The 126,222-nt window shown below is 40.1% G+C and overlaps 8 protein-coding genes across 9 annotated transcripts; 5 read left to right on the top strand and 3 right to left on the bottom strand.

Annotated features, from left to right (window-relative positions):
• Positions 1-2,941: 2,941 nt before the first annotated feature.
• On the bottom strand, positions 2,942-14,483 carry cnnm1 (cyclin and CBS domain divalent metal cation transport mediator 1). The gene is made up of 10 exons (XM_076077058.1): positions 13,025-14,483; positions 9,227-9,370; positions 7,982-8,122; positions 7,679-7,848; positions 7,374-7,473; positions 5,981-6,126; positions 5,294-5,537; positions 4,208-4,312; positions 3,416-3,517; positions 2,942-3,021 (listed from the first exon to the last, which is right to left on the bottom strand). The coding sequence occupies exons 1-10, from the start codon at positions 14,463-14,465 to the stop codon at positions 2,942-2,944; spliced, it is 2,673 nt and encodes an 890-aa protein (XP_075933173.1). The 5' UTR covers positions 14,466-14,483.
• Positions 14,484-18,816: 4,333 nt separating this feature from the next.
• Positions 18,817-65,621, top strand: hpse2 (heparanase 2). The gene is made up of 12 exons (XM_076077121.1): positions 18,817-19,097; positions 21,013-21,167; positions 22,057-22,218; positions 45,618-45,791; positions 46,755-46,926; positions 49,751-49,798; positions 55,625-55,718; positions 56,763-56,869; positions 57,060-57,174; positions 60,684-60,829; positions 62,997-63,143; positions 65,459-65,621. The coding sequence occupies exons 1-12, from the start codon at positions 18,817-18,819 to the stop codon at positions 65,619-65,621; spliced, it is 1,764 nt and encodes a 587-aa protein (XP_075933236.1).
• A 4,314-nt stretch (positions 65,622-69,935) lies between these two features.
• On the top strand, positions 69,936-79,299 carry hps1 (HPS1 biogenesis of lysosomal organelles complex 3 subunit 1). The gene is made up of 18 exons (XM_076076964.1): positions 69,936-70,157; positions 71,883-72,073; positions 72,192-72,326; positions 73,409-73,551; positions 73,636-73,744; positions 74,764-74,924; positions 75,078-75,180; positions 75,283-75,367; positions 75,473-75,531; positions 75,624-75,791; positions 76,021-76,200; positions 76,767-76,843; positions 76,937-77,074; positions 77,314-77,379; positions 77,529-77,673; positions 78,247-78,360; positions 78,483-78,565; positions 78,646-79,299. The coding sequence occupies exons 2-18, from the start codon at positions 71,957-71,959 to the stop codon at positions 78,806-78,808; spliced, it is 2,046 nt and encodes a 681-aa protein (XP_075933079.1). The 5' UTR covers positions 69,936-70,157; positions 71,883-71,956; the 3' UTR covers positions 78,809-79,299.
• A 2-nt stretch (positions 79,300-79,301) lies between these two features.
• Positions 79,302-82,140, bottom strand: st3gal7 (ST3 beta-galactoside alpha-2,3-sialyltransferase 7). The gene is made up of 8 exons (XM_076076965.1): positions 82,019-82,140; positions 81,591-81,756; positions 81,387-81,501; positions 80,966-81,303; positions 80,651-80,837; positions 80,358-80,498; positions 79,881-80,030; positions 79,302-79,784 (listed from the first exon to the last, which is right to left on the bottom strand). Exons 2-8 carry the CDS (start codon positions 81,737-81,739, stop codon positions 79,698-79,700), a joined length of 1,167 nt encoding a protein of 388 aa, XP_075933080.1. The 5' UTR covers positions 81,740-81,756; positions 82,019-82,140; the 3' UTR covers positions 79,302-79,697.
• Positions 79,422-88,069, top strand: ankrd2 (ankyrin repeat domain 2 (stretch responsive muscle)). Of its 2 annotated transcripts, none has more exons than XM_076076967.1 (11): positions 79,422-80,857; positions 80,954-81,787; positions 82,194-82,342; positions 83,000-83,049; positions 83,809-83,955; positions 84,098-84,205; positions 84,292-84,390; positions 84,531-84,629; positions 84,778-84,876; positions 84,967-85,053; positions 85,859-88,069. In XM_076076967.1, exons 4-11 carry the CDS (start codon positions 83,002-83,004, stop codon positions 85,973-85,975), a joined length of 804 nt encoding a protein of 267 aa, XP_075933082.1. In that variant the 5' UTR covers positions 79,422-80,857; positions 80,954-81,787; positions 82,194-82,342; positions 83,000-83,001; the 3' UTR covers positions 85,976-88,069. The 2 variants fall into 2 exon arrangements, with proteins under 2 accessions (XP_075933082.1, XP_075933081.1); XM_076076966.1 differs by having other exon boundaries at positions 84,967-85,065.
• Positions 88,070-88,285: 216 nt separating this feature from the next.
• Positions 88,286-91,874, bottom strand: morn4 (MORN repeat containing 4). The gene is made up of 4 exons (XM_076076963.1): positions 91,808-91,874; positions 90,132-90,246; positions 89,939-90,048; positions 88,286-89,855 (listed from the first exon to the last, which is right to left on the bottom strand). Exons 1-4 carry the CDS (start codon positions 91,872-91,874, stop codon positions 89,707-89,709), a joined length of 441 nt encoding a protein of 146 aa, XP_075933078.1. The 3' UTR covers positions 88,286-89,706.
• Positions 91,875-94,598: 2,724 nt separating this feature from the next.
• Positions 94,599-108,049, top strand: LOC142932859 (ligand-dependent corepressor-like). The gene is made up of 8 exons (XM_076076947.1): positions 94,599-94,704; positions 102,570-102,629; positions 103,168-103,233; positions 103,791-103,870; positions 104,139-104,271; positions 104,549-104,857; positions 104,986-105,088; positions 106,755-108,049. Exons 1-8 carry the CDS (start codon positions 94,608-94,610, stop codon positions 107,758-107,760), a joined length of 1,854 nt encoding a protein of 617 aa, XP_075933062.1. The 5' UTR covers positions 94,599-94,607; the 3' UTR covers positions 107,761-108,049.
• A 919-nt stretch (positions 108,050-108,968) lies between these two features.
• Positions 108,969-120,712, top strand: LOC142932852 (uncharacterized). The gene is made up of 2 exons (XM_076076940.1): positions 108,969-109,098; positions 114,200-120,712. Exon 2 carries the CDS (start codon positions 114,267-114,269, stop codon positions 118,818-118,820), a length of 4,554 nt encoding a protein of 1,517 aa, XP_075933055.1. The 5' UTR covers positions 108,969-109,098; positions 114,200-114,266; the 3' UTR covers positions 118,821-120,712.
• Positions 120,713-126,222: the final 5,510 nt, after the last annotated feature.

Genomic DNA, 126,222 nt, shown 5'->3' with positions numbered 1-126,222 from the left:
TGTGACTGTGTTTCTTACCCCAGCAGTGCTGACTCAACTTTCTAAAAATGTTTCATGTCATACTGTTATGATTCATCCATTCCAAGTGTTAAAAACACATTTCCAATTGCATTAAACGTGCAGTAATTGGCACGTATGATTAACGGCTGTTGAGAGCACTGACCAAACTGGCTCAATGTAGCTTGGGTAAGTATTTACCTCCTCTATCATGAGAGAAGTAGCAGTATTATGCTTACTGCTGTTTGCAATGTGAACAAGAGATGAGTGTTCTCAGGGAGATATTTTTAACTTGAACTATGTAATTTATAAATAATATAATAAGTGTTTTTATTTCTAGTTTGTGTTAAGTGAGCACAAGTGGTTCGGAACTATTCTAACACGTGTCGTGACTCCAGAGTAATCTCCGTTTTCACAGCTGAGTGCTTTTATGCTTCTGGTTGCCTCGGACACCTGCCGAATTAATGTTGAGTTGGCACACTGATTGTCTGTTCGTAGCACTAGTGCACTATTATGTAAGACCGTGGTGTCAGTGGCAGGTTGCTATCCTATCACTGTGCACAGTACATAATAATATGCAAATTAAGCCAATGTGAGGATTAACTACTCTAATAAGGAACTATGGATAGCATGTTTGTGGTGGTGTCACATATGTTGGAACTGATTTAATGATAAGGTTAAAACAGCCTTCACAAGCCCCTGTACAAGTGATTTGAAGTGAATGATTGTAGCAAAATATAATACTGTGTCCACACTTTATAGTCGTTTGGATTTGGCGAATATAAGTGACAGAGACAAAACAAATTAGACAAGAATAATATAATTAGTTCAGTCAATTTATTAATAATTGAATAAAACCTTGTGTAGAACATATGGTCTGTCTCTTTATATCTTTGGGTAACTTATATAATCATCTACATTTTACATTACAAAATTAAAGTTTGCTTTTTTTTAAATCGCAAACAAACTGTACATCAATCCTCACAAATATAAATCTGTGTTAACCAACTGCAAAATCTTTCAAAGCATTCAGCTGAGAGACTTTATGATTCACACAAATTCTCTTGCTCCACGTCCGGTTGTCAGATCAAAAGATTTCCCGTTGGACTTTCTGTGTACATAGAGGGGTCAATGCGTATAGCTCAGCAGTGCGGTGTCCTTTGTACTTCCATAGCCTTACCGAGCAGAATGAATTATGTCACTTTGTGTGTGTGTGTGTGTGTGTGTATTTGATTTGGTGGAGCGTCAGTGTGTCATATTGCTTTCGTCTTTCATATCTTTCTTATACCTGAGCTGCAGCTACCGCTCCCTTTTCAAAAAGGATCGAATGATTATTTCATTATTTCAATAATAGACGATTTATAGAACGATTGCTTAATTCTTTCCTTCAATAAGCTGCATCCTATAGCCTCCTCCATGAAAACTTCAGCCTTGTTTCAGTATTTATTGCACTTTTTCTCAACCTAAGCAATGAAAACTTTAGATTCATTTTAAAACCTAAAGTCACTTAAGATTTCAGTAAGTCACTCACTGCACCTTTGTGAAGAGAAGTTACTGCAGATCGTCCTATTCATGCATTCTTTTACTTAAGCATGCATATGGAAAAACAGGGCTTTCTACAGGGCATACTACTACAGTAAAAGCAGCATAAACATGCAAGTAGCAACTACTCTTTCCTCGAGAATACTCATAATATCCATCTGGATCCCCAGACCCAAACCCCAATACCCCTGGTGTATACAGTTTTAGTAAGATGAACTGTACATAGAAAAGTGTCTAATGTGGTATAGCTAATGGTATGAAGATGATCGCCTTCCCGCTTTCTACTGGATGAAAACAAACAATAGGCTAATGATTTTTTTCAGAGGCGGTAACATCAAGAGAAAAGGTAGATAAGTGTGGGTGTTTGTTTAATAGAAACACTAAAACTGTGTCCATACAGCTACATATGCAGTGAGAAGGGAATGTTTGAATGGGAAGACGTACCATACGGACTGTATGTAGGATGCATTAATGTGGGAAGGACTCGTTTACTGAATGTATGCGTGTATGTGGTAGCCATTCACACCATGTAAGATGACTTATATTGCTATCGTCAGTTACTTTAAGTAATTCTGACACTTTCATATAAAATTCAGCAAAGAAATTGTGTTGTTTCAACCACAGGTATTTTCAAAAGTGAACACACCCTTCTGAACTTGCTGAGAGGTCAGTCAGTGTATACAATAAGTGGTCATTCAAGCTGAAAATGAATGTATGGCTTTTTCATAATTGTGTTCTTATAACTTGGCGTAAAAATTGTGCTCTTGTCTTGTGGCTTTTTATTCTTAGCCAATGGCTGGTGTGTCTGGTACTGTTGGCAGTCGGTGTCATTGTTATGGCAACATTAGGACAGTTACATTATGTGGGAACTGCCTCATAATAACAAATATTAATAAAATAAAACTCTTGTATTCATTGTTTGATCTAGTCAAATGTTAAAGCTGGCTCAGAAAAAATGACCTGTAATTTCCATATTGAGAGATCTTGTCGAGTCCAGATGGCTTAAATGAGATGATTCAGCGTTAACATTATGGATAAAGCAAGATTTCCCTGTTTACTACAAAAACATGTGATTAAAATCTCCATGCAGTCCAGTGTAAGGCTGGATAAATCCAAGACTATGTTGTTTAGATTTGTCCAATCAAGCTTTTTTCAGATCTGTCCCCCTTATTATCAGCAATCCCTTTAAGGGTGTGAAGTCAGGCAGAGGTGGGACAGAGTGTGCCAGTGGGGACCTGAGTGTTACTGGTGGCTACATCACATGAGAATGGCTCAGTCTCCTGTGAGAGCTGTGTCAGAGCATGGAGGGAGTCTATGAGGGGGGGTGGTTGCTTAATAAGGAGGACCAGTGAGTGATGAAGAGTAAGAAGCTTCATCCCTCCTCCTCCTCAGTGTCACTGTGCTAGCTCGTCACTGGCGGTTGCTCTGAACCTTCCTCCAAACTCTGTTCTCTGTCTCGAGACTTTTTCCTCCTCTTGTTGCCTAGAAACAGAAGAGAAATTCAGGTCATCACTGGTTAAAAACACCTGTCATAACCTGTAGCTGCGTCAGTTTTCTTCTGATATTCTCATCCTTCCATTTACTGCGATTGTTTTTGAACTACCTCACATCTGCTGTTAACTGAAGTAACGTTAGCAGCGCTAAGCAGCACAGCTGCCGCCCCAATGAATGAATTCAAGTAAATGAGTCATATCCTATCTGAGCCAACAGATGCATCTGGAGAATCTGCTCTGCTGAAAAGGAGTAGGTTGCAGCAAGGGCCACTACACATCACCTGTTGCTAAGATACCTATGTCTGACAGAGACGTTGGGGCGCATGTGACGGTGCGTGGGGGTGTGCTGTTGCATCGGTGTTCGTGACAAATTGCTCGCTTACTCAATTTACGCAACAGCTTCTTCCCAATGTTCTCCTCCGAGCTGGACAGAGACAGGGAGCTGATGAAGGGAGAGGTGGAGGGTTGGGACTCTGTAGGCACGTCTGACAGATAAAGTTTAAGAGAGTTAGACAGAGTGTAGATGGAGGGAAATAACCCCCTGACCTACGGGGATGTACTGTAAACAGCCTACAAGATAAAACCAGTTGCTTTTTGTTAGGAAAACTGACTAGAGCTAAATGGGATCACAAGAAGGAATCAACAAACATCTCCTGGTGAGGAACGGTGTGTTCACATACTTCTGTAATAAAACCCTTGAAATGTGACATGAAAATGTTGTGTAACAGTAGAAAAAGTAGAGAAGAGTCATAAACTCAGCAATGTGACTCAGTAAAGTGAGTTACACAGCAATATATATCTGAAGTTTATGTTATTATATCATTTTAGCTAACAACACCATAAGCTAACAAGTAAAGCGGTAGCAGCAACATTCTTGAGTATATTGAAGGGGGGGGGGGGGGGGGGGGGGGGTTATAGCATTTGGATTAAACTGTTCTTTTGAGAGGAATAGTATGTTATTTCTTCTTTAAATGTTTCATAATTCTTTGACTAAAACCTTTCAACTAAAAACACTCAGCACTGGCATGTGCGTTTACCATTACGGTATTTACCACCATTGTTGTTTAAATTTTTTACAATTTCTGGACATTGTGTACATTTGAAAAGGAACAAACTAAAAATCCCTGGGATTCATGAGCTTTTTCTCCAGTCAGGATGCATGAAGCTGCACTCACCATTCTCTCCATAATATTCCGGCCGGTCCTCATGGATGTAGGGAATCTCATCCATGCGGAGGAACGCCGTATCATTTGGACTCCTCTGCCCATCGGATTTACTGCCTGTGAAGAGGGATTTAGACCAATCAGCCTTAAACCAACTGCTATGATCCACACAACAGCTGCTGGATTGTAGCTCTGCCTGTAGAGGGAGGTAAAGAACTTTCTATTTTTCGCGCAATGGGTTTTTGAGGTTCCAGTAAGTTTAAAATGACAGTAGATTAAAAGTATAAGGTTTAAATTGCAGCTAAAGATGAGCTACAACTAATATGTGAAATATGTTGTGTTGTGATTGAACATAAAACCTGGTGGAAGGTATATAACTGGATGCTACTCTTTTATTGACAACCAGCTGAACCATCTGTGCAATGACACACAGCGTAAGACAGATGGTATGTGGGAAATCCTTTAAGCCTTGAAACCAGTACCGATTGGATGATGCCATGTTTGCACCCGTTTTGTGAGTGAGTCACTATGGATGTTTAAGTTAGAGGATTCATTCTTTACTGATAAATCTAAAGGAAATAGATTAAACCTTATCCTGGGTCAAGCAGATCATCATTTACACGTCAGGGCTTTGGTGTTGCTCTTAACAGTGAGCAGGGGAAATGTTAAAATAAACGAATGTATTTAAGAGCGAATGGAGGAAAGATCGCCCAGCTCTAGTTATATGTGGATTAAGGCTGCTGATAGCTGATATTTGTGTCAACCTTCACGCTAACACCAAAATGTTACAAAATGTTTCCTTTAGAATTCTATGAAACAGCATTTAGACCTTAAAAGATCTGCACTGGAATCTACACAGAGGAAATAGCTTCGGAGCCAGTGGCTCTTCAGGGATACACACCTAACACACCTGTTAAACCTACGTTTTTTTTATCAGTAATAGAGCCAATTAAAATAAAAGGACAGATTATCAAACTTGTAATAGATTATTTTTCAATGGATTAATTGACATATCGTTTTAGCACCAACTCACCGTTGTGACGTAAATACAAGTTGCACAGTCAACATATTCTATCACGGCATCTACACCATACTTACGGACGATACGGTTTCTTTCATTGAGCTGGGAGGTGTTGCGAAGGCCACCGTGGAGATGGAGATGTGCAAGGCGTGCCAGCCCCAGACGAGTGTGCGTGTGTGTGAGGGGGAGGGCGATGCTGTGCGAGCGGACCTCTGGGACCGCAGGCCTCCCTTTAGCGTCGAGATAAACCGGGTCTGGAGTCTGAGGGGAGCTGTCCATCCTGGCGGCCATGAGGGCGTTCTGGTAGTGGTTCCTGGTGATCTGTGGGGACATAGAAAGCATGTTTAAGATCTGTGCATACATGGCTGCCTGTCTAACTCCAGTGTGTGTGGACAGGGGGAAACGTGGACTGCATTGGGAGGTGAAGGGAGAGGGCACATCCATCATTTCAGGTTAAATATTCATGGTTGAAATGGAGCTCAATTATCCCCAGTGATTAAAGGAGAGAGGTATGGAGGGCAGAGCGAGAGACGGGATGACTGTGTTCAGTGAGAAGCAAAGATTAGGACATATCAAAGGCAAACGCTGCAGCAGAGGAAGAGCTGCATTTTTGGAAATCTTGAAGATTAAATGAAGGGAGTTTAAAAGTGCACTTGCTTGCTTGTGCTCCCAATTTATTTACATTTGTTTGAGATTATAAACAGCGGTTGCTGATTTCTTCATACGATTCAGTGTTGTGTGTGTAGGCATTCTTAAGGGGTAACCTTAATGATCTGCAGGTCTGTGAGCTGTCGAACGGAGTAGTCTGGTAAGTAGACCCCTCCTCCTGTAGTGAGCTGTCCCACGCTGCCTCCACTCATTAATGAATCTGATTGGTTCAGACCACTGCCTCGGGAACTATACCTCGGACCTGAACAGAACAGAACAGAAGAAGTAAACACATTGTTAGCTGTGTATTTCTTACATACATTATCGCTATTGGGTCAAAAACTGTCCAAAAGTAAGAAATGAGCTAACGCACCCAAATCTATCAGAAATACTCAAATTATATTTTTTACATTTTTTATGTTCAGCACTCTGAAGTGACATAGATGTTTTTGGCTCTGCCCTATGTATTGTGCACTAATGCTAATTCAATTGTACTTGTTCAACTTTGACTATAGTTGCGCGTACTGCAGCTCTGTCGTTGTCATTTTTCCAATTTTTTAGAAATGAAGGAAAACAGTGTTATTGTATATCTCTTCTCCAGCTCTCTTTATTGATTTTAACGGACTTAAATTGTTGCCAATCTTGACTTTACTTCAATACTGGCCACTCAAGGCAGTTAACGTTGACACGACTTGCCCCTTTTAAGTCTTTTTTTTTAACACAAACTGTTCCTTGACAGACCCACACCTTACACAGTTACCTATACCTTTCAAATATATTGTTATATGATATATTCTGTCTGGTGCCATAACTTAAAAGACGTTGTCATGTTTTACTTACTTTTAATTTAAGCTAAAGAGAGCAGGTCAGCACTTCTCCAATGACCATACTTTTAAAAGATGGCGTTAGACATAGAAGTCATTTTTGTGCATTTTGTTGCGTAGGTCTTTTCCATTGACCTATATTCTGCATGGTTTTGATTTGAGCACTGCCTAGCTAAATGTTGGAGAGCAATGACTCAGAATGAGAGCAAAAAATAAATAAAGTCAGTAAAAAAACAGCTTTTGAGATCTGATAATTCTGCAGCTGCTTAAGAGAACATTTGGGATTCTGTAATGTCCTAAGCAAGGATTTTCAATATTTAATGAGGGCTTCTATTTGCTTTAGCTCACTCTGAACATCACATATGCAAAACATGTAACCACCACAAGAGAGAGATAGAGAGAGAGGCTTTCTGCTTGCTCTGTAGTCTTAGATGGATTTCATATAATCCTGTGCAGGTCATGTCCTTCCACTGGGAAATTCTCTGAAATCGCTTCTTTTAATTACTTACTTCCCACGGCAGCTCCTGCCTTTATCAAGCTGACACAGACGCTGGGTGGGATTTAGACAGCAAAAACACGCCCACCAGCACTGCCTTACTTTATGATTATTATTGCTGAACTTCCCTGTTGTCATTACCCTCATTGTGATATTGATCTGTATTGCTTCATGTGTGCACTTACTTACCAATAGGCAAGGGCATGATGAGTGCTGGCATGCCATAACAGGAAAACGCTCCATTTTCAAAGCGTAGAGCCTCTTTTCCTATCTCTACCTCCACTCGTCCCTGCAACGCCAAAAACAGCCATTTACAAACATTAGCTATATGGTGCGATACTTAATTGATTACTCATCTAATGGAGCCTCCCACACGGAAAATATGCAGCAAAACACTGCAATTACAAGCACAGAAGTGATTTTGCTTCATAATTCATCTGCAACTTCTGTCATTAGTATTATCTGGTTTAAAAAGCAGCAGAAGAGTGTTTTACCTGCAGAACGAGGACAAAGTAGTCCACAGGTTTGTTTCTCTGAAAGAGGTAGTGTTGAGGAGCGTGTTTGTTCTTGGGGTTGAACTTGAGTTCCTGCACAATGCTGGGATGTTTGATGAGACGCAACAAGACCTTCTCTGACAGGTGACACAGCCTAAAAGGCTCCACCTCTACAAGATAAATGCATATAGACACACACACACACACAAATTACACATGTCCTTGTCCTGGTTTTACCCTGCAATCCACTGTGTGCAACCACAAGTACTCTGCATGCATGCTTAAACACACATACGATGCTACCTGTTGCCAAGAAGCGGTGTGTTGCGAGCAGCAACTGGGGTGAAATCTTCACCTTCAGCTCATTTTCTGCCAGTTTGAAGATCGAGAAATCCTGCTGTTTCCTCTCGTGGTTGGACACACGTCTTCTGTTCCGATTATCAGCTATGAACACACACAGATTGCAAATCATAAAAGTGCACGGAAGCCAGTGCTAATTTCATATTTCATATATGCTCTGATATACTCTTTTACTGATTATTAGTTTGTCTTTGGTACAGTGGCCTATTCCTGTTGACACTACAAGTAAGTAGAAGCTACTTTGAGGTGTCACTGACCTCATTAGTTGATGCTAACAGATGTATTAGTAAGTTTATCTCCAGCAGCAGATAGCTTGACATTATCCACCTCTCATTGATAAATTGGCTTATCCTCTGCAGACACGAGATGCATTAAATGCAATACATCCCATTAAATACATCGTAGCTGCAGCAGGAACAGCTGGTGCTATAAATGCCTGAAGTGCAAAGTCTGGAGAGATTAGCTCCCCTGTGCTATATAGACACACATAATTATGCACATGCAGACACACACTAAAAACCTGAGTTTATGAACACCCACGCAAGTGCCCCAGTGACTGCTTCAGACTCTCTGCATGTAATTAAAATGGTAGCACACTTCAAAATGTTATGTTCACGGCTTATGGGAATTTTTTTGAAAGTTACTTCCCCAATTCTGTCCAAATACTTTCGGTAAAATCCAGTGAGTGAAGTGAAAGCACAGACCAGATTAAACATGAAATGAAGGGAGTTTGGCATTTGACTTCCTTTCTGTGGAGAGCCTTTCCAGCCAATTAAAGATGAGCGGATTATGGTGATTATCTGTGAAACTGGGCCATTAATTTACATTATTTAATTATGCATCAGCAAGGAGCTGGGAGCAACAGAGGAGTGAGCGTGGGATCAATATAGTTTAATGAGAAAACAGGAGAGGAGATGGTGGAAAGGAAAATCCATCGTTCTATAAATGCTGAACTGCTACTTGTAACAGCCCTAAATATTACAATATACTGCATTTGTTGTAGAATTGAGCGTTTCTCAGTGACGTTGTGGACCACAGAGCTGAACAAACTCTGTCAGCTGCTGTGACAAACTGAAAGAAAATCTATTCAGTGCGGCGGCTGGAAATATAGTCAAATTGATTCACAGCTAATGAAACAGTGACTTTGAAAACAGTTTCATAATCAGCTTGTTCGTGCATCATACGTACTAAACAGGTCTGTCTCATCCACAATCTCAGACTTGATGATCTCTTCTATGACGTCCTCCAGGGTGACGATGCCCATCACTTCATAGAAGGGGTCTCCCTCACCTTCGCTGTTCACCCTCTGCACCACAGCCAGGTGGGACTTGCCTGCATTCATCAGAAAAGAAAAAGGGTGAGTTCAGATGTTTTCACGAGGAGAGTTTATGCTAAAAACTGCCCATGCAATTGAGTTGAGAGGCAGCGTCACTGGATAAAAATAACACAAGTCAACAACCTCCAACTGGATCTGTGCAGAGAGGAAAATCAGCATTAATACACCAACTGGAGCTGAGAGGCCATAAACACAGGAGGAGAACTAACTTAGAGCTTGAATATGACATTATTCTAATGTCAGGACGGCCCTTGTTTGTGTGTGTGTGTGTGTGTATGTGTGTGTGTGTGTGTGTGACTCAGACGAGAAGAAAGTGGGCATTGGGGGATTAGTGCGGAGACACTTTGACAGTTTGGAAGACTTGGGCCCTTACGTAAACACTGAGATTATGCAATCAGTCTGGGGATGCCTGCATCTGCTGACTTAACTGCCCATGCTGCTGCCACCTCTGTAAACACACATACATACACACATACACACTTTACACATCCATGAGCAGACCCAGCGCTCCCTTTCCGTGTGCGTTAGGCTGAACATGACATGCCTGCCAGATACAATGACACAGGTCGCCAGCAGCATCTCCGGAACGAGACAATAAAGCAAATGTGACAAGAAGTTAAAGTTGCCACCACAGTCGAACATCCCCGGGAGAGCAGAACAAACAACCCCTGAACACATTAACGAACACACTATTAGTTGTGACATATAGAGAACACAGATATTTAAAACGTAAATCTATTATTATGTATTAAATGTACATTTCTTCTTTGTAATTATAACAGTCGCACGGTTCTTCTTACGTCAAATGAGTTATCTAACCGAATTCATGACGTCACTAGAACACAGATTTCAACAGCCTCCGACCTCACTTGAACAAAATCAGTGGCTCATATGAGATGGGACGATTTAGGGGATCACTGCCAGGGGATAAAATGAATCAAATACTTTAATCCACTGCAACAAGACAAAAAAAAAAAAAACCTGATTGACTGACAGACAGCCATCTCCAAACATGAAACTCTGGCTGTGCGAGATTGGCTGAGATGACGAGGTTGTGCTCAGCGCTCAGGTCAGCTTGTCTGAAGAGCTCAGGTGAGTCAGAGAGTCGGATTTGCCATCAGCTGGTGATGTGCCCGGGCACACTGCATTACATCATTCATATGTTACATAATACTCTTGCAGACCGACACACACTTACCAGACTCACACACAGAGACACACAGACACACATGCCCGGGGCGAAACTGGACCTACCGTGAATGTCCTTTTTGAAAATGCTTCTGCTCCGCCAGTTTCTCCAGCTCCTTTAGTCTATGTGTGGTTTTAGATCTTAATGCATGATATGTTTGCATATGATCTTGCAATATGTGTATGTTTGACGTCTGTCTCTGCAAACATTACAGCCATACAATACTATAGGAGGAAACAATGTATTGTTTTTTGTATTTTTTTTCCTCTCCTTGTTTTACACACATGTGCCCACACAACAACTTATGCACACATTTAGCTTGTAAAAACCATAATGGCTGCCTTTTATGATTTCTTGGCCGTGAACTAAATGTCTTGATTTTATTGTTATGTTGTTGTTAAGTGTATTAAATGGTTTCTTTAGTAGGTTTGTCTGCTATATTTACTCAAATACAGCACATTTCAGGGAGAAATATTGTACTTTTTACTCCACTTTTTACTCCACTGGATGTATTGATTTTACATACAAAACATATGATCAGCTTATAAAATATAAAGCATGTTGTTATTGATTGAGCTTTCCAACAGTGTATGAAGCAGTTAAATGGATCTACATACTACAAAATTAAATCCCAGCTTACATGCTAATGCCCTAATAAATATGACCGTGTACCATACTGATGTAATACCGACAGGGGCCATTTTGAATCACCTTTTATATTTTAAGTACATATTGTTAATAATAATTGTAAAGATTTAGATTGTATGACTTTTACTTGTAAAGGAGTGTTTTATAACATGTGTTACTACTTTGAACTAATAAGAAATGACCTCAGTAGCCTACTGCTCCCACCACTGATGCCTCACCCCGATAAATCTACAGATTTACAGCGGATTTTGTGTTGCTCATCATGCCACGACAGCATACATGCATACATTATAGAGCATTGCCTGCCGTATGAAAGCATATCAATGTATTTTCCACTGAACAGCGTGTTTGCAGTCCTCTCTTCCATTTCTTTCATAACTGGTGACATTTCCTTCCTTTATTCCAACACAGACCTCAGCCCAGCCCATCAGCCTTCTCAGTGAGACGTCTCCACAGCTTCCAGCCAGGCTTCCTGGGCAGCAGGAGCCTGTAATCCATGCGAGCAGGAGGTGAGAGGGGAAGGGAAAGGTTGGAGCTGAATTTTTCATGGTTGCTCTGCAGGTTTGTATGGCGACAACCCACAGAGGGAAAGAAGCTTCAAAGCCACCGCGGGCTAACAATTAGGTGCACACACACACGCAATCTAAAGGTGACCTTTTCACCTAACCTTCTCTATAAATAACACACAATAAGGAAACACACCGGGTCAGACTGGGGCCCATGGATCACAAGTGTCAGACCAAACCTATCCTTCATAATCCTGACCAAAATAAAGTTGTAAACCTCGTGACCTGTAAGTGGCAATCTAATTTATAACCCTGCCACTGTGTCCACGGTGTCCCCCTTTCACATTCTAATCAGAACAACTGCTGCCTCTGACCGACATCTATTGAGCTCTCTCTCTCTGTCAATGAAACAGGTTTACATTCTAATCCCCCAAACATAAGCCAATGTCAGTGAAACCCTTACATAACAGCCGTTCCAGTAGCCTCTCATATGTCTCCATTTTACCGTGTGACCCCGTCAGGGGAGCAGTTTGAGCTGATCTCTGCTCAGAATCATATTCAAATGTTATCATCCAGACTGAATGGGGCCCCTGGGGAGAAGCGACACTTTTTGTCGGTAGTGAACGGATGCTAATTATCACTGCATGTGTACGAGTGCTGTAATACTGAATGCACTTATCAGCAAAGATGCTTATCAGACAAAATATGTGTGAGTCAGAGAGAGATAGAGATGCTATTCATTACCTATACTGACATTCCAGGGAGGGTAAATGCCTGCACTCTTGCTAAATTCCTTTTCAACATTACATTAAAGTGCAGATCCGATAACTAAAGCTCATGATATAAAAAAGGGGAAACAAGCAGGGGTGAAGGGGGAATAAAAAGTTCAGTGCTGTTGTCATGGGAAAATGGCTTTTACTACATACATTTTCAAGGTAACCCCAATCTGATCCTGGGTAGCCTCAAACCTCTTTTTTTTATGGCTGAACCAGACTCACTGTGTGACACTGTATCAGATTTCACACATGGCTCCCACTGCTCTTGGGATCAAAGGGCTTTACTGACAGGCCCACTGTGAGCCAAAGGACTGATGACATTGACTTCTGCACTGTCACTTCAAAACACTTTTAACTCCTAGGAGGTAGCTTTGAAACTGTTCCAAGACAAGCATATGGCGCCTCCCACACTCGACACGGACTTCCTACTCTTAAGTTATACGTTCTGAACATGCAATAACAAAAGACACACCTCCCTCCCGGAGAGCACTTCTGAGACCTGACCTCTGATGTGATTTAAAGTGGAGTTACCTCTCTTAAATTCCTCCAGCATCACATCCAGTTTGGTGTCGTTGAACACGCAGTGCATGGGATGCTTGTAAAACTGAGTAATAGTTTTTAGGGGAGTGCAATCGTCAGGATCCACGAAGGCCAAGTCTTTGACAAACAGGATGTCCACGATGTTGGACCTCTCGTTCTCGTAGACCGGAATTCGGGTGAAACCGCTCTGCATCACGTCCGACATGGTGCAAAAATCCAGCGTGGCGTCCGAGGACAGCATGTAGCAGTCCGACAGCGGGGTCAGCACGTCCTCCACGGTCTTGGTCCTCAGCTCCAGGGCTCCCTGTATGATGTTGAGCTCCTCTTTGACCAGGTCGTGGTACGGATCTGTGACGCGTAACATGGCCACCAACTTCTCCCTGGTGTAGAAGCTACTAATCTCTTGGTGCAGCAGGATGTCCAAAATCTTTGAGACTGGGTAGGCGATGGGGAAAAACACCAGCATCAGCAGGCGGGTCGCGCAGAGGGTCTTGGAGGCGATGGCGAGACTGTGCCTGGACGCCAGGGAGTGAGGTAAAATCTCGCCAATGAAGAATATCCCCAAAGTACAAGAGGCAGTTGAGAGAGCTGTCATTCCTAAAATCTGGCACATCCACACCACAAAGCATGTATTTGTAAGCACGTTGCCAAGCACCACGGTGCAAAGGATGTAGTTCCCATGTTTACGCACCGACTCTATCTTTCGTGCGTATTTCTGCTCCTTCTCTGTGCCACTGTTTTGCAGGACCCGCAGCTCCACGGGGTCCAGAGCCAGCATGCTTATGTTCAGACCGCTGCAGAGCGCAGACAGTGCTAACAAGAGTACCGAGACACCTGCCTGGAGCCAAACATCTGCCTCTGGAGGTCTCTCCACCACCGCCAACCAGAAGTCTTTGGTGCTGAAATGTTCCCATTTCACTCCGTCAAACGCGCACATGGAGTAGTATTTGATCCCCTCGCCTCTGCGCAGGTCTTTCGCGAGCAGCTCCACCAAAACTGAGTTGTGACTTGAGGCAGATCTGAAAGAGCCCAGCAGCTCGATGTCTGAGCTCTGGGCATTCTCCTCTTCGCAGGGATTCCCTGTGGACCGCCTCTCCGTGTCCCCGCTTTCCCCACCTGGTTCCTCTATGAACGCGATCCACGGAGCGGCAGGAGCGGCGTCAGGTCTGCCGCTGACGTTCAGGCTGTTGGGATACTCCGCAGCAGGAAATGTGGAGTAGTAAACCCTCAGTATGAAGCGGGTCCCCTCGACCGCCCTCAGTACCCCATCCTGCACGGACAACTCTCCGCTCTGGGTGTCTTCCGGCCGGACGCCGAGCAGTGCTGCTGTCGGGGCCGGCAGAGAGGAGAGGGTGACGGTGAGAAGTAGGAGAGAAAGCTGGTGCGGATGCAGGATGCAGCAGAGAGCATCCGCAGCATCCGCAGCCATCATGCTGAATGAACTACTGAAGGACACGGGAGAACTAGGTCACGTGGTCTGCGGATGGGCTGGATGGAGCAGCAGCAGCAGCTGGGTGGCCATATCCACGCAGAAGAGAATGGGTACGAGAGAGAGAGAGAGCGAGAGAGAGAGAGAGAGAGAGAGAGGCACCAGAGTCTTTAAATATGGATGACAAATCGTGACGTAGGCCTGTCTTATTTGCTTTTTGCCACTTTCTAAAAATAGAAGGCAGGAAATGCCCAGCCATGAATGATTAATGTCATACACACGCGATCAAACAACACTTGCGGCTAAAGCTTTAGCATAAATGCAAAGCACAAATGTAACATTTATGATGAGGGGAAAACACAGATGAATACATAATGTAGAGGCTCACCACAAACATAATTGAGATCATATATCGCTGAGTTTTAAGGAACACAATCGTAGAGCTTTTATTTGTGCGGCAATATTAGTTGGGAGCAGCAAATATTACACAGCTAAAATGTGTTTTTGCTGTCTCCACTAGATGGCAGTATTATCCTCTGTTTCTGAAAATATACTCGTCTACCCAGATCCGAGTATAGATATCAGGCTTATGAAACGGGATAATGTGTTTGGATTTACTTATTTGTCATAAGATATCCATTTGTTTTTCAAAATTCACATCCTGTAATAAATTGAATAATTGTTATAGTCTTTCAACATATTTTAGAAGGATGTATTTGGATCCTACAGCTTTATAATCACATACAACTTTTATATACCATGGAATGCATTATACATAAAGACCGACCTGTTAATGGGACGACCACATATGAAGTAGGCATTTTAATATTAGGAACATGAAATATGAATTCGGATTCAGGAAAATATATTACCATTATTGTTAGTTATTGCAGATTGATCAGCTGCTCTTGAATATACAGTGAAGCCCTCGTGCAGCAAAGGTCGATGGTCGCCTGTCAGATTTACGAGGTAGGAAACTGAAGGTGAGAACTGAGTTCTGCCAGGTCTTTAACACTTCCACAGTCTCTCTGCTCTCCATCAGCCACACATCCACAACATTTGGAGAAAAATACTTTGCACACAAGAACAAAACTATCTGGCTACTTCAAACGTTTCTTGTCTGCAGTTCTGCAAGAACAATATCCTCCAATTTGAACATCTCCGATATCCGTCGGACTAAATGTTCTCTGTTTAAATGATCATAAAATAAAAGCTGCACTTTCTGTTGTATTTAACATTAGTTATATCGATATTTAAACTTTGTCGTTGGCAGATAAAAAGAAAAAAAACACTCATATTGCTCGACAGAACATTCCTCTGTTTGGCTAAACATGCATCTTATTATAAACTTCTTAGAACTTGTAATCTTCAGTTGATCAGTATTTGTGAGTTAATACATTTCCCCACCCACGAGTCCACAGTGAAAGCCTGCTATTGTTACAGTGTCCAAATGATTTAATACAATTAAATATGCTAGTGTGCTAACGTAAAGTCAAAGTCAAATACAATTCCTGAATAAATACTAAATGTAATCAACACTGATAACACTTATGTTTTGCTGAGCAAAACGTTTCGAACTTCACGTAATAGAAGCAGATAGGCCCACGAGCTCCCACGTATTTTTTTTAAATATGAATACTCAAAGTATGTGAATTCAAAGAGCATACTTTTACTTGTTAGAAGAAATGGTCTATGTTCAGCAAAATAGTTGTATTCAGAACAGGCTGTTAATAAACTATAGCATAAAGTTATACGCTTGAAACTACGGATCTTATCTCTTTTTGCACGTAATTCCTTAAAGTATTCGGTGCAGCTTGGGTAAAGGTCATGGTGTTGCTTTTATTTAGTTTTGTCTTGAGCCTCACATCTGTCCGAACATTTTAAATATTTTTTATTTCAACAGTTCCTCCAACTGTCAAACAAAAAACTGCAACATGCAGCAAAAATAAAATGAAGAATGTTGTAAAAATGCTCTAAACATAACACACCATAATCACACAAACACATGTATTTAATATATATATATATATATATATATATATATATATATATATATATATATATATATATTGATGTTTCGTTAGGGTTAAGTTCATTTTAATTTTTCTTAGAAAAACATCCCCAAAACTAGCAGTGACATGCCAGATGTGTCATAGCAAAGTTATTCAGGAACCCCCAGATATATATATTTTTAAAAATGGGTAATTGAAACCTCATGTCAACTATATCTATAGCTGAGACAAAATGACAACGATCTGCTATGGATCTCTGCAAAAGGGCGGATACAGAACACATTATTGCTGGATTACATGAGTCTCAGATACTGTTCATTAATGCCGGTTTCATCTTTGCGTCACGATAGTGCGTCTTAACTGGCACTCAGGAGTGACCCTAAACTACATATTTGCCTTTTCACGTTTAGTTGAAGAATTAACAGAACACGTTTTGGTGATGCGTCATTACAAAATACAGCCTGCTGGATTGAGTTTATTGTGAACTTTCGTGCGCAAAACTTCAAACTTTATTGGATACGTGAGGTGTTGTAGGCCGAGAGGAAAGTATTATAGTGGGCTTTACCCGGTACATTTTATTCTCACGTAATTTGCTGCTCATCTGTTAGACGACCACTTCTCGCTTCACTGACCGCCCTGGAAACATCACAATAGACGGCAATTTGTTTGGCGTGTCTTCCTCACCAGCGCCCCCAAAAAACATCTGGATCAGTCATATAAAGAGTTTATAGGTGAGCTCCATGTGTAGAAAGTTAAATCCCAAATTGGTTTTGAATGTTTTTGGAAAGAGGCCAAACTGAATGTTGCCGTCTCCAAATCTCATTGGTATTAAAAAAATGTGCAATCAGTTCAAGTCAAGTCAAACTTTATTTGTAGGCCTATAGCACATTCAAAAACAAGTTGACCAAAGTGGTGAGAACAAAATACAAATGAATACAAAGCAAAACACCAATAACAACAGAATAAATCAATAAACATAATGTGCACATATAAAATAACAACATTAGCCTACTGAAGTCAAAAGTGTCAAGCTCAACTTAATAATCAGACGCCAACGAGAAGAGGGGGTACTTCAATGTTTTTGATGAACTGTTCCGGAGATTAGAGTTCATAGGGACATCAGGAGCATCGGAAAGGTCGACCTCGGTGCTCTAACGGGAGTATGAAGATGCAAGAGTTATGTGGCGCCATCCCATTTAAAACCTTAAAAAAAGGAACGACATGTGTAAATCAATCCTGAAACGGAAAGGAAGCCACGAGGAGGGAGGCCTGGTATACTGAATGCTGGTGATATGCACTCCCGTTTGTTTTTAACAGTGAGAAGACGAGCAGCGGCATTTCGTATAAGTGCAGACGACGAATCTGTTGTTATTCAAAACAATCTAAGCATCACAGCAGGAACATGAGATATCATGTTGACAGGATTGTATCTTTTCTCTTTTTGAAGCATTCTTTTGTTCTCTCGAAATGTGTAGCGGACCGGAGAGTGTTGTAGGCCGACACATTTTCTGTTGGAACATTTTATTCACAATGTATCTGCGCTTTCCGATGTAGTCTTGAAATTGTGCCACTGTGAGCTTAGCCAGTGATCACTTGGCTATTATTTGCATTTAAGTTTATGTAAATCTGAATTTAGCTGAGTTTAACCCCTGATATGCCTTTATTTCAACATGTTTTTTTTTCTTTTTCTTATTGTATACATTTTAATCTCAATAGTGCTTTTCTTCAACTGAATAATAATCTTTCCATAAAATGTAGATTATTGCCTTCGCAAAAGGAATAGCCAACATGGCGTACTCATTGTCAAAGCAAAAAAGCTCTTTTATTATCATCGTCATCATAATAAACACGTAAATATGCGCAGCTTCTTGTTGATACTGAGCACTCTTTTTGCTCAGATATATTTCGATATTTGTACTATTTCACACATGATTTCAAAAAAATATTGATGATAATTTCATCAGAAAACACTCCTTTATCTTCAATATTTAGAAGACAATACGTCCTCAAATTTTAGAGAACGATAGCATTTTGTACTCATACCTCAGAGAACCTTAGAGGGGCGGTGCTGCCTCCTCTCCTCCTCCCAGCTTCTGGCTCTCTGAACCGGGAAGGCTGGCTTGGGGCGTGCGCTCTTATGAGCAGCTCCCAAAAATGCTCAGAGGGGCGGGGGGCAGAGGGGGTGAGACAACTAGACAGGAAGACAGATCCTTATCGATGAGGCCGAGGTAAAGAACCACCATCGAACTTCGCGGCAGCAACGTTTGTTTATTTGCTTTTCCCCCCTCTCACCTTTAAGCCTCATTACGCACACTCATCCTCCTGATCTCTAAACCAAGAAGATGCCCAAATCCTCACCGTGCGTATTCCCGAGGTCCTTCCTGTGGCTGGCATCTTTAGCTACTTTGGTGGTGCAGTCGGTGCTTTCTTCCTCCTACTCTTCTTCTACCTCCTCTGCGTATCAGAGATCTGCAGCCGGTGGGAAGCGGCCGGGCTTTATGGAGAGGACGCTGGTTCTCCTGGATGTCAACACCCGCAGTCCGATCAGAGTCCTCAACGACAACTTCCTTTCTTTACAGCTGGACCCCTCGATCATCAAAGACGGCTGGCTGGACTTTCTGAGGTACCAGAGTGTTTTTATGTTCACCAATACCACCAATACCACCTCTCAAATGTCTGGTGGTTCTTTTATTCATTACGCACGCAGCCACGTTGTCTAAGTTGTCATGGAGTGAGCCAGCATGTTTCTTCCTCACTCACGGCACTGAGTGGTCCAATGTTCCACATTACTGAATGACTTTCATCGACTGGCAAAGTCCCAAATCATATCATTTAATAAGGAGATGATGAGAGTGAGCGATTGGTTCAAATGCTATCCATTTCGGGGTTGTTGCTGTTATAGTGCACATCGTGCTCTGTACGCAGACAGTATACATGTATAGGCTACAGACAGTATGCAGTGTGTCGATTGATATTAGACAACATTATTTACCCCTTACCCATGTAGAATAATGCAAAATGTAAATTTCACAAGTCATCAAATCTAGTTTTGAGGTTTTATTATTTTCTCTTAAAACAGCTAAAAGTCCAATTTCACTTGGGTCCAATGTCATGCTGTTTAAATATTCTTTTAGAATGCATTTGTGACTGACTGTCATTCAGTTTGGTGACTTTTCACCACAGTACCTTTCTCACAACAGTCCAAATTCCCCACATTATGAGATCAACTGCTAACCTAACCTGCGCCACTGGCACACATTTGGACCATGGATTAGGAATCATGGCGGTTTAGAGTTCAAAACGTGGCAAAATAACTAATCAAGAATGTTTACCTATCACGTGCTGTATTTGATTTAATTCAATGTGACTAATGTTATTTATTCTCATTGTTTAGTTCCGTTTCTATATCACATTGTATCATTGTCAGAGATAAACATGATCTAGAAGATGATCTAAAGGGCAAAACACTACGTCACTTTGTCAAGTGCACTTCATAAACTGGAAACCATTTACTTACAAAAGGTGAGGGGAGCACGTTTAACCCCGTGCGTGTGCCCCATTCGTCCCCTATACAACTGTTTTTATTAATTTACAATCAATTCATAATAACATTTTTTATTTTCAATTCCACAACATCACATAGCCTACCATTCTCTCTTTCACACAACCTTTTTAGCAACTTTGTTATGTTAGTTATTTTCTGCTGAATCATTTATGATGAATATTATATACATTTTACCCTCATCAACTACAATTTGAGTAATGTTTGTTTCGCATAAAATGACAAGCGGTCTGCACTGCAGTCTGTAGGCCTGTCGGCCGTCACTTTTGGCACCTTCCGTCCTTTTATTGTGTTGAGTTTAAGCCGACTGCCACGTAGGCTGTAAATAAAAAAACAGCGGTTTGCAAAAAATAAAAGTCCCTCATGTACAGTCATTTTTCGTAACATGAAACGTCATATGCACTGGATATTAACTTTTAAAATTGCTATATTTTCATGGTGTTCAGTTTCTGTCTATATAATAATAGTAAAAGTAAAGTAGGCTACTATTTCGAATACTAGCCTATTTGTTATCAAAGACAATTAATTATATGTTAATAAACAAAGAACACCTTGTTTTCGGCGAGTTTGTGACAGCTGAAAATAAAAGATACCGATTATTGAAAAACTCCTTATTTGCGTTGGTCTTCATGAAGAGGAAGTCATTTGAATCTAAAATAGTGGTGAGTAAAACCATTTGGCCGCGTGTGTTACGTTTTCCTTCCGTTTCTTGGGCCTGCTGATGTCAAAGAGAAAAACAGAGCAGACGTTTTGTGATTGTCCTGCGGTGCTTAAACAGCCACTGCACAATTAAATGACTTAATTTGTATCTCCGTTAGGTCATCTTTTTGACATGTGGAAATATAAATAATCTGAATAAAAGTAGGCCTAGGCTAAATTGAGTGGGTCAGTATTTGCCTTCATTCATCCGCTCCTCCTACATATGACCGTGAGACTCTATACATAAAATGTCATGCCATGTCCTTTGTGTCCGCAGCTCCAAGCGGCTTGTGACCCTAGCGCGCGGCCTGTCTCCTGCCTTTTTGCGTTTTGGCGGAAAGCGAACCGACTTCCTGCAGTTCAACAACCAGAAGAACCTCGCCAAGTTCAGAGGGCCGGGGCCAGACTACTATCTGAAGAACTACGAAGACGGTGATTAGACATTTCTCTTCGTCTACTTGTCTCTATGTGTATTTATGACGGACTCATAGACGTCTGCTCCGTCTGTCCGTGTTTCTCCTCTCTAAATGAACAGTCAGACGCACCGAGTTAATTTTAGTGCAACATTATTATTTCCTACAAATGTTAGGTCGTTTATTTATTATAAACAGCCTCAATTTCCTTTTAAATACAGTAAGTTGCCAGTCAGTTAGGGGCACCTGGTTTATACTAACACCGGCCCTACAATGAAATCTATACCTTCACGAGGGAGATTAGCGAGGCGCTTCTTATATTTACACTTATTAAATGGGATGAAGAAAATATTAGAAACACGTCTTTGTTTAACACAATTCGCATCAATTTAACTGAGCATCAAAATACAACCTCCGACATTACCATAACGTTTAATTAACACCTCTTCAAAACCGTTTCAACAAAACCTGAAGTTGTGACCGTCAGGATTTATCGTAAGGTCCGTGAAGTAGACATCATTAGTTAGCTAGGTGTCGCAACTAAATTGCCAACTCGGTGAATTTAAGGCACTAAAGATGTTGTTTTTGTAACATGGTAGCATATAGGGCTTCATATAACACACATCAGTGTTACTTTTCAAGACATTTGACCATTTTACCATTGTGCACACATTTGGTACTTTTCTGTTTTTGAAAAGTACCAAATGTGTGTTTAAAATGACACAACTTATCTTTGGTTTCAACAGGTGGACCAGGCTTTACTTGCAAATTCAATTGACCAAACAAAAGTGTTTTAACTTGTGGTGCATAGTGTTTTTTGATGAAAATAGCAACATAGCTATGAAATTGTTCACATCCATGACAACAAAAATATTAGAGTCGCCTTCATTTCTTCCATCTACTTGCAGACATAGTGCACAGTGACATTGCATTGGACGAGCAGAAGGGCTGCAAACTGGCCAACCATCCTGACATAATGCTGGAGCTGCAGAGGGAGAAAGCTGCCACCACACAGCTCGTCCTGCTGAAAGAGCAGCTGTCCAACATCTACAGCAACATTACGATAACAGGTAGGAGATTACACACACAAAAATGGCTCTTTTTTTGGTGCGCCTGCTCATATCCTAAGAAGCATGTTATCCATGTTCACATAGCACAGTCTGGACTTTTGTGGGTCCTGCACGTTCATGCAGATGCGTAAGTGCAAACACACACACACGCGTTCTCTCACACAAGGTTCAAAGCATGCCAATGTAAACCATCAGCTTTCTAAATGACAAATGTAATTTGTAAAGGAGGAATGTGGGGATGGATCGAGGAGTGCAGCAGCAGAGGCTAGTAAACAGAGCACTGACATTTTCACTGGTTACAGTTAACTCAAACTGACCGCAGAAGGAACTCTGGAGTCCTGATTTTGGGTGGGCTGCATTTCTTATCTGTTTCTGTGATTGACTTGGATGTAAATGAGAAACGGCAGGAGGAGAGAGTAAATGAGGGACTTGTCTGTTAAAATTACTGTGGTTTTTTGGAGTCATTGTAATGAGTGAGTCTATAAAAAAAGACTGAGTCGGTGTCAGAAATGATCAGTTAACTCTTCGCATGGATTTCAAGAGCTGAGAAGTGAACGTTCGTCGGTTGGTTAAGATAATTAGAAATGAAAAGAAAAAGTTTAGCTCCAACCCCTGAGAAATCGTAAAAGGAACGGCATTGTTAGAACAATACACCGAATGCTATTCCAAGTCTTTGCTGCTCTGTTGCTTCTCCTTACAGAAACACACACGTCCTATCCTCTTTAGCATCTTGAAAAGATAGTGGGTGGGGAGTGTTTTTTGGGTGGGCAGGGTTTTAATTCCAAAACACAGAACCACCCGGAAAGTGAGTCTTGAAAGCCAAAGAGCTCCTGGAAAAATAATTGTGGACTTGGAAGTTGAATCCAATCAAAGAGAATACATTATTTATGTAAAAGTCAGACTTAGAAAGCCTTTTAGAGGGATAAAAGGTGAGATGTGGTGCCATGTTCCCTGTAGATCCACAGAAATATGAAATATTTGGCCATGAGTTTTGGAAAGACATTGATAAATTACGTTAATCAAAGAATCCAAGTCTCCCTCAAGTGAATGCAGTTGGATGTGTCACCAATATGTTTAGTTATTATACACACAGAACCGGCGGCCTCACATGAGTAGGTCGGCAATGTGTTCTCCTTGTTTTCAGAGGGTCTCGCTTCACTGGTGCAACCGCACTGTGTGTTGCTGTATGAGTGATGGATGTGGAACATTTATCAGCTGCGTAATTCGGATACTCTCAAGTGCAACAGTCAAAACATGGCCTTGTTGCATTTATCAAGTAGGCAGACGCATAGAGGAAGATTTTGGAGGGAGAGGTTCAGCACCCTATTTTTAATCCTGTAGTGTTGCAACTGTGCTAAAAGCCATCATGGCCCTTTCAGTCTTTCATTTAAAAATGTTTTCATTAAACTTGGTAGTTTTCATTTTTTTTATCAAGCATGCTGATAGTGATTATGTGACGATATGTTCAGGTGTGCATTGTATATTTCATTTATCAGGAGCATATAAGTACAGCATATTATATCATGTGATTTCAATTACTAAAGTCCCAGACAATATGTCGTCCTATAATAATTATCAGTAATACATAAATTGTTGTATTTTGGTAAAACAAACAAGTGTAAACTAATAAAACCATGTTTGAGACAACTAGCCTCTTTCTCACACATGTGGTATAGTGGTAATGTTTCCCAAAATTAGGACCACATTTCCCATAAACCCTGCTGCTTCCTGTCACAAAGAGGATGTTAGCGCTTGCTCACTTAGCTTTGCAGCATGGAGTCTTCTCGGTGATACTCAAGTAAAAATAAACACAGACATGATTTTCTGATGTTAAAATATGCATAGCTCCTTTGAGCTTATACTGTTGGTGCAGACTCTAATTACTTTTAAAACAGATTTTACACTTGGAAATATGAAGACATAGAAGTTAAAAATATTGATTCAATAAAACTTATGGTGATAATGAATCACCACTGAATGTTATTTTCCAACACACCAGACATTCTTGCATCATTTTACTGATTGATTAACGGCCCTGTGGAGTATCTTGTCTCTTTAAATGTGAGCTCCTGGTGCGATGGATCCTTTTTATGGGGTAGAAGTAGAGTTGAAAGACGGAGAGCGGCGCCGTGCTGTTTTCGAGCATGTGCCGTATTTGATATCAGACTGGTTGGCTTGAATATAGGGGATGAAGCCAAGCAGAAGGATGTCATTTACCCAAAGCGGATATACTGTGAAGTGTTCTCACAGAAACATTCATTCTTTTTGCGCACAGACACAAGCTGCCGGTTTGCCCAATGGGAAATGTTGTTCGAAGATCGTTTGTGAAGGACGAGTTACCGTTTTCTTTTTATGGTACAAAAATTAGCCTCTGGTGAAATCCAGCATTGGACATTGACTCTGTTTAATAACTCACCAGAATAACTGATGACGCCGAAAAAGTCCTGAGAGTGTGAACATGTTTATGGTCTCATTATTACTCTCAGTTGAACTCCAAGCATGTTGTGTAAACTAGAATCTGTGCATCTCAGTGGTGGAGAGAAACAGGGGTACAGAGGCACAAGGGATGCTTTTAAATATGGTCTGGTAACAATCAGCCAAGATTCATTGTGTGTGTGTGTGTGTGTGTGTGTGTGTGTGTGTGTGTGTGTGTGTGTGTGTGTGTGAGAGAGAGAGAAGGCAGTAGTTGTTTGAAGGACCTTTAACAGTCTCGCTCCATCCTTTTCCACTCACCACTGTCTGACCTTTGACCTAGGCTTGTTAGAGCTATCAATAATGGAGCCACGCTGAGCTAACACACACACACACACACACATGCACACACACGTTCAGCTGGGGAATATAATCGAGAAAATACCCCAAGTTCAGACCAGGTCACGGTCAGGGTCATTTTGTGTCTCTCTGCATGGAGCATTTCCCCCCCCCCCCATCAGCCATCACTTCTTCAATTCTCTCTTCTCTTCCTCTGCCTCCATCACGTCCCTCCTCTCCACAACTTGACACCTCTCCCTCACTTTCCCTCTCATGCTTACTGTTAGTTTAGCTGTGTATATTGTGACTTCATGTGAAAGTCCTATGTTTATTTGACACGTCAGAGAATGAGAGGCAGTCAATCCGTTCACCTTGTGACCTCAAACGCCTCTTCCGTGTGTTTTAAGGCTCAAAGGGTAAACGCAACTCAATTTAAGAATTCCTATACTGTGTTATTCTTGTAGTCTAAGGCCGGCCGATCAATATTTGAGAACACGGGGAAGAAGAAAATCCCCCCCAAAAGAGAGAAACTGGAGAAGTAGGAGTCAAACATGGGATGTTTTCAGTTATAAGGTCTGCAGATGCTTGTGGGACAATGAATAGCAAACCTGTTTAGCTATTTCTGTTGGAAGGATCGAGGATTTCACTTTTAATGTTTCCTTTGATTTTCAAGAGATAGAAAACATTGTGCACAACTCAAAAGCATATTGACATCAGATGATGTGAACATTTCATGTCATGATTTTCCTGTGAAGAAACAACTATTTTTATTTCTTCACAGTTAGGACACATATCTTTTTTTTTTTTTTTTGTGAAAACCGAATAATCTTCAATAAGGTAGGCCTAATCATAAATCATAAGGTCCCGCTGCATAAATAAAGGATAAATAAATAGCAACATTGTGTGAATCTGTTCTTTCTTCCGTGATGATTCCTGGAGCTAGACAGCTTTTACAAGTCTCTCAGATGTACAGGAGGAAAAAAAAAGAATGAGTCATACGACATTTATCAGCACAAGCAACCTCATCAATGAGGAAAACACAAGGAAAATGTACACTATATTATGATTATAAGTACAGTAAAAGAACAAGATGAGAAGTGATAAGTGACACTGAAGTAATATTGCTGTTGGGCCAGTTATTTTAAGTTTTTGGACACAGGCACCTACTGGACATCAGTGTAGGAGGTGGGATTGGGAAGACGAGCCATCTAGATGAGATGGGGGGGGGCTGAGTAGGACGGAGGCTGGATTTTAATTTGGGACGGAGCCAGGTTCATGGAGAGCAAAACACATGTATAACAGAAATGCAAAAGAAACTAAAATCCTGCAACAATCCGAACTTCAAAATAGCTGGTTGTTATCGTCTTGACATTTCTGGTTTTCTGTATGTGAGAGTAAATGTAGCTTTAAATCGATGGATTCTCCTGCAGGAACAATAGCACAAAACACAGCCAGTGTTGAACTGAAACAAAGCTGACAAAGGGGCGCTGGATGCTGGTTTGACGCCACACCACGTGATCCATGAGGTCATACTTTTTTATTGATCATAAGTTTTGGTTCGAGGCATCACATTAATAAACATTATTTTAATGAGCCAAAAGTTGACGTCACGATCTCCTCTTTCTCTCTTACTTTAGTCTGACCTCAGATGTGGCGCATCAAGTATCACAAATGTTTACAGTTTCAAATCAGTGGTTAGATTGCTGAGAGTACATCAGACACTAACACCTGAGCCCCTCTCTTTGAACTGACACAGAGGTGCAGCAGTCACAGCCAGAAGCCTCTCACTGGGAGCTGCAGGGCTCCATTGAAAGGAAACATGAGAATGACAGAATAGAGGTGTGATGCAATACTAATGTAACCCTGCTTTCACAACAAACGTGCAAGTGCAACAGAGCAAGGACATTATTTTTTAAGTGGCTACGCACTCCTGAACAGCTGCATAAGCCAGAGTGCGGAGCGGTTTGCGCTGTCCTTATTTTCCACCAGGTTTTTGGGCCAAAGTTAACCAAAATTTAACTTTTACCCCGAATATGCTGACTTTCAAGATGCGTGTTCTGGCATTGACGGGGAGGTCTTGGACGAATCTGCTGCTCATGATGGACGGTGTAGCGCGTCTGACCTTCATGCAGGGGATAAGAGTTTGCATCCTGTCACAATGAACACAATGTATGAACCATCAACACTATCTTTACCCTACTTTAACCAACTGTTCCGGTTTCCTAGCGCTAAACATACCCTAAACATAGTTTATTTACAATGTCCATACTCTTTCCCTCACTCAACCATACCTACCTAGGTTGCCATGCGCAGATGTTGTCGAAAGCAAGAATTAAAAAAATGTTGCCGGTGGACATTTTCTCTGAATGTAGGCTTTGCAGAATTGTCCGGTGTTGAGTTGTTGTGGGAAGGAGAATGGAGGAAAAGTGAAATTTGGGCATGTCTGAACTATTCTCTAATCCTGCCAGACATGTGTCCGAAAATATCAAATATGATGGGGGATGCCAAGTTTAAAATAGTTCATAACACAGTGATCGTTTACGTTCTTACTGTATGTAGTTTGTAGCATCCCAATTAGCTGCTTTGCAGGATGGATAATGCTTCTTGGGCTCCACTTCATTCTCTACTACACTGTGAAAGCTACAGTATGTGCACTTCATGTAACTAAAAACCACACGTTTCAATATTTTACAATTGCTTTGGCTGAGTAATCGAAGAATAATTTCAATGTGCAAAGCTCTTTGTGTAATAAGATAATAATAATAATAAGACTGAAGGGACATTCATGTCTCTGACAAAAACTATTATGAGTCACTTAACAGGACATGGAGAACAACAGAAGGTTAAAAACAGACATGAGGAGCATAAAAAGGGGATTTTGCTGAACATCTGTGTATGACTTGAGAATGTTTTCATCAAAACAAACTGGCACAGCTGTCTATAGTCAGAGGGCCTCTAGTTATAACTTTCTGTTGTTACTCATTTGAAGAAATCAAAACATATTTTCTTATGACAGTGGGAAACATGCTCCATCCTTCCTATTAGTTCTGCTATACGACTCCTCCCTTAGCCTTTTGTCCACTCTTTCCTTAATCTCATGTTCAAACCTCATTTGTAAGGAAGAAGTAGAATAATTCCACCAACATCTGCCTCGTCTCCTTTGTTTAAAATTCCCCCAGTGAATATGCACACACACACACACACACACACACACACACAAGGTGTGAATTGTGTTTTTGGTGTCCATCTTTCCAGCTCGCTGCTGAATGCAGATTTATGAGTTCCTCCTGCCAAGTTTCACACTATAACGCCGCATTACAGCCAGTTTGCCGTCACAGCGGGATAATGAATATATTCTGCTTTGATTTGTTTATATCCATAATGATCTTATTGGATATGAGCAGTTGCTGTGGATCTTGGAAAGCAAAGTGGTAAAACAAAGAACTTTAAAGGTTGTGTGTATGTTTTTCACATTACGGTTTGCCCCGACTGCTTGCTTTTCTTTTGAAAGAAAAGGACCTGGAAAGCTGCTGTGCTGTACTGCCAACAACTGAGGGGAGTCGAAACTCATAAATCTGCTCAAGCAAGAATACCCACAGTTTTTATACAAAAACATTAAGCTTTGGAACATCATCAAATCATTCAATGATCTCGAACAGTGGTTCCAAACTATGAGTTGTTCAACAGAGATTTTATTTTCCAACCTGTCCACACAGTTAGGTAAAGTAAAATGAATATCCTTCTCTTTTAAGAAGGGAAGTTTACCATATTTAAATTACTTTTTAATGTTTTGTTTAAAGAGAGAGGTTTTGTATTAATCTTTCTCCTCACAAATTAGTAAATGTTTTGTCTTTTTTGTTCTATTTTTTAAATGATCTTAGCTTCTTAGTTTAAAACGAAACAATTTTAACTGTAAAATTGTGTATGGATTAAGTAAATTTTTTTAATTATTTATCTGCGATTTCATGTAGATTCCTTTCTGTTTTTAATCACATTTTTATGAACAATTGACAAAGAGAGAAAGGGAACATGAGACACACTGTGAGAGGAGAAGATCTGCCAATGGTCTGTGGTCAGATATGAACAAAGAATGCTGATACAACTGGCAGGGTAGCAAACCGAACTAAGAAAAGCCTGTAATCCATGAAAACACCAAGTTGAAATTTAAATGACCTTTAAGTGAGCTAGGCTTCCCATTGTAAATTGGCTTTGGACCCTGTTCAGTTAGATTTTAGGGTTTCATGGCAAATTATTTAGGGCATTATATTAAATGATGGCAACAAACTGACGATGTATTAAAACCAGACCAAGAAGAAAATAGCCAAAAAATGCGCCTGGCATAAACCAGGCGCAACAAATTGAAACCTTGGCATGTGGTGGTGGAACACCACAAACAATGGCTGCCTGAGTCACCTGGCAGCTACTGAACAAAACCAACTCTAAATGAGATTGTTATTACACCGACATAATACATTTAAACATTGAATCATGAAGAACTCCATCATTTGCTGCACTATATCAGTCTATATCTGTTGTGAAAAACATTTGTTTTGTGTTTTTTAATTCAAAACCATCTCTGTCACTAAAATTCCCTGCAGTAAAGTTTTAGTGTCTGACATTAGTGGTTTACAAGGATTTAGTTTGCACCATGTGCGTCTTTTTATCAGTTGTTTCGTCCTTTCCGTCACCATGTGCATCTTTTTTTTTTTTTTTTTTTGCCGCGCTGTGTTTAAAGTCACGTTTGCTTTTCAGTTCCAGTGTCTCTAATAATCTCTAATAAGCATAATTCTTTACATGGCAAAAAATGTTTTGATCCAGAATGAAGCCCCGCGGCACACATGGAGGCTTTTTACGATATACCTCAGAGAAGTAGTACAAGTAGAAGAAGTATCAGACAAATGAGCTCAGTCAGAACGTGAATACAATACATCACATGACATTATATCCTATGTGTGTTTCACTGAATTTATCACATGCCATTTCTTCATTCTTACCCGTCAGTTTACGATTATCAGCAGTGATGTAAGCTCAGCATGACAAACTCTTGATTGCCTTATTGCCTGCTTTTTTTTCTCTCCCTTCCCTTTTTCCACATGGCCTGTACGGATCCAGAAGTGTCTGTTTTTCGTTGATCGAAAGAATACCTAGAGTGTTTAAAGCATGGATGGACGTAACATGTAATTCCATGTGTTTGCAATATGCCCCGAGACAAGTGCCAGCAACCTGCATACGAATGTCATTTTAATAGCCTGATGCATGGGAAATGTTTGAAAGCAGTTCCTTTCTCTCCTATGATTGTTTGGCATGACATCCAGCCTCCACATTTTCCCTCAGAACTCTAGAAAACATACGTTTTGTGTCAAATTTCAAATCATGGCACAGTGTTCTTGACTGCTCCGAGCCAGTTCGTACCAATGGGATGGACCTGTAGCAGGAATGCTGGTACCTCTTGAGTGTGTCTCTGTGTATTCATACCGTGTGTGTGTGTGTGTGTGTCAGCTCTGTATGGGTCCAGATGAAATTGTTATCCTGAGGGGAAACATGCCTCCTTCATTACCAGCGAGACACATTTTATTTCCTTAATTTGACTCTCAGGCTGTCGTCAGTTATTTTTCGAGATTGCCCTATATGTGTGTGTGTGTGTGTGTGCCTGTCCATATGTACTCATTGTATTTAAAGTTTGTAGTGGAAGTTGGGGCTATTAAGGGGCTAGGGAGTTGTAACCCCTGTTTAGGGAGGCAAATTGACCTGGTGTTTAAGAATGATGTTTCCTCTTTCAACTACGCTGGAATTTGAACACACTCATTAGCGTCACACAAAGGTTTGCAGCGTATCTGCATGCGTGTGTGGGTGTTCAAGGAAAGAGTCTCCTTTTGGTTGTAGTGAGAGAATACAGCGTAGTCCTGAATCACCAGTCCTGATTAGTCGTCATCAATAAGGATCAGAGGCGTTCTGTCATTTTTCTATTATGAATTGCACAATAGAAGTATTTGATATTACATATTTTTTCACATACGACATTCTTTTCTCTGACTAAATGTAAGATTCACTGAGGATGTTTTTCAGGCTTTCCTTGTAACCTTAACGTAATGTTAAATATGTTTCTTATTTTCGAGACGTATCATTTTCATCCTTCCTCTTTCTTCTCTTTAATGTGTTCCTCATCTAGTTTGTATCCAACATTGTAGCTTTGCTTAAGCTTTCTATCGTTTAAATTATTTGTTTTGATCAAATTGGTTTCCTGCCTACTTAACTGAGGAAATGCCAGCCAGTCTTCAGCACCGGGTACATTCATCTCACTTGCAAAGCTCCCATGTATTACCGTAAACTCCAGACATTGTTGCTTGCATAAGAGTTTGGCATGTTTCTCTTCTGGCCACTTGTGAATCCTCTTTAATTTTTTCTCCTTTTTTTTCACTCGGAGCATATGGCTTGTTGGATTGTGTCGGACCTTGTCAGGGGCCATCTATCACTCCACGGTGTCCTGCTGAGTTGGAGATTCGGCTCTCAGCCCTCAAAATGGGAAAACAAGAGTGAGAGGGAACAAAGTTAGATTAAGAGAGAGGGAAGGGAAAGGGGGATGGAAGGAGTGAGAAATTAAATAAGGACGGACGTGAAAAGAGCAAAGAAATAACAAAGTCCAAAGATGAGTAAAACGTTTTTCCTCATACGAGTCCAACAAAGACTGTTTTCAGTTTTTTTTTCTGAACCAATCTTTTTACCATCCCAGCCAGCTCTGGCAGTTTAGAGCCCTCGACCCAGTTAACACCTGTGGTGTAAAAGTGCCTTCAAGGTTGAGCAAAGCTGTAGGTGTTCAGGGTTCAGTAGCTTCACGCTTGTTAGACTCCCCAACAGCCTCGGAGCACAAATAACATCTTCAGAGTGCTCTTAAGAAAACACCTTTTAATAAGAAGTGTGTTTCCAAAAACCTTTTACTGGCCTTGTATTTATTTCAGATGACTTCTCACACTAACAGATGGAAAACAAAACACTGCATGTTTCATATTTATTTTATTTCTAAATGTGACTGGCTGTACGTATATTGTTTTTGCTTGATTTATATTTCAATAGAAAAAACTTTTTTTCCGGTTTCATTTTTACCAAATCTACGATATGATCTTCTCTAAAGAACTTTATCAAACAGCTTTAACATTGTCTTCTATGTAAAATCAGTAAAGAAAAAAAACAACACAATAATTGAGAAAACATGTCCGTCCTTGTTAAAGTGTTGAGTCTTCTACCTGCACAGAGGCATCGCTCCTGGCAGTGACTGACCTCTGACCCTCACATGAAACGAGAACATGAATGCGCCTCAGAGGGATTTGTGAAGAAGTTACTTCCTCATTATTCTGTGCGTCAGATGGTGTCTGAAGAGCTCTGGAAACATCCGTAATGTTACAGCTGAAAGTAAGAAGTTGTAAAATTCATACATTGCTTACGTAGACATTGTCCTCCTGTATCTGCTGTGTCACCATAGGGTCTTGAAATATCCTTAAATTATATATATGGATATGTTAAATTCAGACAGAATATGCATGAAGGGAGGACGTATGGCAGATGGAAAAAAGTGGCCTCAATGATGCCCAAGTAAATGTCGTGTTCTTCACCAGAGCTGCATTTAAGGTCAAATGAAGAACAAGAACATTTTCCTCCACTATAACTAAAACCGGTGCCTCGCTGTGAGAATGATTGTTGAAACAACATCTCATGACACACCTGCAGAGCAGGCACTGTTCAGTCTTAACTGTCTGTTTTTTTTAAATAGTGTGAATTTTCAAAAAGATTGTGATCAACATGCATTATTCAATATGGCAAAATTACCACTTGGCAAATTAAACAAATTTACTCTCTCAAATTCCTGTCATGCAACATGCATAATTATGCAACGTCATGCACAACTATAAAGGAAGCACAAAGCTAACCGGTGAAAAAAAGTGGCACAAGTGAACAGATGAGGAAAAGGGAGATAAGGAGCCTAATTAACCTGTGATCTTTATTAGTATTATTAGTATTCAGCGCATTAATTGTCTTTTCGCTCACCTCCAACATCAAACCTCTCATGCGTCTGTGTATAAATCCAGACAAGGTCCAAATATCCTGTTTTTCTTTGAGAGAATTCAACCCTACAGGTGCCCAGATACCTTCCAAAACTATGACTCAGTGCAGCCTGCATACGACTCAACAGCCAAATAACAAATAACTCTGGTATCCAAACAACATGATCCAGAGTTCCAGGAAACGGCTGAAATGTGAAGTCTTAAAGGGAAACTGACTTCATGTCAGAAATGTCTCCTTGACATTTGGCCTTTTCCGTTTGGTTTTGAAAGATACTGAGCAGCTTTAGGTAGTAATGGATCACAGTGCGGCTTTTTTTCAAACAAATGTTGTAAACTGAAGTGAGAGAAGCTGTGTGTGTTTTGGTCAGGCTTTCAGTCAGAACCCACATCTCTTTCAGAGCCCGGGTATTTGTTTGTCTGTAAATCTTAAAACGTAGGCTAGAAACGTGGCCGGACACATATGGAAGCCAGTTTGGGCTTGGCTGTTAGGATGGTAACCTACTTTTACTGAGCCCAACAACTGATAGCGGTTTGGCTACATCTGAAGATCAGTCACCTCTGAAAAGTTTATTGGCTCATTAGAGGAGCAATGGAAGCTTAATGTTAGATGTGTGACCAAATTGTTTTCTTTCTCATTTGCCAAAGTTTCTCTTTGTTTCTGTTTTTGATAATTGGCTTAAGTATCCAGTAATTGGTGCCTTGGGTTTATATTTTGAGATTTTATTAGATGCCGGCTGATGTATGGTTACAAGATGACAGAGAAAATATCTAAACAGTTTTATGGGCTTTCATCACTTAAGCAGTACAACACATTTAAAAAATACAATGATGTTACTTGGAAGGCGTCCTGCGTCTCTGATGCATACAAATCCCAAAGCACGCAGTGAACTCACCATGGACACGTCCAGACAACGTGTCCTCATTCTTAGCTGATAATGCTACATTGTCAACAACAAACCTTTCTGTTCAGAAAAAATGAACCACCCAGATGTCACCATTTTCTGACTGATCTTGTGCTGACGAGGTCCCATGTTCATAGTCTCAATCATCGCGGGAGAGACTAGATGGCTTTCCTGCAACAAGACCAATCCGCACAGATTGTATTGCAACAATCACGGCTACAAACGTGGCTTTGGTAAATATAACAAGTGGCTGCTGATCTACGCTGTATTCACTTATGTCTGTGTTGACCCAATGATTTACCGTCCAGGGGACGAGCCCTGTTGACAGTGTTTTCACCGGTGGACGCCATTTTTTTTACCATCTGTGCATAGTCTCAATTAGTGAAAGGAAAATGTAAAATATAAATTGGCACATTTTGCAAAATGTTGAACTATTTAATTTATAAAGTAGCTTATTTATTTTAATGGATTAAATCACACTTTAAAATGTTCTTTTTAGATTCAGAAAACTTGCTGAAATGTGTATGTAATGTATACGTAACATCAAAAACAAGTTAAACACTGCAATTTGTAAAAAAAAAACACACACATTTTATTGGGGACCCACTCAAATAACCACCTGTGTGTCCTGGGGACTCAGCACATTTAAAACCTATCGACATCACTGAACATATTTAATTCATGTCTTAACTATAGCAAATAGCTGTTAATGTGTCGCAAAGATATAAAGAAGAAAGGAAGGAAGAAATAACTGGACTATCCTCGTGACTGGGTCTCATGCACTGAGGCACCTCTTATAGCTGGTTGCCCTCCAAGCCCCTTTACTCTGAAACTGTTATTGAAGGAATTTTACGAGTTCATAAGTGCGTAATGAAATTATCGTCGGTCGGAGAAGTGAAGCACGGAAAGGAGAAGTGGAATTGAATTTTCGGTGGTATTTTCCTTAGACCTGCATTCCCCAAGGGAACGTACAGGACTGCTTGCAGTGACCCAGGCAAGAGAAACCTTTGCCTGAGGTTTCAAACCTCTGCTTTGAATGGCAGGAGTCGACACCTCTAACCAGGAGCAGATGTTTGGCTTGGCTCGGCTTGGCTTGGCTCGGCCCGGTCCTTCCCCTGGCAGAGTAGGAAACCCCCGGTCCGATACAGCAGCATGCCCCACTCGCAACGCTAATATCCTGGCTCTTGTTCTTCTCTCCTCGGTGAACTCCACTGCCTTCACAGTCCTTCACTGTAGCACCAGAAAATACATGGGAACAGAGCCAAGACAAGGAGGACTCCTGCACATTCACACCAACATTCACATCTCAACACTGAAGTGATGCTGCAAGGGATTCTGTAGTAATGTTGGACAACTGACAAACCATCGCCATTATTTCCTTCCTTTTGTCCTAAGTCTACTGTGAGCTACTGCTGTTCAGCGTTTAGGCTTACAGACGTTTTTGCAGCAAGCACATAGTTGTAAAATGCCATTCATAATTCACATTATATTCATATATTTTATTACATTTTACAACGTACACATTGGGAAGGAAGAGTTGGAAAGTAAGAGTAAAGCAAAATGCAAAAAAGTAGTATAACTTTGTTGTAATGGCATACGAAGTTGATGCTGCTTTTAGACTTACATTAGTCAAGGGTGAGCTTATAGGAAGTTATTATACAATTCACAGATCATTTTTAAATAATCTGCTGAATTCAGGTGATTCAGATGTTTTGTTTACTTGTTGTAAACGAATGAACTACGTCTGCCTCCTTTGTTTAACAGTGTTTGAGAGTAGACATTGAAGATAGTACGGGACACTTTGCCTTTTCATCTTCTAAAACGGTCTGCTACGGTTCTGATTCTCCCAATATGAAGCATTTTTGAAATCCTCCAGATGTAACCTAAACATCTTACTCTTACCAGATGTGAACCGGTTTCTCTGCACTGATTTAAAATCCTTTTCTGTATGAACTGGCTCATACATACATTTTTCTGGTGTCACCTGCAATACTTTTGTTCACTCCCTTTAGTCCGATAGATGGCTAATTATTGTGCTGCATTATCAGCACTAGCTTCTTTCTTTACAAACAAGAAAAACATATATTTTGTATCATATCACCTCAAACATCCTAAGGAGATGTTTAAAATCACTCACTTCTGCCTCTTGCAGTTCAATTACATTTACTATTTTCATTCTCAACTAATCTATGACAGAGACTTGGAAAACAAACTGGTGTTATCTAACCTAACAGCTCTACATTGGTTTTATTTCATGGGTACAAAACTGTACCAATCAAGTCAATGAAACAAATAAATACTGAAAGTATGTTTATGATCAGTAACGAGTTGACAGATCAGTGTATATTTTCTTTACGTTTCCAACAGTGGGTGTAAATGAGTTGGTATTCTTTTGTAAAACTGAAATAAGTGTGTGTGGGATTGCTTTCAACCTCTTCGCATACAATATGGTTTTTGCATAGTTTAACATTTGCACCACCGCAAGTGTTGAAGCAGAAGGTCATTTTTCCACACATCAAATATTTAAACAGACTAATTGACCAAAACACAATAATAAAACAAATCTCACTTGCATGCAAACCCCTGCCAACGCGTCTCAGGGAAGAAGCAAAGCACAAACGGTGAGAAAAAAATGTTTTCAAATGTGGAAATGTGCTGAGATTTTTATAATGCAGCTTTATGTGCTCGACAGATGGGATCAGGGGAACTCAGCAGGAGCTGATAAGGAGACAGCTTTGAGACTTTGGGAGGTATTTGTTAAGGTGAATGGTTGGGAAAAAAAAGTCCCGCTCTCTTTCTCCAAAAACATCTGGCAGGAATATCCATCACAGTGCTGGGACGAATCCCAGCTTCGCCATAACGAGGAATTGCTGCAGAAACTCAAATGGGACTTAAAAGTTAAGAGTTATGGGAAGACAGTCTGTCCGCCTGACTGGGGCAGGTGCCCCCTGTAGTGTTCGTCCTACGCGGGCCAGCCTTTTAGAGAGGATTCATGTGAGAGCATTTCTTTTCTTTTTCACGTGAGCCGCACAGCTCTACCACCAAATCATTACTTTACCGCCACGATAATGAAGTAATAGCATCACTTAAAATGAAAGTTTACTAATTTAAAGCATTGAAAATTGTTCTTTGATCAGCCTAAAACTGTGCCAAATTAGCTGCCTTGCATTGATAGTTCAAGCTTGTAGAATAATTAAATACATGCACATGCATCAGAAAAATGTGAATTACAAATTAGATATATAGGAAAGTTAAACGTGAAATCTGGCAATTTAATATATTAAGGGGCATAAAAAATATTTCTTTGGCTTTAACTTATTGGCAAACATTTGGTCACATTTGTACCAATATTATATAAATTATTGTATAAAATTTGATTATGCAATTATATTTAATTAGGTTAATTATCAGTCATTATATTTAAATTACAAAATAGGAAATGGCTCATATAGTCAGTGTGGTCAATAAACCACATAGTAGCATTCTTAAAACATTTTGTAACTTTTCCCAGCATCTGTTATTATCAAAGTACAATTATATACAAAACTGTTGTATTGCAAGCTCCTGATCCTGTGACTGTTTAATCTGGCTCTGCTCGCTTAGCAGAAGACAGAACCTCCAGTTTAACTAACGCATAACTAATGCGTGTGGATATAGTTTGAGAGAGGAAGATGATTGCTGTGATTACGGTGATTATTCTAGCAGTGAAAGGGAGTCTGGGATACTGTGTGTTTGCTTTGCTGCCCTTCTGGGGATCTGGTCTTCATAACCCTCATCCATCACACGGCCCGGGATCAAAGATACCCTTCTTGAGCTGGGAATGTAGCAGATGTCCTAAATACCCCCATAAACAAATGTTTTGTTTGCCCTTGTTTGCCAGTCGTACGATTTTTGAAACACGATGAAATGCAAGGTGCTAAAAGAGGCCTTTATAAAGAACCAAAAAAGTCCCTCTTGCGGATGAGCAATCAGTGATTTGCACTGTGTTTACAGCCTAAGCAGGTGTTTTGAGGGAAGGGCTGCAGACATTGTTTTAAGTCCGAACTCTTTGATGGTTCAGGCTTAGTAAAGCTTAGTAAAGCCCTGGGCTACTCTCACTCCCGTTTCACTCTGTCTGCCCGTAGGAGTCTTGTTTCTCTGCAATTATAGAGCAATCAGAGCTCAATCACAGCATCAGCAGAGGTGTGTGACGAGATGGCTAACCAGATAAGAGGTGGACGCTTTACAACCGCCCTCTTTGGAGGTGACGCCGCTGCTAATCTCTGGTAGTAAAAATGTCAGGTGTGGCTCTCGTTTGTTATCTTTAAAGGCTCTACCTTTAAAAAAAAAAGCAACATTAACGTTGGACACACTAATCTTATTTATGTGTTCAATAACTACTAAAGCTGTATTGTTAAAACCCCATCTGCTGGACTTCAGGCAGTTTTTCTTTTATATGTCCTGAATATTCTTATCAAGAGCATGAAAGCCTTCTCTTTGCATCAAGTTTAACCGTTCAGAGTTGTTGAAAAGCTTTCAAACTTGCTCAATGACGCTGATGAGTTCGGTGAGAGTGAACCAAAAAAAACAAAAGTCACAGCCGGTAAAACCAAAACAATGAGCTGAAAGATGCTATTAAGCTCTGGGGATACAGCCTCACTCAAAAAAATGGGCGAAGAGGTGGATCGGTGGTGATGCAGAGCAGACAGCCAGCAGCTAGCGACCTGAGACAGCATCCTGTCACTCAAAGCGGCTAAAGTGACTTTAAGCCTCAATACAATCAGAACGGGTGAGTTACATAAAAATTCACCCCCAGTTCAGTTATCATGAACAACGATATTAGCTAAAGGAACCAAAAACGTTTTTTGTACCAGACTGTATACATGTTCATACTTCAAACTTGGGCATTTCACCATGGGTGTCTATGGGGATTGACTCGCTTTTGGAGCCAGCCTCAAGTGGCCATTTGAGGAAATTGGCTTCCTTTTTCAGCATCGGAGGTTGCTGCTCGGTTCGTCCTTATGAATGCTCCAGTTAACATTACATACAGGTGTTGATGAAATATTGAACAGTGCAGCTTTAAGATTGTTCAGTTAAAATGGCAAATTATGTCGTCCTTATTTTTCAACACCACTGCTAATAAAGTACTGTCCTTCTTGGCTTTGTCTACATTTTGAATACACTTTCACGAAGGTGAACCTTCAGTTCATTTCACGAGTTAGTAAACAGCCTGTCAGATTATGACAACAGGATGATTCATAACCAGTTTTGGCTTATTGCGACAACTGTTAATTCCCTCTCCTTTGGACGTGTTTGGTTGTGGTTTGTAGGTAGCTGCACAACGCAAACAAAGAGAAGAGACATTAGGTTGTTTCTCTCCTGGGAAACGAAGACTTCCACACACCTTGTTCCTTTACAAGCCAAACACGGTGAGGTCATTAGTTTCTAAAAAGCGTACTTTTCTCATTAGGGAGTGATAGACAGCGACCATTGCCAAACAGATGTGAAAACCACTCACACCCCAAACGCATTTCCCTCACACCCTGTTCCCCTGACAAGTGGTTTGAGTTACATTTGTTACAGTTACAGTTATTTTGTCCACTTCTCTGTCTTTGATTTGTTGTCTGCAGTCTGTTGCCTAGGCTGAAGCGCACACACACACACACACACACACACACACACACACACACACACACACACACACACGCAGAGAGTGGATGTATGTGTGTTAACATACCACTCATCTTACTCACCAGCTCTGTCAACTTTCTCTGCATCTCCTTACACTGGGTACACAGAAGAGGGCCACACGCAAGTCTAGTCACAGCAAATGCACAGATTGAGGAAATCTTTCTCTCTCACACTCTTGTTTCCACACACACGCACGTGCACACACACAAACACACACCGGTCCCCCTCTACTAACGGAATTGAAAACAGGTGCCCACCACATATCTTGCATTCTTCCAAAATACAAAAGTGGCTTGACCTGAATGGTTTCGCTGGAGTGGAGCCATCCTGTATGAAAGAAGAGTCCATGTGAAGAGATGTGTGTGTGTGTGTGTGTGTGTGTGTGTGTGTAAACATGGAGGCGTCTGTGCAACACGCTGGTGGAGCAGCACAGACTCACAATATATTGGAACCACATTTCTCCCTCTGCGCAACCCTAACATGCAGTGTCAAGTTAACGTCGGGATGAGTTGCAGATACACCATGCGAACATAGCAAACCACCGCATTTAAGAGCTTTCGATACAGCGACCGTCACAGTATATACTGGTCTGGCTTTGACCGATATGGATGAATGATCAAACTGCATCGATAGCTGTGCTTAAACTTTTGACGATCCTTTTAAGAAATTGCAATTTGGAAACGTCAGCTTGAGATGACCTTGTTACAGTCACAGCGTATTTTTTCTGCAGCCACAGAAGATCTGGTTAGTGAGGGAACTGGGCCAATGAGAAACAGCAGGCAGAGAGTAGACTACTACTAAACGTAGCTGGCGGAGTAAAAGAAATTGAAGCCATGATGGAGGAGCTGATGATGAATGCGCTGCGCTTGGGTTTTCCTGGATATTTTAGCAGTTTACTTCCGAATCTTTCATGACTGGTGATGCTGTTTGTCTGCGGCATGCGTGTGCACGTGGTGTGTGTTAAGTATAAATGTAAAATTACTCTTCAAGCCATCTGGTAAAACCTTAAATACTGTCATCAACAATTGTTCCCAGCATGTTGAGAGCAATTTGATGGATAGACACTCTGAGAGTGTCCGTTTACACCATGCCTTCCCCACTGAGGTCACAATGCAAAGTTAGCATCTGTGCGTGTGCCATGCCAATATAATGTGAGTTGTTATAGCTGACACAGGAAATTACAAGCATCTATGCCATATGTATCTATGATATGATATATATATATATATATATATATATATATATATATATATATATATATATATATATAGGAACAGTGCAATGGTGTAATTTCATGCCCGGGTTTTTTTTGCCTCAGAATTAATGCTAATGTTTTTAGATCATGAGCAGTGTGGACACTTGCGATACATTTTAAGAGAAGAGCTATGGAAGCTTGAGTGCAACATGTGAATCTTCAGATATGAAAAAAACACATTGTATCCATAAACAGGAAAAAGGGCTCAGAATTAATTTCTCTAAACAGCCTTCTCCCCTGTCTGCACATGCCTCTTGAGGATTCGGTTTTGATTTGGCTTTTAAAGCAAGCCAGAACTCAGCTCAGGTCGTGTGTGTTTGTGTGTGTGTGTTTGTGTGTGTGTGTTTGTGTGCTTGTATGTTCCAGACTGACTTTGATGGGACTAAACATCCAAATTGGTATTTGCTGTGGAAGACAGCTGTGTCTGGCAGCAAGTCATTACATTTGTGCCTTGAATGAAACCAGAGACAGAAAACATAGTTTTGTGCTCCCTATTTTCTCTTCCAAGAATATAGTTATGTGGTACAAAGTAACATATTAGCATTTCTAAGCTGATATTTTAAAGTCCAAGATAATATTTCCTTTTCACAGATCATCTCAATTTCAATTTTGAAAGTAAGGAAGCGTACGAATATGCTGTTTGTGCCATCTGCATAGTTGTGGGCTGCCTTCACTTTCCTCTCGGGCAGACAGAGGGATATTTCACAAAGCGAGCTTGAATGGATGCCAGTTGAATTACTAATGATACTTGTTCTTCCATCTCAACCTGGTCAAGAGCAGGTTTTAAATGCCTGAGCCCGACTCATTCCCTCTCATGAATAAAGAACCGTAGGCTATTGTCAAAACACTGAAGCATTTACAGTAAATGGTGTAAAATGTATTGAACGAATGAAGAATTTATTATAGTTCTCTTTAATTTAAGAAATTCCTTTATTTAAAATACTAGACTCTTAAATTTTTGTTTGAGCATTTATGCATTTCAGCTTTCTTTACAAATGAGCCTCAATCCACGTGACGGCAGATCAAGGAGAAGCCATTGAGAACTCACTTTACAGTGAGGTAAAACAATAAGGTGTTGCTTCAAATTTAGAATTTTCAAACTCTCGGCGGGCCTCCATTTTTCTGGCAACACTGTGAGACGAAATGTGAACGTATGACATGTTGGAATGACGCAGTTGGCAGTTGAATCACAACACAGCATTACACATAAAGACTTTTCATGTAAAAATATATCTTGTTAGCCGACACTAAAGGTTCAGCTACAGAAAAAAGTGTTATTTCACTGAAAACTTCAGATGGGTGTCTGGTGCATGTGTGTGGTAAACTAGCGAAGACTGTTTGTGTGAGTGCATGCAGGCCCACTGTACTGTGTGCCCTGTGTGTACCTCAGTGTTTGAGGGAATATGCAGAGCTGCAGAAATGAGGCATAGCACTGACTGATGCTGCCGACCTCTCTGCTTCACAGAACTGGCTTTTCTATCAGATAGACAGCTTGACAATATCCAGACCCCACTCTTTCCGCTGCACTCAAAGGCCCGCCAACACACGCACACACGCACACAGGCACATACACACACACACATGTAGGCAAACGCTGTTTTCTGGGTTTGTCCTGCTTGTTTCTAACTGGACTGTTTGTGAGATAAAAGATACGTTTGTAGCTGAGTGAGTACAATAAAGTCTAACCTCTTAGACAGGCTTTCATTGTGTTGTGTGTAATTGAGAATTGTGAGACTCATTTTGTAAAATATTACAACACGAGAAGCTGTCATTCCTAAAAAAAACAGCAAACCGAATAATGATGTTGACTCAGAGAGATTATTCAATGTCAGCGGGATGAGCACCATTTGTTACTGACATGATACTTTTAACAGAAGTAAAAGCAATGGCTTGGCGGTTTGATTGATTGTCAATGTCTGTGTTTGTGAAGCAGTAGATCATTTGTATTGTTCCCATTTGGAAGAATTATTTTCCAATAACAGTAAGTGCTGTTACAGTATTGAACTCTAAATTCCCCATTTGCCACCGAGCCACAGATGTGATAGTAACAGCTCACACACACACACACACACACACACAGACACACACACGGTATGTGAGCATGTGCGTACACACAGATTCACTGTGTTTTGGTAATGTCATTACTTTTTCGCCTGACTGCGATCACATATTTGTAGCTTCGGGGCTTTCTAGTGTCTGCATAGGAGCTCTTTGATGTTTGGCCTTAGTGCTCTGCAGATTTCCTGACACCAGGAGGGTGAATCTACCCAGCATCCCTTTCTCTTTGGAAGAAGATGCCCTGCTCTTGTCAGGCGATAAACGAGAGCACGGCTACACTGGCCAGTAATACTACACTTCCTCCTCGGGCTAGTAGCTGTTGTTATTGTGTGCCACCGAAACAGAAACTGACTAACTGAGGATTAACCACCATGAAAAGGATAAACTGTTCTCAGGGAATGTTTCTATTGTTTGTCCTGTTTACCCAATAGACAAACTCATGGCTAGCTGTAGCTTAGCTAGTGTATGTTCCAGCTCCTCTGAATACAAGGGGAAGCCCAAAGTAACCTCAAATGTCTTGTTTTGTACAACCAAATGTCCCAAAATCTCAAAAATATTCATTTCAATTATGATATGACAAAGAGAAGCAGCAAATTAATAATTATCAAAATGTTTGCTGATTAACTTTCTGTCGATCTGTTAATCGACAAATCGACTAATCATTTCAGCTCCATCTACTACATATAGTGATTCATAACCAGTTGATATTACCATATAACTAAAATGAACTAAACCACTTTCAGCTTCCAAGCGCTACCTTTGACCTCATCATTCAACATATCTTTAAGTGGCAGAGGCAGAAGAAAGTTCGCTATGAGTTCGTCTGCTGCTGGTTAAGAAGAATCAATCGAAAAATTCTCCAGGAACCAAACTGACACATAAACACAAAGACATTAATTTATTGGTACATGCTGCTCTTTAGACCTGCCGGCAGAGAAACAAAATTTGTAGCAGCTTGGGGCATTTCATGATGCCTTTGTGATGTGTGTGCAGGGCTGCTAGCTGTGAGTTGGAGCGAGGCTGGTTGCCTTCTGCTCAGATCTCAGGTGAGGAAAGACCTGGAATCACTCATCCTGACAGCCACATCTGGCGTTACTTTCTCTGTCCTGCTGCCCTCGACTCTGCTCCTGCAAACAGACACCACTCTAATTTCACCACAGAGGGAAGGAGTTATGATAATAGCAGTTATGATAATAACGTTATTGGTGGTTATTAATGAGATGGAGAACAGTTTACTTACTAGACATGCACTCCCGATGAGCGCTGTGTGTAATAGAACCATTGTTACCGCTCGCATTTTTCTTTGTTTTCAGGCTTTGTCCTTCCGTTACTGGAAAGCGAATGAATACCAGGTGCAACGAGCATTCTCTGTTCTCTTTATTTGCACCGTGGATTATACATGACCACTGGTCTACTGGATATAAAGACCTGCAGTAAATTCTGAATAAAAAAACCCACATTTGCCTTGAAGCGTGACTTAATAAGCATTGTTCAGTGTTCCAATTTATTCTGACTCTGACTTAAAGCCAGACGTTTGTATCCCTCACGTCCATTTATTAAATATTATACAGCAATACCTCGCACCTTTTACATGACCGTAACAGCTCGACATGTATCCAGAAGAATAACCTCACATGCACCCTGGTCTGCGCTGCTTTTAGTCTCCATTCCACGTTGGACGGACTAATCAGTTGGCAAGCTCAGCTGGTGCCAAACCCACTGTTGAGGACACATGTTGCCAAATGCCAGGACCAGACGAGCACAAAGTCTTCATCTGTTTCCTAGGAAGTAAGGATTAGATGTTGGGGTAATAGTTACGTTAATGGAATGACCAAACTGATTCTATTTCAATACAAGAGGTATCCAGGAGCAGCCTGCAGCCGCAAATTAAAATATAAACATACACTTTTGGCACTCTCACCATATGCCAGCATCTGTGGTAGGGCCCTTTACTGAGCTGTGAGAACAATATGTTTTGATGGAGACAGCAGACATAAACTTGAGTGAGTAGTCAGCTGCAGAGGAACAGCAGGAGTCCATGATGGGAAAACTGTCTTTCTGCATTCTCACTGAATGTTGCGGAAGACGAGACTCTGCTGTCATGTGCACGAACACAAAGTTCAATACCTGGCACATGACAAATGATTGCCAAAGAAATCCCAGCGGTAGCTCGCAGTTTATTCAAAATACAGGACACGCAAAATTTCCATACACAATACTGCTGAGAAATTTTATGTTCTTTTAAGTGTATACGTTACAATTTACTGAGGTTGAAGATTTTAGGAGAAGCCACCCTTTTTTTGAGAGTCACATGAGAACTAACTTGTTTGTTTAAATGGACAAACCCAATGTTTTTCCAATATATTGTTTTTATTTGGTGACCTACCACTTTCTTTTACTCTTTCTCAGCATTGAAAACCTGAAGAATGCTTTATAACACAATACCACCCGTATTGTTAATTAGGTCTTAACCAGACATGTTGCGTGATGACTAAACTGTTCTTTTATTTATGTTAAGATGTCACAATAAAAACATAACTTTTAGTTTGTACTCAAAGGTGAAAAACACAGTTTACCGTATTTGTTTATATTCGCTTAATTTACACAACAAAAATAACCAGACATAGCTGAAAATATAGGTGGTTATGGTACTTCCAGGTGCGTAAAAAGAATCAAAGTTACAACTGCTTTGTGGGTTTCTCCCAGCCAGGTCTTTAGACAAACTGTACAATTTTGCCGACTGTGCTGGTCTGCACCTGATCCTGGGGCTCAACGCGCTGCACAGAAACCCAGACAACTCCTGGAACACCTCCTCTACGCTGAGCCTCCTCAAGTACGGTGCTGGCAAGAAGTACAACATCTCCTGGGAGCTGGGCAACGGTCAGTACAGCTACACACCACATGCTGCCTAGATAACGTGCTAGACTATATGTCACTTTTATTACACAATTAACATAATTTCAATGAAGGACTTTCACTTTTTAATAAAGGATTTTTAGTCCACTTCCCCACTAAAGCTGTGCTATGAAAAAGCTGTTACACAAGTTCATTTAACATTTACTGGCAGTGACAGCTTTTATTAGAGACATTAAACAGATAGTGAGCTTTAAGTGAGAGTCCAGCAGTTTAAGGGTTACAGTGAGGGTTCAGCCAGGGATGAAAGGGACTGCTAGTCCTCATGTCATCCTAACCATCTGTGTTTCTGGGGAGCTGCAGTGCACACAAAGCCCTGTGTTTCTCTGCTGCACATAACTTCATATTTTCATTTCATCTGCAATAAAGCTCTGAATACAAACACTTTTTTAGCCTAAAAGTAGCATGGGAAATCTTTTCATTGAACATTTTAATGAGGACTTGAACCGCAGCAAAATATTAGTTTGGATTAATCACCCAGACAGTGAAGACACAGAGTGAGTTTGTGTTCAGGAATATAGCACAGATACAGCTATACACACACACACACACACACACAGAAAACAGACATGTTAAAGTTTTATTTTGCAGCTCAAACACAACTTGTTGCAGATTATCACAATGCTCCTAAGAAGAGTGCTTAAAGAGCAGTGGGGTTTTCTTCCATGTGGGGAAACTATCTCCCTCGCTGTCTATGTTTTACTGATTCTGAAAGGCCACCCTCTGTGCTTGGACCATTGATCTGACACTGAGTCCATCTGTCTGTATTACTGTGAATTGCCCAATTATCCCTTTTTCTAGTGGCTGTTGGATACTCTCTAGGAGAGTGTGGTCAGACTACTACAACAACAATATTCTTCTCCACCTCCCCACTGTTGCTTGTATAAACTCCATCTCTCTGGCTCAGTGTACTGCATCTCCTCTCTCCAGAGCCTAACGCCTACCGCAGCATGGTGGGTCGTGCGGTAAACAGCACCCAGTTGGCACAGGACTACATCAAGCTGCGGACCCTGCTGCAGTCTGTGCGCTACTACCACCGGGCTCACCTCTACGGCCCCAATGCAGGACGACCCCGCAAGAACGCCATCCTGCTGCTGGACGGGTGAGTCAGCAAGTAAAACACTGACTGGGCGGGATTCCTGTCTGTGTTAGGCTATCCTGCTGGAATCAATGGGGTAAGGTAGTGGAAAGTATGCTGCAGCAGTTTGGGACTTTTTGCAGAACTTTACTGTGTTTAACACGCACACACGTACACACACATTGTAGTAGTGTTCGGTGTTTATGGATTTCCACTCTGCAGGTTTCAGCGTCCCAGCTCCAGTTATACCACGTCAACCTAAATAAAGTGTCATCTGATTGATAACGTGACGGCGCAACGTCCCACCTGCTGGTTTTACCCAGAAGCTCCACCAGTTTCGGTCAGACTCTTATTTAACAGCCCTCTCTCAACTGCAGCCTGTCCCCTCGTGAGATCGTAACGTCATAAATTTATCGCAAAAAAGACCATTTGTGTACCTTTTTTTTTTTTTTTTTTTTTTTTTAACTAACATGCGTTCAGATTAACTGCTTATCTTCTGGGCAGCTATTGATTCCATTCAGGTCAATATTTAAACAACTTGAAAAGACACTAAACTATATTATTTCCACATGGTAAGGAGGGTATTTCTTGTTCATGCTTTCAAGTGCGAAGTCTTCTGCCAGCAAACATTGCGTTCACAGGCTACGCTTTATGGAAAATAAAACACAGAAGACACAAAAATCATATTAATTAGGTGACCTTTTATTTTTTTTTATATCAAAGTTATAAAATTGCCTAACAAATGTTTAACATAGGTGCTGATCAGGTGTGCAGGCTACTTTTGGATGTTAGTCTGCCTTAGTTTGTTAAAACTCCTTTTAGAGAAAAAAAAAGAGGCTTTCCCAGTTCAAATAGATGACGACATCTCTCAAACATATTTATCACTTCCAAAAAAGTTAAGCTTTTCTGAGCTTTTCTGTCTGTTGCAATGTTTTATTTTTCCTGATTGAGAAAATACCTCAATACTACCAAGCACATAAAACTTGAATTTAGAATCTTGGGTTAACAAGTGGAGACCCTTAACTTTAACTCCCAAACTTTGCATTTCTAAGCAGAATGTGAAGTAGTCGTAAGCAGCTCCTCCTGTGGGCACCCATACGTGGAGGATGGTGATAAACAGATAATTAGTTACAACATAGTAAAATCCAGTTGTAAACATGTCCTCAGAGGCAATGCTGTAAATGTTGACGGGTATTGGTTAATAAATATAAAATGTCTGCTTACAAATACATTAAAGTGTTAGTGTGCAATAATGCATGATATATAGGGGGCATTAGCAAGTTAATTTAAAGTTGAAATACCTTATTCAAATGTTCAGTGTGTAATGTATCTAAATGAAAGTTTCACAAAACATGACAATATTGCTAATATTGTGTCCACAGCAACAACTAATGGACATTTCTCTCAGGCATCGGTGAATGAATACAGATGAAATGATGCAATACATTTCATGATTATTGAGTAGACAGGTTACAGTTGGCAACCGTCAACAATAAACTTTCTGTTCTGGGTGGCTGAAAGTAAGCTGTAATCAATGCTCTACTGGTCTGTCGTCAGAGATTGAAGGTATATATTTCTACACAGGTAACAAGACAATTAGAAGTGACAGAGCGGAGGAGGAATATGTAGCTCTGGCTTTAACGGGCATTGTTAAATAAACGGGGAACAGCATTCCTTTGAACCAAAATGGAGACCATAAAGTTAAACGAATGTGTGCTGAAATGATGCGCGCCTCTGTAAGTGTGTGCAGATACACACACACACACACACAGGAGGAACAGTTTAATGTCTCAGTATATCTCAGCCTGAATCTGTCTCCAGCTCCTCTTTGCAACCACACACATTTTGACAGGTAGTTGGAAGACCGAGCAGAAAGAATAATTTGATACGGGTCTCCCTCCTCTATGTACTTGAGCTACTTACATCACTGAAACCATTAGGAACTGCTGTTTATCTCACCGGGTACTGACAGTTTAAATTTACTCAGAAATAAAAGGAGTGTGTTTGTGTGCACTGATGTGTGTATGTGTACTCTACAGTTCAGACTGATTTATTAGAAGAGGAGTGGGAGGATGTAGAAGATGAGTGGCGAGAAGAGGAGGAGGAGGAGTGTGAGGATGAAGAGGAGAGAGCTGGAGTATCCGCGGGTCACTCGTGACACATTTAACGACGGGGTGATTCTTGTGTGTTTGACACTGTTACGAGGGGATGGCTCTTGTGTTTGACAGCCCAACTACTCTGCCGCTCTCAGGAAATAAGATGAATTAGACACTGAGCTGCTCAACAGTCCAAATATCAGAGCTGGACAGACTAAACAAGCCAGAGCGGTGAAAGTTTAGAGACACACAGTTGGGCATGTCTGACAAGCTGTTACTCCCAAATATGGAGAGATTTGGGTCAGGTAGACTCGGAAAAAAAACACACAGAAATGCAAAAGCTCAGAAAGAGGAAGGCATACCGCAGGAGGGATTGTGTATATGTTGGGTTTGTGTACAGGAATGTGTTTTTAACTAACTGAAAGCAAACTTTACAGCCTGCAGAAACAGCTCCAGAAAACACTGTAGTCATGTTTACTGTTTTATAAAACTAGTAGGGCTTTAAACTCGTTTTTTTCCTCAACCTTTTCTCAAAACAAGCCTGCATTGCACTCTGTCTGTCTGCCTTAAAAATTCCTGCAATAGTTCCATGTCCTCATATACCCAGGTATTGGCAGTTAAGTGGATGGTTAAACTGTTATCGTAACATTATTGGCCATTAGTGTGAAAATAAGGCCCAGTTTGTAAAACATAAAATGTTTGAAGAAAAGGCGCCACACTCTAACTCTTAACTCTGTCTTTCTGACTTTCAGGTTCATGAAGAATGCTGGCTCTGTTGTAGATGCAGTTACGTGGCAACAGTAGGTATTTTACCCTTTTTTTCTATTTTAATATTTTGTCTGTAAACAAAACGCAAAATCAATCTGCAGACCTCTAAAAAAGACTACTCACTTAACTAACCATAAATCTAAGGACACAGGCCATGTTGTGTTTTTGTACCATTGTCACCACATTGCGTGTGTGCAGTAGCCAGTAAGAACTATTATTAACACTTCTACTGACAGAGACTGATGCTTAATGAGGGGAACTGTGGTCGTCCTGTAAAGGGAACAACAGGAACAAGAGCCTGAGAGTGTGTGTGTTAAATTATTAACACCTGCCATTTGTCTATTGCACATCCTGTAGGAATGCATACAGACATATCAATGGTTTGATCTTTTCCCCCATGTTTTATCAGTATCTCTTTTCACGCATATGTTAAACTTGCACAAAATAACACACCACTGTAAGCTCAGACAAACCCTGTGTGTCTGAGTGAGTGGTCATTAAGGTGAAGGTCGGGTCTAATCAGGAGGAATTAGAAGAAACGGAAGGAGGCAGGGCTGTCAGTAAAGCTTAGAAAAACACCACCCACACTGTTAAAATCAAACCATATGCTCTGGCTCATTCCCTCAGTCAATTAGCCCGCTTTACACTCGAGATCCAGATTCCAGTCTAACCAGCCTGCGTGACAGCAACTCTGACCTCTACAAAAGAAGCCAAACGCATAAAAGTGGAGACCACTCATTAACACGTCTAGGACGCAGGTTTTACTCCACTGCGGCTGGCTCAAGTTGTTTTGAATCAAGCGTAGTAGGATGCAAACGGAGTCAAGTTATAAAGAGAGTCGTATGGATTTGTTAGAGATTGAGTCAGTCTGTGGCTAATGGTCAGACGTGTTCTGATGGAGCTTGTGGTGATGAAACATGTTGGTTATGTAGTGAAAGGTGTGTGTACCTCCAGGTCATGAAACATTGATAGGTGGTTTGTATTATGTGATGTTTTTGTCTCAGTTACTGCTTATCCGACATGATCAGTGTAGTCATTCTCTTTCTGTGACTCTTTATTTTTTAAATAAAGAAATGTGAAAAAGATAATAACCAGTCATTCTGTCAGCCTACAAGGTATTTTTGTTTGCATCAGAAACATAATCACTAAGATTGTGAAGATAGCCAGTTCGTTTTATGAGTATGTGTACACAGTTAGCAGGCAAAGGCTAAATGCATTGCACTTCTTGTTGTGACTGCACCTTGGATATTATTAATTACATTTTTTATTTTGGGCACTAAAGTCTTTCACCTTTGCATGTGAAAGACATTTTTGTCATGGCCTTGTGGTCGCTGTTATTAGGCTTACAGCTATTTTGGTGTGTATAATTTGGCCAAGTTCAATTAAAAACTCCATAAATTATATTGAATGTGAAATAAAAAGAAATTAAATGAGAACTTCCTTATAAAGTAGCTCTGAACTAATGATAATCAACAATTTTCTTAGCCACAATACATATTGGTCAAGCTCCCACTTAGCACCAGGAGAGAAGAAATCCTGGCGCCAGCCATGACTGCTGTCATAACAGTACAGCCTCAAAGAGCCGTTAGCATGACTGTAGACTCCGAGTCTTGTTTTAGGGCTTTGAGCGCCACAAACAAAATTAGATTTGCCGTGTTATATTGGAGTGTTGGCAAAAAAATCTGATATGAACATCGCAAACATGGCCAAATAAAACCAGAACTATCTGCATTATTAGATACCATTAGACAAAAAAAATGTAATATCAAACACCCAACTATAACACCCGCACCTTCTAACCTAAACTCAGTGAACATGGGACAGGTTCTGCCTCATGGTGAGAGAATTCAGTCAGTGAAACGTGTGATGGCTTCCAGTTCTAGCTGTAAAAATACAAGCATAAAAATGAACAAGACAAATTTACGATTTACTGTTTAAATCTCCTTTGAGCAACACCATTAATGTGAGCCGTACAGTAATTGTTACAGCGGTGGGGTATTAGTGGCAAAAGCCCCCAGCTAAACTCATGAAGTGATGAAGGTTTTAATGGCCCTCGCTCAGAAGCATTGACTTTTTACTTTTTTTCAGAAACATATTATGTTCATCAGTTTTGCTCAGCTACACGCATCACACTTGAATGCCTCTCGTTCATTGTGTACCATTCAGAGTGAGAGTGGTACTGCATGCCCGAGATCGGGGTGTGCTGGTTATTTACAGCTGAGGGGAGGAAGAAGAGATGTCAATGATTTGTGATCTCCTCCTCCTTTCTAGTCAGAAAAGACTGTAAATTCACTGATGGCATTCCTGAGGGAATCTATATATATATATATATATATATATATATATATATATATATATATATATACACATCCTTCAGCTGTTATGTAATGATTAATCTGAGGATAGCCTGCTGGTACACATCAAGGAACACATCATCATCTTCCAATGCGACCCTTCCGCTCACCCCAAATCTCTTGCAACACCAGCTGGCCATTCCTTGACACTTGATGTTATTACAAGTAAACTGTTATAGAGTATACTCGTGCTTTATTTGAATAATTACATTATATACCACTTCAGCTTGATAGTATAGTATAATTATTATAATTATCTTTTCCTTTACAGAATCAGAGTTTGTTGAGGAGAGAGACACATGCAGAAATTGCTCAGCAGGAAAAAAACACTTTGACACGAAAATATGCAGCATGATATAATTAAGATTAAGGTCTGAAAAGTTAAGCCAATGCCGAGACTTGCATTCTTTCTGAGGGGTTAATGAGAAAATGACCCTATTATTACCTCAGTAAACATTGAAAACACGAGTTTATGGTGTCAGTCGTTAGTTTAATGTTTTCTTCAATAGAGCAATGATGTTCATTTAGTAAATGATGGTCCCATTTAGAGTCAAATAGACGATGAAGCAGGGTATGCTTTATGATGTGGCTACCTTGTGATTGACAGGCTGCTACCACAACGTTGTCTAGTCTGGGAGTTGACCGTGTTTTTAGTTTTACAACTTTAACCCTTTCAGTGTGTTTTTAGTTCATTAAAGATAATTGTAACCTTTTTGCCTGCCTACAAAATGTCTTATTCAGTGTTCGGTTGTACTTGGCTCCACCTTCTCATGTCACTTCTGGTTGCAAAAAAAAACAAGATGGCGATGGCCAAGATGCTGAGTTCAAGGTTTCAAAGCGTCAATTTGCTCTGTTGTGTTGGAGTGTTGGCAAAACACAAGGCACTTGATTTGGAGAAGATGTGACACTGCAACAACCAAATAATAACGAGTCCTCTGTTATCATCTAATGCAACATATTAATGTGAAAGGCACAATTATTCTTCAGTACTTTAGATACTTAAGATTTGATATAGTAGTACAATTAAAATGTAGGTCTTTTAGGTTGAGTTACGGTATTGATACTCATCACATCTGTTTCTTTCCGCCCATGTCTGACATATGATTACATCTATTTCTTCTGCAGTCTGTACTATATCTCTATTTTAAGTGCTAGATAGTTTTGTTCGTGAGCTGTCTTTGATGTGGTGCCAGCACAGTGAGAGCTGTGCTTTTGTCAGAAAACATTTGGACACAGTGTTGTTACATTTTTGCATTTCATTGAATTCTGTTCAGTCGGGCAGCTTACGTATCAAGCCAGATTTTGGAAGAACAAAGGAAGAGTTCTTGGTTCTGTTTTAGGAGCTTAGGCCTTTGACCAATTTTATGAATACCAAGCTGTGATTCCTTAAATCCTGCTCAGTATACTAAAACAACTTTCTTTACATTAAGGTTTCTGCTCTAATGAACCATCGAACTTAAGTAAAGACTGCAAATATTGTCTTGTCCCCTTATGCTTTTACAAACGGTTGCCACAATTCTCAGTAATACTGATCTGTAGTTGAAGATATAGCTATAAAACCTGTTCTGTATTTTATTCTCTTTCCATATATGAGCTGGAATTTCTGTCCCATGTGATCTGGACTGAAGTATTATTGTGAGCTCTCTGGAAAGATGACAGGATAACCAAATAATTTGTGTGAAGCTATGACTTAATCCATGCGTTGTTTACAGTTTGAGGCCAGGAGCTTGGGACTATTCCAACATGGTGATGACATTTTCAACGAGGTTAAGCTGAGATTGCAGCACTGTTTCACCCCACATGAATAACATTCAGCTCTGTTCTCAGCAGTTTTGTTGACGCATCAGACTTTTGGCCTTATTGTTCACAATACAGAGCATATACCATTCTTCCTTGGTATTGTCTTCCATTACGTTTGTTGAACTTTTGATTAAGAAATGTGCTGTTGACTCGCATTCTTTAAGCAACTTGATAGCATCAGTTGTAGGTCGCCTATCATATTTTTGTGTTCTCTGGTTTTGATCTAATGATGATCTAAATTGGAGCAAAACATCTGCAGCTTTAAGCAGGACTGATCTGATCTGATACAACTGATCTGGTATTTGATTAATAACATTTGTTGCTTTTGAAGAATCGGAAGAGAAATCTGCTCGGCAATGAAACACAGATTTTCTAAATCTCTAATTAACAGGTTTTACATCTGTTTCTGTTATTTTATTTTGTCATGGTGATGTAAAAATAATACCAATGAACGCAAGTGGATTGAATGATCTGGAACTTTTACAGTCAATGTTGTTGTCCTTATATGACATCACTGGGTTATAAAATGTGCACACATGTTTCTCTACCATTGTGATGATGATGATGTCTTTATACAAATCCAGGTGATGTGCAACGAAAGATCATCCAATAGGGTTGGATGTTCACATTAAATTCTTATCATTTAGTATTTATACCTATGACGTTAGAAATCATGTTGCTGTCTACTAAACTGTAAATGGTTTACATTTAGTGAGGTAGGTACATCGTGGACTAATATAGATAAGTTCAGCAAAACGGCACAGCCAGACTACTGAGAGAAGATTAAAACAAATACAATGTGGAGAAATGTTCGAGAAGCAATGTCATTTATATTGTTTCCTCTTTTAGAGACTGTAAGATCTGGATTTACCTGACAAAGATAAGCTGGCTAATGACGCTTAAAACACTTTAATATACTTTAATTTTAAGACTCACACAACAAATATGTTTTTGCTTTGTTTTGTGTGTTTTATGGTGAAAGTTTTATGAGACATGAACTAGAGTATGTGGTTGTTGCTCTCTTGATTTTCTCACTCTGCCTCTTGCAGTGGATTTTAAAGAGGCTTTCTGACCACAGCGTGACGTTCCTCAGCACTGACTCAATGAACCCTTCTCTCATAGTGCTCTCTAAACATCATCTCTCTGTGTGTCTTTATCTTTCACGCACACATGGATGTCTTAAACTGTTCCTTTTTTATACAATCCCACATAGATTGTCAGTATGCTTAGGTATATTCGGATATGTCGGCCCCTGTTTATCATTGCATCTATGAGATCAATGAAAGACATACTAAGGGGTTTGGATTTTAAACCTGCAGTCTGTAATGAACCGCAGCAATGTTTACAGGGACTCCATGTTTGCGTTGCATATGTTAAGTTACTATCTTGTTGATGTTTTGAAGTTAACGTGCATCTGACCTGCCTGGTAGTGTAATGTTTAGCCTTATAGTCTTAGCCAATAGCCTCTTGACTTCACTTACATTTGCTTTTTTTTTTTATTCATGACTGTCCAATATAGAGAACAATACAATAACTTCATATAATATATAGTTTTAATTCCACATCCTAGCTGTAAATTTAAATATATTTTATATTTAAGGTACACCAGATCAAACTCCAAACAGGCTAATCAGGTTAAAGGAAGGATGGATGGATGGATGAGAGTATTTCTCTCACAGCATTTCCCTTGCATTTCCATTACAGTTATTACATGGATGGCAGAGTGAACAAAGTGGAGGACTTCCTAAAAACTCGTCTGTTGGACACACTGACAGAGCAGCTCACTAAAGTCACCAAGGTACCTAAGTTTCCCTTAAAGTCCTTCAATTTAACATAGTTTATAGACACTGTATGTAAATGAAACTGTATAAATCCACATCAACTATTTCTGAAGCGGCTGCTCAATGCGTACCATAGGTCCGTTCTAGAGCTGGAATGTAGATACAAAATTTGATTAGTGTCTAGTATGTATTTCAGAGGTCATACATCGAGTCGTTCAGAAGATGGGAAGAAAAAATCAATTTCAAACATTACATTTGCATATTATTTGAGTTTGTTAAGTCATGCATCAACCCGCAGCTAGTTTTTGTGATGATAAGGCCGCATGTGCTTACCACAAGAGTGAGCCTTCAGGGTAAAATGGTTGTCTCCATCATGAGGTAATCTTATCAATACTAGCTGCTATGGCAGACTTGCTGAGTTTTAAGCGATGAACAGCACCAAAGTGCCTCAGGGGAAAATAAGTACTAATTTCCAAGAATAAAATGGGGCAGCTGTGGCTCAGGGGGTTAAAACGGGTCTTCGGGTCTTAACCACAAGGTTGGCAGTTCAATCCCCGGCTCCTCCTGTCAATGTGTCCTTGAGCAAGACAGTAATCCTCGCTCCCCTGGCGCTCCACAGCAGCCCACTGCTTCTTATGCTTGGAATGGTTTAAATGCAGAGATCACATTTCATGTATGTACTTGCATGTATGTGACAATTGAAATTAGGCTTTTAAACGTAAAATATTCAATTAAATTGAATGAAAGTGATATTATTCTGTGGATTACCACTCCGCTAAAATGAGTAAAATCAGATTTTGTCTTATTCTGTGTGCATCTTTGTGTTTGTGTCTATTTGCATATGTATAAGTGGTTTATTACCAGCTGTATTGACTTACCATCAGTTTGCAGAGACACTAAAATTCAGTCAGTATCAAAGAAAGTGTTCAGTACCACAAAAAACTGTTTCCCAGAACTGTGACAATTTACCTGTTTTACTAATATAAAAAAATATATGATCCTATTGTAATTTCCGCATGGATTTTGTTAATACACCTGCGTTTCTATCACTCTCCATGCAGGTGGTGGACACACATACTCCCGGTAAGAAGGTGTGGCTGGGTGGACTGGGGCCGGCGTGGGCAGGAGGCCTCAGTAATCTCTCTGACACATACGCTGCTGGCTTTCTGTAAGTTCTGTTATCAAGCAGTTGTGGTGTGTTCTGTAGATAATGATACCTTGGATAATAATGAACCGAACCAGCTGCACAAGATAAGAAAAACATATTTGCTCCCAATGCTTTATGTATTATTGGCAATCAAAGGCTCTACTGTTAAATATTTATTTTCCGTGTGTTTGTGTTCATATCATTATTCCAGGTGGGTGAACGCGCTGGGTATGGCTGCTGTGCAGGGGATCGATGTTGTCTTGCGTCACTCATTCTTTGACTACGGATACACGCACCTTGTGGACCAGAACTTTAACCCTTTACCTGTGAGTCTCTCAATGTCAGTTCAACAACAATTAGAATGGCAATTGGTTGTCATTGTCACGGCCTCAGTTGGCCCTTCTTCCTCATAATAACAAGGATCTGACCTGAGCAGTTCTGTTGCGCTCTGGTCGTTTTCTGTACCAGACCCAGTGCCTCGATGGCACGTCTCGCTCTTTCCCGTGGGAGCTATTAGGTGAGATGAAAGCCGTTTAGTGGCGATGAGTGCTTAGACGCGGGGGCGAAATGCCATGTAACCTTAGCCCTTTGTCAGTAGCTCAGGACAGTGTCACTGCTCCCCTCAACCCCCATCACAACTGTGTGCTTCTCTGTGCGGGACAGTCGACCGGTGAGAGATCTGCAACCTGAGATGCTGATACACAGGCATGTTAGTAAAATAGCCTGCAACTCTGTGTGAAAAAGAACGGCCCAGTCCCAAGTTCCTCCATGGTTTTGTCATGCAGGGACAGAGATACAACAAGCTAAGTCCACAACTCTGAATTAGTCATCTGGTATACTAAATATATAAAAATATATTCAATTAGTTATTCATGATCTGCCGATAAAGGGGAAAGAATTCTAACAACATAGATGTGAAGAAAGCCAACTTTTGAAGTTGTAATGTTCCTTTATTGTACTCAAAGCTGACTGTGCGATGTCCAATGGTAATTATTTTTCATTTTTAAGTCTTCGTCTCAAACTGATCTCATTTTGCGGGGGGGGGACAGGTAAGTGTTAAGTAGTTATAAAATTCTACCATGTGCCAAGTTCATAAAAATGATTTATCAAGTTTGTAAAAAATGTTTCATATGTATCTGAGACAGAGCAGGGGTGAGAGGCTTACATCAAGGGCATGCACAGTAAATAACGTCTTCGACAATAAAGGAGAAAGATGATGGAATCAAACATTTGTTATTATTCAAGATCCTTTCATCCTTGCTGTGGTCAGAAATAGCTTCCAGAATGAGTATTGGCAATCCTAAAATACAATCATAACCACTAATGTTATTTGCCTCATGAACTAATCACTTCTCCAAAATCTGACAATACTTTTGCATTATGTCCCTCATTAGTTCACTCTAGCTAGGCACTTTCTTCTGCCTCACTTCAACTATAAGATATTAAACAATCGAGATTGCTTCATTTTTCTTCCCTCTTTGTCTCCGTTATTTCTCTGGGAATTAAGGTCTCCCGCTAGAATTACAATGCTTTTAACATGGCGGGATATCTAAATGCTGCACCAGTTTACCTGCTGAGAGAAATTTGAGAACTGGGAAATTTATGACCTGGCCCCTTCCCCTATAGGAGGACTCCCCCATTGATACAATCCAGTTAAAACCCCCGCCCACTGAATGACTCAACCGCTTCACCTTTTTCCACATTTATCCTTTCCCTTTTCCTTACTTCACCCTCTTCTCTCTTTTTCTCTGTTTTGTTTTGTTCACACTCCACTGGAGGCTGTTGTCTCCCGGGTTGTAAACTCCTAAAACTAAGTGAACAGAGATTTATTCTTTGGAAAACAAATATATTGCATAATGCTCCTGTCTGAAGAGATTGCCCATCAAATGCTCTGAAGAGAAAATATCTAATACAGTTGTCAACCCTCGCATACATCTCAGATACAAAGCAGGGAGATCTTGCCTCTGTCTCACCTCCCCATGTTGAACCCTCAGACTTGCAAACCTTGATGACTCTGCATGTCGTGCGTATACTTGTACCTATTTTTTACCTTTTCCTGGATATGTTTTTCTCTGTTTGTTAACTTCTTCATGGATCTAGTTAAATTAAAAACACCGAAATGTTGAACTTCCCACTCAATGCAGTGTAATAGTATGACCTCATACTTAGATCTCTGGATTCTTGTGGATTAACAGCGTCTCAACCGGTCTGGCTCTCATTTGTCCTACTTAGCTAAACATTAAAGGCTGATTTTTACTTTACTTTTAATTTTACTTTTCAACTTTGTTAGCATCCTTATTCCCTTAAATGTGCACCTGAGGTGCGGTCTCTGGTGTATGTCTTTACTTTTCTTGAGTCTTTAGATTACTTGTGTCTTGGTCTATGTGGTGTTTGGATTGGATCTTTAAGTTATGGTTGTTCCTCCAGCTGATGTCTGTCTGTCTGGAGAGTTGGGGGCCAAAAAGACAGAATAACAGACCGTCAGACTGCTGAGGATTTAGGACCTCTGCTGATATTCCCCCCCCCCCTCAACAAAAATTGATTTTATGTCTCACCAATTCCTGTTCAGGTAGGGGGTTTTAAAGGCACGGTAACACCAGCCAAGGCAATATTTGAGATGAAAGTTCACCAAAGTTTAAATCAATGCAAATGTATAGATGGGAATTTGCTTCGCCACTGGAAGCAAATGTTTTTTCGCTCCTTTGCTCACATAGAATGGAAGTGAACGGGAGGTGAATGTTAATTTTGACCTTACCTTAACACACACCCGAAGTTTAAAATATATCAATTCATTGCTAGTTTATTTTACTTGAGTCTTGACATTTAAACACAAAGCATGAGTATCGCATCAGTCCGGCCATCTTGCACGAATAAAACTCCAGACTTTTTTTTTTTGTTTTGCGTTGTTTTATACACTATGTAATAATCATAGATCACAGTTCTGGCCATACATTCACCCATCCATCCCTCTGCCTGTGGCCAGCACTATACAGTTCCATACTGTGCTCTGCTTCTTCGATGCCTTGGCAGCAAATTAAGTTAAAGCCTGCATGGAAAAAAGAAGCCCTTAAATGTTGCCATATGCAGGATTGCATGGGAACTTCCTGAGGAACACATGTTGTTCTGGGTCTCTTGGAGAGGTGTTGAGTCTGTAGAGTGAGACACAGTATGGTGGACCACTCAACATAAAACAGCAATTCATGATGGAGCATAATATTTTGTACAAATGTCATATTTAAGACCTGTCAATTGTAAACCGGTCAGCGGTTGTTCGATACAATGTGACATGTTACATGGGGCTATCGGCTCCAACTAAATGTTTTAAGTGTCAAAGTGCTGACATATTTGGACTTGACATTTTGTGTGGAATATATCTCTTTTTTTTCACCCCGTCACAGACCAACTGCTTTGTTGACACATTCTTAATTTTCACAGTTTGCAAAACTTAATCTACAATCACCAGGACATTTCATGGCTGAAAAAACAAAATGGAGATTTGAGCAATATTTCCTTTCATGGGAATCCGATCCACCATTGCTGTGATGAATGGTCTCCTTAAATAGAAAATATTATGTTAGATTGACCCTTGTATTTCACTAAAGTAGAGTTGGCAATACCTTTAAACTGTTTCCCTGCCTTCAGTCAAATCAGATCTTTAAAACTTCCTTTCCAGACCTGTTTTTGCTTTGTATCTTAAAACAACAACCGGGTGAATCCTGTCCTGAGCATTATGATGATAAAATGAACCAATACTGTCATAAAAGTAATGTAACCAAATGTCTGTGTGTGTGTGTGTGTGTGTGTGTGTGTGTGTGTGTGTGTGTTGCCTTTACAGGATTACTGGGTCTCTCTGGTCTTCAAGCGTCTGGTTGGTCCAAGGGTTTTGGCTGTGCGGGTGGCTGGACTGCAGAGGAAGCCGCAGCCAGGACGAGTCATACGAGACAAGCTACGTATCTACGCCCACTGTACTAGCTACTACAAGTACGTGCTGCAGCTGACCCACCTTGGATTAGTTTGTAACCTGCACTTAAACACGGCAATAGTGTACATTATAATGATACACTATGATTTTCATCTCTTTTTTTTTTTCATTTGAAGCTGACGGATGACAAAGCACCCATCCCCTCAGTCTTTCAGTGATGTGTAGCAATACTTGAATCTCCTTGAAGATTTAGATGGAAAACAGACTGCTGCGGATTTAACTTGTTCTACTCCCATGCGTCCTGCAAACACCTTAAGGCTCAGTGTCTGGTGGGGACGAACAAAATCCCCAGTCGGCCCATTTGGCTTCCCATAAATAAGCAGACCACAGACACCCGCTCTTTCACAGCTCAGAGCCTATAAAACTTAACGGGTATCACTTATCAGGTGTGTGGGTTCTGTCTCCCTTCCGTCAAAGAGACGCTGAAAGGTGTACGAGGCCTTTATCCCATCTCGGATTGGCTGGAGGGGGGTATGTGAGGGGGAGGGACAATAAGGCGGTCTGTGCCGAGAGGAGATAAAGAGTGCCACCATGACCTGTTCAAGGTTATCATTTAACCCAGTGGCTGTCAGCACCAGGCTAGATTTACGGCCTTATTCTAGACAGGGCTCGTTTACAGGTGGAGCATCTCTTAGAAAAACAGTGGAGTGCTGCACAGATAGATGGTTGATAACTGGGCAGGAGTTGCATAACCAACACACACATGAGGCCTGATGACATGCATGCAAATATTTTAAATACTTTTCAACAAGTCGCTTGGGAGGAAAGAGATGCCCATGCCATGCAGTGCAGCTCAGCTCCACTCAACACACCAATCAGCCATGGACTCATATAAGATCAGACAGCAAAGCACTAAAGCGGTCCATCTTAAATCCAAAGTTTCAGTTGCCATTATCTCTGCCACTTTGTGGTTTTACACAGTCAGCCCTTAAGTGGACGAACCATTGTAGTCTTAGTGGTTTGACTGTACTGGGTAAGACAGCAAAGACTGTAAATGTGCTCAGCCAGTCAGTGGTTTGGAAAGTCTTTACAGATTTGATATTTGACTTTCACTGCCCTTTTACCCCTTTTAGTGGTTTGCGTGGTAATTTTTTTTTTCACTTTCCAGCAACGCTCTAAACATCAAACAGCATCAACACATGTTTATGTTCCCAGTTTGGATCTCTAAGAACCTCATCATTTAAAAGGCCTGAGAGGTCATTATCTCTCCCTCCATCTAACCATCTGATCTATCCAGGTTTCTCAGAAACAAGGCTGCAAGAGTTTAACACAGAGCCTGACATACGGCGTTCCCATCAACAGTACCCTACTTTATTTCTCTCTGTAAATATATTGGCAGTCCTGCAGGGTTGATAAAAAAAAATGGCTCAGCCAGAACCCAAAAGAATTAAGATAAACATCGAACCAAAAACCGAGATTGCTTTACAGATATGAGATTTTGGAGGTGGTAACTGGGAGAGATGTCTACCAGCCCTGACCCTGAACACTAAGGCCGACATGTGGTATTCACTACATCTGTGTTGTCTTTGTCCTCATATCTGGGCCCTTATTAGATTTTATCATGTTTGTCTTATCTGTCCCGCTTAGTTATTTACCTCTGGCTAAGTATCGCTATCAAGTTGTGTCCCCAGTGCTTTGCTCTCAGGAGAGGGACTCAATCACTGTTGTCTGTGTAACTCAAGAAGTGTTGCTCGTCGCATTCATCTGACCCCCGGGCTACACAGCGACAGGTTTTAATCTTGGACACTGTACAAGAGAAGCAGATTTTTGCAGCAGATAGCCTTTTACGGGGATGATAAAGGCTTTGAAAATGAAATGTGGTTTATTATGGTTCATACTAAATATAGATAATAACTCGCTGCTAAATGGAATTCCATTCTCGAGCATGCTTTATCTTACTTTATTATTTTTCTGCAAGCCTTTTGATCCAGATTAGATCAAGGAGTTTCGGTTTGATCCTCTTACTATATGTGATAAAAAAATATCAAAGGCTTTCTTTTCTTTGTAGTCATCTTTAATTATAGAGAATTCTATCCAACATGGAAATGTAATTTATAATGAATCCCCATTAGCAGATGTGAAGAAGAGCCTTTTTCCTTTCGGATTGTCTTTTCTTAACGTAAAGGAAGATTAATGTGATTTTCATCATTTTCTTTACAACACCAGTCATAACTATGTGCGAGGGTCCATAACAATCTACATCATCAACCTGCATCGGTCGCGAAAGAAAATCAAGTTGGCCGGGACGTTACGGAACTATACCGTCCATCAGTACCTGCTGCAACCCTACGGCACTGACGGACTCAGAGCCAGGTTAGTGTCTCTCTTTCTCTCTCGTATCTGAAAGCCGCGGCTGAAGTAGTTTTCAAAAACAAATTATTTTTGCAAACGTGTGAAAGGCGTTGAGATGATGAACAGGGATAATAGGAATTTCATAAACAACTTTATGGGTCTTTAATTATTTAATTTCTTTCCAATTTTTAACTGGCACGTAAAAACGCTGCATGGACTTCATTTTAAGACAACCGTGGTTGTTGGACTGAGCTATATAATTCACACTGAGTCGGCATGTTGTTTGAATACACAATCAAATATACGCTTGCATGCAATAACTTCTTCCTGTCTATATAGATTGTAGATAGCTTAAGACAACATAAAGAATAATACAAAAAAAGCAAATGAAGAATAAACCCTGTTCCAATTTCAATGGCGAACCATTGAAGGTTTACTATTAATTCAAACTGTCACGATGTATTGCACTGCTTTCCTGAAACTGAAACTTGCAAACAGTTTTATTTTTCATTTTTTATTTTGTCAATGTGGCATAGACAAAAGTGTAACGAAATATACGGACACATGACGTATGAAACAGGAACTATAATTTGAATATGGTGCAGATTTTTTGTTGTTTTCGTGAGTGGGAGTGTTGAAAGTGTTTGCTTGCATGTATTGAGTGTGAAGCGTAAGTGCCAACTTTTAAACTCCTTCACAGAGCTCCAATGTGTTAACGCCCCTTTGTTTGAATGTGTTTGTATAGCCTGCGACGTATGTTTTATCAATGGATTTATTATTTCCTTTCATATTTAAACTCAGAATTCTGTTTATAGTTTTTACTATGATATATTACACTTCATGTATCAAGGTAATACAAGTCGTATTGCCTTAAAACATCCCTTAAAATGAAAAGTTCATGCTTTCAGTCTCTTCCTCTCTCATTTAAGCCTATGGCCTGTTATTCTGAGACGGACTTGAGCCTCAAATCCTGGAATAACAGTCTAATGACTCAGGGCTGTGTGTGTGTGTGTCTGTCTGTGTGTTATACGATGCCGACATAGGGCCTTAATGGCGGCTCAGGCATGATCCTTCAATAACAACATAATGACGGAGGATGTTTTAGGTGTTAGAACAGGATTACAAGGCAATTAATAGAAAAGAAAGCTAACGATGGGCCTTTTTCAGGCCTTAAGTGCTTTCCTTTACCACAGGCAGCGCAGACTAGACTTTTATGAAGAATTTAGCAACACCAGATGTCTATAAATTTGTCTGAGAAGTGGGACTTTATAACGCTGGCCAAGTATTCAGTTCCATGCATGTTCAAGGAAAGCTTTGAGCAACTTTGATTTATAACTTCTTCATATTGAGCACAATTTTATTTGATATTTTATTGAATTTGAGGTTCACGTAAAAACATCCAGACCATTGGCCTCAATCCTTATACTATTGTGAACTTTACTGTATAACAATGTAATAAAAATATGGTTACTAATAACAGCAGCACTTTAAAGTTGAAAGGTTGTGTGTTGGTAATGTAATGCAAATACAGTTTAAGGAGATAATTTCTCTTCAGAGCATGATTTATTATATGTTATATTTAATAATAAAAAGGCCCTTCTCTGTTATGCAGGAAGTTTCATGAAATATTCCTGCTGGATTTTTGCCCCATATTTGACCCATAATCCATTTGTTAAAAGTGCACCTGAACTTACAACTGTGACATGTTATAGCTTCTCTTCAGTAATATTTCATAATCTATTTCATATTTTTTTTATATTCTAATTTATGCTAAAAGTGTTCAAAGGAAAAAAATATTTTTTAGCTGTTTAACACAATTTTCTTCAACTTTTCTTGTTGAATATACAGTATTATAGCAACCTGTCTGTGTCTTACGCAATGGTGATTTTAAGGAAGATGAAAAATTAGATTGTATTGAAATAAAAATTTGAACAATTTGTTTTTAAAAACTGTATTTCCAATATTCTCATTAGTACTGTAAACGATTTTGTAGCTCTATAGCTCGTACAACAAAGAGTATAGTCGTGAATGTTGCAGAAGTAGAATATTTTCTTTGCTTGAAGTCTTAAAAATGCACTATTTCAGTGCAGCTGACTCAAAACGGTTCACTCTGCAGATTCCACTCATTTGCAATTTTGTAACAACAGCGCCTTCAAGTGTACATTTGACAGAATCAAAACCCCGAAAGACTGGAGCTGCATTTTGCAGTCTTTTGTTGATGAGGTGAAAAACGTTATTAACGGACACATCTTTATTTGACATTTATTTGTGTCAGGAGGCAGGTGAAGAAAATGTTATCTCACTTCACTAATGCGGTCCGTATTTCCGTTTTTCAGATATGTCCAGCTGAACGGGGAGAAGCTGCTCATGGTGGACAATGAGACATTCCCAGAGTTGAAGCCTAAGACATTGAGGGCTGGACGGACGATAGCCATGCCTCCCTTGACCATAGGCTTTTACGTCATCAAAAACATTAACGCATACGCCTGCCGAAGATAGCACTGACCCACAAACCGTCTTTTACCCAAAGCTTAAAAACTGTGTGGCTCTTCCTTTTTTTCCACCTCTCCGGGAAAACACAGGAGGTCAGAATACCACTTTGTTAGGGTTTTTGTGTCTTGCTCAAGGACACTTCAGTAGAGTGTACACTTGGCTTGATTACAATACAGTCCTTTAGTTTACCAACAACCTCTTCCACCATTATTTCAATGGTAATATTTAAATTACAAATAAACCTGGACTTTTCCTTGTTGTCTTCTCTGCTCCGACAAAGAAAGACTTGCCCAAAACACATCAAAAGGGCTGCACTGAACACTTTTCAATTCTTTTCACCAGCAACTCCTCATATGCCACAAGACTTGTATGGACAGTGATTGTTTTGTGGTTTTGTATGGAGTTACGCAATATCATAAAAGTCCACATTCTTTGACTTGGTTAAGCTATGTTTTCTTCTCTTGGATTGTATCACCTAGAGTTTATCTCTGTGTCTGCCAAGAATTTTCTTTTCTTCTAATCTTTCAGTGACCAACTGAGAGAAAACTCATAATAGCATACACACGTCAACTTCAGTTTGAGTTGATCATTTCCACAAAGACAAAGATGCCATGGTGTGCGTATAAGGCCATTCCTGGACAAGCTAAGTGCTATGGGTGAGTGTGTGTGTATGCATGTGTTTTATTGATAAAGCTACTGATGTGTCTCTCCAGTCTGTTTTGCCTCTGAAAGTATACGTATCTTCCCTTTCCATATCAAGTGGCTTCAAGGGAAGATCTGTTTCTTTTAAAGGCTGTATGTTGTGTGTATCATTGCTTTTCTGCTGCAGGTTTCTAGTGTTGTGTAGCAGCGATGCATAGCTGAAGAACAGTGTGAACCCATCCACAACATCTGGCCTCAAATGCAGCCTGCATCCAGACAAAATCTGGGTTTTGCTTTCATTTCAAAAAATTCAAAAATACCAGTTTTTCTCACTATCTTCAGTGTGATCTCACGTTTTATAATCCTCTTATGCTGCTAGGGTTTTTTTGTACTAAATATACATTATATATTTTACATAATTTTGTACAGATTTACTGTCATATATTATTAGATCATGTATTGTACATAAAGAGAGTGTTGAAAATAAGTGATTTAAGCTTGATATGTTTACTTACACACAGTACACATCTAATTTATACTTTGCTTTGTCTTTATATTTCTATTATAAAAGTCTCTGTTATGTTAGTGGTACTAATGCCCCAACTCTAAAGAAAAATCTAAAATATTTTGTAATGAATAATTGTGTGTCAGAGGCACTGACATGTTTCTTTTTGCAAGAAAAGGAGTTATAAGATGGTTTATGATTCACAACCTATGTTTCACATTTATTGAAGTTTCATTTCACAATATTTTATCATCTAATATATAGATTGGCTTCTTATTTTCAAGACTAAAACCAAAGAGTGAGTAAAGACGTCACTGTGTTTCTACACTCTTACACGGGGTAACATAAGCGGGAGCAGGTTCCGTACCCGAACGTGTTAAATTTTAAGAATATTTGTTCATAGTTGATGTAGAGATGTTCATATTTCTTTTTGAGAGCATTATTTTAATATGTAAAGTGTGCCTGTATATTATTTTTTCTTACAAAAAAGTTTAGATTGATAATAAACACCTACAAATACCTAGGAAGTTGTATTTGTTTTGTATAAGCTTCACCCACTGTGTCAAATTCACCATGACACAATTTGCACTAAAACAAGAAATGCATTCCTACTCAGATTTTGAACATTAAACTCTGTTTGTAAACTCACTAGTTGCATACATGAGACAGCTTCGTCCCATCGTGTGAATTAACATTGAGCAATGACTCTTCAGTGGTTCTCGGGATATAACAGAGATGTGCAGAAGCACATGGTCTCAAGGAATAGAAACAAAGAGATGAGAGGCTATGATATACAGTATGCCCACATGGGAGCACAAAGAAAAGCAGATTTGCCCTCCGCCAGAAAGAAACTAAGAATATAAACTGCCACATTCAAGCAGCATCCTTACACTCTTACACACATGCACAAACTGCTACACTCTGAGGCCCCAGATGTGGAAACAGCTGGAGCAAGTCTTTGTAGTGGGAAGAGTGCTGTCTTGTCCCTGCATGAGATAGCTGCTGATGGGAAACATGAAGCCAGGATGGGGCTAAACCTCCAGACCTCAGCTTTGGCCCAGACAGACTGAACCTGGGCCAAACCTGGCTCAGTGTCTGCTGATGCATAGACAACTGGGATCTGCTTGGTAGGGTCATGTCAAAGGGAGATGAAGGATCTTGTGTGCACTTTGACTAAAATGTTTGATCAGTTTCTCCCAGACGAGCATGGTATGTAAAGACTGCACTGATTTATATAGAAAGCAATACAAAAGGCTTGAACTGCACTGAAGTTTCATGACAGTGAGTCATTAACACTGGCGGCCCATCAAGAGCCATGATCCAAAGCATGTACCGTTAATTATGTTTTGTTTTGTTTCGTTAAGTTCCATTCATGGGAAATGGGCTTTTATGTCTTTAGCAGAAACGTTTGGTCTCAGAAATGAACTACAGGAACAGTCTCATGCTCACTTGCATGCGGTTCATTTCAAACAGGCCAACATTGTTGACACATAAGAATCCAACTAGACTCGTTAACGCCTGGTCCATTTAATCGAGGGTCTCAAGAGAAGAGAAAAATAGTATTCATCATACCACGAAGGCCATACGTGTGTGCACATTTAGATGAATGTGTAAACATGCTTTATTTTTAAAGCACATGCAAACCTGGAAAAACCGAGTGAGAGAGCAGACGTGCGAATGTACAGAGAGAGCAGGAATTGGGCTGCTCTTTCTCAAGAATATTGCTTGAAATCGGTTGTCAGTGTTCGTTTAAAGTGCTCTTAGATCAGTCACATGTTTGATACATACAGGAGAATTTAACCGTGTGCCAGGGCAACACATGATCTTAATAATTTCTACTTTGAAACGATAGCTTACTAGAATAAAAAGTATGTTTGTTGAGTAAATTGAGTACTTGACCTGTAAGTAATAACTGACCAAAGCAATATCGAGCAATGAGGCCTTATAGTGACATTCAGGATCATATCAAGCCAATCCGTAGAAACGGTTTGGTTTGGCACACTTCATATACCCCTCTACCTTGTGATAACAACTGCTGAGCGTCACTTCCACCGGCGAAATCTAATTGTGTTGTGATTTAGTCCGACTGCGCCGTATCTGGCCACTTCTGCGTGACAGTGCCTCTTTAGTGGAGGTAACTGTTACCCAGGCCTGCCTAACACTGTTTACACTCGGTGATCCATTTTGAGACATGCAAGGCCCCCTTCCCATGTTAGCATACACTGAGGATTTCACGATGTTTACTCTGTATATACAGGAGTCAGCTTAAATAAGACTTCCATGAAAGCTGGATCCCCAGAAAACCGATGGACTAGATTAGACTTTGGCCCACAACGTAGAACTCTCTTGGCATTTTGGACCATTTTGACCCAAGCAAGTTTAATAAAACATAAATATTTATGTTACTATGAGGTTCTTTGCTGCGCTCAGAAGCCAAACATACAATCTGTGCTGGATATTGTGATACAACACAGATTTGTTGTAGCCATCAAAACATTCTCTGAGAAACAGCCTAGTGTTTGGTGAGTGTATATCTGTGTATATGCAGCATATATGTAATGTATGTCTGCTAAGTTGCTCCCTCGATGAAACAACTAATATTTATGGGAGGTACAATATTGAGTTTATAGTGTATTGAGAATTTATTATCTCTCCTATATAATGTGTTTTTTGTTACCCATAGTAGTGTGTTAATGTTTTGCTTTGCAGGTCCATGTATATGTTTGGAAAGCCTTAAGCAATCAATTCATAACTTCTCCCTATGATAATAATTGTATTTTATGTTCCAAGTTCATGTAAATAAAAATAATCCAGGTCAACAATCATCAATCTTTGTATTATTGTGATCTTTATAATGTCTCTTGTTCCTCTGTATGTAAAAAGTAAATAAAATACAGTAATGGTGTGTTCAGATGTTGTTGTGTTTCGTGTTCACACACATGTTGCTCGTGGATTAATTTATTAGGCCTACTTTCCTTAGAGTTTTGCCCAACATGGTCAAATCTCAATCACCTCCATTAAACTGCATTCCACAAATACCAAACTGTCTCAGTCATGCGCCGCACTTTAGGCACCAGCACGTGACTTGTTGATCACCAGGCTCCTCGAGGAGGGCAACCCATTGAGCAGAACGTTCACATTTACTACAAGCTCTTAACCCAGAAGCAGTCTTACAAGGTTCCCCATAGCGTGATATCTCTGTTTTCAGATCAGCGCACACTTCCTGCTGCTGGTGTCACATGACCCAGCGATGTGTGTTGTGGGAGGAAGCAGGTTGGGTTTGAGACCAGATAGCAGCCGCGTGGAAAGCGTCCACGAGCTGAGGAGAGCTGACGTTTTGGACAACAGAGACACTGGACTGAGATGCTGGGACCACCCGTCGCAGAAAACGCAGAGTGAGTCGTGACATGAAGTGTAACAGTCTTTGTTTTGTGCGTGGGACAGTCGGCGAGCATCGAGGAAGCTCAAAGTCTGGTAAGGGGAAGTATCGGAGGGCTCCAGGTAAAACACGGGATGTAGTTTACGGATCGGAACTGCTTCAGATAATAAAAGGCATCAGCTGAAATAAACCCTGTGACCTACATACAGGCCCATACGGTCAGTGGTGTAGGAGGTATTATTCATATCCTTTACTGAAGTAAAAGTACTAATACTGTAAAAATACTACAGTAAAAATAATAAAGTCCTGCATTGAAAATGTCACCTAAAGTAAAAGTAGCCCTATGTAAGTATTACAAGTAGTATAACTCAATGCAGAAACATGTCCTATTATACATGTTATATCATTGATTGTCATTATTCATGTATTAATGTAAAAGCAGGATTTTACTGTAGATTTTGTATCGGACTGCAATTAATGAATATTTTCATAATGGATTAATCTGCTGATTATTTTCTTCATCAACCAAGTGTTTGCTTGGTTTATGAAAAATACTGAAAAGAGTCCAAAGTGACACCTTCCCCCAAATGCTTGTTTAGTCCAACCAATTGTACAAAATTCAAAATGATTAAAAATTTATTAAAAGGATAAACAAAAAATCAGCACATTTGTGATGCTTTTCCATGAAAAACGTCTTTCAAAATAGTTTCCAATACATTTTTGTGTCGATCGACTTCAGCTGTTGTATATACTGTTTGGTAGTTTAATTTATAAGAAAATATATTTCATAAGCTCTTTATATGCACAAATCTTAATTTCTAAAGTAACTACAGCTGTCAGATAAATGTAGTGAAGTACAATATTTCACTCATGTAGTGGAGTAGAAAGTACCTCAAAAATAAAATGATATATATCAGTACTGGGTTTGTTTCAAAATAATTTCACAACACGCACACTCACGGCACATTTAACATGGTGGTCAGCACTGCAGGCTGTGTGCACAACTTTGATGATGATTGGCAAAATGAAGGAAGTGTTGCAATAGCAAGTGTTATGCCTTCATATGATGGTGAGACCAGACCAGAAAGATTTCACAGTGGTATTTCCTAACGATTATTATTTAATGGAACACCTTTTGCGATTTTGTTTTGTGACGTAAGTACGAGTCCAAATGTAGTCCACTACCTTACAAGGAGTTGTTAAGAATGAAACACAAGGTACTCTGTACTAAATGGAAAAGATTGTGAGTTTAGTGTATTAGCGATTAGTCTTTGAGGGTTTTTAAAAATATTTGGAGTAAGCCGATTTCAGAGAGGAATAAGTTTCCAAAGCTCAGTCACCAACATTTCATCAAATCAAGTCTGATATCACCAGCTCTCCAAAGATGACCCAGTGCCTCACAACGCTTACAAATCATTAAAAAAAAATCTTTCCTTCAGCAGAATTAGAATACAGCTCGTCGGTGAACGGGTATACAGTGGACTCTTACATGTGCGTTGACTGACAGCCTCCTGGAATCCCTAACAGTTGGCATTTTTGCCACTGACCCTACTCCCACCAGACGTTGTCATTGATCCAACATCAGCTCTTAGATACCGTTTATTTTAGGTCAAAGAACAATGGAGTGTGGAGAAAAAGTTTCTCCTTGCTTTCAGTTTCTCCAGTGGCTACAGTATTATAAATACTGTTCCAGACTGTTTTACATCTTTTGCTTCTGTACTTTTGACCTTTTTCTTTATAGCATAATGCACGCGGAGAAGTTGGAGTGAATAGGACGGCACAGCGAAGCAGGACTGGAGTGAATCTGTGGTCCAGATGAAGTGCTTGCTGATAGCCAGTGAGAGCGCCGAGGTCCTCTTCCACTGGACTGACCCAGAATTTCAGCAGAATGTCCAGCAGCAATATGGGGCGTCTCAAGAGGACGGCCAGGGGGTAAAGAGGAAGAAGATAAACAGATACTGTGTGTACGCCTTGTTAACTGACTTCCTGTAGCTGTTTGAATAACTCTTTACCTTTTTTATTCTTTCCCTTTCGTTAATGCCATGGTCAGCTTCCAGCCTTTGAGGACAGCATCAGCACTCTGTTTGCTCCCATTATCATCTCCTGCAGCACCATGGTGGACAGGCTGGGTGACAGCTACACCTCCTTCACCACAGAAAACAACCATATCTACGTCCTACACCAGGTAGCGCCTGACTTCCTCAGCAATAATTCTTTCACCCCTGCACAAATCACCAGACAATTTTATCCACCCTTTAAGCATTAAAAACATACAAAGGATGCGATTTTGTGACTTTTGATCTTGTTCTGAAATGCCTTCATGTGTAAAGAACATGTCTTTATTCCTGAACTTTGCCTTAGCAACAGCACCGTGACCTAGATAAGTGCATGCCGCTCTTACAGTGAAGCGGCATGTTTGTCATGCGAGTCTTGTTAAGGAATCAAACTGGGCTTTGTCCTCCTGCAGCGCATGAGCACTTTGCTTCTGGTCCATTCAGCCTCAGCAGCCTTTGAGGTCTTTCTCATGCAAATGTTTATTCCCTAGAGGACAGTTTCCTACAGTCATCTAGTCCGCTCCCCTTTCACACATATACAATTTGATCCAGTTTTAAGCCACGTTTTACACTACATATTTAGATCCTGGTTGTTTTAATACATATCTTTTAAACTATGCATACGATGCATAGATGGCTGAGTTTGTACTCGCTGTAGTAAAGCCGGCGTGATGCTCGCGTGCCAGAAAATGACGTAATTACGGCCGGCGCGTTGGGCAAGTGGTTGTGGCTCTTGGTCGTGCATAATACTTGACTTATTTCTTTACAGGGCTTGTACAAACGCAATGAAGTAGTCCATGAATATGAGATATGAGTTAACCGATGCATACAATCCCTCCTCGTCTTTGTGGAGGTTGGTCACCAATGACCCTCTCCTCAGATGACAACTCCCTCAACATCCTGATAGTACTCGACCTCAGTGCAGCCTTTGAAACCATCAACCACGCATCCTCCTCTCCCGTCTTGATTCCTCCCTCCATATTATTAACCTGTGATGCTAGTTCTTTTTTCTTTTTTGTTCTTTTACTGTTATAATGGCATCTCTCTTTCTTGTTTATATTGCTTTTATTGTTTCTGTTTTTACCATGTAAAGTGCCTTTGAGTACCTTTTTCAAAGCACTATACAAATAAAATGTATTACTATTATTATCTTTACTTCATTTTCTATTTTATTCAATGCAAGCTTGATGAGGTCATTTTGTGTCCTCCCCAGTTCGACGAGTGTCTCTACATTGCTGTGAATGGAGACGGCGAGGAGGGAGAAGGTGATCTGAGGAGGAAGATCTACGTGATGAAAAAGATGCTCGAGGTCCTGTTTGGCATGGTCACCCTCAGCAGTAACCTCCTCAGGAAAGAGTAAGACATTTTGTGCATTCCCCCTTGATACCGGGCCGTTTTAACAAGGCATGTGGTTGATATATGAACTGTGTTCGTCACCAGACTGCGTCCTCAGGACACGGAGCAAAGAGCGAGACTGTGGAAGTTCCTCCAGAGCCTGCTGGAGACCTACAGCCACCTCCGAGAGAACGACCAGAGCTTCTTAGTGGAGGTGCAATGCTTCGCTACTTTATACAGCAGGAAAAGTCTTGCCGTTTTTTCTTTTGAGTGTTGTGTTTTTCTCAGCAGATTATATGGGGACAAGACAATACTAGAATGCACAGCTTTACAGCGGAGTGCACACTCCTGCCATCTTGATACCGATTCAAGCTAATATCTGTGTCCCCACGGGAGTCCTGTATGCAATAAAGCAAAGCCAGAGACCTTATTGAGCTGTCATTGTTATGATGATGCACACCTATTATTATTATTATTATTATTTAGTTGTGTTTTGATGTGTCTGTGATATATTTCATTATTAGTCATATTTGTAGTCTTTTTTTTTCCCCCTCAGGGATATATTTGGGTCTTTGTTTCCATCAACCATACCCTTTTGTACATTGGTAAACATTTATAAAGATTTTTTTGGTTTGTTTTTTGAGTCACATTATTTAATTGTGACCGCCCTGACTATCTTGTGTGCATTGTGTCAGATTTAGGATGTGGAAACGTTAACCACTAGATGGCAGGAATGGGCAGAAAGCCCAGTTTAATTGGGGGTTTATATTATTTTGTCGGCTCCCTATACCTCTTTTTTTCTATTCCTTTTATTTATTTATTTTTACAAATCATGTGTGTGTGTTGAAGTAGTGTTGAAGTGTCTGCGGTACAATCTTTCATCTTGTGTGTTTGGGTAGGAATGACATGCTCATGGTTCGTGTCTCTAAGGCTGTCTACTCAGCTATACAGTGAACCAGTTGTAACTTGACATTTAAGTTGTTATCCTAGAAATGTAGACCTGGTCCTATTACATCTAATCTGAAACCACTCTTTTTCAAAGTAACAAAAACCACTTGACTCACCAGCTATCCTTCAGTCCTCTTTCTCATTAGAGTAAAAGGTCATTTTTTGGTCAGTTTGTACATGTTTAAAGGGCAAAAACCTCACTTTCAATGCTCAGGCTACGATGTATGCAATGGTTAACGTCGTCATTATCACCCTCGCTCTCGTGTCGTCTCCTCCCTCTCTCAGGCGGTGGAGAGGCTGATTCACCCCACGCTGTGTGAGCAGTGCATCGAGTTCCTGGAGCGCCGTTTAGTTCAGCAGCTTAACAGCAGTGTAGAGCGAGCAGGAGAGGAGGTGATGCACGCCTTCATCCTGGTCCACACCAAGCTGCTCGCATTCTACTCCAGGTACAGATGTGTCCATAAACCCTTAACATGTATTCCACAACTTGCAATGTCTTATTGATAACTTCTAAGACCGCGAAGAGGCTTCATTTTAGTTTATTCTAATAAGATGTCTTAATAAAAGACGCCGTCTCTTTGCTCTGCCGCTCCTTCTAGCCGCAATGCGAGCACGCTCTCCACCTCAGACCTCCTGGCCCTCATCATCATGGCACAGAATATGTATCCTAGCAACACAGACCAGGATGATCCAAATCCCGAGGTAGACAATGCAGACGGCCGCTCGCACGGTAACAACACAACATGTTGGTCACCTGGTTTCTGATTGTTTATCGCCTGCTCTTGTGCATGTTTGTCTGTGGAGGATGTTGAGAGTACATCCGGCTCTGGTCCTGAAAGTTTTTACACGCCGGAGCCCTCCCCTACAGACAGGGACTCAAGCAGTTCAGGTGGGTTGTGTAGAAGAGCCTGTGTTCATATTTAGTCTATTATTTCTCATTCTACAATATAACAACAGCAGTATGTTGTATGTTTTATTCATGTTTGTGTGTCAGGAGACAAGCCAGTGAGAGAAAGTACACCCGTGTTTGAGTTTGTGGACCCAGACGTCCAGGTGAGAATGTTTATTCCTGAGACTTAATCCTGGTTCAACGCAAAATAAACACAATGAGAGCTGTCGACTTATTGAAATTATAATGTCTTCAGATGGCAGAGGACAGCTTGCAAACTCTAGAAGTTCCTCCGCCCGACCCTTCGACCCCTCGCAGAGTCTTCTTAGAGGTCTCACTCAAAGATGGGCTGTATCCCATGATGCCTCACTCCATGTACTGTCTGCCTCTGTGGCCGGGCATCACACTTGTGCTGCTAACAAAGGTTTGTGGACACCAACACACTTCCATGTATGTACGACTGTCATGTGGACACAATTTGCTTACTGTCGTCACGTGTTCTGGCTGGTTGGCCAGCAGGGGGCACCCTTGTAACACATTTATCTGGACTTCTTTAACTACAGTTGTATGCAGTGCTCACAGTATACACACACATTTTGCTCCCTTGTTGAACCACTGAAGCATCACATTTTTTTTTTTTTTTACTCCGTCAGATTCCCACCAGTGCAGTGGCCATGTCAGTGTACACGTTTTTGGAGGCCTTTGCCAAACTGGAGAAACGTTTAAGTGAAGGCCAAGAAGGATCTGCTGCTACTAGAGGCCAGCGGACTATCCATGAAGTCCGCAGCAAACTTGATAAATTCATCAAAGCCCTAGGGCCTAGTGAGATACAGGTGTGTGTTTTTATGTGTACCGACATTTTGTGCATCATACAAAACATGTCCTGCAAAGGTTTTACATTTCACCAATACATGCTTACCTTCCTTTAAATAACACCCTAAAATAATCCCTTCACAACAACTATCTTAACTTTAAAATGTTTTTTTTTTCTATCAGTCTGTCAACTGAACTTATCTGTCTACCTTCCTTCAACCCTCCTTTGTTATTATAGTATCATTCATACAAACCATGAAACGGTTTATAGTTCCTGTATGTGCTGAACGAACTGTGCCTCTTTTCTCTTGACACACACTGAATACCGTCCTAAAGATTTGCTTTCTGAATTTGAATACAAAGTGAACTTTTGTTTGAAGATTTGTTTTGTTACCACCATCTTAACTTGAATAAATCAACTGAAGAGCCAGTAAAAGCACCTCATAGAAAATGTTACCGTAGCCAAAATATTATTACAACGGGATTTAATCATGAATATATATATATATATATATATATGTATATATATTCGGTTTATGGAGCTGCACAAATACAATCTGCTTTTGTTCCTTTGTTTTCTATCCAGTCTGGGCAGTTACAAAAGGACTGGACAGAGTTCAAGAACTTAGCCTTCACCAGAGGAGGACTTGGGTTCAGCAGACAGTAAGTCTTCTGCCGCCCTCTGCTGGCTGAAATGCTTCATAGCAAAGCAGTTTGGCGATTATATGAATGAATACGTTCATGTTTTTCTGTTAGTCTCATTCCATCGTGTAAGAAGATGAAGACTCAGCTGTGTGGCGTATACAGACAGTGTTTTCTCCTCGAGTCTCGACAAAGTGACATTCCACAACGTCTCTCCCCCGGTCTGCAGGAACGAGCCCAGACCATGGTGCAGTGTGTATCAGTCAGCCGAACATCTCTTTGCACTATAACTGTTGTGAACTAATTAGTGACATTTTCAAATTTGAATCCATTGAGAACTTTTGGAACAAGTTTTTAGTACACGCGTACCTGCAAGACAGTCCACAACAGCATCCTTGGTTGTTCATGTCGGTATCTTCTCCCTCTCTTTGTCTTATTCTTTCACTGTCTTTCTGTTCTACTCGTTTTCTCTCACCTTCTCTGTCTCCCAGAGAGAAACTGATGGACTGGAAGGACTTCCTGTTGGTGAAAAGCAGGAGAAATATCACCATGGTGTCATATCCTGTCAGCAAAATAATCCCGCTCCCTTGTTGTGTGTAAATACTTTTCCATGCATTTGTTTACAACATGCAAACGCCTAGAAAGCTCTTTGAAATGCAACCCACAGTAGTCCTGAGTGTATTGATCTTGACCCAGCTGATCTCACTTACCTGGAGGATTTCCCAGGCCTCATCCATTTTATCTGCGTGGACCGATCCACCGGCCAAATGATTGCGCCATCGCTCAACTTGACGGAACGCAACACGTCTGAGCTGGGGAAGGGACCTTTGGCTCGGTTCATCAAAAGCAAGGTCAAGCATACTAGAAATACACGCCAGAAATTGTACGTGTCATCGAGTCATTTAAGTCTCATTTTAGTCTGTTCCTGCTTTCAGTGCAAAGAAACAGCGATATTTAATTATTAATCTAAATAAATAATTTAATTTGACTGGCTAGGTTACAACATATTGCCATTTTCATCTGTAAAAAAACGAATTTTTGCCAATAGTTAAATGAGAAAATAGATGCCACTCTTACAATCTTTGCTTAGCATAGCATAGCATAAAGACTGAAATCAGGGGGAAACAGTTGCCAGGAAGTTACTGCTCACGGCAAATGAATAGTCCGGCACATAACCTCTCTATTTTGTCATTTTTACACTTTATTTTTTTAACAGATTAAACTTTCCAGTCTTTGTGCTAAGCTAAGCTAAAACATTCTCTAGCTTCATATTTACCATACAGTTAAAAGAGAAGTATCTGTAACAAAGCAAATAAGCATATTTCCCCCAAAAATATGAACTATTCTGTTAAATAGTTTACTGCTTCAATAGTTCTGCTCATTTTTGTCTTAAATTAATTTCTCCTTACTAATCACTCCTAAAGGTGTGGAGCCTGGTCAACACAACACGGCGTTATCTCCAGAAAGGTTACTCTACGGTAACATTGCGCGACGGAGACTTCTACTTCTGCTACTTCCTCTGGTTTGAAAATGAATCTGTACGTTACTGGAATGTCATGTTTTAGTATTCAGTAATAACACAAAAATGAATTACGCACCCTGGAATACTGTAAACGTAAAAAGATACAGCATCATATAAGTTGTAAATCTGATCAATCAGGGCTTCAAGTTGGAGGCAGGAGACATGCCCATCCTTCCTGATGACTCTGCTCCCATTGGGATGCTTGCCTGGGACTACTACAGGTAAACAGCGAATGCCAAAAATAGATGTGATTAATCCAAAGAAGAGTGCTGCTGACTATAGAAAGGAATGTGTCCTGCAGGAAGCTGCTGAGGTACTACAGCAAGAATCACCAGGGCGAGGTGGTGAAGTGTTACGAGCTGCTGACAGTTCACCTGGGGGTCATCCCCGCTGAGATCATCCTCCAGCACTGCAGACAGCTGGCAAGCAAACTGTGGGAGCCGTCACGCAATCCACTGCTGTAGACACATCCACACACTTGAACTGAGTCACAGTATAGCCAAGGTACTCGATCGTTGTTTCGCAAACAACTGTTTACTCTCTATAGATATATGGTGTCCAGCTTGTGTTTCATGTTTCCACCTTTTTCATGGTGTGTAAGGTTATTTAGCCTCTGATAGATTCACCTAACGTTGTTCATCAGAACACAGTCAAACACCAACATGCACTGTTTTGTGTGAAGTATATTTAGAATATCTTGATTTTTGTAATATATTTTTGAATTCTCACGTATGACCTGTTTTCTATTTATTAGTAATACTTAAAAAAAAAATGTTGCGTTCACTTTTTAAAAAACTGCAGCTGATCAATTTTTATAAATACAGATACTGTCCATTGTTGCCTTTACTACTGCTAGTGTCTTAACATGTATGAATGAAGCATGCAATAGGTATTATTGTATGTCTCAAATAATTTAGATTATTCTGTGGAGATAATAAATATCAGTACTCTCACATTCATTGGTTTATTGAGTCATTGTAAACACAAGTGTAATAGCACTATTTGAACCATCACATTCTTTTTACAAATCAGTCAGTCGCTGATCGTGTTCCCATGTGTGATGACACAATTATTCATCCATATGACCATTACTATATGCGTAACAGCTAGTGATGCAATAAATTCATTGAATTTACTAGATATGCTAGGTTAAGTCTTACCAATCATGAGCTTGTCTAACCTTTAATTTGCTCACTCTTCAGTCAACACGGGAGACTGTGAGTATTTTCAAAGGTCAGTTCACACTTTGTAGGATTTCGTCCAGCAGGGCACCGTTATGGAGGACTGCACACAGGCTCCCAGTGAGAGGACGGAGTGTATGTCAGGTTCAGTATATTATCACCCTCTGCTGACTCACAGAGCTCCTGTGAGGTCTGTCACAGCTCCTGCAGCCGCCAGGTCCCTCAAGAAGAGTTTCTCAGCATTAACGTCGTGCACCACCTGGATGATGATAATAGAAATGAGCCAAAGTTGAATCAAAACATGAGACTTGGGAGCCTTAAAAATGCACATCGCTGTTTAGTAATCTAACTTTACTTGAGCCTTCATTGCGTCCATGCGTATGGTCTCATAGTAGTGAAGCCTGGCCCCAGGGTGCTGCATGTCATAGCCAAAACCTGCCAGGCTCACCTGGTCACACAGCTGCAAAGCCATCACCAACGCACTGGCGCCCAGTGTTGGCACCATCTACTTGAAGAGGAAAAATTATCTCTTTTTTTCAACCAGTATGATATGGTTCTATAGGAAAAGCCCTTTATAAAGGGCAGTGGGTTATAAAATGAACATGTTATCCTCTTGAAGGGAAGGTTGTGTTCGCTCATCTTTCACTCCCTTTACCGATAGGTTTATAGCAAAGTCATCACATGTCTGAGCAAGGCATATACATATATTATTCAGGACCGGTTAGGCTACTCAGAAGGGCCATTGTTCTAGATTACCTTTTTGTTATTTATTTGTATGCAGTATTGTATGAAAGCATACAACAAAGCATGAGAAAAACATGTTAGAACTCACGTTTCCCTGTTTCAGAGCATATTTCTGCAGGACTTGTCCCGTTTTGTGAATAATCTCTGGGTGGAGGATCCTGAAGTTCTCTGGTCTCAGTGGAATATCATCCACCACCTCCCTCCAGAACCATATTTTGGACCAAAAGCTCTATTAAAAAAACAACACAGGAGATGTAGAGCGTGTGAGGCAGTGAGTTTGATGATGTGATATTGGTGTTGCTGCATGAGTTGCTGTGACACATTAATGGCTTATGTAATATGCTCTGTGTGTGCAATGGTTCCTGTGACGTATAGGCTTACCAGAGGCTGTTTGGTGATGACAGAAGTGAGCCAGTCCAGGTCCAGGCTCTTAAAGACCACCAGAGCAACCATGGTGGTCTTTTTGTACTCGTTTGCGGAGTGAGGTGCTGCCTCTGGGTAAATCAGGCGGATGGTGGTGCGAGAACCAGCGTCTTTCTCATAGCCAGACACTGGAGCATTATTCAGCCTGGTAACAGAGTTGAAAATGTATGTATGAAATGGAATTTGCGGTGTATTTTCTTCAAGCTTTTCCCCTAACCTTACTAAACTAGTAAGATATCCTTCCACCTGTCTGTCTAACAGTGGTCCACATACCTGATAATGATGTCATACTGATCTATATGGGATCCAAGATGGCTCCCATGTAGAACCCCTCCACTGCCCACCACCACACATCGCCTGCAGTTGCCTTCCCTCTTCAGCGATGGAGGCAGGCCAGGCTGAGGCAGAGATGCAAGAGCAAGGGCCAGATGCTCCTCACTGCCCTGGAGCCCCAGAGGAGGGGACAGATCCCAGGGCACAGACCTTTCCTGCTGCACAAACACAGGGATGTCTAGGAGGCCTGCACAACATGACAAGGGCTTGAGGTGGTTCAAGCACCAGCGAGGCTGACAGGGGCCTGAAAGTAGGGAGGCTGACTGATTTAGTAAGACCTAAAGAGAGGTGCAAAAATAGAGAGAGATTAGGTAAGAGTAAAGAAATGATCTAAACTGATCGCTAAGATGTGCCTCCATACCAAATCTTCAGGATGTTGGAGAGCTGCCACTTTATCCAAGGGGAGATATGCAGGAATCAGAATAGCCGAGTAGCATCCAATGAGCAGCACCAGACTGAAGGCAAGGTTTTCTCTCCTATACAACGGAGAGATTAAAAAAAAAAACAGCTGTATAGCATTAATTCACAGGTACACAGAATAAATACAGTGCCTGCAGAGATGTACCTGCCAAGGAAAGATTCCCTGGAGTCAGTCTTTGCAATCACTTGCTGCCAGTGAAAGAGAGGCGTTGGTGTTGCAACCTCCGCAGCCTCGGGCAGGAGTGGAGAGCCGTCGTCCGGGGTCTCTACACTCAAGTGATTCAGCGTGACCATGGCACCTGTACTTTCACCTGAAGCACACACATCATTCAACTGGCAGTAGTGAGTATTACCTAAATCCTTTATAACAAAAATGCCATGCACAAATATTGCTTCTCTCTATAGTAAAGAAAAACGTTCTTAATAAAAACCTAAAAGTATTTGTAGATCTCAGAGAGTAACCATGTTACCTATTTCACTATCAAATGTAAACAAACACTATGTTTGAATTGTGTCCACACACTAAAACATCAAGAGGATCATCAATTGAGTAATGTGAACTGTATAACTCACAGCCAGCCTGGTAGAGATGTAAAGCGGATGGTTAACTGTCAGCTCCATGCTTAAAGGGAAAAGCAGTGTCCTGTGCAGCTAAAATGGCTGCTGCTGCTGCTTCCTACTCCACTGAACTCTGCCTCCCTCAATAACACGTTAACCATTAACATGTCACTCTGTCACACTCTGGCAGGAAGGCCTGCAAATAAGCATGTGTAGGACCAATTCTCCCATCCAATAGAAATCTGCACGTAAGTGTCAGCAAGAAAAAGGGGGAGTGTCCGGAAAACCAATTCATTGCAAGGAAAAATGGATAAAGAAGCACTGGATGACACCTTCCAGGTTTGATGCTTTCTCTTTAGTGTGTGTGTGTTCAGTCTGATATACCTATTAAATGTTTGGAAAAAATACCAAAGTCGAGGCTGGCCAGTGATTGATTGTTGGTGTGCTTTCAAACTGATATTTACAAGGTATCACTTGGCAGTAATGAAACCTTTATAAATAAAATAATCCCCGAAAACGGTGTGTTTATGAGGGTTGTACTCATGTGAAGAGAGGTACACACTTTTGCAACAACAGGAGTGAGTAAAACCAGGAGCTTGTGGAATGAATGTACCCTCAGCTCATGACTCGGGCATGACATGCCTGAAGGTTGGATGTACTTGTGTGTGTGTGTGTGTGTGTGTGTGTGTGTGTGTGTGTGTGTGCGTGACAGAGAGGAAAAGAGGGAGAGGGAAAGAGAGAGGGAGATTGTAATGCTGGCGCACAAACATACATTTGTACACACACCAAAGTGCACACACACCTGTTGGATGGGGTGACACAATGTCCCACCATGAACCCGGTATTCCAGCCAGGAAGCCGCTGGGCTTGCAGCGCTTCTGTATAAAGTGACATGCAGTCCGTCCGATTTTACTCCAGGTTACTAGTTAAAGTTCAAAAGCTTCAGCTATTCAAAATTACTTTATTGACTGTTTTATCTTTTTATGTGTCAAACAGAGATGGAAGACGTGATGGACCATAAAACAGGAATAGAGAAGAAAGCTCAGGTAAGTGAGAGAAATACTAACATTTCCAACGTAACATTTCTGATAATTTTTTATTGATATGTCAGTATGAATGATAATTATTATAAACTCACCAGGAGATTATTTTTCTTAAAAATAATTAATGTTACTCATGCCACAGTATCACAGTTTGAAAAGCTCTGATTTGTGAAAACATGTTAATGGCTATTTTATGTGAGGACATGTGAATTAATGAGCTGTTATATCCTAGAAAACATGTCGGCATCAAATTAAGCCCCGGACAAAATATCGGTCAGCCTACTTCAACATCCATTTGATATAATGCTCCAACAGTTAACCGTGTGTGTCAAGACATTTGGTTGAAAGTTGTTTTATTGTGACGCCAAATTGACTTTAGCATTTATTTCCGACACAGGACTACAGAACACGGTCTATCTTGCCACAGATTGAGAATAATTTGTATTCCTTTTATTTGAACCAAACAAAAAAATTAACTTCCAACAAAAGAGGTTATAATGGTCAATAGTGGTTGACCTAAACTTCATAAAAAAACATAAAGAACAGCACATAAGAGACAATTTTTGGGGAAGGTTACTTTTGTTTTTGCCAAGTGTAGCTTGCACTACGATGTGAATTTACTTTGACATGAACGCTTCCATTCCCAGCTCTCAACACCCCTTAGCCTACTTGGCACATTTGCTTTAGAAGCCAATAGTACCCCTCTCATCTGGGTTTTCCAACTGTGTTTTCGACATTATCGCTGTTTCTGTCATTTTCCAGGCAGAGGAGAGAAGGAAGAGTATCTCCCCAGACCTACACTGTGAGATTTTGGACTTGAGTGGAGGAGAGAATATCACAGAGCTGTGCAAAAGGGAAAAAAAGATCAAGGAAACATACTCGCCCAGGGTGTCTGTGGAAAGCCCTGTGGTGAGCTACAATTTTTCAGAAACCTTATGTTCATGTGCACATCAGAGATATACAAATTGAATCGCGCTCTCTCTTCTGTCCCTATGTTTCTGTGTGTGTGTGTGTGTGTGTGTGTGTGTGTGTGTGTGTTTCTGTGTGACAGATAGGGCCCACGGATACTGCAGATTTCATGAATGCAGCCAGTCAAGGCAAACTGAACGTAATAGACAAGTATCTGGCTGATGGTGGGAACCCTAATGTCCATGATGAGGTATGCTCTCCCTGTGTGGAAGTAGATTAGATACATTTACAACATACTACAAGTCATTTCTATTTATGATATGTTTAACTTTCCAGTTGAAGAGGACAGCACTACACCGTGCCTCTCTGGAAGGATACACTGCAGTTATCCAAACGCTTTTAGAAAAAGGAGCCGATATCAACTTTAAAGATCAAGTAAGACGTGCGGGCACAGGCCTTGCTTGTAAAGATGATGATGAGATTGGTTGAGATTATCTTCACTCACTAAAGCTCCAGCCTCTAGTGGCCTGAAGTGAGCGCTATTAATAGAATGGGACCATCCTACTGTGTTTCAGCTGGGCTCCAGGGCCATACACTGGGCCTGCAGAGGGGGAAGCCCGGATGTTGTCAAAGCCCTGAAGAGCCTCGGGGCTGACCTGAATGCTAGAGATAAGGTGAATGAACATTTAAATTTGTGCCTCAGTTTGTACCAGGACTCATATTTGTGTATCCGTGAGCAGACCGTAGGACTTACAGTATACTGACATACAGTTGGTCCAGTATGTGTTTGGCTGTGACTATGTGTCAATGTCCACACTGCAGTTGTACAGCACTCCTCTGCATGTGGCCACAAGAACAGGCCACACCGCCATTGTTGAGTACCTGCTGTCCTGTGGTGCCAAAATCAACTCCAAGGACAGGGTAGGCATCCGCTCAACAGAGTGTTTGGCTTCTGTGTTTCATCATCTCTATAATTCATTTCCTGCCATTAATATTTGTTTCTACTCTCAGGAGGGAGACACAGCCCTGCATGATGCTGTGCGACTCAACAGATACAAGATAGTGAAGCTGCTCATAGCTGCAGGGGCAGACACAAATGTAAAAAATCATGTGAGTTTTCCTTCCTGTTAATGTTGATGTCTGGTTTAGTTTAAAGATGATTTTAAAGGAGCAGTTTTGTCATTTTCGTAAATTTACAAATTGCTTTCCCCCCCGCTCAAATTTAGATTGACGATCAATACAAAGCACATATCTGTATGTTAAATATGATGCTACAGCCATTAGCCTGTTAGCTTAGCTTAGCTTAAAGACTGGAATCAGCTAAAGCTCAGCTCTTGTTCCATCCAAACAAAAAAAGTATAAAATGTCAACTTGCTGTTTATGACGGGATGTGTGCGAGACTATTTCTTGCCCGTTAACAGTTACTTCCTGGAGTTTCTGCTAGTTGGTGGCAACTTGTCCGAAATATTTCAGCACATAAGCCCCTGTAAAATGTGGAATTGGAGGTTTTATACTTGGGATTTTTGGATTAAATCAACAAGATATAAGGTGTTAACTAAGGATCTTTTAAGATGCTGGTAGGTGGGTTTTGTTACCTTTGGCTGGAGCCAGGCTAACTGTTTCCCCATGTTTCCAGTCGTATGCTAAGATAAATGAACCTAACCCAAGAAATGCTCATGATTTAAAAGAAAGAGATGAGCTGCTGTAGCCTCACATAGACAAAGACATTGTCATCCAACCCTTGACAAGGAAGCAGATAAACATTTCCAAAATGTCGAAGTATTCCTTCAAAGAACACTTATTAAATGCATATAAGAAGCTAAGATGCCGTGGGTCATATCTCAACACTGTACATACAATATGACCCCTCACTAACACACTGACAGTAACAACTGTGTTACAGGAAGGAGTGACCGCAGTGCAGCAGGTAAAACAATGGCAGTTTGACATCATGGAGACCCTGCAGAGACTGGAGAAGCTGAGGGAGGTGGGACCTGAAAACACCTACAGGGAGGAGTGAATAGTGCAAAAGATGTACATCTCCTCAAACAGTATATTCTTTGTGACATAACTTTATACGACTATCTGTCTCAGGTTCAAAATACATTTTGTAATTCCACTGTCTGTGTACATCATATTTGAGTATATGCATTATATGTGCTCACCAACAAAATCCGCCTTTATAGGGCATGGGGGTTAAACCTCTGAGATTTGTTTGAGCTCTGACACTAAAAAAGGTCAGCTTGGATGTGAGAGATTCAGCTCTGCTTATCTTAAAAACAAAAAGGAAACAAGAACATATGAATGAGGAAACAAAGCTGAATTTCTCAAACGGTTTTGCCAAGCTTTAGCTTTTGATGTTCTCTTCTTAAGAGCTTTATGATCTGAGCAGTGCTCTCATGGATAGTTCCTATATGATTTGTGATGCCTTTGTAAGTTGAATAATAGCAATAGATACTGCTGTGCAGAAGCCGCATTTGAATATACATCAAGCGCTCGTTGTTTTATTGAGGCGACAGATAAGGCCTGAGCACACAGTAGCGCTGTGTTTGAGACTTCAGCTGACGATAGCAGAGATGGCTGGTATGCCCCCGCTTTAAGTCAGGGATTCAAGGGGAGCTCAGTGGACATATTTTCCTTCTATCATCAGTGGCACAAATGTTCCTGAGGGAGGTTGGTCATTCACACGGGGGGAACCAACAGCTTGCTCCAATGCTTGCAATGTAGTTGTTTATGCACAATTAGTCATTACACATACATTCATTTTGTGAGCACATTTTGTTCAACAGCTACTGCTGCATTTTTCACAGTGTGACTGTAAAATGCTGTTTTGAAAAGAGTGCAGTCTTCTGTTAAAACACAATGTGTTCATTGTAGACAACTCCTCAGATACATTATCGGCCACACACAGTATTTCCTGTTCCAAGCGAGGCTGTGCAACTGTCAGGGACGTCAGTGGAGACACGTAACATGTGCAATACAAGGTTATACACACTACGTGACAGCGTTGTCATTTATTTCGTCAACCTGACCCCTAACAGAGTTATCACAGTATATCGTCAATATAATAAAGTTCTTGGATCAGAAAGGTTAAACCGGTTGGACTCATATGTGTTTTACAGCTTTAGTTATGTTGTTTTCAGTTCTATGTGAGCTCAACACTGTATGCTTTTGTGCTGAACTGTTGCTGAGGGCTGCAGTGGTGTAGAATGAGAAGGGGGATGGGAAAACTGGAGGCTTCTGCTTTGTGCTATGTAGCAGCAGCCACAAACCAGAGAAACCTGTTTATCCATGAAATAGTTAAACTTCTTCCCTATAGCCCACATCTCAGCCCTTATCTTCGAACATCAGAAATGGCTGCATAATCATCTAAAAATGTATTTCTTTTGTCACGTTTCTGTGTCCAAGCGCAATGACACACGTTTCTGTTCTCATCACAAGGCTTTATTTCACACATTACAGCCTCTTTTATATTGTACATACTCAGACCTATCCCGGGAGAGAACGATGCGATACTGTGTCGTAGTTTTATCTAAGAGCACTCAAAGCAACATTATGTTGTTACTGGAAAAAAAGGTAACCATGGCAATGGTATTTTCCAGGCAGGTGAAAGTCTGTACAGGCACGCTTTTAAAGCACCATTTGTTTCCAGTTGGAAATAGATGTGGAATTTCTGTGAATTAGATTCCACTCAGGCAGGCGTGTGTGTAGGCAAACAAGGCTTGAGCAGGTGCCGTCTCCTAAATAGTTGAAAGGAAAAATCCTATCACATGATCTGAAAAGTAGGATATTACACACTTTGCACATACAGCAAACATTAAAGTATAATTTGTGCTTGTTAGATAGTGGTAGTAATGCATGCACTGGTCTGCTCTTCTGTGTCTAATGGTAACCTTCAACCTTTCTGATTGTACTTTGCAGCACACTGCGGTACCAGAGATGGTATTCAAAGCAAGCAGCAGTATGGGTTCATGATATTGAGTATTGATTTTTTTCCTCATAGAAAATAACAATGAAAACCAGGAACTGCAACAATCCGGGCTTGAGATTTAAGGAATATTTACAACAGAATATCATATAAATTCCCTGTTTAATCTTCGGTCCTTTTGTTGTTCTTGCGCACTAGAGCCTCGGGTGGATTTGTCCTCATTGATTTTTCTTCATTGTTCAGCTATAAGAAATTACACATGTAATTCCTGTTAACTCTTCCAGGCTTCCTTAACTGCAATACCATTTGATTGTCTTTGGTTGAATTTCTATGTAGGCAACCCTAGACAAACCACGTCTACAACTGCTTTGTAAGGCAGTTTCTTAAAATACTCAACCACACTGTCTTAAATAACTCAGTAACAACAAGTTCTACCTGACCAATCAAACAAGTATATCTTAATCCATTTGAAAGGTCAGAACAAACACAATCGATTACAATGAATATGTGTACATCTCACAGAAAAACACATAATTACATAATCCTTAAATATACATCTGGTTTATAAATTATGTCATTCAGCTGCCTCAATTAAGCTATATGTCGCTAATTCAATGCATTTAATTTTGATGTTTTTAACAACTTTGAGAAAGTCCAGTCATCCGAGTCCTTCAGGTTACACGGCGGGGGGTTGGGGGGGGGGGGGGGGGGGCATGAGAGAATTATCCAGCAGAGTTAAATCTTCCCTCCCATGATTTCCACTGGGAGAGGGAGGTATATTGGAGAGAGGAGAGTTACTGGACTTATGAGTGATGGGAGCTGAGACTCAGCACCAGCTTAGCAACGTATCTCTCAGACTGAAGGCAATCTTCAAACAGTCCTCAAATTCATTCGGTCGATAGACACCGTAGGGCAAATGATGTAGAGGACAAGGGAAGGAGAGTGAACTGCACATCATCTCATTTTCAGATGGACACCCTGGAACTACACTCTTGTACCAAAATGTCTTTAAGGCAAACGTGAATACTGATCTTCTCAAAGGAGAAACACCAGTGACATAATGCACGCAGAGATAAAGTTTGCAGCAGCACTGTTAATTGAGATGACATTTTAAAGGTGCCCCGTGGAGTTTTTGTGAACAAACAAGTTATGTTTACATTCACTGCTGTATGGCCTGACAAATGCATTGAATGCATCTCCTTACTCATAAAACATTTGTAAAGCTCATTTGTTTTGAATAGGTTTAAATTGTACATTGTTTAGGTCCTTAGCTAGCTTGCAGTTCCAGAGGTCAAAACCTCACAGGGGACCTTTAAGTACCACTCTGTTGTAATAGATTGCAGCATTTCTTATGATAAATTGATCGATGTTGTGGCTCAAGTCTTCAACATACAGACTTACTTTACTCCTCCTGAGGAAGCAGAAAGAAAACAAAAGCTGAGAGGTCTCCCATATTCCGTATGAAAGCTAACTATTCTTGAGAAAAACACTAAGACACTATTTATGTGTACAATAATTTGAACAAGGGAACCCAGCACCATTTGGTGTTTACAGGACTTGTGAAGTTAAAAGTGTGCTTCATGGTGTTGTGCATTTCAAGTCAGTCATACAGAAAGCCATTGTTTGGTCAAACTGCATGTGCGTTCCAAGCCACTGGCTAAGCAGGGAAGATGCAGACAAATAAAAAGAAAGATATGGTGAAAAAGAGAGAAAGACAGACAGAGAGAGAGAAGACCTGGAGGGAAGTATACGAGTACACATCCTTGAGGCCCTCCTGGAAAGTGCTTGAACTCTGACTGTGTCTCTTCCGGGGTCCATGACAGTCAAAGTGCCAGACTGCGAGCGTTGGAGGCTGAAGCCTGCGCATGCTGCACCACTCCTGGACACTTCTCTCTCTTTTGCAGCTTGTGGTTTTGAAACAAGCCTTCGTTTCGCGGGACACCGTGGGCTCCATCTGGGAAAGTCAATAGCCCTGAAGGCACAGACACAGGGCACTATGACCAACCACAGAGATACTACAGACATCCTGATGTACCAGTGGTGTAACAGACTTACCATATCCCTCAACACGTCCATCTTTAAATTCTCCTTCAAACTTCATGCCATCGTATCGACTGAAGACTCCTGCGCCTTGAAACTTTCCGTGTGCAAATTCTCCTTCGTACCTGATACGGTGGAAAAAGGGCACGGTGTCATTTGTACCTTTTGATTGAGGACTGAAAACTTGCTTTCTTTTTGGCTCACTCACCTGGATCCATCTGTGAAGAGCAGTACACCAGAGCCATGGAAGAGTCCATTCTCAAACTGGCCAGAGTAGCAGGTTCCATCCTGAAACTTGAGCTGGCCAACACCATGCCTCCGACCTGGAAAGTCGCACATCAGAGTGAGTAATGGCTCAAACTTCCAACACAAGAAATCCTGTGAAGGCAAACAACCTTGTCGATTCACATTTGATCCACATTGGTGTCATCACGCCTCATCTAACCACTTCGCCTCTTTTGAATTAATCTTTCGTAATAGCGCGTGTACTATACTGTAAGAGATGACCAACTGAGCTTGACATTTGAACTTGCAATGCGGCTCAGGGTTTTATATTCACTTGGTATTGGAGAGCCACTACATATGTCACGAGTCACTGCATGCTCGGATTTAGGTATCCTTCCCCCTCTCTGTCAGCTAAAGGTTTACTACTGAATTAGGAGTCCCATCTGCCTCCTGTGTGGTGGGAATTACAGCGCTCTAATCCAGCAGATATTTTAGCAGGGATTTCCACTTTAGGATCCAGACTGTGAAAGCAGTCGAGGAATGTACTTGCATTCCCCTCTTAGTAGCCTATGATCCACTACTGAAGCTTGAAATCGTGTCAGAGGGCACACACCTTTAGGCTTCTGGGCAACTTCTACAACTGGTTTTACCAAACAGGAAAAGTGGGCCAAGTTGCCCTTGAAGGGTGAAGGGATATACCAGTTTAAATGGAGTGTACAGTGTTTGCGTTGACCTAAAAGCAGCTCAAAATCATCCCAAACCCTGATGCTAAGATAGAACAAAACCCCCCCGATGGTCTTGTTCCTAGTATTTCGATGGAGTTGGTTTCTCAGCAACAGCTGACAGAGGACTCTCTAATATTTCCCAAACAGGTCCAAAGTCTAATCCAGAAGATTTGACAAAGCCAGAGCTGGTAAATCTGTCTCCGTTCGTCATGGGTTGCCAATGCTAGCTAATTGGGATTTGATTAAACAGCTTGAGCTTGCATGTCACTAACATCACTGGATGTGTGTGTGAGAAAGAGTTAAAGCAGTGCAAGCGTCCTTGTACCCTTTTCCACAGGTGAAAATTTGACAAAGTTTTAACATTTCAGTATGCACACATGCAGGCAGACTCATGAAGACATTTGCTGCCATTTATTCCTGCTAGCTTCTCCATAATATAACAACATTACATGATGATGATTTAATGAGCGTCAAGCCCATCCTGAGGCAGAGAGTGCTGTTACCTTAGCTAATGTAAGGCTGTCACAATATCAGATTTTCACTACATGATTATTGTGGCCAAAAAAAATCACAATAATTATATTATCACGACGTCTCTAGAAAGTTTGAAAACAAAAAAAATAATGCTATCAATCAAATTCATCTTTAACTATGTTCATTGTGCGTTTTGGCAAATAAATTATACTGAACATACAAGTGAAGCAAAAGTTAGTAACCATAACTGTGTGATTTCGAAGGCGCTGGATTATTTACATGATATTATCATACGTGTATTATTAACTTATCAACATTTCATTTTTAAACATCACGGTTATTATGAGGATTAGATGTACAGAACAGAAGGTGCAAGTGAAAGCTTGTCTCATCTCTGTAGTTAAGTTAGTGACGCTTGTACACAAACTTTATTTAAAAATGAAAAGCAGGACCGTCTTGCCTTCTTTCCACTCGCCGTGGTACTCTTCCCCACTGGCATAGGTGAAAGATCCTCTGGTCAGAGTCATGTCCCCTCTGTTTTTAACACACAAACACACTCATTGGCAAAAGAGCCGAAGAACACATCTATATCAGTGACCAACAATTTACATTTAAAAGAAAGGTTTTCAGAGTGAGAGGGCATCTATGAGTCTCTTCTAGCTGTGAGAGGCAGAGGGAGTAATTGTCTATTTAGGACAGAACATACTGTAACGTGGCATTACCTTGAATCAGTTAAATAAGTAAAGACAGAAATCATGCATTAGGCTCAGTAGTACCATACAGCGTCATGTGACCGCCCAGTATTCCGTTTCTTGACAGTACCCAACCCCATGAATTAATTAGTTTGAGGGTTATTTTACAGGACTTGCAGCTTTCACAATTATATAACTGACGCAGGTTTTTTCTGTCTTCAGATTTTTTAATATGGTGGAAATTGTTGAGAATTGTTACATGCCTTAGTGTAAGTGCATGTTCTTGTAGTTGAACTTTTAAGTGTGGGTCTGACCAAAAGTTAAAGACAACTTGCACCAGATCCTACATCTGTCAACCTAAGAAGTCTGATTAATGCCCAGTGTGTGATGGTGGTGCTGGTGTGAGCCTAGTTTAATTAACAGCACACTTGGGGGCGAAACGCCGTCTGTAAAGGAACAGGCTGTAAAACGTGACTGTAGCGTGACTGCAGATATCAACAAAAGCTCGCATGGTGACCATTTCAACATTGTGTCTAAAACAAATGACCGTTTTACAGAATGGAAGTCAGGTTTCACCCATTTGGTCGCCATCGAATAAATAATGTTCAGCTCACACCAAGATTGGAACACGAACGTTATTGTAAGTATGCAATTTCGGCTGCCAATATGTTTCAATCAGTGCAACCTATACGTATATGTTGCTAATTTGGTACCGCTATAATGACAAGCCTATGTAAATCGATTATAACCTATTGCAAGACAACTATAAGCGAAAAGCGACAACGCCTATTATTGCTATAATTTACCTGTATGCTACGTTTGTTGTCTCTGAAGCATGGAAACCAACCTAAAGGAGCGGAGGGGCGTAAAAATATGAAAACACCGGCTGAGAAACGTATGCCGCATTCAGGTGGTCCTCGTAAGCGCCTAAATCCGAGATCAAGAGTCTAGAGAGAGGCTTCACATGCATTAGGTAAGTCACAAAATAAGAAAATCTGCAGTAAAAGCGTTAGGTGACCGTTGTTTTATTTTACAAATTGTTGTGTCATAGTAACTACACGAAACACGTCTTTCTATATAATTATATTAAGTATAGTCCTACTTTGATTTGCCTTGTATGCTCTCTGACCAATAAAGGCTCAACTAAACAACTATTATAGAGAGATATCCCTCTCTTCAGGTCGTGTGTATGCTGCTTTTGTTCGTGCATGACGTTCATGCTCTGCTCAGCCCAGGATTGCAATAATTCCGCCAACACTTGAAGGTAGCATTAGAACAGCATCCCTGTAGCCTCACCGCCGCGCTGTTTCATTGCATGACTGTTGTTGACCCTCATTGAAAACTTTTCTCTGATTGCCCTAGTGTCCTCCTGTTTAGAGACTGTGTCAGACATATTAATAAAAGGCTCTTGGGCATTTTTCTGAAGCTTCTTGAAGCACTCAACACTACTGCAGTTTTAGGTTGTGAGATATGTTGGCTATAGCATACAAAGTACAGACTAGTTAACTATATATTAAGATGTTATCATTACATTATTATTACCAATACTAGGCTACTACTACCACCACTAAACTACTACTATTATTAATAAGATTACCAATAATAACAATAACAAGTATTATTATTGTTACTTTATTATATTCCACAGAAAACACTACATACATATGCAGTCTCTGGTGTAGGGATTCAGCTAATGTTTTTCACGGGGTAACTGCAGGCATTAGCTTTTCCCCGTCACAATTCAATATTAGCTTAAGTCAGAAAAAAGCCTTATCAGGATAGCATTTATACTGTATAACGACTTTAGAAAAAGCCAGATAATCAGAGTTTTTAGGATCCATCATCTGGGAACCATGAATACCTGCACAACAAGTCATGACAATCTATCAAGTAATTATCAAGTAGTTAAGTCAGAGGATCAATAAAATCAGTAGGCTTCATCCTCTTTGGACCATGAATGTGTGTTCAAAATTCAATGGCAATCCATCGAGTAGTTGTCGTACATATACAGGCCATCAACCATGACGAAAGTATATAGGTCAAAAATACAGTATCTGCCTTGTGACCTTACCATTTCAGTTTATTTTAGTCAATTTATCCAATAACTACCCAATATGTCCCACTTAGTAAATCTGGGGGCCTTTGGGCCCCACGAGGGTCAAGGGTTTGGGAGCAGTTGCCAGCTTTACCTGGTTGGTGCTACACAGTAATGACCTTTCAAGAGAAAAATACCTCAGCCACATTTGATTTGATACAAACTACCAAAGATATCAACCTCAACCCCACATTAATATTGATTATTAAGGGAAAATATAATGTTGTTGTTTACATTGGTGGGCTAAATATACATATTATTATTATTATTACTATTATATAATGTATGTATTCGCATATTCATTTACTTAATTACTGACTTACTGATTTAATGGCACTATTTGGTTTGGTTAGTGTGACTAAAACCTACATCTCCCTCTGGAGTGATTTCCTCTTCGACACAGAGGCGCGCGCTCACATAGCAGAGCGCTTCCTCTTCCCGTGCTCGTGCCCGCCAGACAACAACGATAGAAAATGGCGAGTCAGTGTAAAAGGCAGCAATGCACAATCGACAGGCGCGGCTTTCGGCAGGAACTTGACTCTTGGCGACACAAACTCGTTCACTGCGTAGGTAAGGATGAAACCAGTTACACAGTACACCATTTTACCGGTTAAATTGCATATCTGTGGGCCCGTTATCGATGTAAATAACCATCGATTACCGGACTCTCTCGGGGCATCTCCGAGCGACTTTTTGTCCTCAACTGTTTCCTTCTCACGCGAGCCAGCCTGAGTAGTTGCTACAATGTTGCATTTTGTGACAATGTTGCAATACTTTGAGGGGTTCTTTTCTGTTTTTATTGGTTTTAAATCCGAACTGCGGACTTAAGTTATTTAACGTTTGTGTTGTAACGTTAGTTAGTTTAAAGGGCACCGTGCTTGTTTTAAAGGGAGTGTCTCTGTGTCGGCTAAAAGACCCCGTTTGATCAAATGCGCGTTCCCGTGAGATGATACTGTATTTTGGATGGGGGGAGGGCTTCACATATCCGTGGTGGGTGTTTTCTGTTAACATTTAGCTTACTTGTTTTTCTCAAATCACCTCCCGTGAGCGCGCGATATTGCGTTGAGGAAGTGGCTGAGACCCCACTGCTGTAGGAGTTTCAATTTTCGACGACGTTACAATAATAAACTTCTCTAACGTTAGTTCCTCAGGCCTTTTTAAAACAAATAATAAAGAGTATTGATGTTTTTGTTGTTTAAAGCTCGTTATATTGTGTATACTGTGTTAGGGTGGTGATTTAGGCTAAACTGTAATTTTGTAGTAGGATAGCTAAAGCAATAGGGGCAGGACTGGACAGGGCATAACCTACATTAAGGGCTTGGGCAGGAAGACTTTGGCTTTAGTGTCTGTCGGTTGGCCCACCACTTTGGTCCAGTGTGAAATATATTCCTCTAGTGCAAACAGCAGGCTGACATATTTTTTGCTTGGTGACATTTGTTCCCCAACTACTTGATGGGTTTACCCGATAAAACAAGCAAGTTCACTCTTAAACCTCTCTTGTTCACCAACGATTGGTGTGCACATGCTGGCTATTGAATGTGTTGGTTATATGTCGTGTTTAACTGCTGTGTTGCTCGGCTTCAGGTGAAGTACAACAATTTGACATTCCTGCTTTAACATAGTAGATATTTCTGTTGTTGACAAAGGCTTTTATTCTGAAACGATTGATAAAACATACCCCCCCATGAACTATATGAAGTTCTCTGTGATACGTTTTTATAATCCGCCCTCTCATTATTCTCTTCCACACATATAGAGAGATGGCTTACATTTACAGTAGTAGTTTTCACCATTTGACCGAAGGGCTTGAGGGAGAGAGAGGGAGAGAGAGAGAGGCCATTTTTAAATCCATGCCTTGCCAACCTCTTCCTTTTGACTCAGTAACATAGCAACAGCCAATGTGGACACTGAGCATCATCACAAACAGATTGATCACGCAAATGAGGAGCAGAGAGTTGCTTGTTGACCCTAATGTTCAAATTAAATCAGCTTTTTTTTACTGGTTTAATCATATTTAATTTATTTCCTGTATTGAATGCAGCATGCTTTATTAAGGGCCCATTTACATTTTACACAGGGCTACCTGCTTTCTGATGGGTATAATTAACACGCAAACGTCTATTACAACGACAAAAATCTATACGCCTACAGATAAATTGTCTGTCCATGTTTTTTAGTAAGAGTCTCTGGTATGTTATGTAATATGCAGTATTTTACTGCAGTAATTAAATGCCTGAACAGGCATGCAGTGTTTTTTTTTTCTTGTGAGTTTTGGCAGAATATAAAACAGAATTTGAAACATTGTTTAAACCACAGGCCAAAAAAATCTAATTTAAAGGCCATAACACTGCTTCTGACGCTGCTGATCTCAAAATGTCACATTAAATCAATCTCAATTAAAGGGACCGCTATGTATAGGTCTTATTAAAATGTGTAATGTATGTACATGGCTGTACTGTGTGTGTGTGCACAAAATTCTGGACATGGGTTTATGGAGTAGTTATGTGATGTTTCAGGAAGCAGGAAGACTAAATCTGACAGGAATATCTATTTAGTTTATATATTTTATTAAGATTTCCTGTTAAGAGTTATGTGGTGTTGCATGTTAAACCTTTTCTGCTCTTGGTTTATTCAGGTTAGATGCCGACTTCATAAAATACATAGAGCAGTAATAGTAAAGCTATAACTGCACAGATAATTGTTGTGACTTTGTTACCACCTGACTTGGTTAGGGATATGTGGGGACTGATTGCAGAACAAACTTCCAGCTAAGAGGCTACACTACTAGGTGGGCTTTGTGCTCGTCATTGAATAGCAAATCGGGAGAGAATAATAGTTTTCTGACTTGTCACTAGCTCCAGACCCAGGACTGCTCAGTTGGTCAGTTAACCCCTTCATGATTGACAAATGTCCCTTGTGTTTGGGCTATAGCTGTAAAGCATGACAACAGCATCAGTCCACTCGCTGCAGAATGGCATATTCTGTCCATGACAACAAGGGCATACTTTTGTTTGGCTTTTTGGTGGAGAGGGCTGCACGCCACCACCACCACCACTCTGCTGACGGTGAAATGGACATTTTGTCTTTGTGTATTTAATGCGAGTGGTAAAACTGCAGGGCAAAGACAAGGGCAATTGTCCCATAGAACAGCAGCAACAATTGTCTGTATGTTTGCCTATACATGTGTTCATGGTCCACCCAGACCCTAGATGACAACTGTGCAATTGAAAATGTGTGCTCTGTCTGGATTTGGGGAAAAGTTGTGCTGGAACAGAACCAGCTAGTATTTGAGAATGCCAGTTATTCATGCTTGCATTGGACATGTGGGTGAGTGGAGTTAAGTATGTAGCTCAAACAAACGACAAGCAAATATTTACATCAGGCAGATTGTCTTGTTTATTATTTAAACTTTAGCATGTCCCATTTTTTGCTCCAGCTCTGATGCGCTTTTGGCCTACTTCTTCCTTATTTGCAAAAAAAACAAAACCCCATCTGGCAGAGGTTTGTTGACATTTTGCGAAACATGACCACCAGCTTGAAAGCTTGCATATGGAATGCACTGTCTTTAATTGTGTATGTATGTGTGTGTGCTTGAATGTACGAGTGTGCATGCACCCCTTTTTTTTTTTTTACATTTGTCTAAAATCTCGGTGGTCTCATATTTGTTATTCAAAGTTATGCTTTGTGCAGCATTACACCATTTGACTGTCAGTTTGCATCATATCATGTTAAGTATTCATGGAGGGTTTTTCCTTTCCTCCACTGTAGATGTTGCTCAAAGCTGCCACCTCATTGCCTGCTGTATAGCGTGATCCAGCTACTGTATATTGCTTGTAACGAACACAATGTGTTGCAGCCAAATGACATTTCAAACCTTTCTTTGCTCATGCCTATGTAACGGCTAAGCTTGTCTGCTGACCTACCTTTTTTTTGTGGAAAGCATAGTAGACAACAGTGAATACTTTGTCGATGGTTAGGCATTAGGCTCGGTCTGTATGTGACGGGTTGAAAATAATCATGTACTGTAGGTTGACTAATTTGTGCAACTTTGTCATCTCTGAACTCATCCTCAGCCCCCAGCTCTGTATAACATCTTCATAGAGCATTGCTTAAGGATATCAGTGACCCTCTTCATACAAAATTGCTGTTATGAGCATCGCGATCTGAGCATTGGTATGATTTTTTAAATTTCAAATATAATGCGTTCTTAAAAGATAGAGTAAGTAATAGACAATCAATCCCTCTAGTATTTCCAAAGGATGTAGCCAAACGTGCCGGATTAAGCAAGCAGGCTTCACACTGATTTGATTTTCTGCGAGCGTGTGGTCACTCCTTCTGAGATAGCATGTGTACAGTAGTGAGAGTGGGGGATGGGCCGAGTGGGGGTTGATGCAGCACTGTACACTCTCAGCACGAGAGCGGCAGAGAGATGGGTGGGTCGTCCGCTGGAAAGAGCACTGCAGCTCGATGATGAGGCTAAATGTTAGTGTTTGACGTTGATGGTTTTTGTGATATGCCAAACATGACGTACGTATGTTAATAATTTTAATTGAAAGGGTTGGGAGAAATAATAGAGATAGAGGGAACTCATGTTGATTTCCCTCATAATATACGTGTTTTGAAATATACACACACTGTCTCCTTGCTGCCCACCAGGGTTACAGACTGTTTATTGTCAGGAGAGAAAGTATTTGTAGGAGGCTGGAAAAACACTTGTGGTTTGTCAGGTGACGCGTTTGACCTGGTTTTAGGAGTGTTACTTATAAGTGGACAGGTGAACCCATTACCTCTGGTGGCCAGGTTGCAAAAGTAGAAGTCCATTCACGACAATGTTACAAAGCTCGTTGTTTGAGATTTTGAAAATCCAAAATCTTTTAGAAATGAGTCAAACAATTTAGACATTGGTTAAAAAAAAGTCAGAAGTAAATTCCACTGCAAATAGACAGTGGTGAGATACTTCAGAAGCCATGAAGTAGGACTGGACTATATGGCTAACATCTTCTATCCTACTATGGGTATCGTCATATCTCAATGATGTGTATGACATATAGCATGTTTTCTAGTAATTCAATAGATAAATGTCTATATGAAATAACACATGGTTTTATTTAATTAAGAACTTAAGAGCAAAATATCCTGATAAAATCGAGTCAGTATGTGCTTGTTATTATCAATTTGGACGACGTTATTGTGTATCACGACGTATGATCTCATCACAATATGATTCCAATGAAAGACGATAGATTATCATATTGAATTATCGCCCAGCTCTACCATGCAGTAATGTCGGCTAACAGCAGCCGTGGTGTTTAATGTAGTTACGGATCCAGCGGCTCTGCCAACTTCACTACATCCTCAATGTAGCGTCCTCCTTCTACAATTGAGGTATGGTATTAAAAACGGTATTCATATTCTGCTTCAAGCATTGACACTGGAAAATTAGGTTACATCTTTATAAACGTAAAATTTGAATTTCTCGGTGTTTGTTTTCAGTCACATATTTCTGTCAGTTTCATTTGTCTCACAATATTGAAGGAAATGCACTGTGACATGTCCTAGCAATAATGACAAGGGGGTTCAGTGCATCTGTGCTTCGGCTGAAAATTAACCTTTTGGCTGCACTTCCAACACACGTAGCGGCAGCAATAAGCAAGAAAGAGGGTTTTTATCACGCACATGTTCAAAGTGACGTGTACAGCGTAGGTTAAGGTTAGGAATCGGATTTAAGGAGGTTAAGCTGATCGTAGATCTGTGGGATTTCTTTTTCTAAGTGCTGGTGGAAAGGGTGCGGCACACTCCTAATAATTCCTTTCTTCCCTTTTCTGATTGGCTAGAGATCTAGGTCATAAGCAGGCTTAAGTCTAATTCATGCTTTCTGTAGCCGAGTGACATCAATGTGACCTCAAGTCCAAGAGAACCTGTACATTCCAAAATATGTGACTGCACGGGCTGCTCGCACTAGAAGTGTGTTTCTAGAAAAGTCAACTGTTTTGTGCGCTGTATGTACTGTCTTCACCATCCACGGTGTGCAGCAGCATCTGACGTTTTGATGGTCTGCAAAATCCAATTGAACCTAAATTAAGCCTGAAATTTAAGCAGCGTAAGTCAGTCTAAAAATATCACTTGGCCAAGAGGAATTTCTCTTCTGTGTACTTGTAGCTTGGTTGAAAGCTGCTGTCTCAATGTCCCAATGTCCCAATGTATGGGAGGTTTGCCATGTGCATAAGCACAATTACAATCTTCTTTTGTTTCTTTATCTGTAACCAAGCCCTCCCCGAGACAAATTGAAGAGTCGGTATGTAAACAGTATTTTCTCTTCATGAAAAATATGCTTCAGTACAGTTTAAAAAAAAGTCTTAATAACGTCCCTATGCATAAGAGAGTTATGAGAAAAATCAATGGCATCGTATGAATGGAAAGAGAACTGAATTTCACATTCATACTGCACTTAAAAGATATGTTTGAGTTATGGTTTGAAACATGTCTATACAATAAATATAAAGTAGTTAACTAATAACTTTGCAATAATATTGATGGTGGACGGTTTAATTTCTTATTCGGATGTTTTCTTGATTGTTCCCAATTTCATGGCTAAAATTGGAAATGTATTGAAAGTATTCATTTGTATTTTGTCGCTAAGAAGTTGCTGCGCTCATCTCCAGAACAACGTTGATTTCATTTGTCATTTAAGCAAAGACCCATCATGCTATTTAATTTTTCATTTCAACATAGCTCAGTGAGCTGAGCCTTCACTCGGCTATAAATCACCTGGAGGCAAGCCACAGTATGTGTTTGGAGTAAATTAAATATAACAAGCCAACAAGGGTTCAAAATAGCTAAAAGGAATTTTGAATCATCATTCTCCTCATATAGAACAAGATGATTGACATGAACGAGTAACTCTCCCAGTAAAGGAGATATGCAATAATAATTCTGAATAACAAACTAAATCTTCTAATTAGGCTCAACGACATGTTGTCAATGAATCTGGGCCTGTAGATGTACTCCCTCCCATTTTTGCAATGCTCGCCTTATTAACCTGATATCTTTGTCCTGACTGAGGTTTTGATATAATTAGGTGTTATGCCCGCTGGCAAATAATACTGGGCCACTTTTTTTCTTTTTCTCATTATCAATTTGTGCCTCTGTACCCCATGCTTGTATTGTATCTGGGGGCTGATCACTATAGAACTAAAGCAGATATGTGTAGTAGTAGCTAATTTGTGGCCCAATTCCCTCTTCAGTTAATTAATTGCTCAACGTTCCTTCAAAGAGGAAAGACACACCTGAAAAAGCTGAACAGTACAGTGTTGTTTCTGCATCCAAAAGTGTAAATAAGTGTAGGACACTCAATACAGTGTTGTTCTATTCCATATATAGTTTATTTAAACTGCGGCCATTATTCAGTTGTTATGCTCATTTATTTTGTAGAGCATGCATGACAGCTATACTCGCTATCAATATTTTATCCTTTGCACATGTAGGCAGCTTGCTCTTCTAAATTTAAGTTGCAGGTTCAGTGCGAAGAGGTTCCCTTCATAAGTCCCTACGCCACACTATGATTGCCAGTAGGAACGTGTTAATATTGCCTCAAAGTCATGGTTTACATTATGACGCATTTTTTTTTTTTAAATGCCCGAAACTGAATTCCTGGAGAGTAGTTTGATGTCATGGCGCTGTTCCGTCAAATGAAAGTGGATGACCTACTTTTCCTCTCCCTGCCTCTGAAAAATTTCAGAAATAGGATTGGATAGCATCAGCTGAAGTCCTGTGCACTAACCCAGAAACAGACTCACGCTACAGCTATAGGCAAGCCCCCCCCCCCCCCCCCCCCCCCCCCCCACACACACACACACACACCCGCTTTATGTTTGGCTGTTGAAAAGTGGGTGGGAATTTGTAGAGAGGCAGAGCCAGGGCATTTGAACAGATGACAGCTTTTATTGAATTCACTGTGAGTTTAGGAAGAGAGTGGACGATAAGGGCTCACATATATTTTGTTCACTTGTTATCTGTGAAGACCTACTGTAAGTAGACGACCAATTCAACACATTTGGCTAATTTAACTTGTGAGAATCCTTTTGATAAATGCTTAAATAAGACTATGGCTTTAATTTTCAATGCCTACAAACGCACGTGTGTTTTGCATAGTGTTTTAACAGCTCATCTATTATGTTTTCTGTAGTCCGAGTGGTTTGATTCATGACTTTTTTTTGTTCCGTTAGTGCCGAGCACATTTGGAATAACGCTCAATCAAGATGCACTTCTGTAGACAGATGTTACCTCTGACCTCTTTAGCGCTTGTTTTAATGCATGTCGTGGTTTGGGATTGGTTACGCTGCTGACCCTGCGGCAGTGAGCAGACATTGCACTCTGTGTTAATGCACTGTTAAGCAAAGTCCTATGCAGCATAACACATTGTATCTTTCAAACAGCTGGGACTGGAGGATACCACGATCTCATCGATGATGCACATGAGATTATTCCACGAGCTGGTAAATGTGATTTAGGCTGTAAGTTGCTTAACTGTAAACTCTCATTCAGTGGGCTGAAGATTTGGTTTTTGGTAGAATTCCCGATCTGCAACAGTGCACAGGATACTTTTACACCACAGTCTTGTTTCTGGCAGTTTCTTTTACGGCGTTGCAGCATGAAGTCACTCCCAACTCTGTAGGTGCTTTAGTTGCCTGGCAACAGGAGGATGGAGTGCATGCATTTCCTGTTGAAGTAAAAACCTGCGATGAAAGCTGATGATATGCTTTTTGATAGAAGCAGGCGGTTTGCTTACATTGCCACGATGAAATGGAGAGACGAGCCTTGGTGAATGGCTCTAACTTACAACACTTTATTTTGGCTCTTAGGTGGACATGTTGTCTTCAACAGTGATTTGTTTTACGTCTCTATTCTGCTGCTGTTGGTTTCAGCATGAAGCCTTAGTTTAAGTATATGTGTGTGTATATATATATATATATATACACACACACACACACAGAGTTTGCAGCTGCATATTTATTGAATTTCATGTGTTTCCAGGTTTTGAGAGCATTCTCGAAGGTCTGTCTGGTCCAGAGCTGGTAGAAGACCTCGCATTATTTAAAGGTAAGAATCTCAGACCATTTTCAATTTCAGGAATAGTGGCCATGCTCATATGGATGACATAAATGAGAATTTTGTGGCTCAAGCATTATGTGTTTATCTGGTCATTAAGACAATGCTGCTGCTTTGTACCATCTGGTACCCGTCTACATTCACTCTACAGACAGCCCCTCTGGCTGCAGAAGAGACGACGCCTTGTGTTCCTACAAAGTTGGTGTTTTGGATGGCGTGGGGCCAGTGTAAAAGTCTACAGTGTCCTACAGACATTTTCACAATACATGTTAGTGAGACAATAATGGACATTATTTGGGTTTTCATTATATTCGCAGTGAGAGGACTGTCAAAGTCTAAAGTAGACTTTCTACAACAGCAGTTTTGGATGATGGCTGCTGATAATTATGTTGAACTGAATCAATCTGGTTTAGTCAGTCTCACTAAAACACGTCTAAACACTTCAACAGGCATTTGTTTGAGCTTTAAAGGGGCTATAAATACACATTGTTTAGAGATTTTGTCACACAATTGTATTTCATTTCCTGTCCTCTGTTTTATGTCCATAGACTTTGAGCCTACATCAGTGTCTGACTGGTCATTTGATGAAAATTGTCTTTTCTGTTGTTTGAGACGAGACAAAGTAAAGGTAAGATTTCTTGTTTTTTCTATTTTGGTGTCTTTCAGAACTTTATTCAGTTGTAGAAAGGGGAAAAAGGCAGATGATGAATGTTAGGAGTGCTATAAAAGTGCCCATGCTCTCTAATCCTTTCATAGCAGAATTCGTTGCCATTACTTACATAAAGTTAGGACTGAATAAAACAAACTTAAAAAAAAATCTCCCATACATTGTTCAGTTTACACGTATTCTATTTAAGTCTGAAGACCATTGATCTAACAGTTTTGTCATTTTACAGGAACACTTAATTGGCTTAAACAACGAGGAGCTTGAAGATGCACCCAAACCTCTCCTAGTTAAAGATCTCGCCTCAATAAGCAGACTAGAGAAACAAGCCGAGGAGTTTCTCAATGCAGTCCTCAGCAGAAAAGGTGAGTCTCCATGTCTCAGTGAGGGAGTGGGCTTATTAGTGCAACAGCATTTTGCATTATGACACTAATGACTAACTTATGAGAACCTGCCTGCAGACAAGACACTTAAGCTTTTATTGTTAATTATGAATGTTTATGTTCTACGCATGAATTATAATTGCTACAACTACAGCACTTATGGCCTTTGGAATATTACTTTAGCATGTGTTGTTGTGTTTTTTTGTAGGCTGGGTACAAAACTTGCTTTTGATCTTACGTCGCTTCTATTTCCTTTCAGATGTGCCAAATTTCTCTGACCCACACATTCCAGTAGTGGCTCGAGAGATCCTTCACAGAATGATCCGACAGTTCGCTGCCGAATATACCTCAAAAACCAGCCCCCCTCAGGACAGTGGCTCTGATTCCCCGCCTTGCTTTGACCAAAGCCTGCAGACCCCGCCCTTGCTCTCAGGGGCTGCTCCCTCTACCAGCCCTGCCGGGCCTGCACACAACCAGAACCCCGTCCTCAGCAAGCTCCTCATGGCCGACCAGGATGCTCCCCTTGACCTCACCATCAAGAGGCCCCTGGCTGTGCCTCGTGAACAAGGTAGTGTGAACTTAAACGCATCTGTGACAGGGCAGCTGATTCATGCATCAACAAGTGCACTGGTAAGACGCCAGACTAAACCTAATTGAAACTGAATGGATTTTATTTTTCTGCCTTTTTTTAAACAGATGGAGTTCTTGACTTGTCTATCAAAAAGAGTCGCTGTAGCAGCAGCAGCAGCCTGCCTGTCCGTAGTCCCTGCCTTTCTCCAGCCACAACCACGCTCAAAGGGTAAGATGGCTTTCTTTTTCTTTCTCGCTTTAGGATATGTTACGTTGTAGTTTAGGGTAACTCACAAAATAGATTTGGAATGATCAGTGGCATCAATGCGCGGGCCTGAAATTTGAGCCCTGCAATTGGAGATCACCCGGCCAGTTGATGGCTTGATAAAATGAACAGCCAGTTGGTGCCTTGATGAAAATGAACAGAAACAAACAAGGTTGTGCTAACAGAAGTGTTTTATCGCCACAAAGAAACATGGGAAAGCGCCGTCTTGTTTTTGATCATTATTGTCTGGCCGGCCTGATGAAGATGATGATGATTTACTTAATGACTTGTAGCCGTGCTATTATTATTATTGCATCTCCCGACACCTTTTGTCCCAAAAGTCCTCCTTGAGGACTGTAGTCCTGCATACATTCAGTAGAAAGTAGATTTTTATTCAAACAGAATCCTCAGAGACTCGATTGATTCTCAATGATGTGGTTGCCATGTTCCTCTCCCAAAGGAAGGATTGCGTTCAGTGGTTTTAATCTCAAATAGTAAGCATCGCTTGTACGTCTGTTACTATACTGATAACGCGAGTAGTTATATCGTACACACTTCAGATAAACATGATGCCAACTTGAGCATAGTCACTCATACCAAGTATTAGAAAATATACAAACCCTCTAATGTTGCCATCCAAATCAGAGGGCTGTGTTTCCGATTTAAGTTGCATTCTCTGTAGACACATTTCCATTTTACCTAGTTCTTACTTGAACCAAACATTTGAGACAATATCTGTATCTAAATAGAATTCATTTTATTTTGTAGTTTTGATCTTTTTTTGTTTTCCTTGAGAGCAAAGCCTCTTGATACTGTTAAACCCATCTGGCCTTAAATATGCCGATAATTCAATTTTGATATGGATTAATTAAGCACCAGTGGTGTTGCATGCTCCTCTTCTGCTGCTTTGATAGCTGATAATATCTAAAAGTGATGATCATTCCTAGCAGTATAAAAATAAATACCATCCCTTTTTAAATAATCTTTTTGATAATTTTTGATCCAACTGCCGGATAGATTTTTCTTCCTTATGAATAGTGCATTTCTTTCCTTTTATGTGATCACACTTCAGTTAGGCTTTGACATTGATACACACAACCCTCTACTGGCTTACTCTTTTATTTCTGCGCTTGTTCGCTGGTAACGTCATACACAAAATGTCAAGCTCTTTATTTGCATTAGCCATTTTGTATGACATAGTTGGTGTGCCCTGCTTAACAGCTACGTGCCAAGCTGCCTTACTGCAATGACAAATATTGCCTCCTTCTGGCTCTGCTTCTTGAGCCAAGACCTTTTTATGTACTCTAATAAATGCCTTTTTCTTTGCTTTTGTTTTATTTTTTCTTTGCCCTTTTTTTGTTTCTTACTTCTTATGTTGATGCAGATTTTGTAAACTATCATACCAGCAAGCCAATAAAAAATTGTCGAACGTGAGCCTTTTTTGTTCTTAAAAGTCCTATATACACAACCTCGCAGTCAGCTATTTTAAAAGATAGTGATGTTACCAAAGCAAGGTCATATAATAAAGGAGTGGCCAACATCCTCCCCTCCCCAACCCATCCTCCTTTAGAAAAGAGAAAAAGGCACTGTGCAAGCTCTGCTTACACCCAATTTCCTTCCATCCAATCAGGCGATCCTTGAGAGCGGACGGGCAAGTCGGGCTGTTTATGAAGAGCCTACAGGATGGGAGGAGGAGGGAGAATATCGGCCACTCCGCCCGTTATAAGCCTTCCTCGTCTCTTGCATACGCGCTGCACATCAAAGAGGAGCCAGATCTGGAGAGCGACCCAGAGTCACCTCTCAGCCGCGGCTCCAGACCTGCTGACCTTTTCAAAAATGGATCTGCTTCCTGGAATTCCAAAAGTCATTTCGGGGCCCTTCTCAAACTCAAAACCAACAGCGAGGCTAGTGAGCACCTTAAAGACATACCCAGGTTGTTGGAAGCTGCTGGACTTTGGTCAAAGTCACTTGCCTATGAGAAAGGAAACCTCCAGGAGGCCTGCAGGGACCACAGCCTCTCACTTTCCCAGTCATCATCTTTCGACCTCAAGATTCCCCAAGTGCGAGTTTTGGCGACAGACCCATCTTGGGATTCCCTGTCCACCGTGTATTCAGGATTAGCTTGCGAGAGCAGTCTGGGAAAGGCACTTCGCTCCATTCTACCGAGGCAGATCCAGAAAAAGAGCAGTGGAGGTTTTAGTAGCTCGGGTTCAGAGAAGGAATACTGGCCTCAGGACACCGATCGCAAAGCCTCGCGGGGAAGCTATGCTCTGGATTCAGAGTCAGACCTGAGTAACAAGCAGCCGAGGAAGAAGCGTGGGCGATACCGACAGTACAACACTGACCTGCTCGAGGAGGCTATCGACATGGTGATGGGGGGGAAAATGAGTGTGTCTAAAGCCCAAACGATCTATGGCATACCACACAGCACCCTGGAATACAAAGTGAAAGAGCGACTGGGGACCTTAAAACATCCCCCCAAAAAGAAGCTGAAGCTGATAAAGATCGAGGAGCAGAGTGTTTCTCAGTCCCCGGGGAGGAAAGAATTAAAGCACATTGATTCTGAGAAAAGAGAGAGTGCATCTGAAGAGAACGGAAATGATTTCCACGATGGAAGCCTCTCATCAAATGAGTGATATCATCGTAAAGTACTTATAAACATGTACAGATATTGCATTTGCCAGACAGTGGTAGTAGCTGAATTGTTTTTCCATAAAACCTTTAGTAGTTGTAACGTTTCGACCAAAATAGCGATATTTATTATTAACTTATTTCATTTTAATCACTCAAAATGTTTCCCTGCTCTACATAGTGTGCCTGGAAAGCATACTTGCTATTTTGAAATTCTAATATACTACATTATATTGTTAATTCCTTTCAGTTTCAAAACTGTCATTTCCTGGCTGCATAAATGTATTATTAACATGCAGAATCAAATTGAATCATCTCTAAGGAAGTGGCGCCCCTCAGTGTCGTCTCACAGTACTGTTCAGAGCACTTGGTCATACGTTCAAAGAGTATATATATATATATATATATATATATATATATATATATATATATATATATATATATATATATATATATATATATATATATATATATATATATATATATATATATATATATATATATATATATATATATATAATATATATATATATATATATATATATATATATATATATATATATATATATATATATATATATATATATACTATATATATATATATATTATATATATATACTATATATATATATATAATATATATATATATATACTATATATATATATACTATAATATATATATATACTATATATATATATATATATATATATCTATATATATATATATATATATATATCTATATATATATATATATACTATATATATACTATATATATATATATATATATATATATATATATATATATATATATATATATATACTATATATATATACTAATATATATACTATATATATATATACTATATATATATACTATATATATATATATATATATATAATATATATATATATATATATATATATATATATATATATATATATATATATATATATATATATATATATATATATATATATATATATATATATATAATATATATACTATATATATATATAATATATATACTATATATATATATATATATATAATATATATACTATATATATATATATATATAATATATATACTATATATATATATATATATAATATATATATATATATATATATATAATATATATATATATATATATATATATATATATATACTATATATATATATATATATATCTATATATGAGTTGGGCCTACTGTGTATTCAGGCCCTTATCGATGGCAGTAAAATTCTCTGTCACTGTTTCGCAAATGCACATCTGGGACTGAAATAGGCACTGGAGATGTAAGAAAAAAAACTGTTTGTTCCAAACACTTATATTCAGAGTATGTATTCATTCTAAACACTATATTCAAAATATTAATTTATTGTTCTAGTCTGTTGGAATAACATTGTGTGTTCCTTTTGATTCCAAATCAAGCATGATACGTTTGTGCCACCTATAGGTTTTTCTGTATGTTTTGCCGTCCTATATGAATGGTATGTTATTTATTTTTTTAATTTTTTTTACATTGCCTTCACTGCACTCAGGATAAATTCACATTGGAATGCAGTACTACTTGTCATTCAAAGAACATGTCTCTTATCAGATAGTGGATCACTGTACACGCTTACATATATATACATACATATATACGTATATACCTCAGCTACAGAATCATTGCCTCAGATGGGGAAGGATGCTCAGATCTCCCTCTTGAGGTCACATTTCGGGATGTCTTACTGACGAGTATGTGTGTCCTACTCTCAGAGGACTTTACAACATACCTTAACTAGTTATCAGTAGCATTTCAGTACCAGTGTACGCCTTCAGATTTCAGGTATTATCTCTGGGAACGTCTTTCTCTCAGACACAAGAAGGGCCGAACTTTTCTTTTTCTATTTACGATGTATGAACGTATTCTACATATACTGTACACATACTTAGACATCTAGCTTGCCCATGGCACGTGATAAAGAATTGTCTCTTCAGGTTCATTGATAACACTCCCCTTATTTGTGAGGTCGATACCTAATTATTAATAGTGCACTCGCATAACTCTTGGTATCAGATAACTTTTAACTCTCTAAATTACATTCAGGTATATTTTAAAGTGTGTGTAATAAGATCAGTTCTATCTTCATGCTAGTATAAATAATATCTAGAAGCATTGTCCTTTTTAGAAGCTCTTGGTTCACAAAGTAATTTATCAAGCAATATTAGCAGATGGAGCGTAACATACTGGCCGACTGTGCTAGCTCGTTAACATTGGCTAGCTAGTCTTGTTGTTAGCTACTCTTATATTCACGCCTCAATCACACCAACCTTTTTCTTGAGTTACTTTGGCAAAGATTCAATGAAACTAAATGTTTTGTCCCTGTGAGGAAGAGAAGTAATAATGCATCTCCTGGCTGTCATGTTCATACTTGGCTTGAATTATATATTGAATTATATATATATATATATTATATATATATATATATATTATATTATATATATATTATATTATATTATATTATATATATATATATATATATATTATATATATTATATAAAAAATAAAATACCATCTCAGGCTGAGTCCACATAGATGGGTGAAACACGTTTACATACGGCCTGTCCCCTGTTGCCAATACTTACCATTGTCATTGAATTTTTGCCAAGTGGACTCCGCAGAGAGAACTCCATGTTTTTTACTCTGCCTTGGTCCGGGGGGCATCGTTTTGCTTTGTCAGGACGCCTCATTGTGCATTATCATTTATACCTCAGGACATTCCAGAATATGGGATCACGGCCCATAATTCTTTCATCCGGTTGATGCACAACTCGAGTAGATCTTGGTTATTATTTTTTGCAAATCCTGCAGGATTTTCGATGTACACAATGTTGCTTCGATGAACGTGGATGTTTTGATAAAAGAAATGATTCCTTCACTACAAGCATTAGTTTGCCTAGATTGTAAACATTTTTGCATGAGAGTTGGTAGTAACATACTTCAGGGACTTGCGCACATATTACTTATTACTTGTATGTTAATAGCACTGTAACAATAGTTTAACTTCATGTTAGATGATAAACTTACTTACTTGTTTGGCTTCTCTTATTCTGCGTTTTGTTTATTTTACAAATTCAGGAATACTTTTTTTTTTTTTATGTTTCCATTTCTTGTCAATTTAAGGATAAAATCTTCATTATTTGTAACTAATGAAGGACTCTGAATTGCATATAGTTTTCATACATTCAAAATGTCTGAATAACTTTGGCTCAGATGCAATTTTAAAACAAAGCAGTTGCTTCAAGTACATGTGTACGATTATTAGATTAAGTAAAAACTTCACTTTCATTGATCATATTATTCTTGCTTTGACAATCATTCAGCATTACTTTATTTATACTCATTCAGAGTGTTGATTGCATGTTAATTCATCTATTGCAAGCGCTTTGGTTGTGCTGACAGGTAGAACAGGTGTTTGCGCTCCTCCCGGTCTATTGTAGCAAACCGAATGGTTGACTACCTCATCTGGAGAATCCATATCGCAGTCTACTGTTCTCATGGCGGGTTAATGTAGCAATTTCTCATGTACACAACACGGTCCATTGTGAAAATACTTAAAGCCAAATCGTTTACAGGAAGAGCTCATAAATCTGTCACAGTGCAACCGTTTGTAAACCTTTCAGTGTATCTGTGAAATGAATCGCACCCTCATCTATTTCATATCTTCTTTTTTCTTTTTGGGATGGGGATTTTTGGGAAGAAATTGGGATTTTTTTATGATGCCCTTCCATGTGGAAACCTTTTTTCCTCAAAGTGGAGGAAGAGTCTCATCCCCTTCCATACTGACTTAAACTGATATGTTTGGAATTATTTAGTTTATGGAGTCTTGATTAATCGATATTTACAAAATTAATGGTTTTATCATCAATTAAGTAACCGTGAATGTAAATGGCTTTAATCAAAGAAGTAATTCACATAGTGTTTATAGACACAAGTATATAATTTTAGATTCCAGATATATTTAACTCTTTCATTATAGATGTGAAGGGACAAAAGTTAAGGTTGTCCCACTGTATTCTGACGCAAGTTAGGTATCGTTTGCTTGTTTAATATAATGTATGTGGACTAAAGTGTAAAGCGTATCCCTGTCCATAAAAAAATATGTACAGATAAGGTATATTTGATTTAACGTGAACAATGTGTACAGGAATAACACTAGGTATGTCGTGCATGATTGGACAAAATCATATGTGTCAGTGGGAAGTTAGTTGTATATGGTAAAGTCTATCTTTGAGGCAGTTTAATTGAAAGTACCGGGGTGTTGGTGTATTTACCGTCAAGTCAGCAATGTATAAAGTACAGTGTACTGTGAACGTGAAATATCCCTAAACCAGTTCTCAATCTGGTTAATGGTTCACTGAAGATGTATGATGAAATATAGTAGTTCGTAATTGACAGATTATCTATGATGTGCAGTATATGAACATCGTGGACGAGTTAACACAACTTTGTTTGTGTGCTTGTGAAATATTGTTGAAATGCGTTTGCTTTGCATCTGCTTGTTAGAGTGGTTATTTCTGGTTGTTTTATTCCTCTGGACGAGAAAGGCATGTACTTAGTGTCACTTCTTTACCGTAATGCTAAGTGAAACAAAGAGCGAGACCCTCAGGGATGAAACACTTACCACTCATTATTCAGGTACACCACTTTACTCCTTAGACCTTTCAAAGAGGGCTGTGAAGTTAATGAGCTAAGCAAAAACATCGGTCCGGTTCCATTTCCAGCAAATGTTATTTTTTAATCCCTAAAAATATATTTTCTAATCTCAAAAAGTTATATTTCAGATATGTTGGCACGCTGTAGAAATATTTTTGTGTTTGCAGCCCAAAAAAGGTAGTGCAGCTTTTCACTGTTTTTATTGTTTTCAATACTTTGTTAGGCACTGAATGTCAATATTCCCTCAGTGCAGGTAAGATGTTGACCAATGGGTATTTAATTAACAAGTTTCTTTCCAGGTCAGTGCCTCAAGCAGCACATATTTGATTAAAAAACAACTTAATGTAAAACCTAAAACTGCTCCAGGTTTCTGGAGATTATAACAAAAACAGACTCGCGCCTCCTACTTCAAAGGTTGTATTGTTCACATCGCTATTTAAAGCTGACATCTGTAATGTTTTTTAATAACTATTCTGTTTATTAGCCCATGCATTTAGTGGAGTATACTAACATCAAAACAGGCACATTTGCCTGTCTGTTTGACAATTCAACAAAGTAATAATGTAAATCCAGATTTAACTTTGCCACTCCGCTAAATAGCTGGAAACTAGCAATGAGTAGAGGCGAGCTTAGTACATAGCAAGCTTAGCTCTATATATTCCACCATCGTTTGAGATTTCAGCTTTACTTTGTCACAATGGAAATATCAGTAGCATGGTATTTGGCAACGCAGCATTTATAGTTGTGTACAGATACAATGTACGTTTGTAAGTATCTGTTTTTAGACGATGCTCAACAGAACATTTTCTGACTACATGTCATGCAGTTGCCAGCACATCTAGCTCAGCAGCACACGCTGTGGGAAAAGCTATTTCAATTCATCACTACCCAGCATAGCCTTGTGACATGTCACCTCAGGGATCCAGATGTGGTTTCATTTGTGTGTTCATTTTCTTGCTAAAAGACCACAATGACTCTTAATTTGTTTTTTTTTTAACAAAGAAAATAACCTTTTCAGAGTAAGATTGATATATTTTTGGCGTAATGTGATGGTATAAATGTTCCAAAGCTCTTGGAGGGTTTTGTGATGGACCTACCTCACTCAAAAAAAAAAACTTAAGCCAGAAATACAGAAACACACCCCCACCTCTAACAAAACCTCACATGTATTACAATAACTAACTTTGCATGTTGCAATTGATTTTACTTTTAATAGTTAATTTGTCTTAAATTGTTGAGCACTTGTATCTAAATGTCACCCGTTGCACTATTTATAAAATACATGTAAACCTGACAAAAATGATGTACTCTATATTTCCCCCTAATGTATTTGCTCTTTCAAGTGATAAACACGTGTTTGACTTGTTTTTATCGGAATGGGCAACCATTACTAAATGTCTTGTGCATGTGTAAGATTTTCTCGATGTATACTGTAACAAAAGGCACCACTGTGCAAAAAAAGAAAAATGTTATAGCTGTAACAATGTTATTATTGGTCAAGTTCACTGGATTGAAAGCTTCACTTTTAAAATCACCTATTCTTCTAATAAATATGCAATGATAAACATTGTTTAACGTTTGTGAATTATTTCACAAACACATTTAGCTCTTAGTTGTAGAGATGAATGGACATTTGTCTTCATAAGTGTAATAACCACGTACCAATCAATGGTATAAACCAATGCTGCGTCTTCTTGATGTGCAATTACATCTATTTTGTTCTTTGTCCCCTCAGTGAGCCTCACGACTTGCCTATTGCAAAGGCAAAAGACCTGCAGTCCACCTCCACGCTGGAACAGTTCATGGCCAAACTCTGTCCCCACCATCAGAGACAGATAGTAGATGCCATAGGCTTTCTACAGACGGAGGTCAAAGCACTGGCATCTTCCAATACGCAGCAAGCCTCTAAATCTACCTCTGGAATCCAGGTAACTGCTTGTTCTACTGCAAAATCCAGTGCAGTCACCCCTGAGAAGTCATGCCCTGAGCTAAGGTTTCCCAGGGCATCAACTCCCAAGTCAGAGGTCCAGGATATGTCCCATTCTGTCCCAAGCAGCTGTGCGATGAAAAAAGTTCCAGAGAATGCTGTTTCGCTGAAAACATCTGCAGGCCCTGCGTTGGATCTTCGCAGCCCTGGGTCCGGGAGTAACCAAGCTTTGGTCACTCCCACTGCTAATCCAATGGAGGCAGAGAACAACCGTAATGGTGATCATGCCCCTCTGAAGATGAAAATCATGACCAGCAACGTTGGTAAGAAGTTGTCATGTGTGCTCAACACCTCGCTTTCATCTCACTCTGACACTTTGGAGGACAGACAGGGTAACTCAAATTCATCACACAGAACAGAGACTCATGGTGCCAGACTCAGCTCCGCTGTGAAAAGACACAATCAGACTAGTCACACACATCAAGCAAGGCAGAGAGAGGCTCTAGGGCATGCCAAAGATAAACCAGCAAACCTGTTTTCAGTCCACATGACCATTCCTTCAGACTCTCCGCGGACTGCAAGGAAGACCATCAAGTCATCGTCTGATCATCGGAGCAGGGACTCGGCTTGTAGGGGAATAGGTGACCCTGATCTTGGCAACTGTGATATTGTTTTTATTGACAAACCAATTACAGAGTGTTTTAAGGAACAGCGGCGCGGCATGCGTCCACGCCGCAATGCCAGGAAAAGCACCAGAGGACATATGTATTCAGATGAAATCTGGGAGTTAAAAACTGTCCGTACATTGGCTGGGAGGGGCAACTGTCCAAATCCAATGCCAGAGCTTATCACATTGGTCACCCCAAAGCAAGTGCTTTCAAAGCCCGAGGGTGTACCACCTGTGGATATGCCTTTTGCTGGAGCGTGCCGGGAGGCAATGAATCAACAAATGTCCACAGAAGAGTCTGATGAGAGTGTGATACCAGGAACAGGAGATATGGTGGAGGTAGCAGCCAGTGAAGTAGACATTCTAGTTGAAACTAGTCAGACCGGTCAGTGTCAGAGCAAGGGGCAGTCTGCTCCTTCGTCTCCGGTAAGGCCTCCAAGAGAAAACCAAGAAACAGATGTGAGCCCAGATGTAGAACAGAATACAAGTGGAGATTCGGGGACAACAGCAGAAAGTGAAGAAAGTGTTGCTCGGGCTCCATTTGAAGCAGAAAAGGAGAACAAGCCCGAGCTTCAAGAGGACATCGGTGAAAGTAACGACCAAATAGTCCCAGAAACCGTAGTGGAACCATTAGAGGAAGATTCCATAGAAGAAGATGAGCCTGAGCTTTCACTAGAAGAAGTGCACAACAGTGAGCCTGTTCTCCATCAAAATAGAGCCCCATCACTGGTGGCTCAAGTTGAGGAAGAAATAGAGGAAAACAATAGGGAGGAAGTACAAGTAGAGCAACTGCAGGAACTTCCACCAGAGTCAAAGATGCACTTCAACAACTTTGAAGTCGCAGTTGAGTCCAACACCACAGGTTCGGCAGAGGAGCCAACGGTGAAAGAGACGGAAATGAAAACATCCGAAGCAGTTAAAGGTGTTGTACCTTTAGAGCATGAAGGTGAGAATGACGATGACGTGTCCTCAAAGACACTCGACTCACTCTTGAAGGAATTACCCCCCTGGCGTAGAAAAAGAGGAGCTGTAGTTTCGCTGCCAAAGCGGTTAAGAAAAACGGAAGCAGTGGTAGTGGGGTTTGTCAATGGTCGACCCATATCGGCATCCGACAGAAGTCTGCGTCGTAGATCAAATAACAGCACTGGGGCTAAGAAAACCCCAGTGAAATCTAGTCGGAATGTCCCCAACAAGACTTCTGTTGATCCAGCTGTACCTGAAGCAGACAGAGCTGTAAAATCGACTGAGACTACTCCTGAGATTCAGCAGGTGAAAGAACCATCCTCTGCCATACCATCTAGCCCAAAATCTAAATTTCCCTCAAAGGCCAAACAAATTCGGAAACAAAAGAAAGTTCAGAGAGATCAGGAGAGTCTGCTTGTCCTCTCCGATCAGCGGCAACTTAGATCTGGAACTCCTTTATCAACTCCCAAATCAAATGCTGTCCCTTCCATTTTACCTCCGAAACCTACTGCTACCCAGGCTCCTCCATCTACAGAGCACCTCCCCTTTCCTTCTTCACTTCCTGTTGCTTCTCCTCCAATCAGGTCATCTTCCCCTGCAGCCTCTGAAAAGTCCCAACAGGAAGCAGTCCCAGAGACAACTGTAGAATTAAACATTGAAAAGAATCAGCCAGTAGAGACGACCTTTGAAGAAACACAAGAAAGCAAAGTAGAAAATGGATCGAAGCTCCAGTCTACACAGATGGTAGTAGATGACGGTAACAATGAGCAACTTAACAGTGAGTTATCAAGTCCTTTGGAAAATCAAAGTCCTGTAAAGACTGAAATGCAAACAGAGATTATGCCATTAAGAAGTAAGCGGGTTCTCCGAAAGGAGGCAGAAGCAAGTGATGTTGCTTTGTTGCAGAAGCCAAATGTAGCATCTTTAGAAGGCCAGTCTGCAAGTGGAGATGAAAGCAGTTCTTCCGTGTCAGAAAAACCCAAAAGAATGCCATTAAGAAGTGAGAGCAGTAAGGTTGAAGTGTCCCCCCAGCCTGTCACTCAGTCGTCACCAGTGAACAACAAGAAATTGGCTTTGAGATCACAAAGACTGGCTGTAGCCTCTACCAGTGCTCTTACTGCAGATGAGAGACCGAGTGACGTACCTTCCCCGATCAGAATAATCAAAGCTCAGGTGAAGCCTCTTCCGGTGTCTGTTGCAGCTGTGTTGCCCCATAGCTCAGCCGTCCCTGTCATTGCACCACGACCCGAGCCCCCAAAACAAACAAACAAATTCTTTGAGGCTCTGACTGGAGAAGAGAACCAACACCTAATTACAAATCTGAACGTTAAGTACGATAAAATGCAAAAAGGCTGGGTGCATACGGACAAAGAGGGTCAGCCAGCAACAAAATACAAAAACAAAGCCGACAGACAGGCGGCTATATGGAAAAGTAAACGCAGGGCCCGGAAATCGAAGTCTTCAGACCACCAGAAATACTCACCGGTCCAAATGCTCTTCATGAAAGGTTTTAATCTCAGCAGTATTTGTCGCTGGTTCCTCGAAACAACAGAAACAAAGTCCCTTGTCATCGTCAAGAAGGTGAATACACGTCTTCCGTCAGAAACTCAGCTGTGCTTCCACAGCTCATCGAGTGCTTCAGGGACCTCTCAGGGGGTATTTCCAAGCCTACAGGCAGAGCGCTTGAAGAAACATTTGAAAAAGTTTGCCATTGCCTCTCCTGTGAAGAGCAACCCTAAGAATCAGAAACTGATTGCTAAAGCACTGGAGCAAGAAGCCAACGCAGTCAAAGGAAGAGAGAGAGGAGAGCTCCCCAGTACTACTCGGACTTTGACTAAGTCTGCCAAAGCCTGTGGACAAACCGCTGAATCACAGAAATCCTCTGGTAAATCAAAGAATCCAGCCAGTGCAAGGATCTTGAGGAAATACTCTAACATCCGAGAGAAGATGCAGGTTCAGCAAACCAATGTTAGACTCAAGGAGGCCTCAAAAACTTTAAAAACCAACAATATGAAAAGACTGGCCGCCAAAAAGTCTGCCGCCAAGTCAAGTCTGAAACCATCTCTCAAGGCAAAGAAATCCCCCCTACCGACTGGCAAACAAATGAAAGCATCTGCCGCAAAAATGGAAAGAAGGAAAACATTGGCTGGCAAAAAAACTACAAAGCCTCCCGTTCAACAGAGGACAGTCAAGGCTCCGAGCAGCGGTAGAGCTTCAAGAGATGCAACTAAAAACGATGAATTGCCAAAGAGATGTTCTCAACGACTAGGGTCTCCAAAAACATCTGAACACAACCCCGTTGACACACCTAAAAGCAAGGTCGACAATAAGAAGCAAATCGAAGCAGAGAAAATAGAGGTGGAAAAACCCGCCCTGAACAAAGTGAGTGCTGCAAAAATCCAAACAAAGGAATCGTCCCCAAGTGCTGTCCCTGAAGTCAAAGGTACAGAGAACGCCGTTGAAACCCAACAGCAGAGCGCGGACGTCAAGTCTCCGACCTCACCTGACCAGGTACTGACACGATCCCAGAGGAAAATCGAGGTGGCGGGCTCTTTGAGCGGAAGCCCCAGACATGCTTCAAAGAGGGCCACAAAGTCCACGAAGACACAAAGTCCATCTCCTAAACGAGTCAGGAAAAGTGAGGAGCCCACGCCGACGAGACGAGGGGCCGTAAAGCCTCCCGCGAAGAAAAGGCAAGCAGCCGTGACGCCACGCAGCGCGGCTAAATCGGCAACCAAGAGAGCTCGGGCGCTTCTGCAGACCCCAGCTAAACGCACCAGGACATCGCTCTCCAAATGAAATGCACACGCAGAGAGAGCGAGAGAGAGAGAGAGAGATCATCTTTAGTAAGAGGATTTTGTCTTCCTTTATCTGGAATATACTCAGAAGGACCAGAAGTTTCTATTTTCTACTCTTCAGATGGCACCTTTTTCAGTAGGCAAATATGTGAAGCAGGAAGAGACGTCTGCTTTTGTAAAGCTTCAGTGTGAAAATAGAAATGTGATGGATTATTTGCTGAGTGTTCGGGGACTACAGACGAGTTCCTGTGTGATGTCTAGCAGGTGTAGCTTCTGTTTCAGCACTCTGCGACACGGCTGGAGATAATGGCCCATCAAACCTCATTTTAGAAGTTGGAATAACAACATTCACTCACCATTCGGTTTCAAATCATTTTTTTTTTTTTTGTATATAATTTTAGTTTTTGATGATAGCATGCACAGCAGTGTTCAGAGAGCTTGCTGTGAAGAAGGCAGATCAGCTTTTCAATACCATCTTTACTTCCAGAAGTAGGTAACGTGCATCTCCAGCCTGTCTTCCAATCACAAGTGTGAATATGTGGCTATTGTGACCCGGTGCCTTATTTATGAAGTGTAAAGTAATAGAATGTGTTGCTAAGTGTGAAAACTCCCGTCCTTAAGTTACAACAGCTTTCTAATCCCGGAGCGGTCGTCACCATTCACCTGCTTCACTGAGTGTGTGTGTGTGTGCAGTGTTTCCGTTCCCCACAACATGTTCCTCGAGCGTCATCTGTACATTCTTATCTCGATTGAGGCATTCAAACTTTCTGATTTGGTCTGACCTGCCAGGTTTATTTTTATATCCTCATTTTGCCAGAGCATTAACTTAATATTGTTCTCACTGTAGTTGTTCTCGATGTTAAAGCAAATGCGAGTCTGACTTGCTAAAAACAGACCGGTGTGATCTGGATGTGTCATGACGAACGTTTGTAATTTTTTATTTTTTCCATGTTGTTTTGGGTCGTTTTCATCACTGTGTACCTCTGCAGTCACTTCTGACCATTGCACCCATTGTTATCTGCTCGTAATAGTGACGTCACTTTGAGTATTTTACCTGCATCTTGCATGTGTTACGGTCTTGCTGATGTGGAGACAATTTTAGCAACTCTTGCATTAGAGCGGTTGCCTTTCTACAACTGAAACACAAAACTATATTTATGCCCCTGAGCTTTAAAAATACTAACCTCATTTAATAACGTGTCTGCACATTTAGTGCCCATTAAAATGCTGTAGTGACAAACTATCTGAGATGACCGAGATACCGGTTTGTGTATCACTGCGCAACACGATTTCATAAAAAGGCCTGAACAGTATGTATATTTGGTTGGTTAATATGAACTACGTTTATGGCCGCTTGAGCATTAATGGCAGATTACAGGGTGATGAATGCCTTCCCTAATTATACACGAGTTGGATATAATATTTTTGGGGTAGTCTAGTCACACTTCTGAGTTGTGAATTCAAGTGTGTTGAAGTTTTATGTTATTATTTGTTTTATTATTGTCCGGCAGATGTTCTCATATTGTGAAGTTCCTTAACTTCCAGTAGTAACTTGCATTAGTGTGTCGTCAATTGTCATTTTTAGCACAGTGTTATTTTTTTATTATGTTCATTTCTCTTAGAGGGTAAATCATCTGTAAATGCAAAACATGTCTGCCATGTTTTTATTGTTATTTAAGAACTCCATGTAGGCGAACTGATTTAGCAAATCTAAAGCAGCCCAACAAATCAGACTTGAACATGTTTATTCTTTGCAGTTGCTATTTAAAGATTTTGGGTTTGTATATTAGAAAGAAATAACTGCTTTATTTGTGGTAATCCCAAGAATGATGCATCTTTATGTTAAGAACTTTGTATTTTTGCTGGAGTTGATATAAAGATGTTGGAATTTTACCTTTTGTTTCTTGGCTCTTTCATACAAGCGTTTCAATGTTATTTAATCAGACAAAGTTGAAGAAAGTGACAAAGTGAATGCTAAAGGGCTCTGTCTTATTGAAATATACTAAGTTGTATATTGAAATGCAAAGTGTGTATGCTCATTATGAACGGCCACAGTCGTAGGCGGAGCGATACGCTTCTAAGTTTAAACCCTGGAAAGTGTCTCACCCCCACACCGCTGCCGGATACGATGAACACGTAATTTGAAGCATGCTGGCCGCTTAACATCCTGCCACGCGAACATTTACCGCCCTTCACGAGTACTACATGGTTGAGGCACCAGTGCTCCGGGTGGACTGTGCCCTCGTGCCAAAGCAATCGTTCAGCTTTGTGAAATGCCTTGCTGTAGCCAATGACAGCATTTTACCAAGGTGTGGACCTGCAGTAACCTGCCATACGGCTCACAGGCGAGTGTCCCGAGCGCCACAGGAAGCTCCCGCTGCGGGACAGATTGGTAAGCAGTCGGCCTCCATCACCCCAGGCCCATCAGAAAACAGGGTGAATGAATAACCACATCTCAGAAATTGGTGATACGTTCACCTTATTGGTAAAATGCAAAAGTTATTTGCAGCGCAGAATTGGCGCCCCTGCTTACCGTTTCACATGGTTTGTTTGGTAAAGAGGATGGACTAAGCCTGTGCTCACGGAATGGGCCCCAATCCTTGAGCATCACTTTTTTTGACATGCTATTCTATGACTTTTTTTTACTTTTTTCGACATGCTATTCTATGACTTTTTTTTACTTTTTTCGACATGCTATTCTATGACTTTTTTTTACTTTTTTCGACATGCTATTCTATGACTTTTTTTTACTTTTTTCGACATGCTATACTATGACTTTTTTACTTTTTTCGACATGCTATTCTATGACTTTTTTTTACTTTTTTCGACATGCTATTCTATGACTTTTTTACTTTTTTCGACATGCTATTCTATGACTTTTTTTACTTTTTTCAACATGCTATACTATGACTTTTTTACTTTTTTCGACATGCTATACTATGACTTTTTTACTTTTTTCAACATGCTATACTATGACTTTTTTACTTTTTTCAACATGCTATACTATGACTTTTTTACTTTTTTCAACATGCTATACTATGACTTTTTTACTTTTTTTGACATGCTATACTATGACTTTTTTACTTTTTTCAACATGCTATACTATGACTTTTTTACTTTTTTCAACATGCTATACTATGACTTTTTTACTTTTTTCGACATGCTATACTATGACTTTTTTACTTTTTTCAACATGCTATACTATGACTTTTTTACTTTTTTCAACATGCTATACTATGACTTTTTTACTTTTTTCAACATGCTATACTATGACTTTTTTACTTTTTTCGACATGCTATACTATGACTTTTTTACTTTTTTCAACATGCTATACTATGACTTTTTTACTTTTTTCGACATGCTATTCTATGACTTTTTTCGACATGCTATTCTATGACTTTTTTTCGACATGCTATACTGACTTTTTTTTGACTTTTTTCGACATGCTATTCTATGACTTTTTTACTTTTTTCAACATGCTATACTATGACTTTTTTACTTTTTTCGACATGCTATACTATGACTTTTTTACTTTTTTCAACATGCTATTCTATGACTTTTTTACTTTTTTCAACATGCTATACTATGACTTTTTTACTTTTTTCGACATGCTATTCTATGACTTTTTTACTTTTTTCAACATGCTATACTATGACTTTTTTACTTTTTTCGACATGCTATACTATGACTTTTTTACTTTTTTCAACATGCTATTCTATGACTTTTTTTCGACATGCTATACTATGACTTTTTTTTACTTTTTTCGACATGCTATACTATGACTTTTTAACTTTTTTCAACATGCTATACTATGACTTTTTGACTTTTTTCGACATGCTATACTATGACTTTTTTACTTTTTTCAACATGCTATACTATGACTTTTTTACTTTTTTCGACATGCTATACTGACTTTTTTCGTCATGCTATACTATGACTTTTTTTATAACTTATTTCGACCCGCTATGCAATGACTTTTTTTATAACTTATTTCGACCCGCTATGCAATGACTTTTTTTTAACTTATTTCGACCCGCTATGCAATGACTTTTTTTATAACTTATTTCGACCCGCTATGCAATGACTTTCAACATACTATACTATGACTTTTTTCGACATAATGTGCTATGACTACTTTGTCTTTTTATTTGACATGCTACACGATATTTCATGACTTTTTCAGCAGCTTTTTTATGACTTTTTTGACATACTATACTGTGACACTTTCCTGATTTTTTTTTTTTTTATGGCATACTATACTACGACATTTTTTATGTTATACAATACTATGACTTTTTGATGCCATTGATGACGATTCTAAGTAATGGCCTACCATACATATTTTAATGGTGTACTATGCTAAACTTGTTATGGTACTCTGCACTACAATATTTTTAGGAAAACTATACTTCCACTTTTCAAATAATATTTGAATAGCATACTACTATACTATGACATGTTTTATGGCACATTATATTATAAGTGATTGTTAATGGTATTTTAATGGCATACTATACGATGACATTTTTCCATCACATAGTATGCCAGGGTTCTCAAACGGCACAGTTTGACACAGAAGCCGAGTAGTGCATTAAATATAAGCTATTGAAAGTGAAGTATTGAAATTTAAATGTAAACTATTCATTTTATGTCACTGTCAGGGTACAAAATGAGCCAGGGAGCCCTCGGGCCTCACTTTATGAAACTATGCTAAAAACTATTACTGCAACGACATCCGACTTAATTATTGAGCTTGAAAAACCCAACAAATCTCACACATTGAATCCATTTAGTCGCCGTTCTGGAGCTTTTGATCATATCCCATGATAGATTAGTATCCATTTTCTGTGAGCCCTTTAAGGACTTCTCATCTGTATTGGATTAAAATGTTATACTTTTATGTTTTGTAAAATAACAAATTAGACATTAAGTAAAAGATAAAAAAAGACAAAACTTTGTTAAAAGCACACACATTTAAGTTTAATTAATGAAAAAGAGTGGAGGTTTGGTAAACATTTTGTCGGTGGCACTACATACATTCAGCATTATTGGGAGTTTTTCAGTTAAATCCCACCATCAATCCTGTAACAAAAAAGTAAATAGACTGAACCCAACGAGGGATATTTCTTAAGCTTTTGCACCAGTTCAATACAACAGAGACATTGTGTTGTTTACAATAACATATTTATGTATATAGTTCATAGGATGGTCAATCTGTGTTTCTGGTCATGTGACCAGATAACTGAATTACATCTCAATATAGCACAAGCACCACTAAGATGTCTACCGGGAAGTTGAATGCACCAGTCTAGTACAGATCAGTGCAGAGGAAGGAAAGGAGACATGAAAAGAAAGCCACATTCAACTAAATATGCACCTTTACGAGGCACACAGCCTAAGAGTTACAGTGACTGTTCATCAGTACCCTTAATGTTATTGTACACTACTGGGATCACATCAACAGCATGTAAAACAAAGGTAACATGGGTAGCAATTTGAATAGGAGCTCTGTGTCCATTGCACCAAGCTGATATCTGGCTCTGCAGCCTGTCACACAATAAAGAGACTTTTAAGATTTAGATCAGCAAAATGGATAAACACAATCCCAATCTGCAGGGAGAGCAATGCCTGAAGCCATCCTGATGGACTGTCACTTATTGAACAGTATGTGATCTCTATATCTTACATTGGAAACTAATTAACAGCTAAAAGTTACCACTTCATGAATAAGCATAGGTCATATTTATCTATACACATTTATACATTCAGGTATGACTGTTGTGTTCACTGCAATTGGCACCATTTCTTCTTTTTTTTTCTCTTCTGTGTGTGGGTAGCCACTCAGAACTGACAGACATTGAAATGTCCAGATCTTCCTCCTTTATGATCTGTCAGTAATGGGGCATGTAATGCTTCACACAGTTGCCTCTTCAGACAAATCTAGGATGATACCTTAAACATGATCATTGTCCTCAGAAGGACATTTCATCCTCTTTCTTCTGGCTTGACAGCAGCTTATGATAAGTTGAGCTTGACTACTTTAACTCTGTTGAACTAAAAAAAAAAAAAAAAACACCTATGGCAAACATCTCTCAAAATAAAATGATAGAAATACAACCCAACACTTCAACAAAATGAACATGAAAACAATCAGAAGCCTTGAAGTGTGGTATGGTAATTACAAGGTCAATTTGAGGGGAACCTTTCTTAACCCCGGCTCTGTCCTCTCCGGCTCCTCGTAGCAAATGAGGAATGTCTGAGCCAGAGAGCAGGACAACACTGTCATAACTCGTGAGCAAGTGATGTTACAAATACCTTACAGATTTTTATGCTATTTTTATTCATTATTTTACCTTTTTTGTTCTTTTTTGAAATTTTAGAAAATATTTGAAAGTCAGCAACATGTACGCGTTTGACTTTCTACAGGAAAATGCCTTTAGATAAAATAAATAAAATCAAGCACAGACTCTCATGAATTATATGTAATATTCACATGGAAGACAACATATACAATATTAAACATATTTATAGACCAATACTGCCTCCTATACAACAAGGCCAACCATCTGCTGTATTTTTTGGCCAATTAATGTAATTAATTACCTTGTTGAAGCAAGTGAGATCAACCAATAAAAACAGCTAGGGAACCAACTGAATACCTTACCACCAGTCCCAAAGCTTCCAGAAACAGACTTACTCTTTAACATAGAAAAATACTATACCAAAATGAAATACAAATATATATATTAGAATCTGTTAGGCATTTCTATATAAAGAGTTGTTGGGGGGGGGCGGCTAAAGGAGTTAGGTTACATCATGAGACAAAATACAACAAAAAATAAAAGCAAATCAATATGAGAAATTAGACGGAACAAAATAAAAATCAGAAGATGAGTCTGCAACCTTTTTTTTTGATAAGATGTATAATGATATTAAGAAGCTCTACATATTTGTCGGCAAACTCTTCTCCACACATGCAACAGTTTGCACAAGTTTAATACTGCAGGCATCAAGACGAGCAGGGCTAAACAGCCTCCTGCTCAAAGGGGGTGGGATTATGCAAATCACCCTAACCCTGAGGCAATCCATGCTGGGGGGGGGGAATGATAACCACTGGGCACTGCCAGCACCAGGTTTGGTTTGTTATACGAACAGAATACATAGTTGAACCACACAAGCCCTCTCCCTCTTACGAGTGTTGGGGCTGTGTGTATCCCATGCGTGTGGTCGTGTACTTTAGAGAGGTCTACGACTGTCATTTTCAGTGCTGCTAGTCAGTGCAGTCTCTATTCTTATGGAGTTTCTATGTTACGGAACCTCACCGCAAACAACTGTGACACCAGACCAACTGGCCTCAAAGTCACGACATCCGCACTGGATTATGTGCCACTCTAATCCTCACT

Source organism: Anarhichas minor, unplaced genomic scaffold (assembly GCF_050575085.1).
Source record: "Anarhichas minor isolate MPS153535 unplaced genomic scaffold, ASM5057508v1 ptg000058l, whole genome shotgun sequence".
In the NCBI taxonomy this organism is placed as follows: Eukaryota; Metazoa; Chordata; class Actinopteri; order Perciformes; family Anarhichadidae; genus Anarhichas; species Anarhichas minor.
The sequence above is the reverse complement of the archived record's forward strand: the minus strand, read 5'-3'. Positions and strand labels throughout refer to the sequence as shown.

Coding starts and splice junctions, on each gene's coding strand:
- ankrd2 (XM_076076966.1), top strand. CDS start 83,002: ATGGAAGACGTGATGGACCATAAAACAGGAATAGAGAAGAAAGCTCAG. Junction 84,391..84,530: donor ATATCAACTTTAAAGATCAA/GTAAGACGTGCG, acceptor ACTGTGTTTCAG/CTGGGCTCCAGGGCCATACA. Junction 84,630..84,777: donor ACCTGAATGCTAGAGATAAG/GTGAATGAACAT, acceptor TCCACACTGCAG/TTGTACAGCACTCCTCTGCA.
- cnnm1 (XM_076077058.1), bottom strand. CDS start 14,465: ATGATGGCTGCGGATGCTGCGGATGCTCTCTGCTGCATCCTGCATCCG. Junction 9,371..13,024: donor GCTGGAGGAATTTAAGAGAG/GTAACTCCACTT, acceptor TGATGAATGCAG/GCAAGTCCCACCTGGCTGTG. Junction 4,313..5,293: donor TGAAAGAAACCGTATCGTCC/GTAAGTATGGTG, acceptor CCCTCTTCACAG/GCAGTAAATCCGATGGGCAG.
- st3gal7 (XM_076076965.1), bottom strand. CDS start 81,739: ATGGTCACGCTGAATCACTTGAGTGTAGAGACCCCGGACGACGGCTCT. Junction 81,304..81,386: donor TCCAACATCCTGAAGATTTG/GTATGGAGGCAC, acceptor ACCTCTCTTTAG/GTCTTACTAAATCAGTCAGC. Junction 80,838..80,965: donor CAGTATGACATCATTATCAG/GTATGTGGACCA, acceptor CTCTGTTACCAG/GCTGAATAATGCTCCAGTGT.
- morn4 (XM_076076963.1), bottom strand. CDS start 91,874: ATGACTCTGACCAGAGGATCTTTCACCTATGCCAGTGGGGAAGAGTAC. Junction 90,247..91,807: donor CCACGGCGAGTGGAAAGAAG/GCAAGACGGTCC, acceptor GCGACTTTCCAG/GTCGGAGGCATGGTGTTGGC. Junction 89,856..89,938: donor TGGACGTGTTGAGGGATATG/GTAAGTCTGTTA, acceptor CTGTGCCTTCAG/GGCTATTGACTTTCCCAGAT.
- LOC142932859 (XM_076076947.1), top strand. CDS start 94,608: ATGGCGAGTCAGTGTAAAAGGCAGCAATGCACAATCGACAGGCGCGGC. Junction 94,705..102,569: donor CAAACTCGTTCACTGCGTAG/GTAAGGATGAAA, acceptor TCTTTCAAACAG/CTGGGACTGGAGGATACCAC. Junction 105,089..106,754: donor GCCACAACCACGCTCAAAGG/GTAAGATGGCTT, acceptor CCATCCAATCAG/GCGATCCTTGAGAGCGGACG.
- LOC142932852 (XM_076076940.1), top strand. CDS start 114,267: ATGGCCAAACTCTGTCCCCACCATCAGAGACAGATAGTAGATGCCATA.
- hpse2 (XM_076077121.1), top strand. CDS start 18,817: ATGCCCAAATCCTCACCGTGCGTATTCCCGAGGTCCTTCCTGTGGCTG. Junction 22,219..45,617: donor CAGCAACATTACGATAACAG/GTAGGAGATTAC, acceptor GGTTTCTCCCAG/CCAGGTCTTTAGACAAACTG. Junction 55,719..56,762: donor AGCTCACTAAAGTCACCAAG/GTACCTAAGTTT, acceptor CTCTCCATGCAG/GTGGTGGACACACATACTCC.
- hps1 (XM_076076964.1), top strand. CDS start 71,957: ATGAAGTGCTTGCTGATAGCCAGTGAGAGCGCCGAGGTCCTCTTCCAC. Junction 72,074..72,191: donor CTCAAGAGGACGGCCAGGGG/GTAAAGAGGAAG, acceptor TGCCATGGTCAG/CTTCCAGCCTTTGAGGACAG. Junction 77,674..78,246: donor CTCGGTTCATCAAAAGCAAG/GTCAAGCATACT, acceptor TCACTCCTAAAG/GTGTGGAGCCTGGTCAACAC.